Source organism: Balaenoptera musculus, chromosome 20 (genome assembly GCF_009873245.2).
Source record: "Balaenoptera musculus isolate JJ_BM4_2016_0621 chromosome 20, mBalMus1.pri.v3, whole genome shotgun sequence".
NCBI classification, from domain to species: Eukaryota; Metazoa; Chordata; class Mammalia; order Artiodactyla; family Balaenopteridae; genus Balaenoptera; species Balaenoptera musculus.
Window position 1 is genome coordinate 22,864,504 of NC_045804.1, and position 138,090 is coordinate 23,002,593.

Genomic DNA, 138,090 nt, shown 5'->3' on the forward strand with positions numbered 1-138,090 from the left:
CTACCCAGGCGCGTGGAGTCTGGGCCCTGGGTGGGCGCAGCCTTCGCCTCCCGGACAGTTCATTCCTCCAGCTTGATCCTCAAGGCAGGAACTCCGCCGTGGGCAGTGCCTCACTTCGAGTGGGCAACTAACGGCGCAGTGAGGACACGCCTTACCTGGGTATCCTGGGGTGTTGGTCCAACGAGCCCCGGAGTTGTATTCTGTGTGCTCCGCCAAGGCCTGGGTCCAGTGTAACGCGGGATGCTGATTCCCCGTTCTAGGTTCTGCTCTACAATTACTCGATGATCCTACTGGCCTTTGTTGGGTTAATCGTCCTAATTCCTTGGCCTCTGGGCTTTTAGTGTTGTTCTAGATATTTTTGAAGTCCTGGACTTCTCCCATTAGCAAGACCCTAATAGGCCATTTCCTTTTAACCCCTTGCATCCCAGCAGGATCCCATTTTCAAAGGACTTTGTATGCATAGGAATCTCCAGCCTTGAATTGCCTCGTAGGAATATGAAAACTCCTCAAATGGTTTAAGTAGAGGGAGTCCGTGCATAACAACAGAAGTCGTACTAAGGAGATGGGAGAATACTTTACTTTGTAAAGCGCTCCTGAATTATCTTATTGACCATCATTATGCGGAAGGATAGGTTTTCATTTTACCCTTTTGACCACAGAGGAAATTAAACTCTAACTAGTGAGGTGACTTGCTACAGTTCAACCCTGCCCCCTCTACGGAAAGCCAGGCCCTTATGGCCAGTCAAGTGGCTGAAAACTTGAGGGCTGAGCATCTGGCCCACTGACAGATGTTTTGTTTGGCTAGTATGATGTTTTCCAAAATTATGAATTAGTTGCCAAATTTTAAAAATCTGTCTTTTTGGCTTCTCTCTAAAAAGTCAAAAGTTTTGCTCATTTTGAGCCTCTCATTTCACGGGACCGTTACTTCTGAGTAACATCTGTCCATCCAGGGCAGGCACTGTCTCCACTTAGCTGCTTGGCCTCTGTATTTAAATTATCTTCCCCCTATACTTGCCATGCCCCAGTCTCCGTCCCCTCCCCATTATCACGTTACCTCTCTACAAATGTATTTAAAATGACAAGTGTGAAGACCCTGTAAATATGTGAAAATAGGAATAAAGAACATGTTAGCTAAGATGACACAGGAGACAAAATCCATACTGACTACAATATTAAAACTCATCTATTGCTAGTACAAGTGTAAATCGCTACAAATCACTTTGGAAGACTGTTTGGCAGTGTCTACTAAAGCCGAAACTAGGAATGTGAATCTGTGAATCTGAAATTCCACAAAATGTGTACAAAATACTTGTTCTAGAATATTGATGGCAGCAGTATTTGTAATAGCCAAAAAACTGGGAACTACCCAAAATGCCCATCAACCATAGCAAGGATAGATAAAATGTTATATTCTGACAATGGTACATTATGCAGCAATGAGAATGAATAATCTACAATTACACGCAGCAAGATAGATGAATCTCACAAAACTTTCCATTTGTATAAAGTTCAAAAACAGGCAGAACTAATCTGTGCTGTTAGAAGTAAGGATAGTGGTTATCCTAGGGTAAGGATAGTTATCGGAAGGGAGCCTGAGGGGGCTTCTGGGGGGCTGTTCCTGTTCTGTTCCTGAGCTGGAGGCTGAATACACGATATACAGGTATCTTTAGTTGCCACATTTGAGCTGTTCTCTTTTGATAGTGATAGTACACTTTTCTGTGGCATGTTGACTTCAATAAAATATTTGGTTATATACGTATATATAATATTTATAAACAAATATGTATTGTGTATTATATATAAATAATATATATATATATATATATATACTCAAATGTTTATTAGGTATTATTTTCCTATAAATTCATGGATGAACCTGCCAGGAAGTGTGGAGTCCTAATCACTGGACTGCTAGGGAATTCCCAAGAGCAACCTTTTAAAGATGGAAATGATGTGCTTCCCTGGTGGCTTCCCTGGTTAAGAATCCGCCTGCCAATGCAGGGGACACAGGTTCGATCCCTGGTCTGGGAAGATCCCACATGCTGCGGAGCAGCTAAGCCCGTGCGCCACAACTACTGAGCCTGTGCTCTAGAGCCCATGAGCCACAACTACTGAGCCCGCGTGCCTAGAGCCTGTGCTCCGCAACAAGAGAAGCCACCACGATGAGAAGCCTGCGCGCAGCAACGAAGACCCAATGCAGCCAATAAATTTTAAAAATAAATAAATTAATGGTAATTGCAATCATTGTTGCTTTTGTTGTGGTCATCCATGTACAATGCTTGGTGTCAGTCTATTTATGTCTTGTAAAAATAAAATACAGTGTGTGTGTGTGTGAATAAAAAAAAAAAAAAAAAAAAAAAAACAGTATTTCTTGTGGTAAAAAAATCTTTATCTGAAAATTTGTGCATTTTCTAAGATTCTTCTGTTTCTGATTTTCAATATGAATAAGCATTGTTTTCATGTTTAATAAAATATATAAATTTTTAAAAATAAATAAATAAATAAATTAATTAATTAATTAAAAAAAAAAAAAAAAAGATGGAAATGAGACCCAGAGAAGATAAGTTGTTTTAACTGCAGATAGTTAAAAAAACAGAAATGTAGCCAAAGACTCTATCTCCTAGTCAGGACTCTTCATCCGCTCCTCTGGCACCTTGCCAGCTACTGACATCCTTTAATCCAGTTACAGGTGGGGAAGCTGAGGCCAGAAACCTAAGCCAGAGGTCCAGGCATTCACCATGGTCCGGAGCAAACCAGGGCAACTGCTAGAATGTGAGCTCCCTGAAGGCAGGGCCGCTGTTTCGCAGCTCCTTGAGCCCAGCCCAGCACACAGTAGGTGCTTGGCAAGTGTATGCAGAGTGCATGAGTGAAGGAAGGCTTGCCATTGCTAACATAAGAAAGGCTACCAGAAGGAAGAAAAAAAAAACCTCAAAACAGGGAAATGGGTCTGCTTTCCAGCCTCTGGCAGGGAGTGGTAGAGCCGGGTGCTGTGAGAACCATGTCACTTTTTATTCACATGGGGCCCAGGCAGGAAAGGATCAAAACCCAGTTTGAGAACTTGAGAGTCGCCCTGGGGCTCTGTGGTTTGGAAACTGTAGGGTCAACTTGAAGGTTGCAGTGTGTCACTATTTCCATTACACATTTTCCAGGGTCCCCACTTGGCTGGTAAACTCGGAGCAGATTCTTCTGTCCAGGGGGATGGGAGCAGAGGCCCAGAGAGGTAGGATTTGGGAAAGCTCCCGGTTGGCAACAGGAAGCCCTGCTTGCCCCAGACTGGCCGGATAAGAAGCTCTTGATTACTTGTGCTATTGGGAGGGGGGTGTTAGTAACACAACCCCCTGTCCCCATAATCCCCAGCAGTTTCAGTTAACCTGTGAGACACATTATACTGCTCCTCCCTGCCACAGGGATGTTGTTTGAAGCAGATTTTTTTGTCAAAAATTTTTTTGAATAGGTAATGCAAGTAGTATAGAGGGAACAGTAAGATGACTCCCCCCAGTGTTTCCCAGAGCCCAGCTAGCTGCTTCTTGTGTATTTAATGCTGGATTTCAAGTTAAGGTCGATTTACTTGCAAATGAAGGTTAGGTGAAGTATGCTCAGGAATTAGGGGTGGGGAGAAGGGTATGGGAGATGAAGAGACCTCCTCTGGTACCACCCACAAACAAGGACTTTTGGACACGCTCAGAGCACAGTGGGGGGGAGGGATGAATTGGGAGATTGGGACTGACATATATACACTATTGATACTATGTATAAAATAGATAACTAATGAGAACCTACTGTACAGCACAGGGAACTCTACTCAGTGCTCTCTGGTGACCTAAATGGGAAGGAAATCCAAAAAAGAGGGGATATATGTATACATATAGCTGATTCACTTTGCTGTACAGTAGAAACTAACACAACATTGTAAAGCAACCATACACCAATAAAAATTAAAAAAAAAAAAAAAGAACACAGTGCACTGGCTCAGGACCTACCCTGCCTTGGTGAGAGGCAGTGCGGTGGGTGTGCAGTCCTTGAGTGTCTGGAAGCCCTGGGTTCAGAGGTCTGCTCTGCCCAGCTGTGTGCATTCATTTATGTGTATTTCTAAGATGGTGTGAGAATGTGATGAAATGTACAGGAAATCACATTGTCATATGTTAATTTTTCATTGTAAAGTGGTCTATAGTGGTTATCATGTTTTCTTTTTCTTTTTTTTGACCGCACCATGCGGCATGCAGGATCTTAGTTCACCGACCAGGGATCGAACCCAGGCCCTCGGCAGTGAGAGCACGGAGTCCTAACCACTGGACCACCAGGGAATGCCCTGTAGTGGTTATCATTATTGGCTGGATAGTGCAGCCATTTACCTGCTGTGTGATATGGCTGTCACTTAACCTCTCTCAGCCTTGGTTTCCTCATCTATAAAATGGGGATAATGATATCTACCAGTTGGGGCTGTTGCGAAGATTAGATATGTGATGTATCCTAAATCTTGTAGGCTCTCAAGACATTAGTTCCCTCTCATAGTGCGCTTTGGGTAATTTGGGTATTCAAAAGCACCCAACACAAGAACTTCAGCAAAACATTTCAACTCCTCTGGAGCAACCATTTGTTAGTACAGGGGTCTATACTGGTGTCTTCTGCAGCTCAAAACTATTCCTTCACAAGACAGGATTCTGTGTCAGCATCACTACAGTCTGTCAGCCTTCCAATTGCTATTATTATCCACACCCTCTTAGAATCTTTAAAAATATGTGAGCAGTCCCTCCAGAATGATTAGTGGGTACCAAAGGCACTGTCCTGGCCCAAGCCTGTGGCCCTCGAGGCTGTCCTTGGACAAATACTGCAAGGTCCTTGGAACCCAGTGCCTGTTTTTAGAAGGAGAGGGGGTGTCCCACCCTCCCCACCCCAGGCACCCTCTAGAGGTTGCCTCAGCCTAGCCACATCATCTGGAAACTTCCACTGCCTCTGCCTGTTCCTGCTACCACCTCTTTGCCCCTCAAGTCCCCCAGATACTACTATACGGCCCAATGTTTTCTCCCCTGTGATTACCCCAGCCCTTCAGCCTGGGTCCTTCCCATTCTAACCCCAACTCAGAGCATTCTCTGTTCCTTGTCCAGTTCATTCATCATCATCCCCTCACTCACAGCACTCCTTAGCTCAAGGCAAAAGCTGCACGTCCCTCACCTCCCCCCTCTTGTCACTCAGCTCCCTCAGGCTATATATAGCACAGCTGTGTCTTAGATTGTGTACAGCCTCAAGTCCAAGTCCCCCTCCCCTACCCATTCCCTTCCCTCCACACAATAAGGAGAACAAGCCTGAAGCTTCCAGTTAGGGCAGGGAAGCCCCTCCAACAAGGAGGAGGTGGGGTTGGAGAAGGTTGAGAGTGTGCTGAATTCAGGACCACCCAGAACATGGGAACCTTCCCATCTGTTGTCAGGGACTTTCCACTTCTCCCCCAGCCTGTTACCCATCCCTGCCACTTGCTCATTCTGGAGGAAAAGGAGCAGGCAGTGTGCAGGGGAATTCTAACAATCATCTTGTTTAACCCTTACAACGATCCTATAGGTAGATGCTACCTCCATTTTACAGATGATGACACACACTCAAAAGAGGTTGAGTGGCATAAGACCAAGTATTCAGAGAGTGGTTGGTCAAGCAGCTGACCCCACGTCTGACTCTGGCCGGCGCTCCAGATCCATTAAGTCTGACTGCATCATTCAATTCGACCCCTCTAATAGAATTTCTGTTAGTGTGACCTGATCTGGAAGAGGTTTATTAAGCAAATTACTAATGTAGAAAGGCTTAAATCGAAGTAATTATTAAAGACTTGGCATATTAAACAAAAATGGTATCATAATTTTATCTTATCTGTTTACTAAAACAGGACTCTACAGAAATCTGGTCCTTGAAGTTTTAATTACTGTGTGTTCTCAGAGGTTCTTGAAATAAAAAGCAATTTTGTTTCTTCTATTTCAAGACTTTCCCCCCACTTTACAGTCATTCTCCTGTTAGTCCAGAGTAGTGAGATTTGACTTTAGGAATGGTTAGAAATCTGGTCCTTTTTTCTCTGTCACTTTCTGTGACCTTGAGCAAGATGTTTAACTCAAGCCTCAGTTTTTCATCTTTGAAATAGGAATAAAAATAATAGTACCTACCACATACCTAATAGAATAATAGTTATGAGGATTAAATAAAATAACCTACTTAAAGCAATTAGCACATGTCTATGCTCAGAAGATCATAGCAACTATTATTATTTTCTTGGTTCTGGGCTGAGATCCTGTGGGAGCGTCGACATCATCTCAATGGGGAGAAGTTGAACTTCGCTCTCCATAGCTTGGCCTCCATTCTCTAAAGGGCTTAGAGTTGATCCTGATTCTTGCACTGTCTCATCCAGACATTTCCATCCTCCCACTTCTGGCCTAGAGCACTGATCTCTGGAGAATTCAGGCCACTGCTGGGACCAGGAGAGGCAGCACAGGAGTGTGTGTGAATGACTGGGAGAAGAGTTCCCATGGACGCTGGGGATATGCGGAGGCCCTGGGGAGATGCTGTGACCCTGGGTCTCTCCCTGAAGCAGTGAGGGCTAGGGAGAGAAAAGAGAGACATCAGCTGCTGGACACATTTCCAGTGCTAAAACGCCCCTTTAGGACAGACACACAGGCTAGGAGAGAAACAAAGGCATGGGACGGAGTGGGGCTCTCCACAGTGCATCTGATCTTTCTCCATTTCTTAGCAAGAAGCTACTTTGGAGCCAGCCAGACCTAGGTTCAGATCGTGACACTGCCATTTACTAGCTGTGTACCCGTGGATAATTCATTTAGCCTCTCAGAAGCTCAGTTCCTGGTCTATGAACAAGCTGCTACTTACTGTGTAGAATAGTGGAAAGGTCTGAAATATAAATACTTTAAATAGAATAGGTGCTAATGCTGGTCTTTGTCATCTCTGTATCCTGAGTGAGCATCACCCCATAGGCAGTATGAAGGGGTCTGGAGATGTGAGGGAAGTCCCAGTTGTTTCAAACTCCTGGAGAAATCTCTTTGGTCCAGAAAACATCCTTGGAGGGATCAAGACCAAGACCAGACAGCCCGTCTCTCACAATTAAGGCAGTACAACTTGGGGGAGAACCCAGGATCTCTATCCATCCTTGCCTCTATATTCCCATCTCAGTTCTTCAAATCAAGTCCGTCTCTGATCCAGCCACTTATGTCCAGAGGAATGAAAAGACTGAATTGAGGTAAGGGCTCCCCTCCATCTGATCTTTCATTACTTTCCAGTGTTTGAGCTCCAGCCTGGAACTCAGCAGATGGGGGGTTAAGACCGATGCCCTGTCCTATCTCCTCTCCTCTCCATTCCTGACTTCAAAGTCTCCATAAAGCCGGACACTGCTTCCCTGACCCCATAGTGGCAGCTCCATCCTCAGCTCTTGGCTGATTCAAAGCAGCAGACGCTGAGCCCTGGCTGGGCTGCTTGCACTCCACTTTCTAGCCGTCTCCTAGGGTAAGCACCGGCGTGCTGAGGACCTGTGGGGCCAGCAGTCTTTGCTCCTCCAGGAGAGGAGAGGCAACTAGGAATAGAAGTCACCTCAAGCAGGGACTTTGTCTCGTGGTTAGACTTAGAAGGCACCCGGCAGGCAGAACCCCTGGCCTAAGGACCAGGACTCTGGGACTCCATCTAGTTTTTGATCAGAGCAGACATTTACAGGGTTAGCAAGTAAAGCCATAGGGGTTCCAGCACAGGGATAAGGCAGGGGGTTGGTACCTGCAAAGAACCCGGCAAGAGATGGACTTAGAGACAGGAGAACAGCTCAGGGACCAGAATTTGTTCCATTAGACTTAACATCCAAAATCTACACAAAATTATACACAGATACATGCCTAATTGTTTCAATCTCTGGCTCTCGTGAGTCAGTAACCAGTGCTGTAACTGTCTGGGATGGCTCTGGCTGCCTGGGGCCAGATCTTCCTCTGCAGCTCCATCAGGGACAACCATCACAGACTCAAGGCCAGTGGGGGACCCAATGTTAAAGGCCTGTTCCTCCCACCCTCATCTGTGGATTTTTCCAGCTGCTTTTCTTGGCCCAAGGATCACACCCGTAGGGACAGAGATGGTAGAGGGGGAGGCAGAGAAAACAGTGAAGCTGGAATGAGCTGGGCAAGAGGCAGATGCTGGGAGGAAGAGACAGAGAAATGGCTCCAGCCATCTGAGACAGGACACCCAGGACATCTTTTTAAGTAGTGTCTGTGTTGGGCATGGTAAGAGAGGTCTCAGCAGTCCACTTCTTCCTTCCCACCCTAGACTGGGAATTGGAGTTCTTCCTGCCTCCTTCTAGGACCGATCTGAAGCCTAGGAGCCCCAGCTGCTAACATCTGGGGGCAGGATCATGTCTGCTAACAAAGGCTCGTGGGCACCACCTGAGGGTGAGGACAGCATGTCTCAGAAGTTCCTGAGGAAGACCAGGGAGTCTCTGCTGGTGCCTATAGGTGAGTGGGAGACGAAGGAATGGGGGCCGAGGAGGGGGCCTTCTCTCAGAGAACATGTCTCCTAGTCCTTTCAAAGAATGAAGCACAGAACTCAAGTGGTCCTACCCATCGAATAATCAACAGCTAGAAGAGAAGTGAACCAACAGCAAAGGTGCCGAGGGACTAAGGGAAACGTCCTGACAATGAAACGAAGGAGTCTGGATGGCTGGAGGTGGCAGCCAACCAAGCGCATGGGATACCAACACCAGAGTCAGGATGGGCAGGAGCAGTTTGGGGTCCCCCAGGGCTCCCTTCCCCCTGGCCCTGGGAGGTTAGAACAGCTGTGGGGGCCGGCAGCAGTTGGAGAAGAGCTAAGGGGGGTGGGAGAGTCATGATGATGGGCTATTTGTACAGGGAGGAGGGGAGTCATTGGAGGGAAGCACTTTGTAAATATCTTTGAGAAGAAACAACTCAATGTTCTAATGATAGCCTCTCCTCACCCCACTGCCAGCCCCAAAGCAGTAGCAGGAGGGCAGCTGATTATCCAGATGCCCAGCCTGCCTAGTGAGGTGTCTCTCACCAGGAGAGCGATGTACTTGGTGACTGAGGTCCAAGGGGTCATGTTCTCTGCCTACATAGGCTTAGGGGGCTGTGTGGTGGTGGCAGCATGCAGGATTTACCGGCTGAAGGCTCGTGGTTCCACCAAGATGTCCACACACCTGATTCACACCCGAGTGGCAGCACAGGCCTGTGCTGTGGGTGCGATCATGCTGGGTGAGCAGCTGGTGGGGTCATGGGAGAATGAGGGCAAAACTGATTAGGCAAAATCTGGCTGTGAGTCCTGACAGTTAAGGGACCATGAGTTCAGTCCCTGTTCCCTATACCAAGCTCCACAGCAAGTCCTTGGTGAGGCCCTCATACCGAGAGTTTCAGGGTTCCCCGTTTAATCTCCTGTGTTCCAGGGGAAGATGCACAGTCTGTTTCGTGAGTTTGTCCTAGAAGTGAGAAAAACCATGCAGCAGAACCTATGCTGAATTTCTTTTCCTCTCTGGATCGAAAGACAGACAGCTACTTACTAGCTGTGCGACAGTGGACAAATCTCTTTCTCTCACAGCTTTCCCACGTGCAACATGATGGTAACCACCCCAGCTTGCCTCCCTCATGTACTGCCGTGAGGTTTCTCAGATAATATACGTGAAAGTACTTTGTGAAGTGTTAAATGGGATGTTTCCCCAGGCTGTGCGGCCAGGTGTTTGTAGCAGCTGTTGTGACCTTGGGCGGAAAGATAAGCAGCAAAGCTGGACTCCCAAGGGGATAGCTAGTGCTGGACCCCCAGGACTCTGGAACACCTGAGAGAGCCAGAGGATGGGTGGAGGGTGTGATGTCATGGGGCCTTTTCCCTTCTCCCTCACACAGGTGCTGTGTACACGATGTACAGAGACTACATCAAGAGAACCGCGCAGTATGCTGGGGAGAAGTAGGACTCCTACAGGCCTGGGGCAGTCAGACCTCTTCGATCAACCCCTGGTATGCACCTAATAAAGCAGTCTAAGGCAAATCAACAGTCTCTTCTTCACACAGACGAGAGCAGAGTAAGGGATTGGTAGTGGCTGGTAGGAGGACTTAGAGCAAAGGGCTGGAAATCAAAGAGTTCTGGCCCCCAGCTCCAGGGCAAGGAGAATCCTCAGGGGCAGAGGAGGAGGTGTAGCCCTCTGATCCCAGAGACCCAACAACTCCCAAGCCCCCTCAGGTGCCATCCGCCAGGAATGGGAGCTGGGGACAGTAAAGAGGCCTCAGTGCTCATGGGAACACTGAGTGAAGAGGCAGGCGTTCCTCCCCGCACAGGCCGCCTCCCTGGGGACCAGGCAGGAAGAAGGCTGCAGCTGGGAGCAGAGTCAGTGGGGCCTCATGGGAGACAACACAGATCCAGAGCCCAAGTGCCAGGATGAGCCCGTGCTGGAGGGAAGGGGGCGGAGCGGTGGGGATGAAAAGAACGGAGCAAGGCAGAGGTCAGGATGTTCTGTTCATTTATAAACCATGTCTAAGGTCAAACTTTTATACAAAAAAAAATAAAATAAAATAAAAATCCACGTAAATCCTGACGACAGGGCCCCCTTGGGCTTCAACACTGCCATCCCTTCTCCTTCCCTGAGCCCAAGCTCCTCTCTGTTCTCTGGGAATGGAGCCAGGCAGAGGCCACAGGAGGAACCAGGAAGCCAAACGCTCCTCCCTCTGGGTTGGAGGTTGGAGGCTCTGGGCTTGTTAAGGGCGGCCACAGCAGTCCCAGACACGCTCTGACAGCACGGAGTCCAAGTCCCACCAGGTCCTCGCTTCAAAGTCCAGGACGCAGCCCAGCGCAGGGAGCAGGAGCTGCCAGGAGTCCAGGCGCTCACATGGGGTAATTGAGCACAACATCCTGCTTGGCGAGCTCCAGCAACATAGGATCATCGAAGAACTTGCTGATGCTGACGTCTTCACTCAGGCCCTGCAGAGTGGGGGCAAATGCAAGGATGAGCCCTGCGTGACCGAGCTGTGCTTGAGTGCGGGGAGCGGGTGGGGGCCAAGTGTCGGCGGAGCTGCTTCGGGAGCCCTGCCTTTAGGGTAGTGTCCCAGGGCAGGGGAAGGCGCTCCCTTCCCAGGCACGCAGCCCCGGGTCTGGTTGCCTGAAGCCTATACAGATCGTGACTCTCCACGCTGTGCTGTGAAATGCTTTCAGTCTTTGGCAGAAGGGTCCAAAAGCAAGAAATGAAGAGAGATCCAACTCCTGGCAAGACCCTTGGGGGTGGAGGGATGGCCGTGGGTCTGAGGGACACGTACCTTCCTACGACGGGTTTTGATCATGAATTCTCGGGCCAGGTGGGGTGCTGGCTGCGGCTCCAAGGGACGGATGACAATGCTCTTGTCCAGAGGATCACCGGGTACAATCTGAAAGGCAAAGTGGTTTCATCAGATGGTCCAGGCCGACCTCCCAGAGCATCCGGCCTAGCAGCAGGGCCCTTCTCTAGGATGACGGCGATCCCCCTTGGGGCCTGGAGAGGAACAGGTCAGAGGGGATGACCTTGCAGAGGTGGGGACCATTGCGGCCAGCCTGCATTGTTTTCTTACCTGCCAATGGTGGAAGACAGACAAGGAAAAGGCCTGCCCCTGCGTGTGAGTCCGCAGATCGGTCTCAAAGCCAAAAGAGTCGATGGCAGGGATGAAAGCTTTGATGGTGTAGAGAGGGGAGCCTGGGATGGGTGCATCCTGAGTCACATGCCCCCTGAGACAGAAAAGAAAGGCTGAGTCCCTAGTCCTGAAGAGGCCAAAAGCAGAGAAGTAGTGTACCCCCAAATGTTGACCATCAAAGAAAATAACCACAAGTGCGCTACAGAGGGCAGAAACGGCTCTCGGCCTAGTTCCCTGTGGAAGTCAAAGGGGCAGCAACCTCTGGGCAAGAGTACAACATTGACGAGACAAGGTCCTGTAGACATTCCCACCACTGACACACCCCAGGAATACTTGCCCCAGGAGCTCTCTGAGGGGGTAGCCCAAGGAGAAATCTCAAATTATAATCTGTGGTAAGGCTGGAGATTGCCTCATTCCTTTCCTACTTCCTTCTAAAAACCGTGGTTTCAGGAGTGGAGAGTGTGGGGTCCAGTCCCTCCTCCTCCACAGCGAGGTTCCTTCTTGCTGGGCTTGTGCTCGCTGCCCCTCCCTAACGTGCCTGGGCAGCTCACCTGCGTCTGGCCAGGACAGTATAAACAGCAGAAACACAATCTGCGGGAGCCTGGACCTCTACGAAGTAGTAGGGCTCCATCAGACGAGGGGTGGCCTGCGAGAGAGCCAGAAGGAAGGGTTCCTCAGCTTGGGGAAGGCTGAGGACCGAGAACCCAGGTAAAGGGAAGGCTGGGGGACAGTAGCCTCGAGGCCCCACTTAATGCCCTGCGGGAGGACAGCCCTACTCGCTCACCATGAGGAAGGCAGAGTAGACGACTCTTCTGGCCGTGGGGATGATTTGGCCCCCACCCCGGTGCAGGGGCTCCTGGGCAACCACTGCATCCAGGATCTTAAACTTGACATTTCGAATCACTGGAAAGGAGAAGGGGGAGCCGACTGCTGAGTGGTTCTGGTGCTAGTCAAGGGCGCACGGGCAGAGCAGCAAGGAGCCTCTGCAGCACTGCAGCTGTCTTGTAGCCATGAAAGATACGGTACAGAATCAGCCTGCAGATGCGCGTTCTAATAGCATATGCGGGGGTGTGAAGGTAAGCATATGTTCTCAGTGTTGGTTTCAGGCCACGTTCAGACAGCATAAAGTGTCCCTAGAAGTTTATGTGTTTCTTTTCCAGATATTTAATTATTTTGGGATGTAGAGTAAGTTCTAGGAATTGCACATTTGTCCCTACTAAGTCCAATCCTGGTCTATAAACCACTCCAATCCCATCCCCCTGATACCCTTCCTGAAACACATTCCAGAAATGAGGAGCAAATGTCAATCTAGACGTGACTTCCATTTCTAAGGTGTACCAAGCAGTAGCACCAGGATAGGGAAGGAGAAGGGAGGAAGCTGGCCCAGGACATGGGAAGGCCCTGTGGGCCCCAAGCTGCTTCTCCTGCTGGGTCCCAAAGATGAGCCCACCCCACCTCATACACCCAGATGCAAGGACCCTAGAGGCCTGGGGTGGCAAAGGCAGAGGCGCTGGTGGACTTACACTCATCACAGAGGGGCCCCTCCCTGGTTCCCCACTGGAAACCTTGAACGATGCTGTCCTTCACCGAGCCGAGAAGAGCCTTGTCCACCTGCACAAAACATGAGGGCCCCTTAGCAGTGACCCTGGCAATAGCCGAAGAGTTTAGAGGGAGGAGGAGGTAGGTACACCAGTAAAAGGATACTCTTCTTCACCAGAACATACAAAATACTTTTGGGAAAAATAAGAACACTTTGTAGTTTCTTCCACTCAAGAGCTAGGAGAAGGCCACATGGCTTCCATTAGTTCTGTACCTCAGAGGGCAGGGTATCATCCACCAGGATGTTGGGGCCGGTGGCATCAGGGCCAAAAGCCCAGATGGAACGGGCAGCCAGCAGATCCCAGTCGTACTTGGTCTGGAAGAACTCTCCCAGCTTCTTCCTGGGGGAGGAGGAGAAAACGGTCACATCAGACAGTTCTGTGATTGCCCGTTCCTGAGGCCACAGATCCTGCTTTTCTGGGTAACAGTCGCCTCAGCCTACCTACACTGTGCCAGGACCATAGCGAGAAGGGGGAGACAAAATCAATTCCTAGAGTGAGGGATGTGTCATGCTAGAGACTCATCAGGTAAGCTGTTCGGCCCTGGAATCAGAGCCACGTTCTCACCTGTTCCATGTGATCTGGACCACCTCGTTCTCTATGTCCTCAGCGAGGCCCTTCTCAAGAGGCTCAGCAATCATGGTGATCTTGTTCCTAGTCAGAAAGGAAATGGGTAATGAGGAGGGTCAGCAGGTTGACCCTCTAGTCAGAAAGGAAATGGGTTCTGAGCAGGGTCAGAAGGGTTGTTCCTAAGAAAGGGTGACAAAGGAAAGAGCTAAGGCAGCGACATCAGTGAAAGCCACAGGAGCAGAGTAGAGCAAAAAGGGCTCATCTTCTTTCATTTGAATCTATCACTCTTTAAAAAAGTAAAATTTGGGGCATTGTTTTAAAAAGCTTTAAACAGTATTAGTTATTAAACAGTGAAACAGTAGAGTTGCTGCTAGGGAAAATTTTAAGATGGTCATATTATACAGAGAGAAAAAGTGGCAATTATGAAACCACTGGGAGTAACTAAGGCAAAGAATTCCACAGCATCGTGTCCAAAGGCATAATGAGAGGGCTGGGGTAAAACTCAAGTATCCTAAGCACCCTCATCCCAAGACTTAGGGGCCTCTATTTGTGATTGGGGTAGAGGTGGGGACAGGGGAAAGTGACCCCTGTCAGTCCCAGGGTCACTATGACCCCCAGCTTACTTCTTATTGGGAGTTTCAGCAAAGCACTTGAGGGAGGATGTTTCCACGACTGTCTCACAAAACGTGACAACGGGGTCAGCCACCTGAGAAACAAAATAAACTGTTAGGCAAGGTCTAACTGTTGGGAGGACGACCTTCTGCCAAAGGGGATTCCAAGGTTCCCTTGATGCTACCTCTGTGAGAACCCCTGTCTTAATCAGCGTTAGCGACAAGTACCATAGCAGGCTCAGGCTAAAAGTCTGTACCTAAACTAAGAAGCCTGGAAAACAGTGTAGTGCACAATTTATGTTCCTGAGCCAAAAGTAAGTGGAGATCGGTTTAGGGCCTAAATTATAGTCTCCCAGGGTATCTTTCAATATCCATACAGCCGTCCCACTAGCATTCACTAAACACCATGGGCCTGTCAGAGCTCTGCCTTGACACGCTGACTGGCGAGCGCCCGTTCCATCCTCAACCCACGACCTCCGGGCAGCACAGCTCCCCCCCGAAGCCCCCACATGGCCTACTCCTGGAAAAACGCAGCGTCTTCTACAGCACCAGCCCTGGGCTAAGAGGGGCATTTGAGGGCACTCACTCCCACGACCACCACCCATGGCCCTGGAGAAAATGTGTGTGTCCACTGAGACCAAGGCTGTGCGACGGGCAGTTTAACTGAGGGGCTACATTAAGATCTCACCACGAGTCCAGAAGAGCCAGTCCCCACGCTCCCCTCGGAACCATCCACTCTGAGCCCTAATCACCATAGATGGCTTAGCTGTGCAACCATTTTCTTAACAGAAGATCAAGAATAACTTTGGCTTGGGAGCCTTGGCTCTGAACGTTTGACACTGAGAATAACCCCCACCGCAGGAGGCAAACTGGATTTCCAACCCTTCCCACACAGGGAGCAACAGGTCATGCTTTTCCCACACAGATCTCCTCCCCTGGCGCACCCTTCTCCCCTTGGACCTTCCTGGGGACTCAAGGGTTTGGCTGCTTGTAAAATCAGCCTGGAGCTGTGAGCCAAGCTCCTGGCCAAGCAGGAGCCAAAGAAAGGAGCGGCTGCTTCACCTTGATGTCTATCTCCGAGTACATCTTCCGCAAATCGTGCATCACACAGTCCAGGTAGAGCTCCCCAGTACCCAGGATCACGTGCTCGCCAGATTCTTCCACCTGAAACACAACGACCCTGGTGGTCACAGCCTGGACTCTCTTGTGGCAGCAACAGCAGACAGAGACAGCATGAAGGCTAGAACCCAGGAGGAGGTGCCCAAGCCCACTATCAGAAAGGCCACTGGCCAGTGTTGGTTCCAGCCTCTTCAGGAAGGATCAGCGGGGAGCAGTGACCTACGAGTCAGTCCTCAAGACACCTGGACCGCTGAGCACAGTGCTACTGGATGTGAGGTCACGGACTGAATTAACATCTTAGCCATTTAGGGAAAACCCTGCTCTGCCCGTGGATATAAGCTGACCCTGTAGCCCTGGCCAACTCCTCAGAAAGCTATGCTGGCAGGCTCAGAGTGACTCACTTTTCCCTGTGTGTTTTCTGGAAAATCAATTCAAAGTGTACTTTCCAGGAATCACCTTTCCTATCTAAAGATGCTTGTGTAAGATGCATACACACGTGCGTACAGGCCCATACACACAAACAGGGGTCTTGTACTGCCTTCAAATGACAATTAACAGACAGGGACCAGTCCCTCACGTAGGCTGCCGGAAGCAGCAGATCAGAGCCACCCGGTGGACACGAGGCAGCGCGCGACACAAGCAAAGATCCCTCAGCCTGGGCACACAGGGCTCGGCAGCGACTGCGGCCTCGGGCCTACCTTGGTGGTGAGGGACGGATAGCTCTTGTTGACCTTGCGGAGGCCGTCCAGCATCTTGGGCAGCTCAGAGGGGTTGACTGGCTCCACAGCAATCTTGATAACAGATGTGGTGTTGAACTTCAAGGGCCGGAAAATCTGAGCCTGAGACCCAAAATGCAGAGCAGTGAGGACACCTGGCCTGAGCAGGCACAGACAGTGCAGAGGTCAGGGAGAAGCTGATGACCTGCTGGGGAGCGGACTATCCCCCCCAACCTGAAGCCAGGGCGCTGCTTGGAGGCAACCTGAAGGGCCATTTATTCCCACATACGTTGGCAGAACAAAAAGAGGAGGGAAAGAATAAAAGGATCCCTTCTAATTCCTAGCATTCAGTACAAGGAGAATCCAGCAGGGGCAGATCTAGAAGGCTGAGCCCACGCTGAGGCCTGGCAGCAGGAAGCAGCAGTGACTCCGGGTTCATCCCCTGTGCGTTCTGCTGCCTGTTGCTCACGTGTGCTGCGGCTCCTTGTGACCCTCTAGCTTAAGCCAATCTAGTTGCCTCTTCCAAAACTCTTACCTCCTCATTGCCTCGGGGTTCAGTTATGGTCGCGGTCTTCACAATTGGTTGATCGACACCTTCAATCAGAACCCAGTTGCCAGCAGGAACACGGTTCACTTCAATGTGGTACCTGGAGCAGCAGCCAATAAGCAGCAATGGAACTTGGGCAGAGTATTCATTCCATAAAAATTTACTGAGCACCTGCTCTGTGCCAGGCACTGAGCCAGGAGCAGGGTGAGCAAAACAGATACATTCTAGCAGGGGAGGGATGCAATGAACAATCAATCATATAGCCACACATATATGTGGTTACAAACTGATGCATGCCATGAAAGAAAAATGCAAGGTATAACATGAGGACAAAACAGGCAAATCTCATTCCAGTTAGATGTTGGTAGTAAGCAAACCACTGCCCAAGGGGTAGAATGTAAGGAGATGCCAAAAGCACCACAAAAGATACTGCAACTCTCCTAGCTCTTTAATTTTCTTCTGCCTTCTAGAGAATGGGGTGAATTTGGAGGGAAAAGGGGCTGTTGGCAAGGTGCAGCAGCCACCCTAGGAACAGGACAGCCTCGGTTCGGCTTTCTAGCTAAAACGCCAAACTGATGAACTGACAAGCAGCCCAGAGACCCAAGCGAAGTTTAATTCTGCAGACTGGGGTGCTACAAGGGATCCAGCAAAGTCTTTATCTTAGTCAAAAAATAGTCAGTGGAGTTCGGGAAATAATTTCTTTTGGGAAGAAACATAAAGGTTACGATTTAAAGAACACAGAAGAGGAAGAGAAGATTAAGATGAGTGAACATGGAAATCCTGCTACAAGAGTTTATACAAACCATTCAAAAGGCAAAGGCAGGGCTCTTGGCATTATCCCAACAGTAGCTGCCTTGTGACCCTAGCAACCTTGGATAGTAAGAACCAGAAGTCAACAGATCTGCTGAAGGAGTGGACTTCATCTTACCCCCATCACAGGGAGCCAGGCAGCTACTGTGTTTCCAAGGAGGACCACCCCTTTCAGCTCGCTGGGGCAGTTCCAGTGCAGAGGCCCAGGCATGCCCCTAGGGGCTCTGGTTGGCAGTACCTGGCCACGGAGATCCAAAGGCGGCCCACGGTGCATATCTGGGAGTCTTCCTCATCCTCCAGGGTGTAGTTCTCCCCCAGTACCTTCACAGGTTGCCCAGCATGGATGGTGCCACTTAGCACTCGGCCAAAGGCATGAAACTGAACTCCATCATCTGTGCTGTACATCTTGGTAGTATGGCACATCAGGGGACCCTGGAGGTGGGGACAGAGTGTAGCCTCAACCACACAGACTCTCTGGGTAAGCACCATCGTCTCCACCTTCCTTGTTAGGAATGACATGAGCTCCACGAGAAGGCAGCCCAGACTGAGAAGAAGATGTGGCAATCTCCTGGGAAAATTCCAACCAAGGCCCACCCCCTGCTTAGTTAATAGATGTCACAGGCATAGCAAAAAAAATCTTCCTTTTTCTTGGGGTGGGATGAGGGCACTGGGAAAGAGAGGCAGGTTTAGGATGGTAGAATGGCACTTTTAACTTGCAAGATTATAAGACTAACTTGCCCCAAATTTCCTCCAAAGAAGTAACTCACAATTCTCGACTGGCTGTAACGTTTATGCCAAGAAACTAGATTGCCTAAGGAATGACGGGGACAGATTTTTTTAAAAGCCAGGACTGGGACTTTCCTGGCGGTCCAGTGGTTAAGACTCTGCACTTCCACTTCAGGGGGCACGGGTTCGATCCCTGGTCAGGGAACTAAGATCCCGCATGCTGTGCGGCAATCAATCGATCAATCAAAAATTAAGGGGGCTTCCCTGGTGGCGCAGTGGTTGAGAATCTGCCTGCCAATGCAGGGTACACGGGTTCACGCCCTGGTCCGGGAAGATCCCACATGCCGCAGAGCAACTAGGCCCGTGAGCCACAACTACTGAGCCTGCGCGTCTGGAGCCTGTGCTCCGCAACAAGAGAGGCCGTGACAGTGAGAGGCCCGCGCACCGCGATGAAGAGTGGCCCCCGCTCACCGCAACTAGAGAAAGCCCTCGCATAGAAACGAAGACCCAACACAGCCAAAAATAAATAAATAAATTAATAATAATAATAAAAAATTAAAAGCCAGGACTGACAAGATTAGTTGTCATTCGTTGAATCTTTACTACCTGTCAGGCACCATGCTAAACACAACCGTGACACTTGCTTAATCTTACTTACTTCTCATAACTACCACATACAAATTATTATCATCACTTTATAGACCAAGACCCTTAGACTCAGAAAGCCTAAACAATGTTCTCAAGATCACACCAGCAGTAGTGGTAACATCGGGCTTTGAATTCAGGTCATTCTGACTACGCCCATTGGGAGGGCCATGTAAGGACGGAAAAGAAGGCATTACTCCTGTGACTGGAAAACAGTATTCCCCATACAGTAGGGGACGGAAATCAGAGAACCGGGGGGCCACGTTCCCTTACATCAGGGTCACAGTCGCTCATGGCCTCGCCGAGGTCGGAATCCACGCCTCCGGTGTAGGTGTGCTCGATCTTGGGCTTGGCGCCCGCCTTTGGAGACGGGATGTGCTGCACACACATGTCCACAAAGCCTGCGGAGGGAGCAGAGAAGCCACTACTATACGCTCTCATGGGGGAAGGGAGTGGGGAGCTCTGATCCACTCATGATGGCCAGAAAACTAACAGTGAGGGGACTGCTTTTCAGCTCGAAAAGCTATGGTCCTATGATTCTAGGCAGAAGTGATACCCTGTTGCCTGGGCATACGCTGCTAAAAGATTTGGAATCACACTGATGCCAGGGAAGAGCAAGAAGAAGGTCTAAGTGGTTCCTTGGAACTCAGCTGACAAAAACTTTAATGTATCTATATCAGTCCATGACCTTTTACTGAATATAAGCACTTACTGAGCACTTACACAAAACTAAATAAGTACCCCATCTCTTCTTTCTAGATCTACTTAGAACAATCTCCGAATTGACTCTTCCCTTTGGGAAACACTTCATATGTTTCTGTTCAGTAAGTTATTCTGTTTTTCTAACAGCCAATAAGCCATACAAGAGAGAACCTCCATTGGCACCTTGGGGTGCCTAGCATGTCTGCTTTTAGTTGGGATCTCCTATGTCAGATTCAGGACCAGCCCAGAATGAACCATTAAAATTATGCGCTTTAGGGATTCAGATACCTAATTCCTATCAGACTCGGAATCAAGAGATTGCTGAGAGGGCCCTTAGCCATCACCTTTTCCACCTCCCTTATTTTACAGATGAGAGATTAGAGTGACAGAAGGATTGAGTGGCTGGCCCGGGATCACCCCACGGGACAGAGCCAGAGGAGGATTAAGACTCAGGTCTTTTCACAGCCAGTCTGGGGCTTGTTTTACTATAACACCTGCCTTCTGCATGACTAAAATATGAGAAAGAGGAGCTTGGGGGAAAGAGAGATTGGAGTCTATAACCCATCTCCCAAGTCCCAGCCTGGGGCTTTTCCCACTATTTTACCACACCCACGAGTCCACCTTCCTGACTGCCCTCTGGCAAAAACACCAGAACCTCAGAATCTGCTTCCCCATCCCCTTTACTTGCATGCTCCTCCTGGTAGGGAAATTTAATTGCTTTTGTTTTCCCAAGATAGAATTCTTGGTACCATCTTCTAAGCAAAGCAGCTAGGAAAAAACCCAGGTGCCCTGCATCCTGACCTGCAGTTTACTTAAAAGAGCCTCAGATCTCCAAACACCACTGTGGGGTAAGGAAAAGGTCCCCATGATACATGTGGAGGAAAATGGTGATGACGATGAGCTCCTTACCTGTGAACTCGCCAAAGAATTTTTTGCAGACCAGCCTGAGCAGGGGGCGGATGTTCAGCTTCAGCTCCTCCTTGGTCAGGTGGATGCCAAGCTCATCCAGGGTCCTCGGGAGGCTGGTGTCCACATCACCCACGACCTGTGACAGTTGACACCATGTCAGCTCGAATCATAGCCCCAGTGTGGTGGTACAGAGGACAAGGGGGGCCAAAGGGCAATAGGAAGGGTCACTGCACTGGGTTCTCTTCTACAGGGAGAGCTCTTGGCAAGGATATCAATTTGGTTTCAGGGAAATCTTTGGTACTTACACTTCAAACCAACAGTGGGTGTAGCAAGCTCAGTTAAATGCCCACACCAGCCAATAAACCTGGCCCTCTCAGACGGACTGCTGTCAGTGCTGCCCCCTGGTGTCCGAAAAGCAGCATCTCATCTCACTCAGGAAATCCCTTACCCTTCCTTCCCTATTTAGAGACTTCTCAGATTTAGAGGATCACTGCACTGGAAGGAACCAAAAAAGGTCACCTAGCAGTCCATCGGCTGTCAGAATGGGGCCAAGCTAAATCATCCTCAGCAGACTCAAGGTCTCTACAGAGACGGACTATATAAATTTCTTCTTTAATCCTTAGTCTCACACAAGATACGAAGTATTTTCCAGCACTAATAAATTTTAATCGTGGTACTTTGTTTTGTTGCTATGTTTTACTATTTTGTCAGTTGGAATGGCCACACACATTTTGTGTATGTGTGTGTGTTCACTGTGCACAGTGCTTATTAAACACTTGCATAAACACATAACACTCATAAAGTATAACTGTCTTGGGAGAAAGGTATGTATGAAAATTCCTGTACAACATTATTACCCTTTTAGGTAGCACAAATTCATACAAATGCAATGTTATATTCTTTTCTTTGGAGCATCCCACATGTTTTATTTATTTATTTATTTATTTATTTATTTATTTATTTATTTATTTATTATTTTCATTGGTGGATAGTTGCTTGGAGCATCCTACATGTTTAACTACATCATTACCACTGTCTGATGCATCCTTTTCAATCTGACAAACATCACATACATATGTGCCCAGAACAGTCATTAAAATCAAGCTCATATAGCCATTCATTTAATGGCTGCAAAATACTTCATTTTATGGGGTGTACCGTAATTCATTTAATCAGATTCTCACCGATGAACACGTATTTCCAGTTTTTTCCCCTTTTCCTGCTGGTATAAATAATGCTATAACATATATATATATATTTTAAATATATTTTCATATGTGTATAAAAGTAAAAACTAGAGAACGTTCATGTGAAACAATTATATCGAAGTTAAATCCCCATAACTGAAACTATTACTTCTCAAGTGTCACATTCTTTCGAATAGTCAAAATCTTTGTACGTTTCTCCAGGCTGTGCCTTTTCTTTTCTATCTTCCCCCTTTACTCTGATCTCAACAGCACTTAGAGGACTGTAGTGTTCTAGATCCAGAAGACTGGTGACCAACCTTCCTCATACTGAGTAATACAAAACTGATCAGGTTCAGGGGCAGGGGGAAGACCAAGTTCACCAGCTCTTCCACCCTGTGCTTAGAAGGGCAGACCTGAGCCAGGTGACCTGACACACTCACCTGAGCGAGGATCTTATAGAGGGGCTCCAAGATAAACTCCACGAAGCTCCTCTGGGAGCTGCTGGTTGGGGCCTTTTTGGTGAACTTTCGCCTGAAGAGATCAAGAGTTATGGGAGACCCAGGAGGGAGATGGCAGTGTCACCAACCCCAAGGGTGGATTTCCTAACTTCTGAATCTGGGCAAGGCCAAGCCGAGGGGAAGGAATGTGTGTGATCATAAAATCTCCAAACACAGACTCCTGAGACGGCATAGGTTATGACCCTCATGCATGCCTGGGCTGAGCTGTGGAGACTTCAAGGGAAATGGCCTCTCACCGTGTTAGAGCTCATGGAGCCAGCTCACTTAGAGGAGGAAAGATGGTAGTTCACGTCTAATAAAAAAGTAGGTTTTAATCTTAGGAACTCTTTCTCTGTCTGTCCGCACTTACTGGGAAAATGGATCACGCCTCTAGAGAGTCACTTCCTGCACTCTACTTACGTCTTGGGGTTGAAGTAGATGTCACCCCAGAGTCTTTTAGCAAATTCCTGGTAGTTAATGTCACCTATAAGAAAAGCCATACAATTATAGTCTACCTAGCAAAGTACTATTCGAAATTGTTTCATGTGCCACAAGTGGTTTCTAGCTGAGGAATTCTTGCACCTTCCTCTCCAAGGTCCAGACATTTGCTTCTACCCAGGCAGGCAGACAAGGATACTGAGGCACAAGGGACACTACTGGCCCAAAGTCAACAAGGCGATGCTGGAGCCAAAATGAGCACTCAGGTAGCTCCATCTCCAGGAAGCCTATGACTGAGCTATGGACAAGGGTACAATTTATATCCTTTCCTTTGATGCAACAGGCTCAACTGCCTACATGCTATCCTCTGTGTGCACCTATTACCGCCCCTTCCTGCAGTGGATCTTAGTAGTTCCTTCATTCCTTCCTGACCCACAGAAGCTCTACTCCGCTGCCAGTGTGGGCAACCTCCCAGCTGCAGCACCACGCTGAGGCTCCGACTAGCCGTCAACCTCTAGAAGGCACACACCCAGCCCTCTGGAGAGAAAACACCAAAGCTAACCGTTGTGTCATCTTTTACCAATTGATATTTTTAGTTTGACTGCAACTGCTGATCCTCATCAGACTGAAGCCAGCAATTGTGGCTTTTAAAATTCAAGATCTTCTGAGTCCAGAGCTCGTCTAACATTCAGTTAGATCCCTGATAGCACCAGCTATCTCGTGGATGTTTCTAACCCAGATGTCAGACTGCTATCTCTTTCTTGAGAAGGCATAGAGGAAATTCATCACCTTTTCCCTAAAGCCACATTCCCTCAGACTTTTCGCTCCCTTTCAGTGAGGCCATCATCGGCACTTCAACCAAGCTCAAAATCTCTTTGTTGCCCACTTGGTTAATCACCACATTTCCCCTTCTTTCCCACGTTATTAGTTACTTTAACCCTCTCTCCTCTGTGAACCGCTGTTTCTTTTACACACCTCTATTACTGCACTTAACATACACTGTATTATAATCACTGGACTGAGCTGCCCGAGCACTCACAGAACCAGGCCTAGTGCGTAACAGACGTTTAATACGTGCTTACTCAAAGAATGAGTGAACACCTCTCCAATCCCCCTGCCCCCTTTCAATCTCAAAGATAACATCAAGCCAATAATCACAATCCTGTATCTGTATATTGGCGAAAATGTCTAAATAAGTGTCCCTTCCCTCATCATTTCCTCTCTCTGGCCTATCTTCCATCAGCTTTGCACATATCATCCCACTCCAATCTTTATTAGCTCCTAACTGCCTACAGGATAAAGTCTAAATTCCTTAACCTCGCATTCCAACCCTCCCCAATGTGGTCCCAACCCAGCCTCCCAGTAGTTTTACTTCAACTCTTCTCCTTGATGGAACAGTCCACTATTCCTGAACAGCCGCCCGTGGGCCAACACCACCTGCCTCCGTGCCTCCTCTCCCAGCCCAGCGAGTCTGGACCTCCTGGCTCCCTACTCTCCACCGTCAAAGCCCCGTCTCCTTCAGGCAGCCTCCCCTAGGCCTTTGCAGCCGAATTCCCTCAGCTCCACCTGCCTACGGCAGCCCCCAGGCACTAAGCCTACACCACCTTACACTGTCATTCATCACTGTGGGATTCTGTCTACCCACTGGATGAAGTTCCCAGGAGTCAGAGATTATTCATCATGCCTTGTGTTCCTAGTAAGAAGACATGGTATCAATTTTGGCAGGATGATGTGATTAAAAAAGCACCAAAGTGGATTCTAGTCCCAACCCCATCAATAAGGTCTGTGTCCCTGGGCACAGTTTTCCCACATGTAAAACGATGGGGAAGGACGCAGTGATCTCTGATTCCTTCCAGTGCTGACTTTCCAGAAGTCCATACGTGGCTTTTCAGAATGATGCTGGGGCTCAAAGCTGGTTTCTTCGGAAACTAACAGTGGGTTCGAAGGGTGAGTAATAATCTCTCCTGAGGCTCAGAGCCATTTTCAGTCAGAAACTGAACCGTCAATACAGTATAATTACAGAAACAATCTTGGATTTTGCTTCATATGTTGATACAAACAACATTCAGAAACATAACCTGGAACCTTGTTCAGGTGAATTTCATTTACTGTCTGTCCATCTATACATTTTTTAAAAAAGAGCCATTTGGAAACAACCAAAATATATGTCTAATGATGAGAAAGCGAATAAGTTATAGTACATCTATACAGCGGACCAATAGGCAGTTACATAAAATCATTTTTATCAATAAATTTTAATAGGCAAATTATTGTGATCTAATGCTAAGTGAATACTTATCTTATGCTATTATACTATATGTATATATATAAAATACGATCTCTTTTATGTAAAACACTGAACTGAGAAAGAAGGAACTACATCAGAATGTTTGCAGTAGTTATGGTAATGAGGTTATGGGTGAATTTTGTTTCCTTCACATTTTACTGTATTTTCCACTCTTCTAAATAAGGATGCAGTAAATATGTACATATTTTAAAAAAGACCAAGTTTTAATTGGTCCATTATTTTCACCAGAGCAAACGTTTCCACGTTTGAGAGTGAGGCAGGACCAGTGACTAAAGAACACTGGTGCCCCAACGCCAGCGCTGACCAGCTCTGAGGCTTCTCACTGAGCCTGTCTCCTCAGCTCCAAAAATGGGGGTGACAAAGACCTCTGTGCGGAAGTACAGTATTTGACACACAGGCTACACACTGACACCCAGGACATGGTTCCTACTAGATCTGAGGGAACTGGGGAGGCACAGAGGTGGAGTGCACGGGAACCTCTTGAGAGTTGGGGAGCTGGTCCCAGGGTTCTGATGTTGCGGCTCCAGGGGCCTATAAAATCATTCTGCTGGACGTCCCAGTGGGCTGCGAATCCAACTCGAGTTCTCAAGTGGGCCTACAAAACTTCTATGTGCCTGGATATAGTTGGAAAGACAGCTAGAAGCACGACCGGTGAGAGAGATTCCATCTCTGAGAAAGAGGCCTGAATGGCTTTGGAGCCATGGATAATTCCTTCTTGACAAAATCTGTTTCACCCTAGGAGAGATTCTTATTCCTAACTTGAGCTCCCTCTCCACCCATTTCTTCCCAGGCACCTTTATCCCTCTATTTATTGTTTGGAAAGCAGTTAGCCCGAGGAAAGAGCCTAGGTGCCAAAAAGAGCCCCAGATGGGAAGACAACACTTGATAAAATGCCTCCCTCCGACAGGGGACTCTGGCATGAAGCCCATTTCTAAACCATTCAGCAGGAAAGGCACACATGACTCTGGGGAAGCTGGAGAGACAGACTGCCAGCCAGAGCTTACCAAAGGTGTCAGCGTAGATCTTGGCAAAGGAGCCCAGTGTGAAGCAGATGCTGTACTGGGAGCTGGAGAAGCAGACGTTGCCCAGGAGCGGGGAAAGGATTAGGTTCTCGTCAGTGGAATACATGCTGAAACAGAGACAGCCGTGAGTGCAGAGCCAGGCTGGGCAGCAATGCCGGCGCGATGCCAAGGGTGAAGGGCGCAGGGACTCAATATCACAGCTTCTTTCCAGCCCTCACCCTCAGAAGGGGCTTGCGTTATACACTCGGCTTTGCCAACAGCCTGATCCAAGAAAGTGACATGATGGAGCTGTACCCTAACCCCCAGTAACAAAGTGATCTCCCAGAGCTGGAAACATTCTGCGTGATCTTGAAGAAGTTAACTGCGCCAGACAAGGGGAAACTTGGAGGACAGAGACAAAGACCTTGGAACACAGGAAACTAATCTAATGTGATAAGATTAGAGAAATCCAACATTTTAGAGAAATCTCAATTTCACAAAGAGAAACACCAGTGTAAGTAAATGAATGAATGAATGAATGAATGAAAAAAAAGCAACTTTGCCCCCTGCTCTCACTGCCCTACTCTTCATTGCCTTGTTTGGCTTTGCTTTTACAAATTCATGTTAAAACGTTCAGTCTTAAAAGCCATGCAGAAGCCACAGCACCCCAAGTTCACTAGCATTTATAAGAAAACCAGCTGTACACAGGGATCAAATCCACAACCCTAGCCTTTCTGACACCCTGCTTTACGCAATTTCTTTTCTTTTTAAAAAATATTTGGCTGCGCCAGGTCTTAGTTGCAGCGTGCAGAATCTTTTTAGCTGCGGCATGTGAACTCTTAGTGGCGGCATGTGGGATCTAGTTCCCTGACCAGGGATCAAACCCGGGCCCCCTGCGTTGGGAGCGCAGAGTCTTAGCCACTGCACCACCAGGGAAGTCCCTGGACTTTCTTAATTTAGAAATAAAAGTATTGGCTTATAAAGAGTAGTCCCCTACCATACTCCCAAGTTACGGTCCCCAGAGGCAATTGCTTTCAACTCTTTTAAAGGTGCTTCTAGAGCATTCACCTCCATATTTCTAAATAATATGTTCATGTTGCTATTTCTTTTTATTTCTTTCTTTTTTTTTTTTTTGGCTGCATTGGGTCTTCGTTGCTGTGCACAGGCTTTCTCTAGTTGTGGCGAGTGTGGGCTGCTCTTCGTTGTGGAGTACAGGCTCTATCTAGGGGGCGGGCTTCAGTAATTGTGGCACGTGGGCTTAGTAGTTGTGGCTTGCGGGCTCTAGAGCCCAGGCTCAGTAGTTGTGGCACACCGGCTTAGTTGCTCCGCGGCATGTGGGATCTTCCCAGACCAGGGCTGGAACCCGTGTCCCCTGCATTGGCAGGCGGATTCTTAACCACTGCGCCACCAGGGAAGCCCCATGTTGCTATTTCTTGTTTGGTGGTTGAGATGTGACTTCTTGACTTCCTATTCTGGTACATAAGGATTTAGCCCTGTCCAAGCCGTCCCCCCTTTAGAGAAGTTTATCATTTCATCTTTTCGACTCTGGCCATTATATGGGCTCCAGTCATTCTCAGCCCTTCCAGTAACAGGGAGAAGATACCCCTGTTGAGAATCAGTGTTACAAACTGGGGGATGGCGGGGCGGGGTGTCTGAAGGTGAACCTGTCCCCGCCACGAGAGTACTGTCCCTGACCCTCAGCTGGAGAGGAGCTCTCTCAGGAGGGCAGCCTCCTCCCAGGCCCTGCAACGGGCCTCAAAAAGTCATCCAGTACATCCTTCAGCCTACAGATAAAACTGTCTTTAAGAATATATTCAGGGAGTTCCCTGGCGGTTCAGTGGTTAGGACTCCACGCTTCCACTGCTGGGGGCCCGGACTGGATCCCTGGTCGGGGAACTAAGATCCCACAAGCTGTGCGGTGTGGCCAAAAAAAACTAATTTAAGCTATTCTTCAAAGCCACCTTGGTACTGTGTTCTAAGGTCTCCCAACCATCACTCATAAACCCCAAATCCATCTTTTTGAAAAGCAGCTTCAACAAGAAATAAAAGCCAACAGTTCCTTCTCTTACTGAGTCTGTGCTAGTAAGATAATAGCAGCTAACATTACTCACCCATCAGTTACTGTATGCTGAGCACCGTGCTAAGTGTGTTACACTGGCTGTCTTTAATTCCTTGTAACATCTCATTGGGCAAATATTACTATTCCCTTCTTACGGAAGCAGAAACTGAGGCTCTATGAGCTTAAGGACTCTGCCCAACTTTACATGGTTGGTTCGGTGAAGACGAGACTGATTCTAGAGCTCAGGGTACTGACTGCAGTACTAAATTGAGGATGTGTGGCAAGCTGCATATCTGGTTAAGGAGCAGAGTTAATGAGGCCAAGGCGGCGGAGTCAATCCCTGCAGAGCCACAGAATGCGCCTCTAGCTGTGTCCAACAAGCTTGTCAACGCATGCCAAGGAATCAGAGTTGCCCCCAGAGGTGTTCCAAGGTTAAGATTATAAAAACCAGAGTGCCGAGGACAGGAGGTCCACTCCCGGGGTTCCTCTACCTTATTAATCCGTTGACCTCATCTACAATGTGACGCAGCTTGTAATAAGCATCAGTGGGGGGCAGCTTCAGCTCCAGGATCAGCCGGTCAATCTTGTTGATGCACACGGTGACTGCCAGCCTCTCCTGCACGGCGTGCTTGATCAGCCGCTCTGTGTTCAGCATCACCTGAGAGACACAAGGCTCAGAAGGTGGTGATGACAGCAAAGAGGGCAGAACAGTCCAGAGCAGAGCCAAAGAAGGTACTACTTAAAAATATGAAGAATGTGGAAAAGAGGAAATAGATTGTTGGGGGGAAGCAGAGGGTATCTTGCCCAATGGCAGATTCAGGAATTTTAAGAGGTGACCTTGCAGGATTGAGAAATGAATAAATACACTGATGATGTTGGGAGCCAGGTTTCTCGGTGCCAGAGAAGGAACCAAGGAAGGCTTGGGAAGAAGCCGTGGTGCTGAAATAGAATTGTGGGTATTAGGATAAATTGATTTTTTTCTTCTCTTCTACTGTGTTAATGGTTTTTAATATGTATGTGTAGAAACAGTTACAGATACCTTTGGGTGTATATTATCTGTGTTCAGTGAAAAGTCCTAGAAGCAATGTGTCCCAGTAGCAATGAACATACTCTGATCTTTGTTTCTAAGTATCCGTCCTCACTATAAGGAGCCAAAGCTCCATGGAGAAATGGCTGATTCCAGGATTGGGGCAGGGAAAGTACAAGATGACTCTAGGACATCTTTTTGTGCCTAAAAAAAGACGGGGCATGTCAAAAGGATAAAGGAGCCAGCCTGAAGGAGTTCTCACTAGCCAAATCTGGGATAACTAGAATATTAAAAGATATAAAGATACTAGTGGATTATAACCCACTGAGTAAAATAAAAATCCGTGTATCCATACGGATAATAAATAAGCAAATGGAGAAGGGAAATCTCTTCCTTACAACAGAATTCCAACCAATAAATACAGAAGAAATAGTAAGAGTTAGAAAATCACCATTTGCAACTATTATATCAATAAGCTAGGAATGACCAATGGATGATAAAACTGGTAAAGTTTGATAAGGAATAACATGTATACGTAGACTCAAGGTATCACCCCACAAATCAGTTATTACAAGGGGGAAAACAGTAACTTTACATTGGAGAAGCCTGGCACACCCACCTTAACCAAGTGATCAAAGTTCACATCACCAATAATGGGATAAGGTTACATCATGGGCCTTCTGATGTGATGGACTAATAAGAACACAACTGTGCTGATATAGTATTCCTGCCCCAAATAACCTGAACCTAATCATGAGGAAACATTAGACAAACCCTGATTGAGAGACAGTCTACAAAATAAATGGCCTATACACTTCAAAAATGCTAACGTCATAAAAGACCAAGAAAGGTAAAAGAAGAATTCCAATTAAAAGAGACATGAAAATTAAATGTTATGCATCATGCTGGATAAGGAAAAAAAATTCTATAAAGGACATTAATGAGACAATTAGTGAGACTGACTAAGGTCTACAGAAAAAGATCTGTACAACAATATTGTATCAACGTTGAATTCCCAGATTCTGGTAAGTGTATTATGATTATGTAAGTGAATGTCCTTATTCTTAGGAAATACATTCTGAAATATTTTATTTTCAAATGGTTCAAGGGGAAAACACATACGTGTGAGTGCATATGTACATGTACAGAGACAGAATTACAAATGAGGGTGTTCTCTGTACTACTGCAACTTTTCAGTAAGTTTGAAATTACTCCAAGATGAAGTCAATTTTTAAAAAGGTAACCCTGGCTCCCTCTGCTGGCTATCTCACCGATGACAACATGAATGAGGTTAGCCAAATCACCTAATCTTTGGGCCTTTTAACTCCAATCTCTCTTTACCTTAGACAAATCCATTAACATTTAAAACTCTCCTCCCTCCCTTTTATTTACCTTTGTCATTTTTGTGTTTCTGAATGACAATGGGTCTTATCATTTTGAGCTTCACTGGGCAGGGAGTGAGGGACTCACTGAGAACTAATTTTGACTTTCATTTGCTGCCCTAATTTTAGAGCAAAGGTGAGGCTTAATCCCACAGACTCTCACGTTCTCTAATTCCCAGCTCACTCAGAGCTCTGGGCATCGTGTGCGGCAAACATGACAGGGAGGAGGGGTCCTAAGAGAACTGACGCAGACTTACGCCCTCAGCAGCATCGATGAAAAGGACCACTCCATCTGAGATGCGCAAGCCAGCTGTGACCTCGTCAGAAAAATTCACGTGTCCTGAAAAGCAAATACCAAGTAAGTCGCCACTTGTGTGGTGGCAGGATGAGGCACAATTAACTTGTACGTGGTCTGTGGGGCACTGCAAAGCATGTGAACCCACAAATACCCCCTTCCCTTCTCCCCACAACTCCCTGCAGTGTGCAAAGTTCCACGTTAGAGCCACATCCTTGGATTATGCTTTTATACAGGAGGCCCCCAAACATAAAGAAAGCATTTTATCAAGGAGGGCACAACACATTCAACTCGCAGACTAAACCAGTCTAATCAGCAGTGAACAGAGTTCTGCGGGACAGAAGACAATTTGGAAGCAGGAAAGAGGGCAAAGGAGGGCCTGGAGCACGGGAGCTGGTTCCTGGCAAGGTGGTGCTGGTGGGTGCGGGTAGGGGTCAGGGGCTGAGAGGTACGAGGGCATCGGGCATCTGATGGGGCAAAGAAGGCCAATCTGTCAAAACCCAAATTTTCCTATTTAAAAAAAGGGAACCCTGAGCTGGTCCTTCCCAAAGAGAAAGTCAGCCACAGGGTGAGGTATGCTGCTTCTATGGTAACCTGCATGTCCCCCAGCCATCGGTGTGTGCCCCCATAGTCTCCTTCAAAAGACTGAGACTGCCTGAGGCCGGGACCATGTCTGACTCAGCTTTGTTGCCCCAATGTCTAGCATGGGCTGACACAGGCTGAAATGAATAAGTGAATAAGATTCCCCCAAATTTAAATCTTCTAGAGCAGAGTCAAGAGAGGAACAAAATAGAAGGCCTGGAGCACACTGCTGGCTAATTAACTAGTTAGAAGCAAAGGAGACAGTTAAAAAAAGAAAATTATCTCAATGAAGGCAAGGGAATGTAAAAACAAAGACATAACGCTCTGCTCTGTTCTGGAAGCAAAAGAAACAAACAGGACAGGGTTCTGATGGTAAAAACTCAAGGAATGTCCTACCTGGAGTGTCCATGATATTGAAGAGGTAGGATTTTCCTTTGGTATCTGGCAAGACTACTGTCACAGGAGTACTCTTGATGCCAACACCCCTCTGAAAGCCGCAGAGAGAAAGAGGGCGAGAGTGATCAAGGCTTCTTCCTATTCAGGAGGGATTCACTCTGCTCTTGGATCTTTCCAGTTGCTAGTAAATTACACTGATGTCTCTCCTTGTAGTGGGTGTGATTTTTATCTAGGTCTCTAACCAGAATGACCTTAAAGATGAACAATCTTGATGTTAAAAAGCACTGGGGGGCTTCCCTGGTGGCGCAGTGGTTGAGAATCCACCTGCCAATGCAGGGCACACGGGTTCGAGCCCTGGTCTGGGAAGATCCCACATGCCACGGAGCAACTAGGCCCGTGAGCCACAATTACTGAGCCTGCGCGTCTGGAGCCTGTGCTCCGCAACAAGAGAGGCCGCGACAGTGAAAGGCCCGCACACTGCGATGAAGAGTGGCCCCCGCTTGCCACAACTAGAGAAAGCCCTCACACAGAAACGAAGAGCCACACAGCCAAAAATAAATAAATAAATAAACAAAGTAAACAATGCGTTTGGAAAAAAAAAAAAAAAGCACTGGGGCGGGGCGGCGGGGGGAGTTGGTTCAAATACAAAAAAGTAAAAATAAAAAAATGAACAAGCTAGCAAAGCAGTATTAAACCTTAATAGAGAATCCAGAGTCCTAAAATCTTATCCTCCTCATACACTGTAAACAAAAATAATTAAGCACAGTACAAGTAAAAAGAAACAATCTGCGGCATTTTAGGTTTTCTTAAAAATATATTATAAAAGCTGTAACAGAAAATAAGTATTAAAACAACTCCAGTCAAACAAATATATAAATATATATATAAAAAAACAATAGCTAGTATCTGTTGAGTGCTTAACATATGCCAGCACCGTTCAAGGTTCCTTTGGTTAATCACAGTACTTACACTCTTGTGCTTTCCATGTGGTCATTTATGAGAGACAGAAATAAAGAAGAAGGGGACCAAAAAAAAAAAAAAAAAAAAAGAAGAGGGGGAAACAGAAGGGATTAGAGGGGAGAGACAAAGATCCAGATGGAAAGAAAGACCAACCAGTAGGAATGGGAAAGACAGACAGAGATGTATGCTCACTCTTTTATACAGAAAGAGAAGCACAAAGACAGATGAACCCATTCTCCAGGAGAAGCTACCCCCAGAAAGATCAACATATGGATGGGGTCATCTTACAGATTTTAAGGATGATGTCATTTTATAAATCATGTTTAGCTTCTGCAGAACTTACAGCATAAATGTACACATCACCTCTTAGCATTTGCCCTACTAGGCTAAATTAAATCCAGCCAAAGATAGGAGGGTCTCCCCTTTTACCCTACAGTTTGCCTACCCAGCTCTCTTTCAAGTTATAGATCATAGTATGACCGAGAGAAGCAGGGAGATAAAGAGATGAGGGGTGGGAGTGAGGGTGGGGAGGTGTGTGGTATGGACCAAAATGTTACCGTAAAGCTCTTCGACATTCCCTACAAAACTACTACTGCTGGGCCTGCTGTGGACAACAATCAGACTTCCAAAGGCACACTTACCTCTTGCTCTGTGAAGAGGATGTCAGTGTAGCACAGCTTTAAAAAAAAAAAAAAAAAGGAACTGTAGTTACCTCCTGAATTCAGACTCCTCTCCCACACAAACCATCAATTACTTTTCCCTCACCACCTCCCAGCTCAAGGGTCTCTGCCTCAGGAGGAGAATAGATGGAAGACAACAGGGTACCCCTACAGAAATTTCAGACAATGAGACCAGCACCCTCCCAGATGGAAAATGCTCCTGGGTGTGTGGTTGGTTGGGGAGTAGGGGAAGTCACTAAAGACCAGGTATGACTGAAGAGCTAAATTATATCAAATGCACTGAATTTTTCACAGTGGTACATGGAGACACATCCGGCCTTCATGGGACCCTGAACGTCAAAACAGTCAATCTGGCCAAGACTGAACATTTATTGCACTGAGACTTGCAGCCCCACTTGGCCTCATTCACAGGCATTTAAATTTATCATGAAAACAACAAGGTCCAATTGTATTATATTTATAGAGAAGCTATTAATACTATGACAGGAAAGAATAGGTTATCGAAGTCAGCATGTATCAGAACAGAGGAGGGATCCCAAGCGCGGAACAGATCATCCAAAAATACTGCACGCTAATATTCTCTCTGTTTCTGAGAAAGTTGAAATTATTTTCTTAAGGCCTATTAATAGAAATTACAATTATAAAGCAGCACATTATATGCATCATTATTTACAGTGAGAGTGGGAAGGTGGAAGAAAGGGAAAGGAGAGAGACACCCACCCCTGTATATTCTGAATGGTTCATCCTTAACCTTCAACAGAATTTCTACTCACATCTTGGTCGTAGCGCTTTCTGATTTCCGGGTGAGTCTGCTCTATTAAACAATCTACAAAACATGTCTGAAAGGGAAGAGAAAGTTAGGTTCTGCCAACCACAGAGAAAAATCTACTCTACCCTTCTCCCAGTTCCCACTACACCACATAATTTAGGGATAAAGAGAGGAAGAAGAGAGCAGGGAGGATTATGGGCCAGCAAAGAATTAACAATGAAGCCACAGGATTATTTTCAAATGAAAGATGAAATCTTTCTTAGACAAGCATCCCCCAGGAAATGAAAACTTATAAAATCAGAGCAAGGCTCAATTTCCCCTCTTCTGTCCAGATGTAGACACAAGGCTCAGGCATGCAAGTGGCTTAGCTTTCCATCTGCTGCTCAGGAAAAGCTAGAATTTCACAGCTCAGTTTCACAATAGGCATGGAGGCCCCCCAGAGTGAGGAGGTCCAGCCTTATGGCCTCAGACCCCAACGTGTGACTCTGAGGGCTGAAAAAATGAGCAGAAATGAAGAGCAACCCTGTTCCAAGTAGTCGAAAGCTCTCTCACCTTGCCATGGTGGAGATGACCACAAAGGGTCACATTTCTGATGAGCTCCGAATTATCCATCAGATCTGCCAAGAAACTGAAAGGAGAAAGGAAAAGAGCAAAAGGGACTTTGCCAAAAGTTTTCAAATGGGGGAGTGCTACAAAGGTGTTTTAGGTATTTTCGGCCAGGAACAACTTTCAGACCAACTGGAGAATTGTCAGAGGCAGAAGTGAGTTTCTACCTCTACACAGTTCTGGCTTTGGGAACGGAACAGACTTATTCATGAGGAGACACGACCTGTGAAATGTCATGGAGATTTCAACAGTAAAATAATGAAATTTGAAAAGCAAGCAAGAAGAAAAAACCAAATACCAGCACACACATACATGAGTACTGTTCAGTTCAAAACATTCAGGCTAGATGTTACACATTTATACCACTGATGCCAAGGGGACTTCAAATCACTTTGGGAGCTTTGCTTCTGAAACTGCCGTCACAGCTGGTTAACAAGGCTTTCAAGAAAACCTCATCTCATTAATGATGAGCAGAGGAGTTCCATCCTGATCAAAACCAACCCTGCCTTTCTTGCTTATCATCCGCATTACTTATGGTAAACAGCCTTCAGATGACTTTTGGCTCTTTGAAAAATCCAGCCTGGGGCTTCCCTGGTGGCGCAGTGGTTGAGAGTCTGCCTGCCAATGCAGGGGACACGGGTTCGAACCCTGGTCTGGGAAGATCCCACATGCCACGGAGCAGCTGGGCCCGTGAGTCACAATTACTGAGCCTGCGCGTCTGGAGCCTGTGCTCCGCAACAAGAGAGGCCGTGATAGTGAGAGGCCCGCGCACCGCGATGAAGAGTGGCCCCCGCTTGCCACAACTAGAGGAAGCCCTCGTACAGAAACGAAGACCCAACACAGCCATACATACATACATACATACATACATAAAATAAATACAGTATAAAGTGTTAAAAATAAATAAATAAATAAATTTTAAAAATCCAGCCTGCTTTCAAAGATTGGAGATTTTTTAAAAAATCACCACTGAGAACACAAAAGAATATGATGCAAGTTCTGAAGAAAACTGAAAGGTTGTTTCAAAAATGTGTGAATGGGGGACTTCCTGGTGGCGCAGTGGTTAAGACTACGCACTCCCAATGCAAGGGGCCCGGGTTTGATCCCTGCTCAGGGAACTAGATCCCACATGAGATTCACATGCCACAACTAAGGAGCCCGCCTGCCGCAACTAAGGAGCCCGTGCGCTGCAACTAAGACCCAATGCAACCAAATAAATAAATATTAAAAAAAAAAAAAAAGTGTGAATGATGGCAGGTGAGCTGACCATTTCAGAAGGGACCTTACTCCTTTGGACATACAAGATGTCAACATGTTTTTAAAAAAAAAAGTTTCATTATCTAATAATGGGTCACAAGCACCTCAATATATGAGGGCCTTATAAGTGCATTTCATCAATAAAAATATTTTCAAAAACAGTTTGCAATGTGAAGAGTCTAAACTATTCTACACATATCTACCTACCTGTGCCTCCTTTTCAAAATAAAGAGTTGTTATGTTCCCAAAACACTTAGCAACCATACCAAGTCAAAACAGGCTCTGGTGGCCCCAACACTGACAATTATAATACCCAGTTCTGTCTCAAAGGCTGGCTTCTAATACCAAACTAAAGGTTTGGAAGAAGAGAAAATGGCTGAGATCTGGATGAGAGCCAAGAAGAAAGTTAAGATTGAGCCTAAATATCTCAGCAACGATATAAGCTGAAGGAAAATTTTGGCAAATTGTAGGAAGAGATTTTTGCTTTCACAGTAATTCACTGCCGCAGCACCATGGATGGACCCAGAGATTATTATCCTAAGTGAAGTAAGCCAGACAGAGAAAGACAAATATCATACGATATCACTTATATGTGGAATCTAAAAGAAAAAAAAAAAGATACAAATGAGCTTATTTACAAAACGGAAATAGGCCCACAGACATAGAAAACAAACTGACGGTTACCAAAGAGGAAAGGGGAGGGGAGGGGAGCGATAAATTAGGAGTTGGAGATTAACATATACACACTACTATATATAAAACAGATAACCAACAAGGACCTACTGTATAGCACAGGGAACTATACTCAATATTTTGTAATAACATATAAGGGAAAAGAATCTGAATCACTGTGCTGTACAGTAGAAACTAACACAACATTGCAAATCAACTATACCTCAATTTTTAAAAATTAAATAAATAAATACATAATAAAGAGCTCAGGGATATGCCCTTTTACCTACCAAAATAAATAAATACTTAAATAAAGTTGAAATCTGTCAGACTAGATCTGGCAGCAGGCAGTGACAGAGCTGAACCTGGTCATAGAGAGAAGTCAGCAAAATGACTCAGGCACAAACAGATGCCACTGCTCTCACCACCACCACCCCAAAAATTCACTGGTTACTTTAACCACAAACCACCTCCTACCTCCATGAAAAAACTGAACCTACAATATTCGTGCAGAGAGGCTGCAAGACCTTATAACTTACTCCATTTCATATACCGTGACAGGTAATGTCTGCTCCATCAGAGTGAATTTCTTGGTTTTCACCGGTTTAATAATGGGTTCTAGGAGGGAAAAAAAAAGTAGTGATGTGTAGGTAGGCATAAAGCATAAAAATACAGAGCCCTATTCCATTAGACTGAGCTTTCAGAATGGATGATATATGACATCAATTTATGTTATTCTCGAGGACCACTCAGGTTGAGAAAGTTCTGGGAACGCTGTCTGGCATGAGACACTGAAGGATCTTGAATTGTGGACTGAGGTGTTTGGACTTCATTTTGTGGGAGGAAGGGAGAGGGACTGGATATAGGATGAGGTCAATGTCAGTTCAAAATCTCTCCTTGCATTTATAAAATGCAACTACTTCCCAGAAGATCAATGAAAATTATTAAGGAAGTGGAAAATAAGCATTGTGAGGACTAGTTAAAGAAACTGGTATTATTTGGATGGAAAAACATATCAGACCAGAGGGAGAACTTAAAAACAGTCTTCAAGAACCCAAACAAATATTAGATAAAGAAAGAAGTAACACTTATTTGCTTGCTAACAAGCTGTTTTGTTGAATATCAAAACAGGGTTAATTGAATCTCAATCCAGAAATACCACCTGAAAGAAAAACTAGTCAGTTCATTCACTGAACTTTCAAGACTGCTGATGGCTATGAAATGAAGTTTTCTAGCTTCGATTTCACCTCTCACAGCCCAGTGCCTCCAGACTCACCTGTGAGAGGCTGGGTGTCCTCCTCCTGAACTATGGTCTCCACTTCAGGACCGTACACCTCCTCAGCTGTGGGGTAGTACTTCTTGTCCTCATGCAGCACCACCTCCATCCCAGGGTGGTCTTCATCATGATCTCCTAGCTCATCGTCGTCGTCATCATCATCGACCTAAAAGCAAGAGACAGAAGGAGGTTGGAAGAGGCATGCACTTTTCCTGCTCAGTGACTCACTACACTACACGAGTTAAGAGCAATGACTTCACATGCCTGACAGCTTCTTATTTTGAGTTCTGTGCTACAGTCAGTGGGGCAGGTTCTACTCTTGCGTGATCCTTCACAAAGAGAAGACTGTAAGCCGTGGGTATGGACGGCTCTCCTGATTCAAATGGACCCTTTCTTAAATGCAGGCCATTGGTCACAAATGGATCAAGATTGGAGGCACTTTTCTGGATATTGCCCTATGCCTCACACATTAGGAATCCCAAAGGACGGGAGTTCTTTGAGCACTATTCATCTCTGTGTCCTCGGTACACAGCATGGTGCCTGGCACATAGCAGACCATGTTAAATGAATGAACTCTCTCTACGTATTCCTGTCCCTGTTGAGTACTTCCAATAACAACAGTACTCACTCACAAGACAGCCCAGTTCCCTGTTGGAAAGTGAGTCTTCGTAAATGACTTCGAACTCACCTCCTTATAAATTAAAACCCACAGTCACAAGCAACGCTGAACAAAGCTATGCCCTCTTCTCCTAAAAAGTCTTTCAAATGATTAAAAGTGGCTACTACATAACCCTTTATGTTCCAAAACATCCTGGTTAATTCATTCGCTCAACAAATATCTACTGAGCACTTACTATGTGCCAGGCACTGTTCTAGGTACTGGTAATATAGCAATGCAAAAAAGAGAGGTGATGACATTTGAGCAAAAATCTGAGGGAAGAGAGAGTAAGTTCTACAAGTAAGTGGGGAAGAGCATTCTAGCTGGCTGAAACAGCAAATGCAAAGGCTCTGAGTCAAGGGTATGCCGGCAACTTTGAGGATTAGCAAGGAAGCCAGTTCAGTAAATAATGGGGAGAACAGTATAAGCTGAGATCACATAGGAGGTGATCATGTAGGATCTTCTGGATCATTCTAAGTAATCTAACTTTACTCTATGGCAGTGCTTCTCAGCCAAAGACAATTCTGTCTCCCAGGGAACACTTGGCAATGTCTGAAGACGTTTCTGGTTGTCACAGCTGGGTATGTGTGTGGGGGACCTAGTGGGTAGAAGCCAGGGATGCTGCTAAACATCCTATAAAGCGCAGGACAGCCCCTGCAACAAAGAATTATCTGGCCCCAAACGTCAATGGTACCGAGGCTGAGAAGTCCTGTTCTAGCAGTTCTGAGCAGAAGAGTAATATGATCAGGCTTTTGTTTTAAAAGACTCACTCTGGTCCCCAGACTGAGATATACTAAAAGGAGAGAGATTAGTTGGAAGGCTACTGCAGTGATACAGGAGAGAGATGGCAGTGATTGTGGCTTACGCCCAGAGGAGTAGCTGTGAAGGTGGAAGGAGAGGTTGGATTCTGCATATATTTTAAAAATAGAGTAAAAAATGTATTCTAGTGAATTCAGAGTAGGAATGAAAAAAAAGAGGCAAGGTTTTTGACCTGAGCAACCGGGGAATGGCCCTGTCTTTACTAGATGAGGAAGACTGTAAGAGGAGGTTGGAGGCAGAAGCAGGGGACAGGGGATGGAGAAGCTCTGTGTTTAGGCCTTAGATATGCTAAGTTTGAGATGCCATATTAGACATCAAGTAGAGATGCCAAGTAGAAAGCTAGACATACAAACCTGAGGTTCAAGAGAAAGGTGCAGGTTGGAGATATAAATTTGAGAGTCCTCAGGGAATAGAAGGGATTTGACATACTGGATAAGATGACCAGGGGAGTGAGTGCAGATAGAGAACAGGTATTAGGAATGGAGCCTTGGGGCCCATTGACAGTTAAGAGGTCAGGGAGATGAGGAGGAACCAGCGGCAAAGACTGAGAAGGACCGGCCAGAGAAGAGAAGGAAAACCAGGGGATTCCCTAGAAGCCAAGGGAAGAGAGTATTTTAAGGAGGGAGGGATCAGCTGGGCCAGATGCTGCAGACAGGTCAAGCAGGATGAGCACCGGGTCTGGGGCAGAGGTCACTGATGACCCTGACAAGAGCAGTCTGTGTGGAATGGGAGAGGCAAAACAACAAAACTTGGTTTCAGAGAAAATGGGAGGAGAGGATTTGGAGACAGCAAGTAACAACTCTTTTGTGATGTGCCGCATTGGGAAACAGGGAAATGGGAGGTAACGGAAGGGGGCTATAGGGTCATGAAAGGATTTTATCATGAAACAACAGCATATCTGTATGCTGATGGGGATGATCTAGTAGAGAGGGAAAACTAATGACATGGGAGAGAGGGGAGAATTGCTGGGGTGAACATCTTGAGTAAATGAGAAGGGATGACGGAAAAATCAAAAACACTAATTCAAAAAGACATATGGAGGCTTCCCTGGTGGCACAGTGGTTGAGAATCTGCCTGCCAATGCAGGGGACACGGATTCGAGCCCTGGTCTGGGAAGATCCCACGTGCTGTGGAGCAACTAGGCCCGTGAGCCACAACTACTGAGCCTGCGCATCTGGAGCCTGTGCTCCGCAACAAGAGAGGCCGCGACAGTGAGAGGCCTGCGCACCGCGATGAAGAGTGGCCCCTGCTTGCCACAACTAGAGAAAGCCCTCGCACAGAAACGAAGACCCAACACAGCCAAAAATATGGGCTTTCCTGGTGGTGCAGTGGTTGAGAGTCCGCCTGCCAATGCAGGGGACACGGGTTCGAGCCCTGGTCTGGGAAGATCCCACATGTCGCGGAGCGGCTGGGCCTGTGAGCCACAATTACTGAGCCTGCGCGTCTGGAGCCTGTGCTCCGCAGCGGGAGAGGCCGCGATAGTGAGAAGCCTGCGCACCGCGATGAAGAGTGGCCCCTGCTCGCCGCAGCTGGAGAGGGCCCTCGCACAGAAGCGAAGACCCAACACAGCCATAAATAAATAAATTAATTAATTAATTAAAAAAAAAAAAAAAAGACATATGCACCCCCAGGTTCATAGCAGCACTATTTACAACAGCCAAGACATGGAAACAACCCAAGTGCCCATCAACAGATGACTGATTTAAGAAGACGTGGTACATGTATACAGTGGAATATTACTCAGCCATAAAAAAGAATGAAATATTGCCATTTGCAGCAACGTTGATGGACCTAGAGAATATCATACTAAGTGAAGCCAGACAGAGAAAGACAAATATTATATGATATCACTTATATGTGGAATCTAAAACACAACACAAATGAATCTATATACAAAACAGAAAGAGACTCACAGAAACAGACTCACTAATTTATGATTACTACTTTATTGCTTTCTTAAAAAAGAGAGATGAAAAAAGTATATATTTGTTTTACCTCATCAAGATCTTTGGTCTCTCTGCCCAATTCATCATCATCTTCATCAGAATCAAGCTCTGGTCCAATATAATTCCCAAACTCATCATACAAGTCAGTATCCATGATGCTAAAATTCAAGAAGAGAAGAGTTAGATGCTGGCAAGGTAATCAAGCCCTCCGCCCTAGCCTGTGGTTGACCATATCCCTCACACAATCTCCTCTCCAGTTACATCAACCTACTGACTGCTCCTCCAAAGCCCTGTACCTTCCCCTCCTGTCTGTTCCACTCCTGTTTCTGTTTACATATACTTCACCCACTTCTTTTTTCTAATACTAAACAAATTTTAATTTTAAAATAATTAAATACCAGAAAGTTGCAAAAATAGTACACATAACTTTCTTTCTCCTAAATTATTTGCAAATAAGTTGCTGACACAATGTCTCATCGCCTCCTCATACTTTAGTGCAGCAGTTGGTAAACTATAGCCTGTGGCCAAATCTGGCCTGCCAACTGTTTTCATACAGCCCTGAAGGTAAGATGTTTTTTATTATTTTTAAATAGTTGAAAAAAATCAAAAGAATAATATTTCATGACACATGAAAATTAATTATATGAAATTCAAATTTCAGCGTCTATAAAAACAGCTTTATTGGAACACAGCCATGCTCATTCTTTTTTTTTTTTAATTAATTAATTTATTTATTTATGGCTGTGTTAGGTCTTCATTTCTGTGCGAGAGCTTTCTCTAGTTGTGGCAAGCGGGGGCCACTCCTCATCGCGGTGCGCGGGCCTCTCACTATCGCGGCCTCTCTCGTTGCGGAGCACAGGCTCCAGACGCGCAGGCTCAGTAATTGTGGCTCATGGGCCCAGTCGCTCCGCGGCATGTGGGATCTTCCCAGACCAGGGCTCGAACCCGTGTCCCCTGCATTGGCAGGCAGATTCTCAACCACTGCGCCACCAGGGAAGCCCCATGCTCATTCTTTTATATTGTCTGTGGCTGCTTTCACACTGTAACAGCGGAGCAGAGTAGCTGCCACTGAGATCATATGGCCCACAAAGCCTAAAATATTTACAATCTAGCCCTTGACAGACAAAGTTTGCCAAACCCTGCTTTTAGTGCATGTGATTCCTACAAACAAGGACATTCTCCTACATAACCACAATACAACCATCAGAATCAGAAAACACTGACATATTACTACCACCTAATCCACAGGCCCCCATTCAAGTTTCACAGACTGTTCCAATAATCTGCACAGCAAAGGAGCCAATCCAGGATTCCATGTTTGCATTTAGCTGTCATGTCTTTAGTCTCTTTCAATCTGGAACAGTTCCTTGGTCTTTCCTTTGACTTCTATGACTTGACACTTTTGAAGATTATAGGCTAGTGAGTTTGTAGAATGTCCCTTAATTTAAGTTTGCCAATGTTTCCTCATTATTAGATTCAGGTTATGCATTTTCTGGCAAGAATATCACAGAAGTGATGCTGTGCTCTTTTCAGTGCATCTTCTAACAAGTGGCATATGATTTTAATTTGTCCCATCAGTGGCGATGTTAACTTCACCACTTGATTATGGTGGTGCCTACCAGACCTTTCCATTGTAAAGTTACTTGCTTTCTCTTTGTAATTAATAAGTATTTTGTGGGTTGTCTCCACTTCAATTATTGAAATTCTATTCAAAGTAACAGGTCAAATACCACCTCCTTCAAGCCTTCCTATAGCCTCAATTTCTCACTCTCCTATACTGCTGTAGCCTTTTGTGTCTTTATCAGCACTTAATTCTGTCATGAATGGTAGTTAACTGTACTAATTACCCTCACCAACATCTCTATAGCTTACAGTAATAGGCAACAGACCAGAGTGTGGGTTAATGGTCAGGGCTCTGGAGTTGGGAGACCTAGATTTGAATCCAAACTTTGTCACTTAATAACTATGTCATTTCAGGTTATTTCACATCTCCGAGCTTGTTTCTTTAATTGGAAAATAAAGTGATTAATCCCCATTGCATAAAGGGTTATGAGAATTAAGCAAAATAGGCTGTGTAAAGAATTTATTACAGTTCCAGGCTCAATAAATGTTAGCTAGCATTATTTTTTGGCCATTCTTGAATACAGGAACCCTGTGTTCCTTGTGCCCACCTGCCAATGACCAAGACAGCATTTCACGTAAGTAGGAAGTGGATAAATGTTAACTGAACAGAATGTTTAATTTCGAAATACTGATACTTCTTTCATGAGGCTAATACTTCCACCTCCCTCAATGCCCTTGTTGAGTGCTGACTGTGGATAAAATAGAGAATTAAGAGCTCCAAGCACTAATAATTAAATGTAAATTATTATGGAAACTTTCATATGCATAGAGATTCTTTTTACTACCAAAGAGCTACCACATCTGTGCACATTTCATTCTCCCAAGACACCCATGAAATGACTGCAGAAATTTTTACAGAAGGCTGTTCATGGAACAACCCACCTCATTTCTGCTTCAGGGCCACTGCACTTACTATTCTCTTCCAAAATGCTCTCCCCTTGGGCATGTATACCTTGTTCCTTCATCTCACCCAGGTCTCTACTATATAAAATGTCACCTTCTCTGAGAAGCCTCCCCTTGTCACTCTAAAAAAAGCTCCACCCATACACATTCTCCAACCCCCACTTTCATTGTTTTATTATTTTTATTAACATTTATCATTAGCTGACACGTATCTATTCGTGTATTTACTGTCATCTCTCCAACTACAGTTTAAGCAACGACTGTTTTTTTTCACTTAGAATGGTGCCTGGCACAAAACAGAACCTCAATCAGTATTTGCTGAATGACTAAATGAGTGACTCCAACAAGGCACAGAGAAGATAGGTGACTTGCCCACAGTTGCACAAATTAGTGAACTTCGGTACCAAACTTCACCGCAGCTTCCCACCACAACGCAGGCTCTCCAAGGAATACAGAGTAAGGACGGAGGGAGCTTGGTAGAGAAAGGGTGAAGGCGGCACAGTTGGAAGAGGGAGTGAGACAGGTGCATGGACAGTGCAAGAACGACCCCTGCCCCGGGAAAGGGTTTTAAAGATGGACGACAGGGGCTCCCCTGGTGGCGCAGTGGTTGAGAATTTGCCTGCCAATGCAGGGGACACGGGTTCGAGCCCTGGTCTGGGAAGATCCCACATGCCGCGGAGCAACTAGGCCCGTGAGCCACAACTACTGAGCCTGCGCGTCTGGAGCCTGTGCTCCGCAACAAGAGAGGCCGCGACAATGAGAGGCCCGCGCACCGCGATGAAGAGTGGCCCCCGCTTGCCGCAACTAGAGAAAGCCCTCGCACAGAAACGAAGACCCAACACAGCTTAAAAAAAAACAAAAAACAAAAAACCAACGTTTAAAAAAAAAAAAGTTAACTTTAAATGAAAAAGGTAGCCATTTAAATTCTACAGCTTAAAAAAAAAAAAAAAAAGATGTACGACAGGAGGGAACCCCGGAATCGGTGGGGGGGGGCGGGGTGGGAGGGCTTTCATTCCCTTTCCCGCCTCAATTAACCCATCTGTAATGTGAAAGGAGAAGATAGCATATAACGTTTCCTCCACATCTGACATTATTTAATTTCCCATCCCACAAGAGCAACCTTCCCATGCCGTGGACCCGCGTCAGCTCACCTCCCGCTGCTCAGCCAAAAACTCCGAGTCAGCCGCCGGAGACCGCACTTCCGTCCCACGCCGCCGCACCGCCTGCGCCCGCTGTTCGGAAGGACCCCGCAGACGCCGCGGTCGCGTTTCTGCCCCGGAGGACAGCCCTTTGCCTGTGGACCAGCTCGGAAGAATGCCGGCCGCGGACACAGGAACCTGCGAGGCGGAGTTGTGGGTCCCCAAACCAAGGCGTGGGCTGCTCCGAAGAAAGCAAGGCCAGAGGAGGCAGAATCTGGTCAGGCGCCTCGGGGCCACCCTGACGGGGGGGGGGCCTTCGGGGCGGTCACGTGGGCAGGCTGTTGGAGCAGTTGCTGGGCAACCACAGCTGCTGGGCGTGGTCTACGCTGAGCCGACTTGGTCTGGCGGTAACTGGGGATCCCCAAAGAAAGGAAACCAGGGCCCTGGCTGCTGGGGTGAAGGTCAGGGGGCAGGAGGATTAGATGTTCTGTTTATTCAGTGACTGGCAAGGGCTCAGAACTAGACAGGAGCCAGGACACCTGAGTTCAGTTCCTGGCCAACCCAGCCTCCTTCTTGGTCTTCAAGCTTACCCATGTTGGGGTGGAGGGGGAGGGCACGGGGTTGGTTGTAGACGTCAAGCTTCCCTGCCCTAAGGCTGTTGATGATGACTTCACCACTTAATCTAGCTTAGTGCACTAAGAGTCTGATGTTCAAAGGGGTCTCACAGTAAGGAAATGCTAGAGCCAAGACTAGAACACATATAGGTGATCTCAGTGTAGAACGGGTCAATCAGCCTCAGATATGCGGAGGCTGCAGAAGTACAGTGGCAGAGCTAAAGAGCTTGCCTAAGAACCTAGGAATCTGTGCTCCAGCCCTGGCTGGACAGAGGGATTTGGAAACGGGGATCATTGAGCCCCTTCTTCTGCCACCTCTACTTGATTTCCTGCTCAGTCACTGCATCTGGATTGGGTGGAAAGTATCATTCCTCGTTAAAGACATTTAACAATGAGTGGAATTTTATCCCAGGGCTCAAGAGTAGGTTACAATAGTTCTGCTTTTGTGTGAGGGCCTCTATCACAACTCGCTATAGAGTGAGTCCATGTGGAAATGTGAAGGGACTGAATTCTGAAATCTAAATGCTTCCTCAGCCAAAGCACCAATACTAAAATATTTTTAGAGGTAGAATAAAAAAGAATGAAAAATTGCCGTTTAAAACAACATGGATGAAAAAAAAAAAAAAACCCAACATGGATGGACCTAGAGGGTGTTATGCTAAGGTATTATACAGTATTACAGGATATTATAAGTCAGACAGAGAAAGACAAATACTGTATGATTCCACTTATGTGTGGAATCTAAAACACAAACGAACAAACAAAACAGAACAAACTGGTGGTTGCCAGAAGGGAAGGGGGTGGTGGGATGGATGAACTAGGTTAAGAAGCACAAACTTCCAGGTATAAAATATATGTTATGAGAATGTAATATACAGAATAGGGAATATAGTCAATAGTATTGTAATAACCTTAAATGGTGACAGATGGTAACAAGACTTATTGTGGTGATCATCTTGTAATGTATATAAATGTCGAATCACTATGTTGTACACCTGAAACTAATATAACATTGTATGTCAATTATACTTCGATTAAAAAAATATTTTCAGGGCTTCCCTGGTGGCGCAGTGGTTGGGAGTCTGCCTGCCAATGCAGGGGACACGGGTTCGAGCCCTGGTCTGGGAGGATCCCGCGTGCCGCGGAGCGGCTGGGCCCGTGAGCCACAGCTACTGAGCCTGCGCGTCTGGAGCCTGTGCTCCGCAACAAGAGAGGCCGCGATAGTGAGAGGCCCGCGCACCGCGATGAAGAGTGGCCCCCGCTTGCCGCAACTGGAGAGAGCCCTCGCGCAGAAACGAAGACCCAACACAGCCATGGATAAATAAATTAATTAAATTTAATTTAAAAAAAAATATTTTCAGAGGCAGAGAGCAAAATTTAGACAAGGCACTAAATTGAAAGTCAAGACTATTTTCAGTGGCAACAAATCTTAAGCAAGACCTCACTGTGCAACTCAGCTTCCCTCTGTAAAATAGAGAACTAGATTTTTATAACACCCCCCTCAAGATAAGTGACTAGATATCCAGAGTGCTTTGGGGTCATTTTGTGGGCTGGCAAAGAATCCAGATGCAACCCCCCACCCCTGATATTCACCCTCTGCTGACATTCATTCCCTTTGCCTTCCCAGGCACAGGCCATGAAAAGGAATGACATCATTGACTTCAAGGCTTTGGAGAAAGAGCTGCAGGCTGCACTCACTGCTGATGAGAAGTACAAACGGGAAAATGCTGCCAAGTTACGGGCAGTGGAACAGAGGGTAGCTTCCTATGAGGAGTTCAGGTCGGCTTACTGACATTTTTCTCAGGCTCTCCTGTTATGGTTTACTATAGTGGATAAGAGCGTGCACTTGGAGTCAGACAATTCTGGGCTCAATCTTGGCCGTACCTTCTGCTACCTGTGTGATCTTTTGCAAGTTCTTTAACCGATCTGAGCCTCTGTTCCTCATCTGTAAGAGAGAGTAACCATTGTCATGTTAAATGTTATTGCACATAAGATTCTGAGCACAATATCTGGCACATGGAAAGTGCTCAAAAGTTGTCAGCTATTGTTGCTGTTGTTGTTATTATTATTGTCATATTGGCCTGCCAACAGGTTCAGCCGGTATCATGCAAAGTCCAGCCACCTCACACCTACAGACAGCATTAGGTCCATCCCCTAATCTCTGTCCTTTGCCTGTAGGGGTATTGTCCTTGCATCACATCTGAAGCCTCTGGAGCAGAAGGACAAGATAGGAGGAAAGAGGACTGTGCCCTGGAACTGTCACACTATTCAGGGAAGGCCCTCCCAGGATGAAACCACTGAAATCTCCCCGGTAGGTGAGGCCCAGCAGGATTCTCTGCCTTAAACCTCCAACCCTGTTTTCTTATAACACATATGTTTTCCTTATTTCTCATGTAAAGCCAACAGAGGCAGGTTTCTGCCTCCAATCCCAGAAAGAAAAGCAACCAACGGGTGGTGAGGCCAAAACCAACCAGAACAAGTCAGAAAGGTGGGCTCGGCAGGCCCCTGTCAGTCAGTCCTTGGTTCCAATTCCCAGATCAGATTTGGGTTGCTCTGCCTCGAGTTATATGGTATAGAGCCTATGATCCTCTGGCAGTGTTGGGAAGGAGATCTAGCCTGTCAGATCCTTAATACTCATCTTGAGTTCCTTTCTCTCCTCCCGAGGTTTCCAATTACCCCCTCTCCTGCCCTGCCCAGAGTAAACTCTGACTTAGTCTTGTGGATCAGGGCTATGTCTACATTCATCAGTAGGAAAATCCTGGTACAACTAAGAGTCTCAAATCACAGCCTGGGTTCCTTGGGACCCTCCCTCCCCATCCCATCCCTTGTTCCCTCGTCTGAAAATGAGGCCCACAGGGACCGCAGCCTTGCCAGTGCTCAGAGAGTGATACTAGAGCTCAGATGAAAATCCACAGGCTCCCCTCACTCTCACTGTCACAGAGCAGCTGGAGGAGCTCTGTACTCTCTTTCCTTCATTTGCGATCCAGGAGAAAACGCTCCTCCAGCCCGAGACCTCGGCTGAGTTCTACCGTGATTGGCGGCGATACTTGCGGAGTGGGCCAGAGCGCTACGAGGCCTTGCTGCATCTCGGGGGCCCAAAGCTGGGCCGCCTCTTCCAGATGGATGTGGGGTTTGGACTTCTAGGGGAGATGCTGATGGCACTGGCTGATCACGTGAGGCCAGCTGACCGGTGGGTGGTGCTGGGGATCCTGCGCAGCCTGGCCAGCACTGGCCGCTTCACCCTGAACCTGAGCCTGATGAGCCATGCGGAGAAAGAGAGCTGCAGATCCTTGTTTCAGAAGCTGCAGGCCATGGGCATCCCCAGCCTGGAGGGGCGGGGTCTGGGGGAGCAGCCTGGTGGGCTCCAGGAGGAGGAGAGTCTTCTGCAAGAGCTGCTAAGGCTGTATCACGTGGACTGATGGGACCAGTTACCTTCAGAGGCCCCCAGTGGCCACTGGAGGCATTTTTTTGTTGTCTCGAGGGCTCTGCAGGACTGTAGTGAGAAGCCCACACCTAATTCCCTTCTGGTCTTGGAATTTTCACAACAAAAGCAGTAACTGAATTTTCCCTTTTCCTCCAGCCTCTTGGGGGCTCCATATTCTGAACTGTGTAGATCCACAGGATGGTCAAGGGCCCAAGAAGTTGAAAGACTTTTGCTTCCCACCCTTAGAGTCTGCCAGTCTGCTAGCCCATGGCCCTGAGAGATGGGTGTGAACCCAACCAAACACTGGTACCACCAGTTATAGCCTCCACTCAAAAAAAGTAAAAAGCAAAATTGTTAATCTTCCATGATAAATTAGTACTGATCTCCATAGCTCTTAACAAGAGTATTTGTAACTGGAAACCAACAGAATGGACATTTAATCAATAAATGATCAAATGCTACCTCATTTGAGGTGCAGTATTTTTCTCCAGGGGCTGAGTTCCCCTGCAGGTTGGGCCTGGGAAAGCCCCAAGCCATCAGCTCAGGCCTGGCCAGCCTCCCAGGCATCTTCAGATGGCCAGATGTGCAGGTAGGAAGGTTTCCTTCAACTCCTGGATTAACCAAAGGGAGGACCTTTCCACCAGGCAGGCAGGGCAGGGCCTGGAACAGAGAGGCAGAGATTTCCCTGTCCTGGTACCTGGGCCCTTGCTTCTCATTCTGGCTTCCCCTGACCCATTCTTGAGTGAGTGCCAGTGTTCTAGAAAGGGGAGAAAGGGCCAGGTTCTAGAATGGTTTTCTCTCAAGATCACGTCTGGAACGTTAGAAGGGCATCTTGTACTTCCACTGGGAATAAATTGCCTGGTCTGTGGCAGCTTCCTCTGCAGATTGTTGCTTCTTTTCCCGGCTGCTGAATCCTTTCCTCATATACGTGCCTCCTCCCAGCAGTGATTTCTAGAAGCTCCACAGGCCTTTAGTGCCTAGGTTTTGCCCCGCCCCCTCTGACTCTTCCCTTGCGCAGGCATGAACCTGGCCCAGGCCACTGTGCTCCTGTGGGTGTTGGGGAGCCTCCAGGCCTTTGAAATCGTGGAGAAGGAGAACATTTTTCAGAGGACCCCCTGCCCAGCTTTCCTGATGTTTGACAATGCAGCCTACCTGGCTGACATGAGCTTCGAGCTCCCCTGCCACTGCAAGCCCGAGGAGGTGTCCGCTGTCGTCTGGTACTATCAGAAGCACCTCGGCAGCGGCCACACCAAAGTGCTGACGGACTTTGATGGGCGGGTCCTGACGGAGGCAGCCCAGGTGCGTGTGGGCAGCGACATGCTGGTCCGCTTCAGCATCCATATGTTCAGCCTGCTGGTCTTCCGGGCACAGCCCGAGGACTCAGGCTTGTATTTCTGTGGCACCCGCAAGGGGGACTACTTTTACGCCTACGACGTGGACATCCAGAGCAGTGAGGGGATGGTGGCCACCTTCAAGGACCAGGGCCAGGAGCCCTTCGCAGATGAGTACCACGGGAGCCTCCACGTCTTCACCACCTTCTGGGAGTGGACCCCCTGCGACCGCTGCGGGGTGCGCGGGGAGCAGTGGCGCATCGGCCTGTGTTACCTGCAGAGCCCAGACCTCTCCCCCCGCTACCGCAAGACACTGCCCGACGTGGTGTCCTGTGGTTCGCGGGCTGTGCCCAGGCAGCTCCGGGCCCAGGCCAGCAACCACGCCCCTGAGCTGCTTGTTCGGAGCTGCCTGGTGCCCTGCGAGAAGAAGAAGAAGATCCAGGAGGGTGTGATGGCCCTCTTCAGCTACGTGTCCAAAGTGGGCAGCCGGCCCTGGTTGCCCCAGGTGCCCATTCAGTTCCACCAGCAGAGGCTGGGCCACGGACTAATCATCTCCTGTCCCGGCGCCCGGCCGGAGCATGCCGTGGCCTGGGACAAGGACCACCAGTACCTCTACCGCACGCAGTACCTAAAGGGCGTCAACTGGTCCATGAGGGTGTTCATCGACCACGGCAACCATCTCCACATCCGCTTCACCCAGCTGGAAGACCGGGGCATCTACTACTGCTGGCGGCAGGGCGTGCGCATCGCTGGGGTCCGACTGGGCGTGACATCTCGAGGCCGCTACCCAGTCTCGTTCTCCAACCCCGAGATTCGGGCCGCCCTGGTGCTCACCCTGATAGGCTACCTGCTCATCACGGCAGTCTTCATCACTATTCACCTCTGTCGTTGCTGCTGTTACTTATTCCGCTGTTGTCCCAACTTCTCCCCCTAGGCTCTCTCTTCCCCAGCTCTGAAGACCAGATGTGCTCAAATGTGTTTGTTAAATGGTACCAGATGCCTCTGGATAGGCATCCTGAGCTGGGATGTGTGGCAGGGCATGTGGACAAAGTTGTTAGCTATAACCTGCTCCCCGCTACCATGAGCGAGTCTGGGACCCAATCTGGGAAGTGGGGAGGCCTGAGGCTGGTGGGAGATGGGGGACTGAAGCGAGATGGAAGTAGCCAGGGTGCACGTGTCTTCTGACTTCACACTCAGAGAGGGAAGAAGTGAACCTAACATTTATCACCTGTCTGGTGTTGAACAGTGTTTGACGTGCTTTATTTTCTTGCCTTCGAGGATTGCTAAGTGGGCGCTGTTTGAATTGGGGGTAGCAGTGGGGGAAGAAAAGAGTCGGGGTACCTAGTATATATCCTCTTTGCCTTCTTTCTCAGCCTCATCCCGGGACTGGCAGGTAGAAATGGTGAGTTTGGGAATACAGGTAGAGACTAGAACAGGGGAAATGGGTGAGGAAATTGGAGACTGAATTCAGCACTTTCCTGAGAGATTGCACCCAGGCTGGGGGCTGGGGGTGAGAAGAGGGGCGGGAAGCAAAGGCCGTGGGGGGCAGGCACCAGGGCTGCAGGGCAGAGCAGGGCTGGAGATGGGATTTGTCATGTGGCCACTGCTGGGGGTGGCTGGGGGTCCCAAGATGATCAGTGATAAGAAGCAAGTTGTGTCTTGTCCAAGGCTACTTCCTGCCCCCTTCCCCCAGCCCCAGCCTCTGCCGAACAGATGAGAGTCCACTCTGGGGAAAGCCACAGCAGTTGTCTTTATTTATGTCAGTGACTAAAGGCAGCAGTGGTACCCCGAAGGTTAGCAGCAGTGGGTGGCAGGAGGGAGTAGGGGAAGGGCACCAGTCTTGGAAAGAGGGAGGGACTCCTACTTCTCCCTCCCTCTGCCTTAGAGGGAGATGGGGACCCTGGAGTGGGCCTCTGAGCCCCGCTCGTGGGCACTGATCATCTCGTGTCCGCCAGTCTTCCCGTGGACCGCAGAACAGGTGCTCGGGGTGAAAGTGTCTGCCCCAAGCTGTCCTGCCTCTAGGCTGCAGGAACACAAACCAGTGTCTTCACTCTGCGTGGGCCTCGGGTTCCCAAATTATAAAATAGGGCGCTACCTAAAACACGGGGGTACGCTTTGTATTTGACTACGAGGGGACAACAGGGGCCTTGGCTTAGGGAAGAGCAGCGATCACTGTGGGGAGGAGAGGGTCAGGCGTGCGGCAGAGGCTTTGCCTAGCAGTATTTGCTGGGGTCAGGCGGCAGCTGCAGCGGCTCCCAGGCCTGGTTGGACAGGGGTTACGCAGCCAGGAAAGGGCCTTTAGAGCTGGGACAAAGTGGGCCCTGCCCCCAGGAACAGCAGCCTCTTTCTTTCCTGTTTCACCATCTTCAAGAGGATGAGTCACTTTCTTGATTCCCACGACCCAGAGGCCAAGTGTAACTGCTCACTCACAGCCCCCCACTCTGATGTCTGGCCTCATCACAACCGCCTCCTCTACCATCTCTACCTGCCCCGCCTCCAGCCTGTATCGGGGGCGGGGGAGTCCTCCTGGGCTTGACCTCTCTGTGCCCACAGCTCGGGGCCAGGCCCCCTTCTACTCCCTCCCAGCACCCCTTCCCTCACCACTTACACTGTAGTTCCCCCAAGTGCTGAGAATCAAGCTCCCACGGGCCCACAGCATGCCCACGTGGCAGCTCAGTGGGGCTGAGACACTTGAACCATCACTCAGGAGGCCCCTCTGCAATCTGGGCAGGCCAGGAATTCTGTCCGGTGACTACTCCAGGTGGCAGGATAGCCCCACCCACCCTCAGACTGGGCAGAGTCAGTCTAGAAGAATAAGCCTCTGGCCAAGACCGCCTTGCCTATGGGGATTCCCCTGCCTGTCTCAGCGTCTCGGTTTTCCTCCACCAGCCTGAGGAAATTCAAAGGCCCCGTTCCCAGATACCCCCAGACACCTCCGGCTCTGGCAACAGTTGCCATGACAACAGGGATTCGGGATATGGAGGGTGATTTATTAGGTCTCCCTGCCCTCCCCAACTTCTCTCCTCCCTCCCAATTCTAACCCAAGCTGCTGGCCATGCCCCTCCAGGCTGCCCCTTTGGGGTGAGTGCCCTGTTAGAGTTGCTGGGTGCTGGGTGGGTGCTGTCTGACAGGCTTAATGCTGATGGAGCCTAGGGCAGCAAGCTGACATAGAGACTAAGGGGGAAGAGGAGCAGCTGGGGTGGGTGGGAACTCAAGTCTGGGGAAATTAACTAGCAGAGGAGAGGCAACTACCCCGACTCCTGCTGCAGGCCCCTCATACTGTGGGGCAGGGACCACCAGGTGGGTCCTGCCTCACATCACATCCTTGTGCTCCTGCTTGGACTCCTTAATGACCTGCAGGGGACAGAGAAAGTGCCACAGTTAGGTTAGGAGCTCACACAGACTCCAGGTCCACCACAGCTAGGCTATGGACCTAGACAAGTCCCCCGCCTTCCTGGGTCATCTTTTCTATGATAGTAGCCAGAACACGCCCATGCAGCAGTCAGAGGGGGAGATGAGGTAACGTGGGCAAACAACTAGCACCATGCCTGGCACATGGTGAGCTGATCTTGTAAGATTAGCTGGTACTGTTGCTGGTGTGATGGGGAGGGGGTTATGACCAATCCCCACATCCCATTCTTCTGCCAGGTTCCTTTCACCAAGCTGCAAGTAGAAAGTTGGGAGTGAAAGCTACTAACTTTAATTTTCTTTCTCTCTCCCCCAGGCCTGGCATGGGGGCACCGGAGTCTGAGGGTGAGATAGGGAGAAAGCTGGAGTCAGGACCCCATCCAGTGGTCCAGGCACCCAGGCTCCCCTTAGAACTGCCAGTGGAGGGGCTGGGGAAATGAATTACATCCGGGTTCCTTCCCCTCTTGCAGAGCCTCCCAGAGGAGCTGTTGTGAATGATCAACAACCTTCTATGTGCCAGTCAAGCTTTCTTCCAGAGTCTGCCGGGGCCAGAATCTGGGATCCGCCCTCCTCACCTCTCCATCCCGCATCTCCACGGTCTTCACCACGATGTTCCTCTTGAGGTGGCCTTCTGACATGGAATTGGTGTCCAGGCTGGTTTCTGCAGGCATGAGGAGAGGAGGCCTCCGTGGGCTCTCAGGGCACTAGACATCCTCTCCCACCCTCGGTTTCACCATGAAACCCCCAATCATGAGTCCAAAAGCCTATCCAATCAGGCAGAGAGGGCATAGGCTCTTCCAAAGGGGCTGGCAACCTCCTAAGTCCCTATGGTGCTGGGCAAGTCCTTGCTGCCCCGCTCGCTCTCCTGGCCTGGCTGCATTTCAGCCCCTCTGCAAGCCCTCACCTGGCCCCTGGCTTCCTGACAACCCAGCGCCGTGCCAAGGAAGGAGCACGTGGGTTTTGAAGTCAGGCAGGCCAGAACTTGAGTCCCAGCTCAGCCACATGACTGTGGGCAAGTTAATTTACCTCTTCCAGCCTCAGTGTCCTCATCTGCAAAATGGGGATGCTGTTGTCTACTTTTCTAGGTGGGAGTGAGGAGTCAGTTAACAAATAATGTTTGTTAAATGACGGGCACTTATTAGTGCTCAATACACGTGGGTCCCTTTCCTGTTCCCCTTCCTCTTTCCTACTTCTCTCTGCCTCTTCTCTGGGCCCTAGTGACCCTTTTCTGTCTGGCATTTGGCAGTATTGCCTCTACCTGGTCTGCCTGGTTAACCTTTCTGATGCTGAACTAAGCCCTGATACATGCATAGCTAGTGTTCCTAAATTTCTAGCCCAAAAGAAAGAAGAATTTTTTTTTCCTTAGCTAAGAATCATTTGAGGGCCACATACAAGTAAGAAGTAATTTACTTTTTTTCCCCCCTCAGAGAGAAAAATATAACATGTCACACTCACTAATATTTAAAATTAAGAGCAGGGGACATAAAACTTTATTCACTCCAAGAGCAGCAGTCCAGGGGGAAATAATCCTCTGGGTTGAATCATCACTGAACTGAACAATGGAGCCTCAGGGACAGACGAATCAGGCAGAGAGCCTGGCTGCCGGGCACAGCGAGACCCTAGGGGCCCTCCCAGTGATGGGAAAGAGGTGAGGCAGAGGCTGGCGTTTGCTCAGAGGCCCCAGAGCATCTCATCTGTGCACCCGAGGACTTATCACCTTGAACACCGGCCAACTCTGCTACTCTAACCTACATTTACCCTGTGCCAGGTCCTGGGCTGGGTGCTGAGGCTGCTGGGAAAATGACACAGGCTTGGCCCTTTAAGGAAACCTGGGAGGAGGGAGCCCAAGAGGATGGGGAAAGTGGGCTTGGTGAGGCTCGCTCCCTATCAAGCTGAGAAGAGCACCGTGTCTATAAGGCAGGCAGCTAACCGAGAGCCGGCGGGGCTCCATTTACAATCTGGTGAGCCTGTATTGGTATAACTTGTATTGTGAGGCTTTTGAGATGTCTTGTGACCTTGTGACCTTCCCCTTCTTTGGTGCTTTTGCCCCCTGTAGTGACAAGCAGTTAAAAAAAAAACACACAAAGATCAAACACTTGGATGTGCAGAGCTTAATCAGGGATCTGCAGACAGGACAGAGGTTGAGACCGTCATCACCCAGTTCTGCAATGGAATGGGGTGTGGGGATGGGGGGGTGTGGGACAAAGGGCAGAGCAGGACAGGAGTGGCTGTAAGCCCCACCTCGAATGCTCTGGGATGGTGTGTTCTGGCTAGAAGTTCTGCGGTGAATCATGAAGGTCCCCATGGAGAGCCCCAGGCCCGTTTGCCCTGGTCCTCGGCCCCAGGCCAGAACAGCAACCCACAGGCCTGGGGGAGGGGGCAGGAGTCCAACACTCTGCCCACAAGACCCTGTTCTACTGACCTCGGATCTGCAGGTTGGAGAAGGTCTGCACAGGAATGGTGATGCTGAAAGACAGCAGAGAGAGAGACAGGGGTGACCAGGCTGCCCTAGGATATCCCCAGGCCAGGTCCTGGTCTGGTGATTTCATGACAGCTTTGAGGCTTTTTTCCCTGCCAGGAAAGGCCGACCCCATCTTTTAGCTTCCCCAGCAGCAAACACACTCCTTGGAGCTGCCAAATCCGGCAAGGGGCCTGGATGTTGTGAGGGGAACATCTCTATTCAAAAGAGAGTGGGTGCTTGGAGGATGGCAGAGGGGAGGGAAGAGTGGCGAAGAGAATTCCCAGGAGGCAGAAGACACTGGTCAGGGGAAAAGAAGTCCGATTTTTGTTGGGAGGGTGGGAAGTGAGCCTCTTAGTTTGGGAGGTGACCCGAGTCCTTACCCCGGGACCTAATCAACATGGGCTGAATTGAATCCATTCATTCATTCATCAGACATTTATTGAATACCAACTGTGTGTTAGGCAAGCACTGTGCTGGGCACTGGGATAGGAGGGGGCTGGACACAAGACTGAATAAGACAGTCCCTGAAGGGAGCAAAGCAGCTCCAGGGAGGGGCACGCAGGGAGGGCTGCTGGGCAGGGCTCACCGGTTCTCCTCGCCCTCCAGCAGCTTCCTGTAGGTGGCGATCTCGATGTCCAGGGCCAGTTTAACGTTGAGCAGGTCCTGGTACTCCTGCAGGTGGCGGGCCATCTCGTCCTTGAGGCTCTGCCCCTCCTCTTCCAGCCGGGCCAGCGCCTCCTGGTAACTCGCCGCCTCCCGCGCGTGGCGCTCCTCCTGGTCCCGCATCTGCCTCTCCAGGGACTCGTTCTGTGGGTGGAGTCGGCTGGTTTCTCGAGGCCCCGCCCCGAGTAACTTTTCAGAGCTCCGCCCCCAGCCCTGGTCCCAGCCCCTGGCCCTTTTCCAGCACCTCCTAGGGCGGCAGGTCCCCTCCTCCGGTTCGCCAGCCTCCGCTCGCGGGCCCCGTCCCCCCGCCTCTGGCCCTGCCCGCGCTCACCGTGCCGCGCAAGGACTCTAGGTCGCAGGTTAAGGCCTGCAGCTGGCGCCGGTAGTCGTTGGCCTCGTGCTTGGCCTGGCGGAGCAGCTCCGCGTTGCGGGCAGCGGCGTCCGTCAAGTCCGCAAACTAAATGGGGAGAGGGCTTTATGCTGAGCGGAGGGCTGGGGACGCTTATGGCGGAAGTTGTGCGGGCCCGTGGGGAGGAACGATGTCTGGAGGATCAGGGAGATGGGCGGGACCCCAGGGTGGTTGTCCAGCTCACCCCAGCCATTGGCCCTGGGTGGGATTATTCGCAGCGACTGCGGCCCGTGGACCGGGGACACAGAAGACACTGCTACGTCTCCAGCACCTAGCACAGTGCCTGGTCAGGGAATGCAGGAATGAACAGTGTTTGCCACGGAATCCAGAATCTCCAGCACTGGCAGCTCCATCCGCGTGACTGAACCCTGTCCTCTTCCACCTTACACAGGGGATTCTGGTGAGCAAGCGCTGGATTCTAATAGCCCTGTTGCAGTGAAGCCCTCAGGGCTCCATCACGTCTTGCCCTGCTCAGAACCATCACTGGCTTCTGCCACTTAAACTCCTCAGCTCCACGCCCTGGCCCAGGATCTCTGGGCCCCTACCTCTTTGTGCTTTTCGGCCTCTACTCAGGCTCTGTCCTGCACTCTGAATGCCCCTTTCCTCTTTTCTTTATGTTCACAGGCTTCCAGTCCTGCCTGGTCCCAGTGCCCTCCCTTCTATGATATCCTTCCTGTCCCCACATTGTATATAAACTCTGCCCTGCTGTGTTCTCCGTAGACATCATTATTGGGTGACATAACATCTCCCTGGTCAGACATGTCTCTGTATCCTGGGCAGAGCTGGAGATGTAGTAGATGCTCAATAACCCAGGATACAGAGGCATCAAGAATTCAGGCTCCCAAGTGAGATAGCTAGGGTTAGAAATCCAGCTTTACTGCTTAGGAGCTGTGTGACGTTCGGCAAATTGGTTAACCTCTCTGGACTTTAGTTCTCTCATCTATCAAAGAACAGTACCTACTTCATGGTAAAATAATCCATGCAAAGCACAGGGCCTAATACACAACAGTGTTGGCTAATAGTAATAGCAATAAGTACTAATAAGTACTTATTGGAAATAATAATGCCTGTGTAACCTCGGGCAAGTCACCTCACTTCTCTGGTGAAGATCAGTCACTCAGAGAGGATCCTCCCCCAGCTTCCTCCACCCTCCTTCCCCAGTTCTTTTGTATGGAGCCAGGAGGGCTGCCTGGAGGAGGCAGGCTGGCCCAAAGTCAGGGCTACCTTGGAGCGGTACCACTCCTCCGCCTCATGCATGTTGCTGGACGCCACTGCCTCGTACTGCGTACGGATCTCTCTCAGGGCTGCTGTGAGGTCGGGCTTGGCCACATCCATCTCCACGTGGACCTGCTGCTGAGCTAGCTGCTCCTGGAGCTCCCGCACCTCCTGGCCAGGGTGAGAGAAGGGATGCCAGGGCTCAGGGACCAGGCTGCAACTGGGGTTTCCCCACAGCATCATGCCCTCTTCTGTCTGCCCCTCGGACACAGAAGTTGGCTAAGGGAGATGGTCATTCCTAGTTGAAGGAAATGGCATGGCCCAGGCTAAGGGAGGCGGGGGGTACTTTGGGGGTCTCATGGTGTCCTCCTCCCAAGCCTGGAAGGCAGGAGCACTGAAAGTGTGCCTGTGTTCTCGTGGGAGAGTGACTGAGTCCCTGTGGTGTGGGTGTGCCTGTGGGTTCCCAGGTTCCCTGAGGCCGTGGATTCTGCATCCATTATCTGAAGTCAGAGCTCAGCTGTGGTGGGGGGGTTGGTTGGTTTGTTTGTGTGTGTATTTTTATGTATGGCTCTCATTTAAATGGAGACAGATGGCAGAGGGAATGGAGTCACAGAGACTAACTGTGTGACCTTAGCAAGTTCTTTAACATCTCTGGGCTTCAGTGTCCTCCTCTGTGAAAAGGAGATAACACTGGAACGGCGGTCCCTATCTCACTGGGCTGTAGTGAAGAAAAACAGGAGGCAATGAGGCCTGTTGTAATTCTCAGTAAGTGGAGTGTGTGTCTGTGTGCATTTTACCGGAGGCTGGGGATGCTCTCTTATCTATCATTTTGTACCCCGGCCGCACAGCGAGGCACGTGAGTTCCCCAGCCAGGGATGGACCCCGTGCTCCCTGCAGTGGAAGCGCGGAGTCCTAACCACTGGACCACCAGGGAAGGCCCTGTCTTTATCTCTGTCTCCCTTAGTCTCTCTCTGTATCTCTCTCTGTCTTTTCTCTCTCTCCCATTTTCTTTCTCTCTCTGTCAGTCTGTCTCCTTCTCTCTATGTCTGAATACCTCTGCCTCAGTCTCCGTCTCTCTGTCTCTTTTCCTCAGTTCCAATCTCTGTGTTGGCCTTTCCTCCCTCTGCCCTGGCCTTACCTCCTCATGGATCTTCCTCCAGAACCGGATTTCCTCCTCCAGAGACTCAGTCTTCCTCTCCAGATCCAGACGGCCCAGGGTGGCTTCATCTGCCTCCTGGAGTAGGGAGGAAGCAAAGGGCCCCTCTGACCCCAGACTCCTCCTCCCCACTCCCTAGTCTTATCTGATCCCTCCTTTTGTGGCTGGGGGGAGCAGCACATTGCTCTGGAGGGCTGGGCTTGGGGGCTATGTTTGGGTGGGCTGCCATCAACACTTTCCCCCTCCCCGGCCCCTCCCCTCTGCCACCCTGACCTGTCGATAGGCAGCCAGGTTGTTCTCAGCCTCCAGCCTCAGGTTGGTTTCATCCTGGAGCCTGGGATAGGGGGACACATTCCTGGGTCCGGGCTCTTCTGAGGACTATAGGACCCCTGCCCTAGTCTCCCTGGAGGTGGCTGCCAGAGAACCCCCCCCCCTCCCTCCCAGGACCAATGTGAGTGGCAAGAGGAGTGAGGGGCAGAAGGACTTGGCCAGGAGGGTGAGCAGACAAGGTCCTTTGCTTTAACTCGTTACCAAGTTGCCTTATCCGGGTTGCTGCACCTGCTCCCGCTCACACAGGCGCTTCCACCAATGTACACTCACTGCTGCACACACCAAACACACACACACACACACACACACACACGTCCTCCTGCACTTGAAGTCACACATGCATGCCCTGCCAGCTCAGCAAGGACCATGCCCCTGGGGTTTCCTCTGACCTTTGGAAATGGGTTTTATTAAGATCTCCGCTTTACAGCTGTGCAAGTTGAAGTGTCTTGACTAGGGTCATAAGCTGGTGACAGGCAGGGTCTCCTGTATTCTGAAGCCAGTATTCTGCCTGCTCTTTCCCCCTCTTCCTGTAGCCCCAGCCCAGTCCTCCTGGTGCATACCAATCTTCCCTTCCAGTTCCCCCTCTACACAGACCCAGGCTCAGAATAGGTGCGCTCCCCGACCACAGTAACAAGACCCTGCAGTGAGTGAAACGCAGAGACCCTGCCCGCTGGGGGTCCCTGACTGTCCCACACAGCTTTCCCCAGCGGGGAGGTGCTGAGAGTACCCGAAGGTCTTTGGGAATCAGATCCCTGAGATCCTGGGCCTCCTCCCAGGCCCACCCTCATCTTGGGGAGCAAGGGTCACCCTCTCCTCCCAGAGGTGGGAAACTGGGGAGCAGGGAGGCAGAGCCCCTGCCCGAGACCCCGCAGGCCTGCAGGTGCTGCCTCTCCCGGGGTGGGGGTGCGGCTCAGTGCTCCCTGTTCATGAGGCCCCTCTGCGGCCCCCTCCTCACTTCTGCCTCAGGGTGCCCAGGTCCTGCGCCAGATTGTCCCTCTCCACCTCGAGCCGGGCGCTGTTGGCGGTAAGTTGATCAAGCCGCAGCCGCAGCTCGCGCAGCTCCGCCTGGTAGACGTCGGCAAGCTTGGTGGGCTCCTTGGCCCGCAGCTGGTTCAGCTCGGCAGCCAGCGCCTTGTTCTGCTGTTCCAGGAAGCGCACCTTCTCGATGTAGCTGGCGAAGCGGTCATTGAGCTCCATCATCTCCGCCCGCTCACTGGCCCGGGTCTCCTTGAAGCCGGAGCTGAGCGCCCCGGCCAAGGAGAAGTCCACCCGGGCCGGGAGTGGAGGCGGCATTCGAGCCAGGGACAGGCGGGTGCCAGGACCCAGGCGGCGGCCCCCCATCCCCATCTCTGAGGAGGAGACATAGGAGCGGCGAGCCGCTGAGGTGACCCGTCTCCTCTCCATCCTGTCCTGGCTCTGCCTGCTCCTGGGATGTGCTGGCTTTATGGAGGAGGGCCCGGCCTGGCCCGGCCCAGGCTGCCCCTGGCAACACCCCCTGGCATAGCCTGAGTGGGTGGGGCTGGGCCGCAGCCCAGCCATGGGGAGAGTGCCTCTCATGCCCACCGAGGTCACTGTGCCCAGAGACAGGGCCTCCTGGGCACGCCAACCCCAGCCTGGCTCCAGACAGAGGTGCTAGTGGGCAGTTTCCGGGGCCGATGCTGCATCTGGGGCCCTGACCACTGGACAAGGAGACCCTTTCACTGGGACGGTGGGTCAAGGAAGGGCTGGACCAGATGACCTCTGACCTGTCTTCTAACTTTTAGATCCTATGACCCAGGCCTTTCCTCACTCAGCATTCTCAGGCACACTCAGTGCCTGTTAGATGCTGGGAATCTGGTGGAAAACAAACCTGTTCCATATCTTCAAGGAACAGCCTATGTTACAGTTTCCTGCCAGCCTCATTCCCAACAGATTCCTGCAGTCCTTCCCTCTGAATACAGGCGTTCTGCATTCCTGCTTTCTCCCCATCTGCAGGTGCGGGGCTGTGGGCTGGAATTAGAACCGGCCCTTTGTCTGGAGGGTCAGTTGAGGCCTCTGTCTAGCAGTGGGGGAATGATGGAAGGAACGTGGAGCCCCTGATAGGGTAAGTGGGGGCAGGCGCTGCACTCTCTGGCCCTCCCCCTGGGTCACCCTTAAGCCCCAGCCTCAGCCTCATCGGGCTCACCCCTTCCTTGCCCAGCCTCCCCGCACCCCCTCCAAGAGCGCAGGCCTTGACAGCTCCACAAAGCACTTATGAATGAGCTGGCTGTCCCAACTCCCATCTTTGTTCCTGTAACACCCCGTTTCCCTGGCCACCCCTCACCTCACTCTCACACTGGAGATTTATCTCCTTCAAGTTCCCACACATCAAGCTGAGAAGCTGGGAAAGGCTTCTGGAGAATCGGTGGGTTTGGGAACCTAGGAGCCAGTGGGTTTGAACTGGGAGCCTGGGGCCTGGGCCCTGTTGCCCCTTGAGATTTCAGATCCAATCACACCTTCTGTCTGGTCCCCCGGGGTCAGTACCCTGCCCAGGCCCTTCACCCATCTCTGTCCCTGGACTTCTGGGAAGTGGGCAGCCTTCCTCTCGTGCCCCCACCCCCCGCCCCGCTGCCCACTGCCCACGCCTGGGCCTCTGATCCCTTTTCCTGAGCACTTGCTGAACGGAGCCTTGTTCTCCACTGCCGGTGAGGGTGTCGCGTGGCAAGGGCAGCCCTTGCAGGGGGCTGTGCTGTTTTTATCCCAAGATGCCAGCCTGTTGGGTGGGGTGCAGCCCAAGCCCCTTGCTCAAAGAGCTTCTCGGAAAGCATCTGATGGGGGCTGGGGTGCAGCAGGGAGCAGGCTCTGTGCCCACCCCTGACCATTGTGTTTGTGCCAAGGTGAGTCATTCAGTGGGCACCTCACAGTGGTGAGTCATTCAGTGGGCACCAAGGGAAGGCCCTGGGGGTAGCCCAGCACTGCCAGGCCTCCAGCTCTGCAGACAGGGCCTGGCTACTTGCCTCCTCCCCAGCTGTCAGAGCCAGCTCAGCCCCTGAGCTCCTGTCTGGGCAATGCCCCCTCGTCCATGCCAGGGGAGATGCTTTTCATTTGGGCAGGTTACAGGCTGCTTGCCGAGATTTCCCCGTGAGTCCCAAGCAGAGAGAGGAGGTGAGAATCCCTAATTCTTTAGCAGAGTCTGACCCTGGGCCTGAGCAGTATCATGGGGAGGGGAATCTTGAATCTTTAGGAGGGGGCACCCAGTCACTTGATCCTGCTGTGGGTTGAGGGGCTGGGGAGGGATTGCGGCGGGGAGTGACATTAAAGGAAGAACAAGACTGGGGACAAACCCTTGTCCCAACTCCTCTCCGTGGCTTGGAGAGGCTGCCCTTCCAGCTTGCAGGGCAAGTCACAGCGTGTGGCCTTCTCTCTTTGTACAATTGAAATCTAGTTGAAATGAGCGCAAAGCGGTCCTGGAGGGAAAAGATGTAATAGAGCAGGAAGGGCTTGTCAGGGACTCTCAGTAATTGTGTCTGGGAGACAGAGGCTCAGCTCGTTTTAGCAGCGGCAGATGAGGCCCCCTCTTTAACCCCTTCAGCCACCTCGCTGGGCCCCTGTCACCGGCCCAGGCCCTCTCCCTCCATCCTCAACTCCCATCCGACCTTCAGACCCAGCTCCACACTCAGCCCTTAACTCTCTGAAGATGTCCACACAGAGAAGCAAAGAGATAGACAGACTCAGTCATGGTTGTTTGTCAAACCTTCATTATTTTTTATTATACATTCATTGTAGAAAAATCAGCAAATACAGATAAGCAAAACAAAATTTAATTAGCTATAATTTTGCCACCTGGAGATATAAACATTACCGGATTTTTTTTCTACACATATAAATTCATTTTTTAAAAGTAGGCTCACGCTGTACAAATTATTTTGTAACTTGCTTTTTTTTACTAGACAATATGTTGTGAACATCTTTCCATATCAATAAATATTTATCTACATCATCATTTTAACAGTTGCATGGTTTTCCACTATGTGCATTAATGTAACCAAGCCCTGTTGTTGGACAGTTATGTACCCTCTCTCTCTGTTCTAGATCACACCGTGATGCACATCTGCCTCAGGCAGACACAGCTCCCGGCCTCCACCTCTACCCCCCTCCTCCCAGCCTGACTCAGGCCCCATTCTCTGTGGCGCCTCCTCTCCTGCTTCCCCAATCTGAGGACCTCATCATCCAAAGCCTCAGGCCAGTTCCTAGACTGACTTCTGGACTAGACGGCAGAATGCTGCGGGCCCCAAGAAGAGGAGGCCTGGACACCCTTCCTCACGGCCTTCAGCCAAGCTGCGCCCCACTTCAAGCTGAGTTGGGGACAAGATGACCTCCCACTCCCTGTGCCCATCTTCTACATCAGAATTTGCCAGGATGCCCTCCTGCCTACGAGGCCCAGGTTGATCCCAGGATAGATCAACACTTCACCCGGCCTCAACCCGCACACAAGGTGCCCAGTGTTTTCCAAACCTGCCAGCCTCTAATTCAAGGGGCCCTTTTGTCTCTTGACTGCTGCCCATTGACTCCGCTTGTGCTCCTGCCACTCTCCCAGTGCCTGGCACAGCATGGTGGTCAGCAAGCGTGAGTGGGATGGAGAGAACATGGATCTCTGACCAGTCCATCCACTCGGTGACCCATCTCTGAGGAGGGAAACTGGCCACTAGATGGCAGTGCTGAGCTGACCAGGTCCGAGTGGCCTGGTGGACATAGCCCTTGGGAGGCAGGAAGAAAGTTGGTCTCACAGCTCTAGGCACGGTTTCTAAAACCCAGATGTGCATCACTTAGAGGGCTCACTAGAATTGCCTCTGACTGCTATGGCAGTGCCGTCTAGGGGAGAGAGCAAGGCCATGGCCACTCAATAGCTGTATGATCTTGGATGACTCAGGAACCTTCTCTGAGTCTCCATTTCCCCATCTGTAAAATGAGGTCTAGACATACTTCCAAGGTAGTTGTGAGATAAAAATCAGCGAAAGCCGGACACAGCAGGTGCTCGACAAATCCTAGCTTCCATTTAATAACACCTACCAGGTGCTTTACCTGTTTCCATGTTAGCGCATCTATGATGGGGTGGACCCGGGGGGCTGGGAGCTGGGTCTTCCAGGGGAGCGGCCATGTCCTGTTGACCCCATTGGGGTTGGGGCAGGGACAGCGTGTGGGCAGGCCCCCCCTGCAAAGGGCAGTTACCTGGCAGTGTGGACAGGATGTGGGGAGGGGGCAGCACCCTTTGCCCCCAGATCACTAGTTGTTTGTGGCTTTGGGTCTCCTAGGGGACATGTGAGAGTTATGTCCCACTGTTCTGGAGGAGACTCAGAGTACAGGCTGTTTCCCACCCTGCTTTCTCTCCTCCCTGACTCCCCCAGTGGGCTCTGTCCCTCCATCCTTGCCCTTCCCCAACCCTTGTGGGCTTGAGACCCACAGCTCCATTGGCTTGAGAACCTCTTGGTGTGTCAACATCTCCCATGGGTGCGAGCCTCTTCTGTACTTCAACCTGAGGCTTCCCAAGGACAAGGCCCCCTGAAGATGGGGTCCTCCCGTTGCTAGACCTATGTTTTCCCATCAGACTGGGATGCACCTAAGGGTAGGGTCTGTCTCCCCCTTCAGACTCAGGCCCCCACAGGACAGGAGCCGCCCTCTCCCCTTGGATGGGAGCCACCTAATGGGAGAACCCGTGGTTCACTGTCAGCTGGGAGCTCCCTGAGGGCAGGGGTCTCCCCTTTCTGTTGGAGGATGGTTGCCTCAAGCCAGGGATGGTTCCTTCTCCGATCCTGAGCCTGTGCCCAGCCCAGCTCTGTTGGTTAGAATCGCCCTACTCCTGTGGCTGCAGAAGGGTTCCTGGCTGAACCCCTGGACTCCTTCTCCTTCTCAACGGCCCCTCAGCCATTGGAGGCATCAGCTCATTCACCTTCACAGACCCAGGGTCCAGGCTGCTGTGTTGGGGTTAATAAGCTCGGGCCCTTGCTCTACTCTCGCCTCCCCACCCAGCCAGGGGCCGCTCAAGCCTGCCCCCAGCCTCTAACCCTGAGACCAGCTCTTTAATTGCTTTCCTTGGTCTGCTCTGCTCCCTGCTCCCTTCCGTCTCCCTGCCTGACTGTGTCCGTTTGGGAGGGTGAGAGGCGGGGACCAGATGTGTCCCTGGAGGGAGGAGAGGGCTGACCGGCGGCCTGTTATTTCCAATCCAGTGGTCCTTCAAATGGACAGGATGAGCCGGGGGCAGGGCTGCGGGTGAGCCCAGGGGAGCTCCGGGGTGAGCTAGAAAACACAGCCATGGTCTCCAGGCTCTTGGGTATGACTCTGGTCCCTTCCTCCACCCACAAACTCCATCCCAAGACTTTCTAGGTCCCTATTCACAGAAGAACTGTGGAGGAGGGGAAGATAGCCAGGAACTAGATTCTGTCTGGGAAGCAGGATCCCCCAAACCTAGCCAAGAGCCAAAGAGACATTCTGGGGGAAACTGGAGGCAGATGAGCAAGGGTCTGGGAGGCAGGATGCCTGAGTTAGCAGCTGCCAAGGAGGAAGGAGCCCCATGGGGTGATGATGTCCCCTGTGGGCGCCAAGCCGATGGCTGGGGGTGGGAGGACCCAGTGGAAAAAGCCCAGTCCCTTCCTCTTGACACGGCCTAACACTGACGGAGGTTTGGGTTTACGCTCAGGTGACAAGGACTCCATCCTGACTCTTTGTGTGAAGGGACCATGTCTTGTTCTGTCTCTGCAGCTCCTGGCACTGAGCCTGCTTCTCTGAACTGGGCAGGAATTTGTGCCCTGGGGTGGGGCCCAGACCTGAGCTGCGGGGCCTGGAGTGGGTGAAAAGAGCCTGGGAAGAGAGAACATCTAAACTCCCTGAAGTGGAGGGAGGGGCTCTGCATAGGCCCTCAAGGCGGAAGAGGCAGGCTGAAGCCGGGAGGGAGAACCTAGGGCAGGCTGACCGGCAGTGGACGGGGGAGCCATCTATTGCCGCCTCTGGCGGATGACTCTGTGTGAGAACAATCCAATCTCAGAGCCTCATCGCTGCCCACGGCGGTCAGCTGGGAGCTGGCCGTCAGCGCGCTGCCCCCCTCAGCCCCTGCCAGCAACCTGGACCATCCAGGCTGCCTCCTCGCGAGCGGCCCATCTCAGCCCAACCTCCCGTGATTGAGGGCAGGAGCCACATGTGCTTAACTCCATTGGCAAAGTCTTTGTACATTTAACGGGTCACCCGAGAGCACATTTTGCACCACGGAGCCACAAATGTTTGCTGAGCGAATGGTCAGCTGCAGAACATCCTTGTCAAGAGTGACCTCTTTCCCTTGCAAGCTGCCCCCAGCCCTCGTGCAACGGAGCCTGTTGGGCAAAGCCTGCCCTCCTGGCCCTGGTTACCAGCCACCTTGCCCTGTGCCTGCTGCCTCTGCGCTTGCAGGGGTGATGGTGACGATCAAATGAGATAATAGATGTGAGGGCCCCAGGAAATGAGGAAGTTATTCAATTTGGATGCAACCAGCATGCAGCGAGGTCTCCTGAGGTCAAGGCACCACACCAGGCCTCTGGGGGCTACAGATGCGAGGTGGTGACTGCTTCTGTGGGGATCATGGTATACAGGGGAAAAAAACTCATTAAGACTAATTGGAGAGGAGGAAATTCCCGGCACACGGAAAGAAATGATGTCTGTTCACTTCTAAACGGAAGCAGCTTGGTGTCATGTGTACGACCAGATCCTGGTCTGAATCCTGGCGCTGCCACTTGCCGTCTAACTCCGGGCACATTTTGTTAACCTTTTTGTCTATTTCCTCATTATACCTCATAAGGTCGTGAAGTCGTGTGAGATGCCTGCAGCCGGTAGGAATGCAGCGCTCCCCGCTGTGCTCTCCACTCCTCCAAAAAGGCATGGAAACTGAGCGGGGAGGGGTGCCCCAGGTAGAGGGGGAGGCTGCTCGCCCAGAGCAGCGAGGCCTCATTTGAAATTAGCGGCATTGTTTACACACTACTCACAAAGTGCTAAATGCCTTTTACGTTGTCTGTTTTCAGAAGCAATTTAAACACAGACTGCTGGGATTTTGGTTATGCCATTCGTTCATGCAGCCAGCCACGTCTTCCTGGGGAAACAGAGGTAGGCTTGGGTTGAACTGTCACAATCCGAATGAGTGGAGGGGAGAGCCACGAACGGGGGTGGAGGGGAGCTTTCGGAGCTGTGGGAGGAAGATTGCAATGGGTTCCAGCAGGTGGAGGCTCAGCCTGGAGCCTTGTAAGACCTGGGGACCACTAAGACGCTCTCTCTGACGACAGGACTCCTGGCAACCCACACCCAGGCTGTAGGAGGATGGACCAGGCCTCCAGGGGTGATAGCTTCTTCACCCGCTAAGGAGCAGGGGCCCTTAGCAGAAGGTGGGGCTGCGGAGTAAGGGACAGGGCCCACCTGTAAGGATGGAGGAGGAGGCAGAGGGGGGATGTTTTTTATACTCAGAAGTTTCTTGAAGAGGAGGAAGGGGTTGCTATCCTACCTAGGTGTACAGAGAGAAACACACACCAAGGATGGAGATGGTTTATTAATCATTATAATAAAAAAAACTATATCTATACATGTGTATATATATATATATGCAGAACTAAAGGATCAGAGGATGTAAACCCAAGTATTAACAGCTCTTATGTCTAGATGGTAGCATTAAGGTTTATACTTCTTCTTACACGGAGTGTGTATCCTGTTTACAATAGGGTAAAAACGATAAACCCTCTTCATTTGGAAATCAAGGCACCACCATCATCTGCATCATCGTCAGGACTGTGGCATGGGGTTGGGGCTCTTGCTCCAGGCTGGGGGGATGGGGCTGAAGACGCCTTCCTCTCAAAGCCAGGAAGAGCCAAGCTGGGACTCCCTCATGCCCCCATCCCATGCTCACCCCTCCTCAACTGCACAGCGGGCATCACTGTGCAGAGCCCTGTGTTAGATGGCGGGTGGGCAGCAAAGCCCCCAAAAGCCACCTTCCTGCATGGAGGGTGTTATAAACTAGGGGGGAATGATGGCAGCACCCTTTAAAATAGCAATATGTTAAAACTCACAAATGAATAAATACACGCTGAGAAGCTGAGTGTAACAAGAGGTTAATGAGGAGGGCGAGTAGCAGAATGAACGTCTGGGGGAGGACTGTTAATAAAGGAAGAGGGTGTTGGCATTAATTGCTCCGAGCCGAGGAAGGCAGGTCAGGGCTCCTGGTGCAGGCGGCTCCAGGGACCAAGAGGGGCCGGGCGGTCAGGACACCTTGGCGGAGCAGCTCCCAGCTGACAGCGCTCCCCCAACCCCCAACAGTTCCTTCTGGCTCCTCTGGTTGCCAGGGGAGTGGGGACTGGAGGGGGGCTCTGCAGGCCGGTTAGATGAGGGGAGGCAGGGAGGAAGGAGAAAAGTGAGGCTGTATCCCACCGTTCCCTTCCCCCACCCCATCCCCCATCTCTCTCACCAGGGTCCCTGAGGTGCTCGGAAGTACCCCATGCCCTCCTCTCGCCTGTCCCTGCCTACATTTTTTTTTTTTTTTTTTTTTGGCGGCTTGCGGGATCTTAGTTCCCTGACCAGGGATTGAACCTGGGCCACCACAGTGAACGCGCCGAGTCTTAACCACTGGACCGCCAGGGAATTCCCTCCCCTCCTACTTCTTGTCCCCATCTGCCACTGTGACCCAGAGCATCCCTGCCCCCAAATGCCAGTCACCTGGGATTGCCAGGGGCCCAGCTGGCCTCTTCAAGGTGCTGCTGGGGAGGCGGGCGATGCGGCTGTGGCCGCGGGAGATGGAGGAACTGCGGGAGGGAAGGAAGGAAGAAGGGGGGAAGGTCACGGCCAAGCCTCTGGACTACGGGGGGTGGTGGGGGGTGGTGGGGGGGGAGGGTAAGAGCTAGACACCGAGCCTTGGGAGCAGGGGGAGGCTGAGCACCAGTAGGAAGTCCCAAGGCCAGACCTGAGGGTGGGAGAGGCAGCAGAGGGAAGGGGAGCTGAGTGGGGTTTGGGAGGGAAGTAGAGGTGAGGGGGTGGGTAGTCCACTCCCTGGATTACCCAGTGAACACTGAATGTCCCCCTCATGGAGAGAGGGTCTGTGGCCTTTACCAAAGGAGGGAGAGACATCTCTAATATAATCCTGTAATAGTAAGAACCCAGGGAACCTCAGACAACCAGACGCTGGTCCTGCTCACAAGACCCCCTGCTACTGGCCCCAAGGGGTCTAGAGACACACGCAGTGCCTGTAGTTGGCCCGGGCGTCCGCTGCCCTGGTGACGGCTCCTCTTTTCCTCCTCCCACACCTCCCCATCCTCACCTCACAACGCGTCTCTTCTTGCGAGCTGAGGTCCCAGGGAAGGAAGTTGCCGGCTCGGGGCCCTTCATGGTGAACAGGTGCCTGGGTCCGCTGGGGAGGGAGGAGGATGAAGGTGGCACATCAGGAGGGAACCAGAAAAGGGTGCCAGCACCTCCCGCTCCGGCGCCCGGCTTGCGGGGCAGGGAGGTTAGACACGATGACCGCTGAGGTTTCTTCCTCCTAAGAGGTGGACTCCTCTCCCTGCCTCACTCGGCCCGGGCTGACAGCTGAGTGACAGGCCTGCTCTGGGAGAACATCCAGGTGTCAGTTTCTGGCACGTCTGGGGAACTGGAGTTCAGACAGTTTCACCCTTCCACCTGCCTGGCTCTGAGCCTGATCCTGAGAGGGGGTTCGGGCTGTGGGAGAGGTGGGGGGAGCAGTGGGCAGCCTGCCACCCTCGGCCTCCCGAGTCCAGGTCAGTCTGCTGCTTGTTCGCGGCCTTGGACTGTCCTGAGCTGGTTGCTGCTGCCCCTCCCTGCCACGCGGGAAGAAGCCGAGGGTGAGAGCATCTTCCCACTGAAAAATGCTGAATAAAGTTTTCTCAGGATGCCCTTCCCAGTCCCAGATGCTGGGCTGGAGGGTAAAGTCTGGGGTGGAAGTGGTAGAAACAGGTATTTCTCAGTGGGATACAGAACTCAGACCAGGCCCAAGTGATGGGGCCCAAGGAACAGAGTGGGCTGGGCACCCCATGTTAGTTCCTCCTCCCTGCTGACCCTCCCTATAGGGGGCGCCTGTGAGCTACTCATGGGCATGTCACAAACCAGCACAGAGCTGGTGGCTTTGAAGTGTAGATGGACAAGGCAGGGCCTGGAGAGAAGCAGCGCCTCCAAAGAAACGGCACGTTCTGCTCTCCTGGGCCTGGATGCTGGTCAGACCAAAGGGAAAGAGATGCAGTGTCCCAACATCAAGAGCGTGCTGTCTTCCGTTCCCCTGGGCAGCACCTCTGTCCCTTGCTGACCCCTGACCACCCTGCTGGGAGGGCAGAAGGGAGACCCACCTGGGGATGAAGGGCTGATCCAGCCTGTTCAACTCCTGGGGGACATTGTCCCAGCCAATGCATTCGTGGAAGCCCAGCTTTGAGGGGGTCTCCTCAGAGAGATCAAAGGTGGCGTTGAGGTCCCGTGCAGGCAAGGCCAGAGGGGTGGAGCAGTTCTGCAGAGCGGAAGGGCCCAGGGGCACCCGGCTTTTGATGACTGTGGCTGGGCAGAAGTGAGGGGAATGGCAGGGGGAGGAGGCCCGTCCCCCCGTGGGGGTGATGGGCCCACACGGAAGCCGAGCCTCAGGCGGGGTCCCCTTCCTCAGGCAGGGCAAGAGGGACTGGCGCTGGCGTTTGGTCCCGGGCTTCGGGCCTGGGGGGCTGTCTGGCTCCAAGGGGCTCGGTCTCCTCCTTTTCTTCCCTGTGGGCCGTCGGGATGCCTGAGCTGAGGTGCGGTCAGGCCTGGGTGGGACCCCGAGAGCGTGTATGAGGCCACTCAGTTGCCTTGCCATGGTCCGGGTCACAGGGCCGGAGTATCCTGGAGACTCTGGGCAGAGAGGAGGGTGCTGAGGGGAGATCAGGGATTGGCCAGAAGGAAGGAGAATTTGTAGAATTTGGGGAGAGAGACACGGGACAGGCAGGAGCCCCTGACTCCTCGGGTCTGCGTGACCCCTGGGGCCTCTCTGTGCAGAAGTCCATGATCCTAGGGGTCCAGTCTCTGACCGAACCATAACCCAGCACCCGGGGCCCCAGCCACCCCTTGGCACCAGAAGACAGGCCGAGCAGGGCTGAGACTCACTTGACTCTGAACGTAGCTCCTGAGCCAGAGGTGACCCCCTGGCCGGGCCAGGCTCCCCGGTGGCCTCTGCTCCAGGCTCAGTGTTTTCCTCTTGTACCAGCTGCTGCAGCATCTCGAATTCTGCGATCATGTCAGGGGTCAGGAGGTTGGCTGCTTGGAGCAGGGAATACTGGCGCTGGGCCAGGCACAGCACCCTCAGAGCCAACCTGGAACAGAGGGAAGGGGATCCCCACCCCGCCTCAGATCTGCCCGGAGGACCCAGCCCCAGGGCTCCAGGTGTGGTGCGCAGCACACGTGCACTGGCCCTCCCGGACTGCCTGGCCGGCTTCATCACCCTTCCAGCCGTGCTGAAGACCAAGGCTGGCGGAGATGACGCCGGTAATGGTGGGCGGCTTCACCCACTCAACATGTCCCCTGACAAAGACAGTACTTGGGAAGTAGGGAAAGGGCACTAAGTGGCCTTGGACTCGGAAGGTCTGAGTTTCCTCTGAGCTCTGCCACCTACAAGTGCTGTGATCTTAAGTCCATTTCCCAGAGGGGCAATGGGAGGTAGCAGAGAAGAGCCAGGCTCAAGTCAGACTAACAGCTCAAAACCCGGCTCCAACAAGTCCCAGCTGCGTGACCCTGGATCACCTCTTACCCTCAGTGTCCACATCCCTAAAATGAGGTCAACACACACAGCCACCTCACAGGGTTGCTGGGGAGATGAAATAGGTTATTTTATTTAAAAAATTTTTGGCAGTGCCCAGCAGATTGCCGGATCCTAGTTCCCTGACCAGGGATTGAACCCGGGCCCTCAGTAATGAAAGCACAGAGTCCCAACCACTGGATTGCCAGGGAATTCCCCTAATGGGTTATCTTAGATATAAAGTGTTTAAAGAGTACTTGGCACATACCCAGCACTATAAGGTTAGTTAACTGTTGTTTTCTATAATAGTAATAATAATAATGCCATCTACCTTGTTAGGATAATAAGAGATTAAATAAGATAGGCCATGTTGATCTTGGTTCTGAGGAGACCCTCAAAAATGCATTCAGTCTGCTCTTTCTATTTAGTGATTGGGATCCTGAAAGAGTATGTGTGTATTAACACATACTTCACATGCACTGAGGGGCTATTTAAAGGAAATTACGAAGGACACCCCTGGTGGCGCAGTGGTTAAGAATCTGCCTGCCAATGCAGGGGGCACGGGTTTGATCCCTGGTCTGGGAAGATCCCACATGCCGCAGAGCAACTAAGCCCGTGTGCCACAACTACTGAGCCTGTGCTCTAGAGCCTGTGAGCCACAACTATTGAGCCTGCGTGCCACAACTACTGAAGCCCGCGCACCTAGAGCCCGTGCTCCACAACAAGAGAAGCCACCGCAACGAGAAGCCCGCGCACCGCAATGAAGAGTAGCTCCCGCTCGCTGCAACTAGAGAAAGCCCGCGCGCAGCAACGAAGACCCAGTGCAGTCAAAAATAAACAAATAAATAAATTTATTTTTAAAAATATATATGTAAAAAATAAAATAAAGGAAATTACGAGGGTAATGTGATTATTGATGTTGTAAATTTAGATTCTAAGAAAGCAAATTTTCCTTCTGTGAGGCACACCCATGATAAAAGGATAAACAGTTTTCTCGGTGGGGATTATTCATGGCCAGTCATTTATCCCTGGGTAGCATTTACCTGCCTGGACATCTCTGAGCCCCCTCCTGTGTCCTCAGTGTGTGCTCAGGGAACCCAAACTCATTTTATAAAGCAGCCTCAAGGCCTTTTTGAAAGAAGGCAGGATATAAATTTAAAAGGACACAGCAGAAACTCATTCTGTATCTGCCTGAGCCACACATTATATGAAAATTAGACTGAGAAAAGTGGGAGTCTGGGGAGAAAACCACTGGCCTGGATGTCAGATGACCCAGGTCTGGTCCCGTCCCTCTTGCCATGTAGCCCCCGCAGACGGGGGAGTCGGTCTATATCATGGGTTTTCAATTCAGGTTTCAAGAAGCCCATCAGAGGACATTTTTAATGGAACAGCTCTGCTTTATCTGTTCTACATATTAGACCTCAGCATAAGATTTCAATTGAAGACAGGGCTTTGCGGTTAAAAAAAAATTCTGAAAAACCACTGAACTGGAAAATCTAAAATCTACTCAGTGCCCTGGTGGTCTAAGATTCTAAATTCTAAGGCCAAAGCAAAATTATTTTCGATTATCTGCATGGAGAAGATCTAGAATGTTCTGCAGCCCCTGATACTTGGGGTGTTCCATCACAGTTTATAAGTATCTATTATTAACTCTAAGAAGTAAGGAAAACAAGGACCATGATGCCCAAATCGCAGCCAAGTTTGAAGCAACTTGTCAGAAACCACAAAATCAGAGGCAAAGCAGAAATGAGAACCCTGGTGTCCTAGCAACACGGGACTCCAGGCAGAGAGACCCTGAGTCATCAGTGGGAGTCCATGGTCGTTCCCTGGGGGCCAAGGGGACATCCCGCCAGTGCATCCCTGCCACTCCAGGGCCCCGGGGAGTCGGCAGCAGGAGACAGATAATGAGCCGCTGATTATTCAGGCTGCAGCATTTTTTGCTGAGTCGGGAACAGGTACTCCCCAACAAGAAATAAAATTAAACAGGCCCTTCTGTCCAGAAGCTTTAAATACACTGCTTAGCGTGAAGCGTGCTGGGGAGGGAGGTGTAGGGTTGGCAGCAGCAAAGCTAAGTGGCAGGGGATTTATGTTCTGGGGGCACCTCTCTATTAAGCACGGAAAGAATGGCCCAAAAGCCATTTCTCTTTGGGTTTGTGTTTACTTCAGAGGAGAAGAGCAGCAGTCAATCTGTTGATGAAGACACATGACGAACACCTGACTCAGGAAAGCTGTCCCTTGCTCAGCTGCTGCCCAGCTTCTCCCGGCAGCTGTCTCCTTGCTGAGCACAGGCAGCTTGGCCTTCAGACTGGAAAGCAAAGCACTAGCCCAGGCAGCCCTGCCCTAGCTCGGTGTTTGCCAGCTGTCTGGATGGAATTTGGTGTTTTGCTTCCCTCCTGTTGGGCTGCCGGCTACGCGGAGTAATAAATAGAGAGGATGCTACGTAAACAGAGTAGGTGATAATATCAAATTGTTGACAGCAGGTAAGGGACAATATTGATGAGAAAAGACTTGCCTCTTTAACTAGAGCAGAAACAGAGCTTTTGTGATGTACTTAGCGCCAACTCCCACCCCAGGAGGCCTGGAACCCATCACCTCCCGCCTCGGAGCAAGAAGATACCTACTGCTTAGAACGGTCCCTGCCCAGGTTCTGTGGTGGGAGGTGGTCCACGACTGGCTTGGGCTGCAGGGTCAGGTCGGGGGAGCCGGGCAATGGGTGTTTGAGGTTCTGTGCTGGCACCTGGATTGGAACCTAGAGAGGAAGAGAGTCACAGGTCGAGGGCCCAGGAGGGCCTCCCTCGCTTTACGTGAGCAGCTCCTACAACCCGTCCCTCCTCCAAGAGTGGGAATGACAGCTCCTGGAACGACCAGGTCCTGGTAGGGTCTTTTTCTCTCCCAGTCCCCGTGCTCCCTCCCTGCTCCCCTTCTGTTAACACTCAGCCTCCCCACTTCCAGACACACAGGATCTGACAGACTAGTTCTTCCTGCGCAGGATCTGAAAGCCTCCTAATGACTGAGGTGTAAGACATCCAGGTAGAGAAGCTGGGACTGAAGGGACCCTGTGAGTTGGGGGTGGGGCATTTCTTTCAATATTCCACCAGCTCCAAGTCTTACCTCCTCAGCCGGACCTTCGTCCTTGTCCTCTGGGGGCTGCTCCCTGTCTGAAGAGTTCCCTTCCACGACCTTCTCCACCTGGGCCTCTGTCCCCAGGCTCTCCTCTTGAAGGACTGCCGACCCTGGGTGTAGCTCTGGGGTGCAGGGCTGGCTGGGGAGGCGGGATGGCGAGGGGCAGCTGGGAAGGCTAAGGGGGAAAGGAGAGGTTTGAAAGGCGGGAAGCAGGGGCAGGTGGGAAAATCAGGGAGGGGGCAGGATCTCTGTGGCTCCAGGTCCATAAGGGGTGGATGCTTGGGTAACAAGAGGGCAGTAGCTGAGGGTGGGAGAAGGAGTCAGGGATTTTCTGGTTTAGGAAACAATGACACCCGCCCCTTAAATGCACCTTCTTTTGAAGAGTAGATGCTGCTTATATAGGCTGGGGTGTGATTTACTCCTTTGACATAGACCATTCTAAGTGACAATCAGTGTGCCGGGCAGTGAGTAGGAACCCCTAACCCCAGATGCCAGAACAGAAGCGAGGAGTCCTAGCCCTCCAGAAGCTGGAGAAAGGATGGGGCACGTAGGGGCGGCAGAACTCACGGTTGATGTGGAGGGCCCGCTTTGGGGGACCGTGAGGAGTCCTGCTGCGGGGCCTGGGCTCCTGCCTCGTACACTCGGAGCTTCTCCCTCAGCGCGGCCACCTGGAACGAAGCAGCCCAGCCCCTCAGAGCCCCGGGTGAGCACAGGAGGCAAGGGGCAGGCAGAGCGCCCTGGCCGCGTGCCAGTGGTCCCGTCCTGCCCCCGAGCCGGGTGCCCTGCCAAGCTCCCCAGGCGGCTCCTCACCTCAGCCTGGAGCTGCTGGCAGATGGTGGCGTACTGGCTGATGTGACAGTCCAGGCTGATCACGTTGCTCTTCAGCTGAGATGGGGGCACAGGGGAGAGATCTGTTTGTTCATTCAAAGCCGCTTTCGGCAACCACTTCCAGCGGCCAGACGCCGCGCTAGGCACACCTCACTCACATTCCCGAGACTCACCCTCACGACTGAGGGAACCGGGAGGCCAGTGGCAAGAGGAGAGCTTGCCTTTGAACCCGAGACCCCGGCTCCCTGACCGATATGCTCTCCCCAGGCCAGGGGCTTTGCAGCAGTGGCTCCTGGAGCACCGGGGCTCCCTGGAGGAGGCGGGGGAAACCGGGCAACCCTGCTTTTATCTGTGTTATATGTTGTTTTGCCAAAAATATGGGCCTGCCGCTAAAAACAAGTCTGACAAAGATCACTGGCTGATACTCGGCCACTCCCTTCCGTTGCCTCCCTCTTGAGAAGATTCTGCCTCAATCATCCCAGTGCTGTGATATTTTAAGGATGAGGACTCTGTCACTTCTTCCCTCGGCCTTGCGGGAACGCTTGCTCCAGGTACCAGAGGAAGCCAGTGCGTCCTGTCCCCTCCTCCTCCCAGCCTGGGGGCTCCCCCGACACCCCTACACCCCCGCTCCAGGGTGGCCGTCCCAGCTGGCACGCACCGAGAGTTTGATCTCCTTGGCCCGGTCGGCATACTTGAGGGTGTTGTAAGTGTCCTCGTAGGCCAGGCTGGAGGGGCTGATGGCAGCGATCATCACCGTACGGCAGTTGCCCCCGATGGAGTCCTTGAGTAGGCGGGTCAGCTTGCTGTCCCGGTAGGGCACGTGAGACTTGCGGCCCTGGGGACAGTGGGTGGGCGTGGAGTGAGTGTCTGGACTACACAGACCCAGGCTAGACTCGGTAGCCTTTGCTTTTTTTTGTTTGTTTGCTTGTTTTGTTTTTGTTTTTTTGACCCCGCTGCTGGGCTTACAGGATCTTAGTTCTCTGACCAGGGATTGAACCCGGGCCACTGGAGTGAAAGCACCGAGTCCTAACCGCTGGACCACCAGGAAATTTAGACTTGATAGCTTTTGGCCCAGGGCTGGAGGGAGGGCCCCTTGGCTCGGGCACTGGGTCGCTGTCCCGGGGAGGAGCCTGGCTCTGTGCAGCTTTACCTTTGCGTCGGCCAGGGCGTTGAGGACGTTGATGAGGGCCAGCAGCGAACGGTTGATGCTGGCTCCCTCCCGCAGCCGCTCCCCCTTGGCGTGGGTGCTGGACGCCCGCTCCGAGCCAGCCAGGTCAATCAGGCTCATCTTGGCCACCCGAAGGGCCTGGGTCAGACCTGGGATCCGGTCCTGCTGCTTCACGAAGATCTGGGGGCAGATGGCAGGGGTGAGGGGGCACTGGGCACCAGGAGCTCCAGCTTCAGGCCCTGGCCTGTGACCCCTCCTCACCTGGAAGATGGCATGGGAGCGGGAGGACGTAGCGTTGACGTCAGTGGGGTGCTGCGTGCGGTTACGGTTCCCCCTGGTCAGCATCCCCAGCAGCTGCTCAGCTGAGGTCGGCTACAGAGGAGATGTGCAGGAAGGGGGCTGTGGTCTCCCCAGCGGGGACTTTTCCCCCAACAGAAGGGCTGCTCTTCAGGACCAATGTTACCCCCTTGCTATCACCACCACTGCCCCAACAGGATCCAGGACATCCCCAAACTGCCCGGTGAGGGGATTCCGGAGGACCAGTGGGGCTGCTCGTCCCACCTGAGCCCAGCCCCTTACCTGGTGGAAGGAAAGTCCTTGCACCACCACCCCCTTGTCGGGGTCCTCACGGATGGCAAGGGGCCCCTTGGGCTCTAGGAGGTCGTGGATCTGCTCATTGTACACCTGAGGAGAAAGGAAGCCAGGGAGAGACCTGAGGGAGAGGCTGCTTAAGAAGCCTCTCCCCTAGGGGCTGGGGAGAGCTGAGTTGCTGGGTCAGGGAAGCATGATGAGACACGCCGTGGTGAGTGGCACTTTGCTGGATGATGTCACATGGTGAGTAGGACAGGCGGGGTCAGTTCACATGCAGTCTCTCTTGGAGCTGTGTCCACCCTCTGGGCCCCCCTCTGCTCACTCCCTACCACCCTCTCCCCCTCCTGCTTACTCCACCCCACTCCCTCTTTAGGTGGTTGTGAGAATGAGGGATGGGGCCGCCCAGTCCTGGGGTGCAAACAGCCCTACCTCCTGGTAGCTGATGAGCACCTCGAGTCTCTTCTCCTCCCGGCAGGCCTCGAGCCTTCTGTACAGTTCCATGGTGGTCAGGTACATGATGCCGGGGTCCCCCTCTCTTCCCAGCATGGTGTGTGTCTTCCCGGCCCCAGTGGCCCCATAGGCAAACACTACAGAAGACAGAGTAGGGAGTAGGGTGGCGGCAGGGCCAGATCCACCTTCTCTAGGGGCTCCCCCAGTGCATTTCCATCCGGTCAGCACTTCCCTTCTCCCCGAGCCCCCCTCCTTCCTTCCACATGCGCGGTTCCACTGCTCCCTCCCACCCACCCACATCCCCTACGTTCCCAGCTGTTGAGTTCTCCGTGTCCATTCCTGGTGCCCCTGTAGGCTTGTGGATTTGAGGGCAAGGGGTCTCCACTATGGGTGGGAGCTTATCCTTTCCTCAGGGAAGCCTTCTCCAGCCTGGGTAGCTTCCTCTGTGGAAGGCCCACAATTCTTTCCCTCATACCACTTATCTTGGTTTTTGTTTTTTTTTTAATAAATCAGCATATTAGGGGATATTATTATTTATTTATTTATTTATTTTGGCTGTGTGGGGTCTTCGTTTCTGTGCGAGGGCTTTCTCTAGTTGCGGCAAGCGGGGGCCGCTCTTCATCGCGGTGCGCGGGCCTCTCACTATCGCGGCCTCTCTTGTTGCGGAGCACAGGCTCCAGACGCGCAGGCTCAGTAGTTGTGGCTCACGGGCCTAGTTGCTCCGCGGCATGTGGGATCTTCCCAGACCAGGGCTCGAACCTGTGTCCCCTGCATTGGCAGGCAGATTCTCAACCACTGCGCCACCAGGTAAGCCCCTTATCTTGGTTTTTAACCACACACTTGTGGGTGTGATTTTGTGATGTGTTTTCTCCCAGTTCTAGACTGTAAGCCTCGCGAATACAGGAACGCTGTCTGCCTGATCTGCTATTGTATCCCATGGCCCAGTGGAGTGGCCCACACACAGGAGAAGAATGAATGGGGGGCCCACAGAGAATGCACGGCCGGAGCCCTCCTCAACCAGTGCCCAGCAGAGGGGGAGACGGGCTCACCTGAGCAGTTGTAGCCCTGGAGGAAGCTGTCCAGGATGCTGTGGGTGGTGTGATGGAACACGTCCTGTTGGGTGGCCGCCTCACCAAAGACCCGGTCAAAGACAAACGTCAGGTCTTTGCCCTTCTTCTTGGGGCCATCATGGATGCTGCCCCATTTCAGGCCAAGGAAGCCCCCATCGGGCTCCTCAGGGTCAAACACCAGCACCCGTTCATCCACCACCTGAACCACAGGCCGCCGCTGACTCTCCAATTCCCTCGGGGTGGGGGGCCGCACCCGCACCACGACCTGCACCATGCTGTTTTCCACCGCCATCACCATGGCAACACCTGGGCGGAGACATGATGGATATGAGGACCAATCTGACCCAGGCCTGACCAGGTGCCCTCAGCCTAGCACTCAGGGGCCTTCTCCCACCTCCTCCTCAACAGCTCAGTTCCATTTTATACCTCAAGAGAATATTGATGCCAGCACCAATTACTGACAAATATCTTTCTCATCTGAAAGACCATCTTTGTCATATCCAATGACTGTATTTTTTTCGGAGGCCTATTCTGGGCTTTCTATTATGTTCCACTAATCTGTCTATTCCTGTGGCAGCACCACAGTTTCTACTCCATTCCTTTACAGTTGCTTCTTATCTAGCAAGGCAAGACACCCCTCCCAACCCCAGCTTTCTTTTTCATGATTCTCTTGGCTATTTTCAGTCATTTATTCTATTCGACTTTAAGAACATTTTATCAATTCCATCCCCATCCCAGAACCCCCCCCCAAAGAAAACCTATTGGGATTACAATCGGAATTATATTAAATTTACATATTTATTTTATATTAAATGTTTTCATACAAGAACATGGCTATTACCTTTCTATTTGTTCATGTATTTTTTATATCTTCAGATAGTTTCTATAATTGTCCTTTTAATACAATTCTTAAGTACTTTATTGCTCTTATGAATGGAACACCTTCCCTATCTCCAGGTGCTAATATGGAGAAACATGATTGATTAAAAAAAAAAAAATTATTTATTTGGTTGCGTTGGGTCTTAGTTGTGGCAGGCGGGCTCCTTACTTGGCTCCTTAGTTGTGGTATGCAAACTCTTAGTTGCAGCACCCATGTGGGATCTAGTTCCCGGACCAGGGATCGAATCCGGGCCCCCTGCATTGGGAGCGCAGAGCCTTAACCACTGAGCCACCAGGGAAGTCCTGAAACATGATTGATTTTTATATATTTGCCTTATACCCACCACCCTCAAACTCTCTTATTATTATTATTATTATTATTATTTGGCCGTGCCACGAGGCTTGTGGGATCTTAGTTCCCTCACCAGGGATTGAACATGGGCCCTCAGCAGTGAAAGTGCGTAGTCCTAACCACTGGACCACCAAGGAATTCCCTCAAACTCTCTTATTGACTCTAAGTGCTTTTTATTAGAGCTTATTGAGGTTTCTGAGTATACAATTATGTATCAGAAAATAATTTTTTTTACCTTTTCTTCTCCATACTTATACCAAATATTTCATATGTTGTCTACTGTATTCCCTAGAACTTCCAAAACAATGTTGAATGATAATAGGCATCTCTGTATTGTTTTTTTAAAATAAATAAATGTATTTATTTATTTATTTATTTTTGGCTGTGTTGGGTCTTTGTTGCTGTGCGTGGGCTTTCTCTAGTTGTAGCGAGCGAGGGGCTACTCTTTGTTGTGGTGCGTGGGCTTCTCACTGTGGTGGCTTCTCTTGTTGTGGAGCACGGGCTCTAGGCACGTGGGATCAGTAGTTGTGCCTTGCAGGCTCTAGAGCGCAGGCTCAGTAGTTGTGGCTCATGGGCTTAGTCGCTCCGCGGCATGTGGGATCTTCCTGGACTAGGGCTCGAACCCGTCTCCCCTGCATTGGCAGGCGGATTCTTAACCACTGCGCCACCAGGGAAGTCCCACTGTAGTGTTTTTGATCTTAAAGGAAATGGCTTTAGTGCTTCACTATTTATTTATTTATTTTTAAAATTTATTTTATTTATTTATTTATTTTTGGCTGTGTTGGGTCTTTGTTGCTGCGCACGGGCTTTCTCTAGTTGCGGCGAGCGGGGGCTACTCTTCGTTGCGGTGTGCGGGCTTCTCATTGCAGTGGCTTCTCTCATTGTGGAGCACAGGCTCTAGGCACGTGGGCTTCAGTAGTTGCGGCATGCGGGCTCAGTAGTTGTGGCTCACGGGCTCTAGACCACAGGCTCAGTAGTTGTGGCACACAAGCTTAGTTGCTCCACGGCATGTGGGATCTTCCCAGACCAGAGATCGAACCCGTGTCTCCTGCATTGGCAGGCGGATTCTCAACCACTGTGCCACTGGGGAAGCCCTGCTTCACTATTTAGATATTGATTTTGGACAAATAGTCATTATCATATTAGTAATTTCCTCTGTTCTTATTTTACTCAGAGTTGTTATCAGGAATGTCTTGAACTTTATCTAATGCTCTTGCAGCATCTTCTGATATGTTTACATGTTTTTTCTCCTTTATTTTGTTGATGTGGTAAATTATTTGATATTATTCTTGGCATCAAAGCAACCATGCATTCTTGAAGAAAAATCCTACTCTGGCCATACTGAAGTTTCCAATTTTCAAATGGTCAAATGTGTCAACCTTTTTTTTTATTGTTTTTATGTCATATTTAAGAAGACGTTCCTTCCCTAAAATAATAAACACTTTTCTTATATTTCTAATACTTTTCCTTTCTTACATTTAGATCTTTATCCAGATGGAATTTATTTTTGTGTGTGAATGATATGAGGATATTCCTAAATATCTTTTCTTTCCAAATGGCAGGCAACTATCTTAAGATCATTTATTAAATAGTGCATTCATTCTCCACTAATTTATTTATTTATAAAATTTTATTTATTTATTTATATTTATTTTTGGCTGCGTTGGGTCTTCGTTGCTGTGCGCGGGCTTTCTCTAGTTGTGGCGAGCGGGGGCTACTCTTCGTTGCGGTGCGCAGGCTTCTCATTGAGGTGGCTTCTCTTGTTGCGGAGCATGGGCTCTAGGCAAGCGGGCTTCAGTAGTTGTGGCACGTGGGCTCGTTAGTTGTGGCGCATGGGCTTAGTTGCTCTGCGGCATGTGGGATCTTCCTGGACCAGGGCTCGAACCCATGTCCCCTGCATTGGCAGGCGGATTCTTAACCACTGGGCCACCAGGGAAGTCCCCCCCACTAATTTAAATGCCACATTTAACATAACTAAATTCTCATATAAACATGAATTTGTTTTGTGAGTCTCCATTCTGATCTACTGAAATGTCTATTCCTTTTCCCATAACTCGTTGTAATTATTGTGGTTCTACAATATATCACCTTATTGTTCTTTTTCTTGGCTATTCTTGGGCATCTTGTCTTGTGCATGATTTTAGAATCAGCTTATGAAGCTGATTCTATGAAAAATCCTGCTAAGATTTTAATTGGGATTATTTTGAATTTATAGATTAATATGAGAATTGGCATCTTTACAGTATGAAGTCTTCCCATCTAGGAATATTGTATCTCTTTTCATTATTCACAACCTTATAATCTTCAGTAAAATTTTATTGTTTTCCTCACATGAGTTTTGTACATTTCTTCATAGGTTTATTACTAGTTACTGTATAGTCTTTGTTATATTGTAAATAAGCTCTTTTTAAAATTACATTTTCTAATTCATTTTGACAGAACATAGGAAAGCTACTGATTTCTGTATGCAGATCTTGTATCTGGCCACATTGTTGAACACCCTTATTAGTTCTAATAGATGGTCATTGATTCTCTTAGATTTTTCAATTAAATGATGATACAGTTTGCAAATAATAAGTTACTTTCTATTTTTAGCTCTTCTATATTTAGTTCCCCACCCTCCACTACCCATTAGGAATGGGTGCTAAATTTTATCAAATGCTTTTTTGGCACTTGCTGAGATGATCACACAGTGTTTCCTCTTTAGTGTGTTAATGTAGAGGGTGACATGGGTAGATTTCCTAATATTGCCCTGGTAGTAATCCCAAAAGCTTATTTACCTATTCTCTCTTGAATTCCCCTCAGACCTCTCTCGCCTTTCATTTCACCTTCAAGCCAGCCTACCAAAGGTAGAGATGGAATTTCTGGAATGCAGTAGTCACAGATATCTTGGAAAAGTTCAGCCCAAGTCTAGGGATATGTTAACAGGGGTAAGAAACAGGGGACTGTTCCTGGGGGATAGGAATAGATGAATGCTTTCCTAGGAAAGATGAGGTCCCACTGATGGGTCACAATTACCAGGGTCATTCAGCAAAGAAACATGGGATTTCTACCTAAAACTCCAGCAAACAACTCATTTTTTCCTTGGGGAATGAGGCAGAATTGAGTTGATTTCAAACTCCTGTCCTTCACCCCCAAACTTCTTAATTTCTTCCCCACACAAAACAAAGGAGAGATGTCGACCAATAATCATCTTTTTACTTGTGTGTAATTAATTCTATTCCTGTCCCAGCAATCAGCTCATCATAATAATAAACATAACAGGTAAGTGCCCACTCTGTCAGGGACTGTTCTAGGCGCCTTACACGTTTCACCTCCTTTCAACCCCATCACGACCCCACGTGATAGATACTATTATTATAATACTCATTTTTCAATGAGAAAATTGAGACAGAGAGGGTTAAGCAACTTGCCCAAGATCCCAGTGGTAGTAAGTGATGAATCCTGGTTCCAACCCAGGCAGTCTGACCATAGAGCCTGCTATACTGCCGTGTAATGACGTTATATATTACACCCTCATGATCACATTGTTGTAATAGTCCCTTATGTTTCTATAATAATTATAATCCCTTTTATGTAACTAGCATTATGTATGCTGCAAACGCTTTCGGATAAATAGACTAGACCTGATTTTCAACACTCAGAATTCCTGTCTCCCATCCTCGCAATCCCACCCCCAGGGAACCCCACTCTTTTTTTTTTGGCTGCGCCTCACAGCTTGCAGGATCCTAGTTCCCTGACCAGGGATCGAACCCCTCGGCCCTCGGCAGTGAAAGCATGGAGTCCTAACCACTGGACCGCCAGGGAATTCCCAGGAACCCCACTCTTGTGACCAGGAAAGTGAAGGCAGAGGGTGCCTGGTCCCACCATCTGAGCCTACACTGTATTAGCTGAGTTGGAGCTACAGAGCAGCTTAACATTCAAAGCAGGAAATTAAAAAGGGCACTGGCAGCGGAGTGCGCCTAACCTTTACAGTTCCCTCCTCTCCACCTCCTGAGGGCCAGTGAGGCCGACTGTTTGCCTAATGAGATGTTTTCCTTCTCCCTGAGACAGTGCTGAGGGTGTAGGATGGGAGGTGGGGGCGGGTAGGGTGACACTTGGCATGGCCGCAGTTAGGACACCTGGGTCCTGGTCTCTGCTTTGCCTCTGACTGGTGGGGAGGTCTTTCCACCAGCCACACCACGTTGATGTCACATTATCTCCCTTCGAGAGCCAGAGAGAACAGCTACCAATCTGCCCCTGCCCCAAGGGGATGGGAGATTAATGAGAGAACATTTGTCAAGTTTACTTTGATCCTCGGTTGGAAAGAGCTTTTCAGCCCAAAGTACAAGGGAGATGATTCTTTAATAAGATCTTCAGGGTTCTGAGCCAGCCACAGTCATGTCCTGTTTCTAACCTGGGGCAGCTCATTAAAACCCGGAGGCTAGTTCGCTGCGGAGCTGAGGCTGGGAAGCCAAGATTCAGTTGTTTTCAGGGTAGCCTCCTCTGCCCATCCTCATAGGGACAGAGAGAACAAGCCCAAGATGCTCAGAAGCCCCTGGAGAAGAATTTTTGAGGACTTGAGGGGGGTCTGCCTGCAGACATTGGGAGCTCAGAAGGCAGGGAAAGTGCCTAGCCCTTGGGTGTTGTACTTTTATATAGCGGTTGCTGTGGTCCCCTTCATTGCTCCTTCACAACAATCATACACTGTGTTTCTTGTCCTTAAGCTCCAAGAGAGCAGGACCCTCTTCTGATATAGTCTGTGCACCCCAGATGCCTAGGAGCCAGATCCAGCATGCAGTAGATGCTGTATAATATTTGTCCTATGAATGAATAGAGGCCAGAGAAAAGCAGTCTGAAGCCAAAAGCCTAAAAATAACTACAATTATAGCTAACATTTATTGAGCACTTACTTTGTGTCAGGCACTATGCTAAGTGCTTTACAAGTGTTTTGTTTATCTTTCACAGCAATCTCATTCTGCAGTTATTGATACATTTGTTACATCCCTACTCTGCAAAGGAAACTGAGGCTCAGGAAGGAAATTGTCTCATGGATGGTAAGTAGCAAGGCCAGAACTTGACTTTGTTCTGTCATCAGAGGCGCTACTCTTCATCCTAGCCTGCTCTGCCTTCTACCTGGGCTTTTGTAGCTCTTAATTCCCCTCACCTTAGTACCCACAGAAAAACGTCCAAAGATGGCTGTTTCTTTCTATGGGTGGTAGCAAAGAGGAAGGAGCTGTGTTCTTTTGTTTTATAAATAGACAATCATAAGGCTATAACTAATGATAGTTTTGTTTATCCCTTTCTAATCAATTTTATTTATTTTTCTTGTCTTACAGCTCTGGCTAGGACCTCAGGTACAATACTGAAAGCAGCAATAGTGAGCAATCTTGTCTCTTTCCTGCTTTCATTTTGCTCTTTGTTGGTTTAAGGAAATTTACCTCTATTTCTAGTTTACCACTGAAAAAAGTCATAAATGGTTATTGAATGCTATTTCTGTACCTAATGGGATATGTTTTCTCCTTTAATCTGTAAATGTGTAAATTGTATTAATAGATCTTCTATTGTTAAACTATTCTCACATTCCTGGGATAAACCCAATTTAGTCATAATGCATTTTTTAAAAATACATCACTGAAAAAAAAAAAAAATACATCACTGGCTTCTGATTGCTAGTATTTTATCTAAGATTTTTACAACTACATTTATAAAAGAGATTGGCTTGAAATTTTCTTTGCCTCACTTTTGGTATCACAAAATAGACTGGGGACTTCCCTGGCGGTCCAGTGGTTAAGACTCTGAGCTTCCACTGCAGGAGACACGGGTTCGATCCGTGGTCAGGGAACTAAGATCCTGCATGCTGAGTGGCACCCCGTCTCCCCCCCAGAAATAGACTGAAAATGTTTTCTTCCTTTCTTTCTTTTTTTTGGAAGAGTTTCTATAAGATTAGAATCATTTCAAATGCCTGTATATTTTTGGTGGGTTTTTTTGATGTGTGTGAAGGTAGATTTTTTTTAAAATTAATTAATTAATTAATTAATTATTTTTGGCTGTGTTGGGTCTTCGTTTCTGTGCGAGGGCTTTCTCTAGTTGCGGCAAGCGGGGGCCACTCTTCATCGCGGTGCACGGGCCTCTCACTATTGCGGCCTCTCTTGTTGCAGAGCACAGGCTCCAGACGTGCAGGCTCAGTAATCGTGGCTCACGGGCCCAGTTGCTCCGCGGCATGTGGGATCTTCCCAGACCAGGGCTCGAACTCGTGTCCCCTGCATTGGCAGGCAGATTCTCAACCACTGCGCCACCAGGGAAGCCCTGAAGGTAGATTTTAAACTAATTAAATTTCTTCAGTAGTCCTAGGTTTGTTAAAAATTTCCATAGCTTCTTTTTTTTTTAAATTTATTTATTTTATTTTATTTATTTTTGGCTGTGTTGGGTCTTCATTGCTGCTTGTGGGCTTTCTCTAGTTGCGGTGAGTGGGGGCTACTCTTTGTTGTGGTGCGCAGGCTTCTCATTGCGGTGGCTTCTCTTGTTGCGGAGCACGGGCTCTAGGCATACGGGTTTCAGTAGTTGTGGCACACGGGCTTAGTTGCTCCGTGGCATGTGGGACCTTCCCGGACCAGGGATCGAACCCGTGTCCCCTGCATTGGCAGGCGGATTCTTAACCACTGCACCACCAGGGAAGTCCCTTCCATAGCTTCTTGAATCAGTTTAGGTAAGTTGTTTTTCCTAGAAAACTGCCCAAAAGCATCATCAAAAAGATTTCCCATTGAAGTCTTTCTCTCTCTTTTAATCTTTCAGTAACCAAAGTTATGTCCCTATTTTCATTCCTAAGGTCATTTTTCCATGTTTCTTTTCTTTTTTTCTTAATATTACCAGAGGTCTGGCTTTTTTATTAGTCTTTTCAAAGATACAGCTTTTGGCTAAGTTAATCATCTCTATTATATAGGAAAATTCTATTTCATTAATTTTTGCTCTTAACTTCTTTTATTTTCTACACTTTAATTCTGTTGTTCTGTTCTATCTTATTAAAATTGAATATTTGCCTCACTTTCAGCTTGAAAAAATACATGTTCTAATGTAAGCCTTTAAGACTACAAATTTCCCTCTAAGTATTCTCTAACTGCATTCCCCACATTTTATAAATAGCATTTTCACTGTTTCATGCTAATTACATTTTAATTAGAATAATGATATCCTATTTGACTGAGTTATTTAAATGTTTTTTTTTTAAAAATTCAAATGTGGGTTTGTTTCTTTTTCTTCTGTATTTTAAACTTAATTGCTTGTGGAAATAGAATATGGTTTGTACAATACTCTGATAACTGTTTAGATTTGCTCTGTGGCCAGATAGAGACAATTTTTATTAAGATCTCTAAAAATATGCTACTGGCATACTTTTTTTTAAAAAAAAGGTATAAGGGCTTCCCTGGTGGCGCAGTGGTTGACAATCCGCCTGCCAATGCAGGGGACACGGGTTCGAGCCCTGGTCTGGGAAGATCCCACATGCCGCGGAGCAACTAGGCCGGTGAGCCACAATTACTGAGCCTGCGTGTCTGGAGCCTGTGCTCCGCAACAAGAGAGGCCGCGATAGTGAGAGGCCCGCGCACCGCGATGAAGAGTGGCCCCCACTCGCCGCAACTAGAGAAAGCCCTCGCACAGAAACAGAGACCCAACACAGCCATAAATAAATAAATAAATAAAATTAAAAAAAAAAAAGAAAAGGTATAAAATGGAGCTGGGTTGGTTAATATAAAACCAACAAATTGAGACACTTTAAAATCTCTCTCTGAGGGCTTCCCTGGTGGCACAGTGGTTGAGAATCTGCCTGCCAATGCAGGGCACACGGGTTCGAGCCCTGGTCTGGGAAGATCCCACATGCTGCGGAGCAACTGGGCCCGTGAGCCACAACTACTGAGCCTGCGCGTCTGGAACGTGTGCTCCGCAACAAGAGAGGCCGCGACAGTGAGAGGCCCGCGCACCGCGATGAAGAGTGGCCCCCGCTCGCCACAACTAGAGAAAGCCCTCGCACAGAAACAAAGACCTAACACAGCCAAATATAAATAAATAAATAAATAAATTTATTTAAAAAAAAAAAAATCTCTCTCTGATAGTGGGGGAATTCAATCATGAAATAGGCAGAGGACTGGATACTTTGGTAGTTGTTTGAAGCATGGACTGTGTGACTGGAGAGGAAAGAGAATAGTGATAAGACTGGAGAAAGCAGTGTAACATCCACAAGAAGCTCATACAGAAAAATTTTGTGGATGTTCTCTTCTTAGCTAGGCTTCACTTCTCTGTTTCTTAACCTGTAAAATGTAAATATTAGTGTCTATTCCATTGGGTTGTTGTGAGGATTAAATGAGTTAACTCAAACCTGGTAAGTGCTCAATAAATGTTAGCCATCATTATTAGAATTGATATGACATACTAGCATTTCGCCCCCTACCAGAAGAACCAACATCTGCAGTAAAATCCCCTATTTTCCTTGACACAGACCAGGCTTATCTTTCCCGTGTCACTTCAGTACCTTAAAGGGTCAAAGCTAAGAGGAAAGGCATCCTAGGAACAGTAGCAGAAGACCTGGTTTTCCGTCATGCAGATCTTCTTTCATTCTTTCCTTTATTCAATCAAATATTTACTGGGTGCTCCAGTAACTAAGTTACGGCCCCCGGCACAGTTCTGCAATCAGTTCTGCACAGATGTGCAGCGAGGGTCTTAGCTACTCCTTACAGATGTGCAGAGAGTCCCACGTCTCCAGTTCTAGTGCGCGGGAGGACCCAATTCTTCCTTACGTATGAGCAGGGGTACCTTTCCCAGAGCGGATGTACAGAGGGCTGGGCCCGGGTGCAGACTTGAGGGCCCAGTCTAGGTCCTGTACAAATAAGCAGAGGGTCCCGATCTCCCGTGCAGGTGTGGAAGGAAGGGCCTTCTCCCCGCACCTCCGCCCACCCTGTTCGGAAGGGACCGCCCGGGACCTGATGGGTCTTCACGCTGCACCTCCGTGTCCCGCACAAAAGAGGCCGGGCTCCGGCTTCTGCCGCCGTCAGCAGCTGGGTCCGCCCGTCCAGACCTGAGCGCAGGAGCCCGCGGGGCCGCCTCCGTCGTGGGCCAGCGCTTACCCTTCGTCGGTTCCACGCCGCTGGTGTCGCTCCTCGCTGCCGGGTCCCGCCGCAGCAGACAGGAAACCCTGACTACCGGAGAGCGCCGCCCCTCAAGCACCCGACCGGCGCCAACCCCCGGTCCGCGCGGAGTGTTCAAATTAGCCGTGTCGGCTCATCGGCGCTTGCCATTGGTCACCGCCCGGATGGCTGATTGGCTGTTTCCTAAGTAACAGTGTACTGCTCCGAGGTGGCGGGAGTTGTCAACAGTGCGCTTGCGCACTCCCCTTTCCTGCTTGCTGGAGGTTTGAGGCGGTGGCTCTGAGGCTGGAGCCACCAGACTGACCGGCAGAAACCAGTATGCGGTTGGGGTACGGAGGGGGAAGGGGGGGTTACGGCCTGTCTCAGTTGTCCCTGGGACTGAGTTCATCACCAAATGCAGCAACCAGACATCAAACACGTTTTCAAACCTGCTTTTTCTGTGGGCTAAGTCGGCATCCACTTACCCAAGAAGGGAGTTTCAGCCGCTCTCCAGGGTTTCTTCTCTTCCGCGACCATCCGAAGAATGAACTTCAAGCTTTGATGTGGAGAAACCGGTGGAGGCAGAGAATGGCACCTGCTTGGCTTTGACAGTGCCAGGAGTATCATGGACGGACTGTTGAATATGAGGGGCGACCCCTTAGGGCACCGCTGGGCAGCAGTGTCTCTATCCTCCACAGCGGTCTGCTGCTTGGATTCTGGTGGGCCACCGTCATGCTGATCCCCAACACCGGGGGTTGTGGACGTGGAAGAGAGAGCCTTGCCCTGGAATCGGAAAGTCTGATTCCAATCACTAGTGACTGTATCATTAATTAGTGCTGAGACTGTGGAAGTCACTTCTCCTCCCTGGGTGTCAGTTTCCTCATCTATAAAGTGGGGCAAATATCCTGCCCTTCCTAAGAGCATGGTTGGAAAACCCTCTTAACTTCCAGCATATGTAAGCTTTCTATGAGTCTGATTAGGATGAAACAGCAATGGCTGCCAGGAGTCAGTTGCTCACCACTTTCTAATGATCTGTCCCCACACTGGGACCATGAACAGGTCTGAGGCATGCAAGAAAGCAGGAGGCAAAGTTCCCTGGCTGGCCTGCCATCAAGATAGGAGTGTCACTATTTAATCCCTGGTTGATTTGACCCAAACTCCATTCACCTACCTGGACCTCTACCGCCCTCTATTCAGTGAGCTAGCACTGCTGGTTTGGCGAGAATAAAATGAGACAACCATGCAAAAATGCTGTTATTGTAAAGCTACCAGAAAACCAGGGTATTCTTGCCATCTCCACTACCCAGGAGAAATAAGCTGTTAAAGAATGGCTTCCAGGTTAGGGATCTCCTCCCCCTTCACAGGGATGTGCATTGTAACAGAGGTTTGGAGTGTGGTTGAAGGCTTGGGGTGCCCAGGAGACGAGGGGAATAGGAGCCTCTTGTGCCCTGTAAGCCAAGTCTTGCCCTGGTCCTATTCTGACTCTGACAATTACCTGGAGAAGGTGAGGTGAGTCACGGTGAGGCCAGGAGCAGAGGCTGGCCCTGCTATGGGCAGTGGAAAGGGGACATTTACTTGCTTGATCATTTGGGGCAAGTCACTTAGCCTCTCAGAGCCTCAGTTTCTGCAGTTATAAAAAAAGAGGATAAAATAATACTTAGCTTGTTACAAAGATTAGAAATAATGTAGGTAAAGCAACTTGCAGACATTCAATGAAGTGGTAATGGGTGTTCTCGTATTCATTCATTCAACAAGTATTTACTGATAAGAGACAAGTAGGCTCAGAGGATAGGGTGGTGAGTGATAAACACTCACCTCCTACCTTCATAGAGCTTTCAGGCTATGGGAGAAATTGGCCTATTAAACAATGACTAACAATGACATGAGAGATGGGCTATAATGAGAACATCTGAGGGTGTCAGGAGGAAGTGACGTGCAAGCTGAGGTCTGAAGGAGGAGTGGAGCTCGTTTGGTGAGTGGAGCCATTCCTTGGATCTTAAGAGGCCAAGGGAAAAGAATTCTGCAGGTGAGAGAGTCAACCAAGCCCAGTGATGCTGAGAGAGCTTGGTAGGGCCTGGTGAGGCCCACCTTAGTGGACACAAATGGAAAACCCTTGGGCCCTACACCACAGATGCTGATAAGGGGAGAGCAGCCTGGTACTGGTCTAACAAGAACTTCAAAGCATATAACCCAGACGTGAGGGCTGGGTGCAGGATTTTTGCCTTGTCTGGCAGCAGATGTTTCTGGGCTGACATGGCTGGGGGTGTGAAAGGCCACAGGCTCTGTGCTCTTGTGAGGTGTGTGGATGTCTCACTATCTGCAAGTGGCAAGATTTCCAACCCTGGGTGCTCAAAGGAGGCAGAAGGGAGGCATGTCCATTCACCTGTACACTTGTCACTGCACATCTTTGCACCCGGATGTAGCATTCACTGCTTCGGGTGTAGACCAATTTTAAAAGGTCCTTGGAGACTTCCCTGGTGGCGCAGGGGGTAAGAATCCACCTGCCAATGCAGGGGACACAGGTTCAATCCCTGGTCCGGGAAGATCCCATATGCCGCAGAGCAACTAAACCTATGCGCCCTAACTACTGAGCCCACGCGTCTCAACTACTGAAGCCTGTGTGCTCTAGGGCCGCGTGCGGCAACTACTGAGACCGAGGGCCTAGAGCCCGTGCTCCGCAACAAGAGAAGCCACCACAGTGAGAAGCCCTCGCACCGCAACGAAGAGTAGCCCCCACTTGCCTCAACTAGAGGAAGCCGTGTTAGGTACTGAGTGAGCCACTTGGAAGATGCTCTCAGTATGGCCTTGGAGATGGCAGATGACTGCTGGGGAAGTCCAGGAAGGCTTCATGGAAGAGCAGGTGTTCTGCAGGCAGCTGAAGTAGCCCAGGGTCTAGCAGACCCATCCCTGGTTCTGGGCAGGCAGGGAGAGGTCTGTAACTCTACTGGCCTAGGCAGTTGTCCTAATGCTGGCTGGGGTTCCTCACTCAGGGAGCAGAGGGGCTTGTGCCCTGGGGGCCTGGGAAGAACTCCTTGAATTTGCCCATTACCGTCTGGGAAGAGGCAGGAACCCCGCCCCTGCACAAGCTGCCCAGGTGGCAGGTGTTATAGGAAGTGTCTAGTGATTTAGGGGAGGAAAGACTTCTCTGGCTGGGAGGGAGTGAGATTCAACCCTTCCCCTACTCCAGGGAATGGACAGTCAAGAGAGCTGTTGCCAGAAAGATGAAGCCTGATGATCTTGGGCAAGGTTTACCTCTCTGTGCCTCATTTTTCTCATCCAAAAAAATGGGTGTGATAATAGTAACTACCTTATGGGATCATCGTGAGATTAAAATGAACGAATACGTGCAAAATTCTTAAAACAGCGCATGGTGCATAAGCTACTGTTATAACTTAGTTGTTGATACGGAGATGAGAGTATATTTGTTCTTCCAGCTCCAATATTCCCCAAACCCCTGGACAAAAGAAGAGAAACCCCTCAGCTGCCTGGGTTCTGCCCCCTTCCCTATTCCAAAAAGGACAGCTTCAGCAACAGCTGGGGTGGGGTTGGGATCTCAGATTTTGGAAGGAGACTTGTTGTAAAACCTTTTTGAACATTATATAAGTAAAAAAAAAAAAAAAAAAGTAAGCCTCCCCTTAGTCCAGCTCCCTCAGAGCTGTTAACAGTTGGGGGAGCCTTCCCTGCCTCTCTAATAGCACCGTGTCCTGGATGTATTTATATGATCTCTGTAGGTATCTTGAAGCCCTGGGTGGTTTCTTATCACTTTCTGGCTCCTCCACACTGAGCTAGGGCCTGGCCCAGATGAGGTATTCAGTAATGTTAAAATGAGCAGAGCAAGTAGAGACCAAACAGATGGGTTGGCCAGGTCCTTGGGGGTACCCCTGTGCTCTTACCCCAAATTGGAGGCCACAGAGCAGAACAGTGGGAGAATCCACATTGGAGACTCCATTCTTAATACTTAGCTCTACATCCTGGGTACCTCAGACCAATCTCTCCCCTAGTGCCCCACACTCACTTCGGGTGGGAGAAAACCCAGATGTCTTCGTTTTCTTCAGTGATGATCATCACCGTCCCACGCATTGAAGTGCAGCCAAAAGAATTTTATTTTCATTTTTATTTATTTATTTATTTATTTGGCTGTGTCGGATCTTTGTTGCGGCCTGTGGGATCTTTTGTTGCGGTGCGTGGGCTTCTCTCTAGTTGTGGCACGGACTCTGGGGCCCACGGGCTCAGTAGTTGCAGGGCGCAGGCTCTCTAGCTGTGGCACCCGGGCTCTAGAGCGCACGGGTTTAGTTGCCCTGTGGCATGTGGGATCTTAGTTCCCCCACCAGGGATCGAACCCGTGTCCCCTGCATTGGAAGGCAGATTCTTAACCACTAGACCACCAGGGAAGTCCTCAAAAGAATTTTAAATCACAGGGCTTAGGAGACTTGCATCTGCATTTTGCTTTACAACTTACAAAATATTAATAATTTCTTACCCACTGCCTCATAATGGCCCTTCAAGTAGATATTTTTGTTAGGCCCATTTTATAGATGGAGAAACTGAGGCTCAGAGAGGTGAAATTTCATTTCCTGAAACACTGAACTGGGCCAGAACTTGAGCCCAGTTCTTTTTTTTTTTGTTTTATAAATTTATTTATTTTATTTATTTATTTTTGTCTGCATTGGGTCTTCGTTGCTGTGGGCGGGCTTTCTCTAGTTGCGGTGAGCAGGGGCTACTCTTCGTTGTGGTGCACGGGCTTCTCATTGCGGTGGCTTCTCCTGTTGCGGAGCAGGGGCTCTAGGCGCGCGGGCTTCAGTAGTTGTGGCGCATGGGTCAGTAGTTGTGGCTCACAGGCTTAGTTGCTCCACGGCATGTGGGATCTTCCCGGACCAGGGCTGGAACCCGTGTCCCCTGCATTGACAGGCGGATTCTTAACCACTGTGCAACCAGGGAAGCCCGAGCCCAGTTCTTTGACTCCAATTGCTGCATGTCTGCTGGGTCCTGCTGTCTCAGGTTCTAGCTCTGCCCTGAACCAGCCCGAGCAACCTTGGGTTCCTCTCTGGGTCTCAGTTCTTCCAGCTGTGTAATGAGAGTTGCCCATTCTGTGGCTTTGATTCTCAATTTTGGCAGATGGGGCAAATGGGTAGCATGTGGAAAGCATGGGGGCGGGGAGCCCTCTGGTCCCTTTTCTCTCCAGGCCCCAGCTGCCCCCTCTCAGTAACCCTTCCACGCCCACCCAGTCCCAAACATGTATAGACTTTTCACTTCCACTTTATTATCACTTCATTTGTAGGATTTTAAGGTTTATTACCTGGAAGGAAGCAAGGAGCTCACACCTCCAGTTCCGCTTTTCAAATATACCTTCATCGCTTGTGAAAATAACCTTATTAACAGCATCTAACCTGCTACAGCTTACGGGGGTACCCAGATAAGTACATGCAGAAGGAACCAGGGCAGGGGAAACAGCACAGCTAGCTGAAGTAGTGCAGCCTCTGGACCCCTGGGATTCTCTCCCAGCTCTTGGGGGTCCTGGAGCTGTTGTCAGGGTCAGCAGAATGCGGGTGAGCCCCAGAGTAGCCTTGAGCAATTGGTCCTTGCCTCCTGCCTCTTCCTCTGACGCTCAGAGACCCTCCGGGACACAGCTTCCGTGCCTCCGCGCCTCCCCTCTCCCCTGGATGCTTGTCCAGGATTGATTCTCCAGGCAGCTCCCCCTCTGAGCAGTAAATGAAATATCGGTTACCAGGAGTGAGGCGGGAGGCAATTAACCCCTAGACCTCACCATGGCAGATGTGTTTGCAGCAAGCTGAAGCAGAGAGCCGAGCGCACCTGCCTGGCCTTCCTGCAAAGTCATCCAATTAGGGTAGCCCCCAGCAGTGGGCTCCTGCCGCCCCTTCTGCTCCCCGTGACCCCGGAAACCAGGGCAGCACCAGCTCCGAGGGCTGGCAGATGCCTGGGCACAGGATGGCCTACCATTCTTCGTGTGGGTGAGCTCCAGGGGCACTGCCATCCTCACACCCCTTTGGCAGGGACATTATTCTTTAATTAATCACACATCTTTCTAAAGGGGAGGCGGCCTGGGGAGGCTTCTTCCTTCCTTCCTCCAGAGTGGGACCACCATTCTGCCTGTCCAGCCTCCTTTCCACCACCTAGCCAGCCCTGCCCCGTAGAATGTTTCTGTGGCAGAAACTCCCCTGACAGAGGAAGAGGCGAGACACATGCCCTGCTTTCAATGAGCCCCCAGTTGGATGAGGAGACAGAGTTTGTCCTTCAGGGAACCCCCAGTCCCAGGGTCTGGTCTCAGAAACCCTAGTTTAATAGAAAAAGCACAGTGTCTACCCTTGGAGCCACTGAGAGGACAGCCACAATCTTTGCAACTAGGAAATGGCCCCTCCTTGTCCCCAGTCTCTGGAGATACACACATTGCCCTCAACTGAGTCAAAACACTGTCTTTGAGGACGCCCAGTCTGATGAAGGAGACACAGTCTTGCCTTCAGAAAGTTTCCCATTCTGAGGGTGGAGACATAGTCCTTGCCCTCAGGTGTCCCAAGTCTGAGGGGGAAAAAATAGACTCGCCCTTGGGGAGCCCCTGTCTAATGGGGGAGACACTTCCCCAACATGTTCCCCGGCAGCTGGGATGCTGCTTGAGTGACAACCAGCTGGCAACTGGCACTGCCGGACACCCCCGGTGCCCTGCAAAGGAAGAAAAAGTCCTTGGCTTCAGTCCTGTCCCAGTTGTGTCACAAACTTGCTGCATGACCATGGACAAGTCACAGATTTTCTTCAGACTATGATTTCCTCATCTGCGACATGGAGATTTTAGGCCCATCTCTCAAAATGACATGAGGATCAACCAGTCACCAGAAAGAAAAGAAAGCAGGCCAGCCAGCCTGGCTCTCCCTAAAAAATGACTAACATGCTTTTTGCTGTAGCAGAGGTCCTAGACCAGTCCCTGTGGTCTCTGGGGAGGGCTGGGGAGCACCCCCAGGTGCGGTGGCTGGGTAATTTGGGGCCAGTGTGACCATTAAAGAATCACAGGGGGCTGTGGGTGGCACTGGCGGGGGGCAGGGGCGGGAGGGGGGGCTGCTGGCTAATCTAATCACTCTTCCCAAGGAAACTCTTGTTCCAGCTAGACCTGCCAGGGGTTTTATTGGGTTTGTGGGAACCCGCAGATTTCAATCTCCAGACCCCACAGGGAAGGAACAAGTATTAAGCTAATTTTATTAAATGGCCACAGCTGGAAGTAGGGGGATGTAGGGGAGAGAAGACAGGATAAAGAAAGTCATTCAAGTCTGCCAGCCTTGACAAGGGTCCATACATGGGGCCTGACTGGGAGGGAGGCCACCCCTCCTTCCTGTCTCTCCAGCTGAGCCAGCAGGGGGAGGGGAGGCCAGATGGGACCCTTCCCTCAAGCAGAGCCTTGGGATTCTCCAAGAGGCTCACCCCATGGCTGCTGCCCAGGGCAGATGCTTGTAAATCCCATCAAGCCTCTGCAGGGCAGCGCTGGAGTGGAAGCGCTGGGCTGCCCCAAGCCATCCTTCCTCCGTTCTGCTTTGGAGATCCCAGATCTTTATGAAATATGGCATGCTGTGTAAGAGCATGGTCTTTGGTTCAAATACTGGCATTTGCCTCTTCCTAGCTCTGTGACCATGGCAAATTATTTATCCTCTCTGAGCCTCAGTTTCCTCATCTGAAATGGATAAAACGACAGCATCCATGTTAAAGGGCATGGGAGCATTTCTTGCCAGTCCACTCCCACCCCACACATATTTCCATGAGATAATATCTATAAAGTTCCTATATGGGGCTTCCCTGGTGGTGCAGTGGTTAAGAATCCGCCAGCCAATGCAGGGGACATGGGTTCGAGCCCTGGTCCGGGAAGATCCCACATGCCGCGGAGCAACTAAGCCCGTGCGCCACAACTACTGAAGCCTGCGCACCTAGAGCCCGTGCTCTGCAACAAGAGAAGCCACCGCAATGAGAAGCCCGTGCACTGCAACAAAGAGTAGCCCTGCTCGCCACAACTAGAGAAAGCCTGAGCGCAGCAACGAAGACCCAACGTAGCCAAAAATAAATTTAAAAAAAAAAAAAAGTTCCTATGTGGTGTCAGACACAGAGTGGGTGCTCTCTAAATATTAGCTATTATGATTTAGGAATGCCCTAACTGTGCAACCGTCATGGTCCCAGTAATAGGAGGTGAGGGAGGCAGTGACAAGGCAAGGAGATTTAGTGTGTCTCCAGGGAGCAAGGGCTTCTCGGATTCAAGTGCAATCACAGAACTTGGTGACTGTGTCCTATTTTTTTTTAAATAAATTTATTTATTTTATTTTATTTACTTTTGGCTGTGTTGGGTCTTCGTTGCTGTGTGTGGGCTTCCTCTAGTTGCAGCGAGCGGGGGCTACTCTTCGTTAAGGTGCGTGGGCTTCTCATTGCGGTGGGCTCTCCTGTTGCGGATCATGGGCTCTAGCTGCGTGGGCTCAGTAGTTGTGGTTCGCGGGCTCTAGAGCACAGGCTCTGTAGTTGTGGCACGCAGGCTTAGTTGCTCCGCGGCATGTGGGATCTTCCCAGACCAGGGCTCGAACCCGTGTCCCCTGCATTGGCAGGTGGATCCTTAACCACTGCACCACCAGGGAAATCCCTGTGTCCTATTTTTAAAGCTATTTAACCTCTTTGGAAAAAGAATAAAATCTACTCATCCAACCTTCCAGGGCTCTTGGAAGACTCAAGTGAGATGACATACGTGAAAGCCTTTGACAAACTTTAAAGTGATGCATAAATAATAAAAGCTGTGTTTATTGAGCATATACATGATACCTCTCTAATCCTCAGTCAAGTGAAGTAGGTTAGGTCTCCTCACCTACATATTATAATGAGAAAACTGAGGCCCAGGGGTGAAGCGCTTGGGTCAGGGTCAACCAGCATTTAATGCAAAGCTTGCTCCTTTCATTGATGTCACTAACCCAGAACTGAGTTAGGAAAGAGTGACACGGCCAGAATTCTACACCGTGGCACTGGGACTGGAACCTGGGTTTCCCAATTTAAAACTTGCTGTGCCTTTGGAATGCTGATGCCGCTTTCAAGGTCGAAAAGTTGGAGCTTTTCCACCCTGGAAAATGATGATGTAACTGGGTTGCCTCCTATTCCAGCTGCCCAGGCCCACTTGGGCTGTGGTGGGCATTGGGCCCCTCGGCCCACCTCCTCCTGGAACAGCTCTGGCTCTGGCGCCTGGCTCCCCCCGGATCCATGAGAAGCTTTCAACAGACTCATTCCCAGCCTGGAGGAGGGCAGGGTTCACGGTCCCCTCCTGCAACTCCTCTCCAGGGCACAGTCGGAAAGCCAGCGGGGTAGAAGTGTTTTATTATAGCTTTGGTAAGATGGGGCGCAGCCGGCCAGGGCTGTAGCTGGGAAGCCATCCAGCCCCCAATACACCGCTTCCCCAGGCAGCGCCACCCCAGAGCGGGTGGGCAGCGCATCCGAGCACCGGGAGCGACCCCGCCGAGACCTCTCCCCCAGCTGGGGCGGGCTGGTGGGTAGGGTGGGCAAAAACAATCCTATTGTACAAATATACAGCACGGGCCAGGGCGGGGGCGGTCGACACCGCCTCCTGGGGAACCGGGACGGGGCGAGCTGGACCCGGCTCTGCGGCGAGACGGCAGGAGGGCTAGCTGCGGCCCGGACGGTGGTGAGGGCAGGCCGGGGGCGTCATAGCCGGGAGAAGCCGGCGGCCGTGGCGGGCAGCGAGGGGGTGGGGGTAGGGGGATGGGTCATCCTCGGCTCCGCCGGAAAGGGACCTCCGGGGGGATAGGGGACGGAGGGGTCGCGAGGAGCTCAATCGGAGTAGATGATGAAGCCGGAGAATGTGCTGTATTTGTTGCTGTTGCCGCCGTGCGCTTTGCCTCCGTCGAGCTTGATGAAGACCTCGTCGCCCGCGTCCAGGTGCAGGATCACGCTGTTGCTGGCGTAGTCGTAGTTCTGGTCTGCGTCCTGGGCAATGGCGCTGGCCCGCACCTGCGGGGTTGGTGGGGGTAGGAGAAGAGGGGTGTGTGTGAGAGGGGAGGGGAGGAGGAGGGAGAGAAGTGGGGTCGGGGAGGGAGGGGGACCGTCAGAGGTAAGGCAGCTACCTCTGGAAGCCCCCAAAGCCCCACCTCTAGCCCCATCAGGGCTCTCAGCCTGCTTTTCTCCCATCATCCCACCACTGCCCTGTCCAGTCATAACTGTGTGTTTTGGGAAGGGGTTACAGAGGAGCCTTGGATTTCTAGGGCAGGTATAATCTGGGTCTGAATTGGCAGTCTAGGTGTAATCGGCCTCCTTAACTCCCCTAGGTCTCACTGTCTGACTTCAACAATGTTTCCAGGATGCCCCAGCCTGGAACTCCCTCCTTGCAGGAGGAATTCTCTGGACCCCTAAGGGATGGAGGGCCATCCCCTCTCTCACCATTGGTTCCTCTCTGCCTTATTGTGATAATGATGCCTTACATTTCAGCCACATCCACCTGTTCTTATGTCAGTGGATGGACAGGAGGGCGCCCCTTGGTCTTATAGGTTCAGGCCTGGATCAATGCCAGGCTACTAGTAAGCAACCACACTAGTACCAGGACCTGCTCTGTGGACGCCTTGCCTGAAGTCCATTCTGGAGTCTTTCACACCAGAGCAGTGAGATGGAAGGCCTGGTAATTACTTCCCCTCCCAAGGCTCAGGTTGGGCCTGCATCCCGCCTCCAAAGAGCTGTAGCTATACCTGTGACTACTCCCCAACCCAAAGAGGACTTCTGGCTCCTCCTGTATCACCCCACGGTGGTAGAAAGGGAGTGGATGGGAAGAAGGGAACCAAGCCTTATATCCTTCTGTGATCCTCAGTCTGATCTGATACCCTTGCTGGTCCTTGTTTTGATGGAGGAGGGGCGGGACAGGCAGGATGATGGGGCAGGGGAGCATCAGCCTTTGGATTTGAAGCCTGACACATCATTTGGGGGGCTCAGACTATAATCATAAGATATTGAGGATGTGGGGTGGTGGACAAATTCCTTCCAGGCATTCCTTTCCAACCGCTGAGGCCAGCGCAAGTCCTGAGCCACCTGATCTGGGGCCTCTCCAGGATATTCTGGGTGGAGAATGGGAAGACAGGAGCCATCTCCAAGTTCTGGCTTGTGGTGGGGGGAGGCTGCATTGAATGGGGTTCTCTCAGCCAGGCTCCTCAACAGCCCCTCTCCAACCTGCCCCTTCCCCGAAGGCAACTCCCCCAAGGGCTGACAGTCAGGGCTGGACCAAGCCAAATTAGGGGAGGGACCCATCCTCCTTCCTGGACGGAAGGCAGAACTGTAGATCAGCTGTGCCAAAGCTGCTGACTCAGCAGCAATGCTGCACCAGGAGGACCCGACATATTTGCATACAGTCTGCCATTTAGAGCCCAGATCCTTTCAGCCCCTTCTCTCCCCTCAAGCTCTTCTTCCCCAACCTGGGAGGGAATTGTTTGGGGCACTCAGTTGGGAAAACTCCTGGTCCAGCTAAAGGTGGTGGAAAATCAAATGAGGGAGAGATGCCATCTGCCAAGGAGCTCAGTTTCTCCGTTTAGAAAATGGATGAGAAGATCCTGCCTCACCACTGCCACCAGTGTAGATGCTTTTTGACAGTGAAGGAAAAAATTTTTAATCTTGATGGGGCTTTGAGCTACTAGGAAAGAGCTGAAAACAAGCAGCCAACTCCTGTATTGTTCCCCGGGCCCTAATCCTGGTAGTATTTATTATTACACATGCATTTCATTATCTTTGCTAATAAATTACTATTAATAACAATTATTTTTATTACCCAGATTAATTTAGCCTTAACTCATTAAAACAGTGTGCTTCTTAATAGCCAAATCCATTAGAATACCGTCATCTGTCATCAGGAATCTCCTGGTGATGTGACAGGCATCAGAACTGTTATGTTTATGTTTATTATTTATTCATCACCATGATTGTTGCTGTGATTATCCTAACTATCCACGGAGGCAGGGAGAATTAATGCTCTTCCATCCTTAGACAGTGGGGGATCCAGGAATGGAACCCAGGGGTCCTGATTCTCTGCACAAGACTGGAAACAGTTGAGGCATCCAGCTCCTCCTGGGGGCCGAGGGGAAGTTTGGGGATTTGAGGTTGTCCTGGAAGCAGGAAAGCAAGTCTGGGGCTTGTCAGGAGGGGGCGCTATAGAAGCACCTCTTCAAGGGCTGCCAATAAAGGAAACTGAGGCAGTGGTCCGATTAGGGGCCTGGAGTGGGGGTCGGGTGGGGGCAGAGAACCCAGGAGATGTGCCTCTACCCCCAGAGCAATGCTGGGGTTTTGGATGTGCAGGTGTGGCTCCCACAGGCAGCCAGCCTGGTCCACAGGAGACTTGTGCTTTCACACCATTGCTGGGTCCCTACTATGCCAGGCACTGGTTCTGTGCTGTGAAAGGCATTAGAGGCCAGAGAGGACAGCAGGGGGCCCCTCTCCCCCCATCAGAGAGGCTGATCTCCAGTTAGGTCCTTATACCATGGTCCCCAATTTACACACCCCACCACTTCTCACCTCACTCAAACTCTGGTGTCCAAGCCCCTGCCCATTTGTAATACTTGTCTTCCCATAGGCCCTGGCCTGTCCCCACACAGTCCCCTCTTCTCTAGCCCCGTTTATCAATTTCACGTCCTCGCCCGGCATGTGGGATCTCAGTTCCCCGACCAGGGACCAGGGATTGAACCCATGCCCTCTGCACTGGAAGCACGGAGTCTTAACCACTGGACCACCAGGGAAGTGCCTGAACTGTGGGTCTTAGAGGGAGCTGCAGGGGGCTCACCTCACCCAGGGCACCGGCCCCAACCTAGAGTCCCTTCCTCAGGCTCCTCAGGTCCCCATGTCCTAATGACCCGGGCTTAGTGCCATCAGGCTGTGCAGTGGTGACTCAAAGCTACCCCTAGGTAGAGGGGCTGGTGGGCCTCACACAAGGACAGAGAGGGGGTCTCAGCACCAGGCAGGAAGGTGGTGACTCCCCATCTCCCCATGTTGCCCAAGGAAGGGCCAGGGCCCAGATGCAGCTCTGCCTTCCGGAGGAAATTCTGGAAGCCTCTCTGCAAGGCAGGAAGCCAGGAGGGAAAAGCACAGAGCCCAGGGTCACTCCTGGACTTGAAGGCGTGGGAGGAGCAAGCCCCTCTTTTCTGTTCCCACCCACTGCCCAGCCCCATCAGTTTTTTCTCCGCTCACTTGAATGTCCACCTCTGAGCCAGCCTTTCCCTACACTTGACCTTTTCATTTTCTCCCTAGTTGTGTCTCCTCACCTTGGGGACCCAGGTTCACCTTCCTCTCCCCCAACCAGGTTGGTCTGAGCTGGGGCAGGCCCCATTGAATCTCGCCCTCCAGCCGACACATCTGGGGACAGGAGTGTCAGTGGTCTCCCGATGCTCCTCCCACTCAATAATCGCTGGGGTGTGTTACTGTGTGTTTAGTACTGTCTCCCCTGCACAGACCACGAGGTCCTGGAGGGCAAACAGACTGAACCTCTGGAACCCCAAACCTGGCTCCTAGCAGGGGCTCAAAACTAATATAAAGAATGACCAGTGAGATTAAAGGAGTCTCTTGGACAATCTGGAAGAAGTCACAAAGGATGTAGGGGAGGACCAGGGCCTATCACCCCACTGCTTGTCTTGGATTTTTTTATGTGTGTGGAGGAAATGGTCTGAGTAACTGTTAAAATGCTGGGTCTCTGAAACCCCTGGTTAAAGCCACCTCATTTCTTCTACCAGCCTGTGGTGCCACCTCCTTGTCAGGCTCTGTCAATGTCCTGCCCCGGGGGGTAAAAAGAGGCTTTTGGGTCAGTTTCACCTCCCTGAGACTGAAGCAAGTGTTCTTGCCCCAAGCACACACCATCTTTGGGGCCTCCTCTTGTCTCATCTCTGGGGCCCTGCGGCACCCTCCTGAAGTAGCGCAGGGTCTAGGGCCCACTGGTGGCCTGGTGACCACCTCCCTATTCAGGCAAGCTGGGCCCCCAGCCCCCTGAAACCTCAACTTCATGCCAGCCCAAACTTTCTTTAGGAAAGGAAGAAATTCCATCAATGAAGGTGACATTGTTGCATCCCTTACCAGCGATTAATAAGGGGAATTGCGGGGCTGTCTGCAGAGATGGCCCTAACTGGATACTAGGGCCTCCCATTTGATCAAGGACCAAGGACAAAGAGGAGAGACACAGGAAGCCTGATAGACACAAGTGGGAGAGAGACACCAAAGAAATAAAGAGGGGGGTTAAACCCAGGGGTGAGGGACCAGAAACCCAGGGAGAGACAGATAGGACTGGTAGACACAGGAGAGAGGCCAGCACAAGAGATAGAGAGATAGGAGAGAGGCAGGGGAGAGGCAGAAACCAGAGAGAGCAGGCATGGGAGACAGGGCAGGGGGCAGACCTACAAGCACCTGGTAGGCTTTTTGCTGACTCTCAGGCCTGTCCTTTCCCCCACCCGCCAAGCCAGGGTCTGCCTCAGGGTAGTGCTGCAGTGGGAGGGGTTCCAGCAGGATCTTGGGTCTCAGTCACAGGAGATTCCTTCCCAACTCCCATCAGCCTAGCTTTAGTTCTGATTGGCACAGACACCTTCTTCCACAAGGATGCTCCTGCTTGACTACCCCAGGGGCCCCAGGCCACCGTGGTCTGGGAGCACTGAGAAGGGAGGGGGAATCAAAGCGAAGGGAGCTGGGTAAAACTGTCACCCTGGGGCAGGGTTAGGTCAAGATTGGTCCTGGGGCAGCGGTTCCAAGGAGAGCACGAGGCATTGCCGGTCCCAGGTACCAAAGACCTCGTGAGCTTGGTGCCTGCCACTCTGGTCTCTCCGATGGGGATAGGGAAGGAAGATGATCCCCCGACACCCCAGGAATCAGGAGTTGCAGCTGGGAGGCAAAGAGGAGGGGAGTTTCCACCTCTTTGCCCTGCCTCAGGAGGAAAAACTTTCCCCCCCAGGCCGTCTTCTTGTGCGGTTAGCTCTGACACAGTGGGAAGGGGCCGCGCAGTCCCGGATTTTGCAAAGGGTGTCAGATCGGCCCAGTGGTCCCTTCCTTAGAGCGGGGGATGTATTGCAGCTAAGGCTTTATGCGCTCGGCTCCCTTTGCCTTTGTGCGCAAAACATCTCCTACAGCTCGTCTTCTCCGCTTGCGCGCCTAGCGCTGCGCCCAGGCGCCCGTGGGCGCCGAAGCTGCCTTTCCCCATAGCCCATCCTGATCCGTCCCCTCATCGCCAGCTGGTATTAACCAGAATCCCAGCTCTCAGATGCTGTTTCCCAAGGGCCAAGCCCCCAAGGGCCAGTCCGCGCGCCCGGGAGCCCTGCGCTCTGATTATTAGTTGGATTTATCTCCCGCATTTCCATGCCGCAGGTGGCCAGCGGCATTTGCCTTGGAGCCGGCGCCCAGGAACCGAGGAGTTAGGGGTGCCAGCCAGCCTGGACCATCCCAGCCTGTAATGCCTAAGCCGCTCCAAGGGCTCCATCTGCGCCCTTCCGTACCCTTCGGCCCCGGGCTCCCTGGATGCCCTGCCCCCAGGCCAGCCCCATGCCCCCGCCGGGCCCACCTGGCCGTTCTTGCAGAGGTCCGCCCACATACTGGTGCCGTCGCCGCCGCGCATGAGGACGTGGTAGGTGAAAAAGTAGGTGCCGGGAATGTTGCATGTAAACTTGCCGCTGGTCGCGTCGTAGTTGTTGCCTAGGTTGGTGACCACGTCGTCGAACTTGAGCACCTCGTAACCCTCGTGAGGGTTCTTGAGGCCGGCGTAGAAGGCCACGCGCGGCACCGTGGTATAGGTGGCCGTGCTGATGGCGCCGCTGCCCCCCGCGCCCGGCAGCCCGGGAGGGCCGGTCTTGCCCGGCTCACCCTTCTCCCCGGGTGGCCCCACAGGACCCGGAGGACCCGGGTTCCCCGGGGGCCCGGGAGGGCCCGGCTTGCCTGTGCGTCCCGGCTTCCCCTGGGGGCCCTGCACCAGCGTGGAGGGCGGGGGCGCGCCGCTCTGCTCGCTCAGGGCGTCGCCGCCGTCGGGCCGCGCGCCGGCGCCGGGGCCCCGCGCGGGGTAGGGGTCGCACACCATGCGGCAGGTGCCCAGCATCTCGTAGTGGCCATCCGGGCCGCCCGAGCTCACGAGCACGGGGATGAGCACCACCAGCACCAGCAGCATCACCACGCCCGCGGCAGCTGCCAGCAGCGTCTTCCGGCCGGCGCGGAGCCTGGGGAGCGCCGGGCCGCCAGGCCGCGCCGTCGGGGCAATGGTGCCGGCGGGCGGGGGGCGCGGGCAGGGCGCCCGCGCTCAAGGGCGGTCCGGCGGGGCTGAGGGCATGGGGCCGGGCCCGGGGCGCCGCGCTGCGCTGGATGCGCTGCCGAGCCCAGCCGCCTGCTCCTGCCTCGCGCTTCCCTCCCGCGGCGCGGCAGAACTGAGCGCGGCGGCCGCCGCCTCCTGCCTGATTCCTCCTGCCTCCCCGCGCTCAAGCCACCGCCCCCTCCGCCCTGTCCAGCCCCACCCGCTCAGCGCAGCTTTGCGCCCATGAGGGGTGGGGCTGAGGGCTGGGCCGGCGCCTAATTGGGCCGCGGACGGTAGGGCTCCGCCCACCAAGAGGGGCGGGGCCGTGGGGCGGGGCCGCGGAGTAGAGGGCTGGAGCCGGGAGAGGAAAGGGGAGACTGAGGGAGACAGAGCCTCGGAAGTGGAGAGGGGCCTAGAGTCTGAGACATAGAAGAGGCTCGCATAGAGAAGGGAAGAGTAGGGACGAAAAGCGAATGGAAGAGAGGGTCATAGGGAGAGCTAGAGAGCGCCGAGAGGGATTGGGATGGAGAGGACTCGAGGGTCGCTTACGAGGAAAGCCGAGAGAGACAGAGAGAGGCACGAGGGGCCACGGCCCGCAGCGGGCGGAGGCTGGGGTAGAGCACCCCGGTCTTCAGGGGACAAAGAGCGACTGAGAGGAGGACGGAGCGGGGAGCAAGAAGGAAGGACAAGGAAGAGGGTTATGAGTGGGGAGAACAGGGGAAGGCAGGAGGATGGGGAGGAGGCCAATCTGCCCTCAGGCCTCGCAGACAACCTGTCCGGGAGATGGGGCGGGGGGTGGGATGCCTGTCAGGGTGCCCAGCAGAATCCCGAGTACTAACAGCTGCCGCTCCCTCCTCTCTTTTTGGCTCCTGGATGTTCCCGGGACCGCCTTTTCCCAGGAAGAGCAGGATTTTTCTACCCACACCTCCTTACCTCTGCTCCTTCCTGCCTGCGCTCCAGGCCAGGTCAGGCTGCTTTTTCCTGGGGATGGGGCCGGGGGCTCCTCCATCTTACTCTGGTCACTTCCCTTCTCCCTGCTTTTAGGCAAGGCAGAAATCGGGGCCCTAAGAAAGTGGGCACTCCAGGTAATTTCTCCGTTCTGACAGTACAAACACATCCCTGGGTGGTGACCCCCTCTCCCAGCCTCCATGAGGAGGGGTTGATCTCTCCCAGTCCCTCAGCTCTCCCCTCCTACCCAACCTCGAGCCTCCTGAGCTCCTAACTCTTTTCCCCATCAGGTTGTATAAGGCAATCCTCTTCCTCAAGTGCAGTAAAGTGTTTAGGCTGCATAAACGAAAAGGCGTCTGCTTCCATCAAAATATTTGTCACATTATTTGAGGCCCAGTTTGGGCTGCTCCACTGCTCCTCCTCACCCTCCTTTATCCAGCCTACCCGGGAGGGCTCTGCCATTCAGAGGCCACTAGCTGCTGCTAAAGGATGACCCTCCAGCCTTTCTCCTTTCTCCTGAGAGGACCCCTCCCAAAGCTGAGATTGATTAACCCCACCTGAGCTGGGAGGAGGACAAGAACAGGAGGATGTCGGGGGCGGGGGGTGGGGGCTGTGAGAGAGGACCTTTCAAGCACCGCCGAGCCCGTGCTAGAGTGATCCCCTCGCCAAGGAAGGAGCTAAAAATTCAATCAATAGCATTTATTCAGGGTTTTCTGTGTGCCAGGCCCTGTGTTGACTGCTTTACTGACGCCATCACACCAGATCTCCACAGCAATCCAAAGAGGTAAAGCCCATCATTACTTCATTTTACAGAGGGAGAACTGAGGCTCTGGGAAGTAAGAGATTTGCCCCAAGTCACACAACTAATAAGCGATAGAGCCGGGATTCAAACCGCCAGCCTGGCTCCAAGCTCTTCTAACCGCCACCCAGTTGGGTCTCTAGGTACCGTTTACTTCCTAGAGGGAGGAAGGCGTTAAGTGCAGGGGGAGGAGGACAGCTAGACCTCCCCAGGCTCGGGAAGAGTAGTCCCGACTCTCGGCAGTCAGTCCGGCCTCCCGTCCCCCACGGCGGTCTCCCCAGTATGAGTCCCCCAAGAGCGACAGGGCTGGTGACCCGAGGGACAAGTGCGCGGTCGTCGGCGTATGATTTGTACAATCCCGCGCCCCCTAGTTCGCGCGCACACGGCTCTCTCCTCCGCTGTGCCGCTGGGGCTCGTCTGTCACCCGGAGTCCTTCCCGAATCCGCCGGGGAAACTGCGGCTGGTCGCCCGAGGCCGCGGAGGGGCGGGAGCACGCATCCCCGGCGCTCGCCCGGGCGTCCAGGGGCGCGCTCGGCGCTGCAAGGCGGCCCGCCCCCCGACCCGAAAGAGCGCCTGCTCCCCTAGCGCGGTGTGGCGTCTCTGTCAGCCCAGCCGGATTCTCCCCGCTTCGCTGGAGTGGAAAATAACGGCTTCAAACTTTGCAGAGAGGAGCCGGTGCCAGCACTTTAATTAACAGCCATCTTGGCCTGTGAGCCTGGGCCACCGGCTCCGCGCCTCCCGCAGGCTCGCCGGCCCCGCCCAGGTCCCCGCAGGAGAGGGACCTGGGACAAGAGGGCCTGGCTGATTGGGGGGTGCGTCTGGGACGAGGGCGCGTCTCCCCAGCTTAATACCTGAGGACCTCCAGCCCTCCTACCCCATCCACCCCGAATTCTCTGAAGCCTGGCAGTTGATGATTCCGGGGTTAGAGACCGGCATGCCAGTCCCAGCTGGTGATTTTAGGCTACCGACTAACCAGCAGCGTCTCAGCTGTTCTCCTCTGGAAAGGGGGTTGTTATAAGGATTAAATGAGTAATAATGAAGGTAGCAAAGCGCTGGCCTCAGTATCTGACCCTTATTAGGCGCCAAGTAAAGGATGGCTAATATAATTATTTCACAGCAAGGCCCTTCCACCACCCCGGGGCATGGGGTCTCCTCATCCTGCCTTTTTTCCTACAAATTGCTGTGCTTGGCGCTAGGAGAGGAGGACAATGGTCTATGCTTCCGGGTTCAGAGACAAGACTAGATGAATGAGAAAGGAACCCAGGAGTTCTGGCTCCCAGGCCTCTTCCTCAACCACCTGCCAAGCCCAGGGACCCAGGTTTTCAGAAAAGGAAAGAGGTGAGCCCCAGGGAAGGGAGGGAGGGCAGTGCTATCTGTAGCTGCGGTACTGCCAGTGCTGGGGGCTGAAGGTCCAGCTTTGCCTTCCTTACTGTGAGTGAGAGCTCCCTCCCTCCTACAGCCCCCATCATTCCAGAGGTGAGGAGGGGGTACTGGGCATTGGGGTGCTATATGGTGGCTGCAAGAAAGTGGGTAAGTCTCTTCTTTGATGCATGGCTGACTTTAGGAAGCTGGGTGGCTGTTCTGTGGTATTTTGAGGCTCTTTGAATGAACGTGAGTGGGTGTGAATGTGTAAGAGACTGTTTGCATTAGTGTGTATGTGGGTTTGTGAGTGATGAAAAGGAGTGCAGTGCCCTGACTCATCGGCTGGCAAATCTGTGTTCATTTGTTCACTTGTTCACTCAGTGAACATTTACTGAAAGCACCGAGCTGGGCGCTGTGAGGTCATAGAGGTGGTGTGTCCAAAAATGATCAAGACCTAAGCAGTACTCCTAAGGAGCTCACTCTTTGGCAGGGGACACAGGCAGGAAGAAATGATAAGTGCTATGATAATTATGAATATTTTTTGAGCACTTAGTAGTACAAGATCTTGTTCTAAGCACTTTGCGTGGATTACCTCATTTAAATGTAACAACCTATTATCATGGATTTAAAACTATTACATGGCTTATATCATTTCATATCAATAACCCCACCAAGTAGATACTATTGTTTCCCCCATTTTATAGCTGAGGAAACTAAGGCTTGGGTAGAGGTTTGCACTAGGTATTATGAAGCACAGACGGAAAACTCCCTGCCCAGAGGACTCTAGGAAGACTCTACAGAGGGGAGGTATCATTTTTTTCCCCATCTATTCATCCATCCACTTATCCATCCTCCATCCATTCTATAAGCCCATATTAATTGATCACTTATTATCAAAAGATACAGTGATGAGCATGAAAAGTCTTCTGACCTTATGTAGTTACAGCGTATGGTAGAAACGTGGACAATTAAACAAGCAACGGCTATCCAACTTGACAAACTGCCTGGGAATATGTGGGATGCTATAGAAACACTCAGCAGTGTTGCCTAAATTCATCTGGAGGCAGGGAATCATGGGAAGCTTCCTGAAGGAGGTGATATTTTAGTTAAGCCCTGATTAAAGGATAGCAAGGTGAAGAGGATGGCTGCCAGAGATGGAGGAGAGAGGGAGGGAGGGAAGATTATTCCAGGCAAAGGGAGCAGCATGTGCTAAGGACAAGACTGCAGGGCCTCAGTGGGCTGTGGCAAGGAGTGTATAATTTATCCTAAGGGCAATGAGAAACTACAGAAGAGTGTTGAGTGAGCGATATCAGATTTTTAAAAAAATTAATTAATTAATTTATTTTTAGCTGCGTTGGGTCTTCGTTGCTGCACGCAGGCTTTCTCCAGTTGCGGCGAGTGGGGGCTACTCTTCATTGCAGTGCGCAGGCTTCTCATTGCGGTGGCTTCTCTTGTTGCAGAGCACGGACTCTAGGCGCGCGGGCTCAGTAGTTGTGGCACGGGGGCTCAGTAGTTGTGGCGCACGGGCTTAGTTGCTCCTTGGCGTGTGGGATCTTCCCGGACCAGGGCTTGAACCCGTGTACCCTGCATTGGCAGGCGGATTCTTAACCACTGCGCCACCAGGGAAGCCCAATAATCAGATTTTTTCAGATATCCTTTGGGCAGGAGGGATTAAAATAGAGTAAGAGTGTCATAGGGAGATTAGGTAGCAGGAGGTTGCAGTGGTCCAGGCCAGAGCTGATAGTGGCCTGATCTGGATGGGATGGGGGTGGGATGAGGAGCAGGAGACTTCCAGATTTCTGGAAAGATCTTGAAATGTTTATGAAATTAATGAAGGGTGGATGAGTGTTTTTGCCATTACCTATGTACCAATATGTGCCAGACATTTTATATACTCTATTTCACTTAATACTCACTGGAAGTCTAAGGAATAATCATTATCATCTTTACATTGGCGATGAGGATGCTGAGGCTCAGAGAGGTGAAGTAACTTGCCTGGGATCACACAGCTAGTAGGAGAGAGAGTCAGAATTAGAACTTGGGTCTGTTTGACCCTGGGTGGGGGCTCTTCACCACTCGGCCCAGCAGGTGCATACCTGGTAGATAAAGCAAAGATAGGTCCTTTAGAGAGAAAGAAAAGCTTGGGTTAAGGCTCAATTCTGTAAAAGGCATATTTTTGGTTTTTGGTTGAAGCCACTGGTCTATAGCCCTGTCTTGGACAGGGTGGGGGGCTGGGCATCAAGAGGCAGAGACTGGCTCTCAAGGCTCAGTTAGGCCACCAACTTGCCACGTGTGTTGGGGAAGTCTCATCACACTTTAGGGCTTCCCATTTCTTTCTGTGGGCTGGAGAATTGTCTAGGGCAGCTCGGAGAGGCTGTGATTCTCATGTAAAAGAAAACTCCTCATTGTCATCTGTTAAAATATTTAAAATCCCTTCATGACATTTTAACTCAGACACTTGCAGATCCTCCATGGGAAAAGCCTCCATAATTGCAGCCCCTCTTTGGAGAAGGGGCATTTGGGAGAATGGAAGTTGTGTCGTGATTTGGGGTGGGGGAGCCAGGACACACCAGGCTGGGACTCAGGTTGGTGAGGAACCTCCTTCAGGAGCCCCACCCCAGCCCCATATCCTAGGAGGAGAGAGCGAGCAGGATGAAGGGGGCAGAGCCCAAGTACCCAGGTCACAGGTAGGTTTTCCGATGCTCCTGGGCCAGAGAACTCTGGGCCTCATGCCTGAGGGTTCCAGGGACCTGCCCAGCCCTGGGCCTCCTCCTGCTCAGCCCCTCTGACTGACAGGCAGCCACAGGCAGCCCATCCCAATCCAGCTCCAGGGAGGCAGCTCTGAACCCCCGCTGTAGGAGGGGAGACCTAATCGGAGGGACCGTCTCCCCTCAGCCCAGCCTGCATCTCTCAGCTGCATGTATAAGTAATGAGGTTCTGCAGCCCCAGCAGGAACCAATATAATGGCGGGTGCGCGGGGTCAGCCTGAGAGACAGATAGTGGGATGTGGGAGTGACAGGCAGTGCAATTGTGCTGAGCCTCCTGCAAAGGCAGCAGAGGGAGGGTCCGGCCTGGCCAGCGCGGTCCCCGGGCTACCCACCCCCTCCCTCAGGCCTTGACTCTTCCAGAGCCACCAGTACCCCAGCCCCAGCTCCCAGGCAAATTGGGGGAAGGCAGGGAGGAGGAGAAGTAGTGGGGAGAGGGCGGTGGAGGAGGGACCGGGCTGGAGTTGGGCATTGGTTTTCCTGGCTTCTGGGGAAGACACCCCCGGGTCTGAGGATGGGGGTGTAAGGGAGAAAGCCTCCTGCTCCCCAGGATGACTGGGGAGGGCTTTTTCTTTAGAAGCCCTGTCTCTTCTAGGAAAAAACCTTCCCTTCCATTCTCACCCGAGGAGACCTAGAACTTAGGGTCTGGAAATATCTTAGAGACCTCTCCTTTGACAGCGGGGGACACCGAGGCCCAGAGAGGGGACTTGGCTTGCCCAAGGTCAGAGGCCAATCTGAGGCAGAGCCAGATGGAACCCTCGGGGGCTCCTTTCAGGACCCCACTGGTGGGGGTCAGGGGGCAAGAGGAAGAGGGGCTGATTGCTCATCCCTGTCCTAGGTGGTCCCCAAAGACCCTCTGAGGGTGTTAGTGGAAGGTTCGACTCAGAGACTTCTGGCAGCTGGGTGTGAGGGCTGGAACACTGGCTGCAGCAGTATTCCTGGAGAGTCCAAATCAGCCAGGGACGGAGGTGGCCCAGCCTCCCTTCCGAGTTCAGAGCGGTCTTTGAGCACCTCATCCATACATTTGAGGACAGGAGTGAATGAGATGGGATCTCTGAGGTGGCAGAGCCAGAAGAGCGGTGGAACAGAGCAGTGGGTGTTTAGTAAATGTTAGTTAAACAGACCCTGACCGTGCCAGCTTCATGGACGTGCAACTTGTTCACTGACAAAAGCCCAGCGCTCAGAAGGGACCTGCATTTAGTTTAATGCTCTGCTGTCACCATCTTGAAATTCTTAACAATTTTTGAACAAGGGACTCCACATTTTCATTTCGTACAGGCCCGTAAATTATATAGCTGGTCCTGCCCCTGAAACAGAGACGTGGTTTGTTCTCGGAGGGGCTCCTCTGGCCCCTCCCTGCCCCAATTTCACCCCTAGATGCCCCAAGTGGAGCGGAGCCCAGAGCTGGGAGAAGCTGGCGATCAATGAGCTTCTTGGGGGTCCCCACCCTCCAAAGGCTGACCCATTCACTGACCCATCACTCACTCAATTGCCCATCACTGACCCAGGCCAGGATGTGTTGGAGGGGGATGCCCTGCCACAAGACTCCTGGTCCCAGCTGTCTCTTGGGAAGATGTGGCCCCTCTGCTTAGTCCCGCCCCCACCCCAGCTAGACCAGGAGGGGCTGGTGGAGGCGGGGAGGCTTAATTAGCAACCCCAGCCAGGCAGCAGGCGGTGGGCACAGAGCAGGCTGACTTTTCCCACTGTAGATCCGCTCTCTGGGAGAGGCACTAGCCGGCTGGCTTAGGCTCTGGCTGGGCTATTTTAGGAATATTCTTAACTCTTCCTGCGCCACTGCCATAACTGGACTTCTCTTCCAGAGCACATGCCAGCTCCAGACTGTCTTCCCCCTGATCCCTCCTTCCTGGCCCCTGCTCTTCCTCTCTGGCAGCTGAGAAGGACAGTTTTCTCGGGGGTGGGGCCAGTTGCCTTTCGCCAAGGAAAGTGTCTGTCTCTGGCCTCTGAGCCCTGCACCTCCTCCCCCTCCCCCTCATCACAGCTCTGCCCTAAGGAGATCGGCCGTTTTCAGCACCATCCAGCCCCTTCTTCTCATCTTATGAAATTGGGGTAGTTAGGCGCCCCCACCCCTGTGAAAACAGCTGATCTGGGCCCCAGAGAGGAAGATGGGAAGCCGCAGTCCTGGCCTCCACCCTCCGGCAGAGCAGCAGTCGCCACTGACCTGACTTCAATGCCGCATTAGGGCTGAGTTTCCAGCTGGGTGTTCCACGCAAGCAGCCGAGCGTATCATGGGGTTCCCTGTCCCTCTCCGTTGGCACCCACTCCGTTGTCTGGCTTCCTGGACAAACCTACACCAGGATGTAGGTATTACCTGGGCAAGGCCAAGGGGTGTCCCACAGGGGGCCAGGAAGGTCCGGCATTTATAAATCTGAAATTCTAGCCAAGACGGGGGAAAAGAGCTCAGCTCACTTGGTGCTCGGAGTGTCCTGTGTCTGTGCTGGGCCTGCCTGAGCTGGGAGACCCAGGACACCCAGGACTCTGGTGCCATCTGTCAGGCACATGCCTTGTGGGACTAGCAGTTGGAAGTTGCCACCAAGTCCTACTGGGAAAACCTGCCCTGGAGATCCAGGCACATGGCCGATGAATCCATGCAAATGCCCAAGGGCCTGTGCTGGGCGCCAGGTAGAGTCGATCAATAATCGATAATCAATCTCTGCCTGAGAAGGGCTACTGTCTTGCGCTGGTTCGCCAGGGTGTCTGACCACCAGCCCGGGCCACGGTGTTGACGGACTGGGGCAAGGGAGCCCTCCCCACCCAACTCCCCCTCCGCCCGGTCCCCACAGCCAGGCCAGCTCTGGAAGTGACTGGGCGGCCTTGGGGTAGCGCGTGAGACCAGATGAAAATGCTTCAGCTCTCCGCAGGGGCTACTGAGGGGACTCTTGCGATGGGGATGCCTGAACAACAAGTCCTCCAGCCTCCAACTTAGAAAGATCCAGATGGATTTATCAAAGTGTCCTGGGGAAGATTTTGAGTGGAGAGAAAAAAATACCTTTCAGGGACTCGGGGAGAATTCTCTGTGTTTTTAAAAAAGTAAGACCCTTCCCCTTACCTCAAATTGAGAGACATGAATAGGATGCAGGAGGCTGGCTGTACAGGGGGCCCCCCTCTCCATCGGGTAGGGGTGCAGGCTTCCTGAGGCCGAGGTCTGGAGGAGGAGATTTCTGGCTCCACGGTCCCTGAGGAAGACACAGGGGCGCACGGGCTAACCCGAGTCGAAACTAGGAGCTGAACCCGGGGGTCCTGGGCGCCTGTCTCTCCATTGCAGCCCTCCTCCCTCTCCCCCATGTTCCCTCCCCATCAGCTCCCAGGCTGGGAGCCCCAGCTGGCGGAGGAAGTCTTGCTCCTCAGCAGCTGGGATTTGTAAATATTTATAGGAACATGGAACAGATCAGTGGCTGACAGGCCCAAGGAGCGGGCAGGGGCCCTGCCTGGAGCTCAGCGGCTTCACCCCCCTTCCCCACCCCCTGACCTGATTTGAGGAAGCCCAGGATGGCAGAGATGGGGGTGATCAAGTAGGATGTGGTCCCGGCAGCCTCCACACTGAGAAACACCAGCTCAGAGGATGCATCTGTCCATCTGCCCCTGGGCTCTGCTTCCACACTCAGAGTCACTCCCATCCTGCCACGCTCACCCCCACCCACTCGTGCACTCACACACCCATCACCACGCTGACTCCGCCCTCAACACGTTCTTGCAACACTCATGTACGTTCATTGTCACACTCATGCATATGCACACACGCTTTCTAACTCCCACATCCATGTTGATGCTCACTCTCATGCACACCTGCTCACACCTTTGCACACACACCACTTCACACTCACAAACCCACTGGAGCCCCAGATCCCAGTTACTCCTCACAGGTCTTAATCACAGGTCCTGGGAGAGAGCCTTCTGGTTTTTGCCTGAGGTGTGTGTGTGTGCGCGCGCGCATGTGCGTGTGTGTGCGTGTGTGTGTGTGTGTGTAGCAGGAGGGAATAGGCCCTGAGGTCAGGGGACGAGGGAGAGGGAGGAGGTGTGGACCAAGAGCCCTTCAGGGCTGATAGCAGCCCATAACTGAAGTAAGACAGAGGCAGGGCTTCCCTGGTGGCGCAGTGGTTAAGAATCCGCCTGCCAGTGCAGGGGACAAGGGTTCGAGCCCTGGTCCGGGAAGATCCCACATGCTGCGGAGCAACTAAGCCCAGGCACCACAACTACTGAGCCCATGAACCACAACTACTGAGCACGTGTGCTGTGACTACTGAGCCCGTGTGCCACAACTACTGAAGCCCAGGCACCTAGAGCCCGTGCTTCACAACAAGAGAAGCCACCGCAATGAGAAGCCCGCGTACCGCAACGAAGAGTAGCCCCTGCTCGCCACAACTAGAGAAAGCCCGCGGGCAGCAACGAAAACCCAACGTAGCCCCCCTCAAAATAAAATAGATAAAAATAAATTAAAAAAAAAAGACAGAGGAAAAGGCAGGCCAAGGAAATGGAGACTGACAAGGGTCAAGGCAGATGGGGCAGGAGCTGGGGACAGAGGGATCCCCCCCTCCCCACCATGAGAAGCTGTCACATTGTTGTTCCAGTTGCCTGTGAGACCAGCACCAACCCCCAGCTGGAGCCTCTCCCCCTCTGGATCTTGTCACTGTGGCTTTTCTTTGCTGCTTGGGCAGCCAGGAGTGGTGACAAGCAGGGAAGGCAGTGCCCAGGGCAGCGAGCTGTGCCACTCCAGCCTGGTTGCCAACTCACCCATCAGTGCCCATCTCATCACCCACAGGGACCCAGATGAGACCAGTGACCTGCCTGGCTGTCCTTACCTTGAGGGCCACAGCTGGGGGAGGGCGGCAATTGGATCTCCTTCTCCAAAAAGCAGGCAGTGAAACCAGACCTTGTCCAGGTCCCTGGACCCGGAAGCTGGGCTCGGGAAGCAGGGCCAGCTCTCTGCTCCTGGGCACCCAGGCACCCACCAGACGTGGACAGGAACCGGTGCCTGAGGCAGGGGCTTGAGGAGGGGGCTGGGGAAGAAAGTCACTAGGAGGAACGAAACACGTTTTTGGCATAAACTTTGTATTCCATTTGTTTTACCGCGCACAGAATGATGTCCCCACACCCGGTGCCCCTGTGTGCTGCGTTAAATAATCATCCTTCTCGCCTTGGGTGTGTCTCAGGGTATTAGTTCTGGGGCATCAATTGGTCAGCTTGTGCTCTGCAATCTGGGAGCAACCATTTCTATAAAATCAGAAAGGCAAACAAATAATAATATTGAAAAGCAGGGAAAGTTGTGCTGACTGCAGTTTTCCTGTTTTTTAATCATCAGTGCAGCTTTCCACCAGATTTTGACGTTCTGATTGATTCATGCTTTCACAGGTTCATTCACGTATCTTCTCAACAACAATTACTCACGCAGGTGCCAGGCCCTGTGCTGCGTCCTGGGAGCCAGTGCAAACGCCAGGCAAGGTTCTGGCCTGCACGCTGTTCAGAGTTGATCAAAGAAGACAAATAAATGCACGACAAAGCCTGGTGCCCCCAGGAGGCCAGGGAGCAGTATTCAGGTGCCACACATGGGGACCCAGATGTCCTGGTCTTGCAGCTGAATGTTGTGAAAATGACACAGGATCCCTCTCTCATCCCAGGATCACATCTCCTTCTCACCCCTCTCCCTGCCTCTGCAGGTCTGCTTTCCTGGGCAGCCAAACCCTCTAAGAATGGTGAATGTGAGACTGAATCTCAGCTTGGACACACACTGCCTGGGTGACCTCAGGCAAATCAGTCATCTCTCTGAGTCACAGTTTCCTTCTCTGTTAAAATGCAATGACTAATACCCATCACAGGGGTACTATCAGCATCAAATGAGATTAAGTATATGAAGCACCAAAGATGGTGCCTGGCAGATAGTGGGGGCCTTGACTCATGCTAGCCCCTTCCCCTGCCCCTTTGCCAGAAGTATGCACTGCATCTCTCCTCACTGGCAGGGGGAGGAAACTTGGGGGAGGTTTGGGGGTGTGGGAAGTCCCGGCAATCCATGCACCATGAATCTGTACTTCATGCAGTCCTCCCAGGGAGTCCGGTTCTGCTCTGAGGGAAGCCTCTTTATGTGCAAGTAAGGGGGTGGAGAGGCCTGGCTTTGCCTCCTGGACCACCTGTATATTCCACAGCCCCTTTCTTCATCTCATTTTTCCCCTCTCTCTGGCTCTCAATTATAAAAAAGCATTCTTGTGTGTGTGGTGGTTGTGGAATGGTGGTGGTGGAGGTGGTGATGGTGAACCTGGTGATGCAAGTGATGGTGGAGGTGATGATGGTATTTGTGGGGCTAGTGGTGACAGTGGTGGTCATGCAGGTGATGGTGGAGGTGATGATATTAGTGGTGGTGGTGGTGATGGTGAAGGTGGTGATGGAAGTGATGGTGGTGATGGTGGAGGTTATGGTGGAGGCGATGATGGTATTGGTGAGGGTGGGGGTGGTGATGGTGAAGTTGGTGATGGAGGTGATGGTGGAGGTGATGATGGTTTTGGTGGTATAGGTGGTGATAGTGGTGATAGGAGCTCATTTCAGAATCTTATGCTCAGATTTTAAGAGCTGGAAGAGAGCTCAGTTCCAGATGATCCGTTGAGGGCCTACTATGTGCCAGGCCCTGTGGGGCTCACTTCACTTCCACAGCAACACATGAAGATTGCTGTTTCCTTTTATGGATAAGGACATTGAGGCCACAGAGAACAAGTGACCCGGCTACCTGCTCACAGCTAGTAAGACATGGAGAGGTACTTAAGCCCTGGGTCCTTTGACTCCTAGCCCCATGTTCCTTCTTCTGCCATCATGAAGCCACCCACATGTCACAGTAGGGAAAATGGAGACCCAGAGAGGCTGATTGATTTACCCAAGGTCATGCAGTAGTGAGAAGCAGAGCCTGGCTGTTTTCTCTGTGCTTCTAGATCTCAGCTGGGGCTGAGGTCTCACTGAGGAGGATGGAAGGACCACCAGTGTATCCCCCCGCAGCCCTGACAGAGGCACAGAGCACAGACCTCCTCAGGCCCCTGGGGCAGGTGCTGTATCTGCTGTCCTCCTGACCCTCTACACTGTCAATTTCAGTCTCCTTCTCCAGGCTCAGAGTGAGAGTGACAGATGCCCAGCTGCTGCCTGACCCAGTACACTTGACACCCCTCCCCCAGATCTGACCGTGGGCCTCCTTTGGCCTGCACACCGTGCTACAGCCGCTCTGACTGGCGTTGAGCTGGAGGACCAGGGAATGGCACCCTCAGCCCTCATCCCTGTTTGAGCTCTGAGGTGGTGGGCTTGGGGGTCTGGTCCTTGTCCTTTTCTGGTCCTACACCTTAGTCCTTAGTCTCCTGCACAAAAAAATGGGTAGCTCCATCTTGACCCCCAGGAGTTAGTGAAAAAAGGGAAGAGGAGAGAAAGAATTGTACCCAGACTGTACATTGTCCACAGGCTTCCTCCCTCAGGAAGCCTGCCGGGACTCACCCCACATAGTTCCGCTCTCTCTGACTCCCTCTGACTGTCCCTTCACTCTCAAAGCCATGTGTCTGACTCTGTCTGAGTCACGGTGATGCTGATGGTGGTGATGTTGGTGGTGGTGATGATGGAAGTGGCAGTGGAGGTGGTGGTGACAGTGGTGGTGATGATCAGAGTAAGGTAGGACCTCCTGGAGGGAAAGAGGTTGACTGGTCACTACCTTCCTCTACATCTTCCCTCGCCTCTTTAGTAATAGCTACTATTTATTGAGTGTCATTCACAAAACAGATGCATGCTCAGTATTTTATATGAAATAATTCATTTAATTCTCCCAACAACCCTATGAGGCAGCTACTAATATTCTAGAGATGAGACAGCTGAGGCACAGTGAGGTTAAGCAACTTGCCCAAGGTCAACAGCTAGCAAATAGCAGAGCCTAGACTCTGCCCCAGCCCCCACCAAAGTCTTGACTCCTGCCCTCTACTTCTGCCCCAGAAGAGCAGAGCTCTATACAGGGGAGGAGAGCTGGTGGGTAAGTATGTGTGTGTGTGTTTGGGACTTCAGGGGGCTCCGCTCTCTTGGGGTGTCCATGGCCAGCAGTGCCATTCTGACTACCTTCCTGCCTTCACCTCTCTTGGGAGCGCTGACAAGGGAGGTGAGGATGGTGGGTGTGTGGGAAGGGATAGGTTCTACTGGGTAGTGGTCACAGAATTTCTGGGGGGGTGAGGGACTCTGCCTGGCCCATGGCAGGCAGTTCACCCCAGCTTCTGGCTAGGGCTCCTGCCCTCGGGAGCTCCATCCTGCCGGCCTCGTTCCCTCCCAGGATCTCATTATATCCCTAAGAGAAACTGACAGCCTCAATATCTTACTTTGCAAATATAGTTTATTCCTTCAATAAAGCCGCCTGCGCAGGGGAATGTTTAAGCCCCACTCTCCCCCGAGAGCCTCATTTGAATTTCTAAAGTCTTTAGTCGGCTCCTCCAATGGGGCAGCTGGGTAATGAAAATGCAGCCGCTTACAGGGGATTCATTTCCTGTCTCGTCCAGTCTCCACCAGGATGGAGGAGCTGAACTGACCGAAAGAAGAACCCTGGCTACCTGGATGTTGAGGGAGGGCGGAGGCAGGGCGGAGGCAGGGAGGCCTTGGCATGGGCCTGAGCACCCAGGGACCCCTCCACAGGGTGTCTATTCTCAGGGACCCCTAGACAGCATCTCTTAGGCCATGGTGCTCCCCCAGAGGCGCAGCCCACTGATCCCTGGGGGTGAGGACTGCTCCCTGGCCGGACCCCTCTCTCTAGGGCAGCCCCTACCCCCGGACCCCATGGGAGTCTCTAATTAAAAGACCGGCACGCCCCTGGGGGACTCATTAGGCCCGCTGTGCAGAGAACATTTAATCATTGCTCAGAGCATCGATTGGAAAATCAATTTCTTTGTCTCTCCGCACGCGGCGCTGGAGAAGTGGGGGGAGCGCTGACCTCCTTCTGCTGCCATGTAAAGTGCTGCACATTTAATCTGGGAACAGAAATCAATTAGCCACTTACGAGGTTGGCTTTAGTTACCAAGTCGGCAGGGCCCGCGCCACTGCTCAGCGGCTGACAGAAGCGAAATCTCCTTACACGCCACCTGGCCGGCCTCTCTGGAGCATCCCACCAGCTCTCCGGGGTCCCCTTCCCACGCTGGACACCTGTTGTCCAGACAGGCCCCCAGGAACCCCAAAGAAGTCCTGGGAAGGCTCCTGGAAGCCCCAGGTCGCAGTCACAGCCTCCCGGGCTAACCCCTTCCCGCTAACCCCGACCCCCTGTGCTCAGCTCTTCAGCCCTGAGAAGAGACACGGAGCTCACCGGAGGCCTGTTCAAATCTCAGTTTTGCCTCCTGCCGGCTTCGGCGATGTCAGGGAAGTTGCTTGACCCTGCTGGGTCTCAGTCACCCCGCGAGCACCTTACTCATGAAATGGGAATAATAAGAGTACCTACCTCACCAGAGGGGACGATAATTCTATGAGACCATCTGAAGCACTTACCAGAGTTGAAGGTCAGAGAGAGACCTTTGCACGCACACCCGCGGGGCAGTGTCCCTCCGGCCAGGCAGTCAGCAGGGTCAGAGAAGGGACAGTGTGAGTGTCGGGGTGGTGAGGGGTGTCTCGCCATGTCTCGCCTTCCCTTCAGGACAGAGCAGGTGGGCTCAGGGCTGCCCTCACCCTCCCGTTTCCCCACCACCTTCTCGGGGTGGTGAGGGGTGTCTCGCCATGTCTCGCCTTCCCTTCAGGACAGAGCAGGTGGACTCAGGGCTGCCCTCACCCTCCCGTTTCCCCACCACCTTCTGGGGGCTCGACTCTGAGTCCCCACCAAGCCCACTCTCCCCCTCCTATCTGTGCAGCCTCACCTGTGAGGATGCGCCCCTCTCGCCCCCATGCCCACCCCACACACCTCCAGGGATACAAGTTTTCCAGCGATGTCTCACACACCCAGAGTTATACATACCCAATTACACAGAGTTGTACAGTCTGCACCCCCCATCACACACAGTTTCACAGAGTTTCTCCCACAGTTTCCGTCACAGCGTCCTCTCCCACAGCTGCACACACCGCCCCCCCCACCGCTGCTCGCACACACGTGTCACCTGCGGGCTCACCTGCAGGGCCCCCACACTGCAGAGGTGTACACTGGCGGCACATGCGCTCACACGCGCACACACGTGTGCGCACACCCGTTCCGTAATAATATTAGACATGCCATTTCTTTTGTGTGACAGTTCCAGTAGAGATGCTCAGAGCTGTCACTTGGATGAAAAATAATGCATAATCCTCATCTTCCTTCCTTCCCTTCCCTTTCTTTCTTCCCTGTTTAATGAGCTCCTAAAAATATTCCTTGCTGTCTCGCCGAAGCTGTGGGCTAAGTGTGAGTCAAGTCTCCCTACCCCGTCCCCACTCCCCACCCCCGGCCCTTCCCTCGGCCCCCTTGAGTGGGCTGCAGGGTGAAGGGTCAAGACTAGTCTCAGGGCCTGGCCAAGCCAAGGTCAGGCAGAAGGGCTCTCACCCTCCCTGAGGCCTCCGCAAATCTGTGACTCCCGCTTCTCCCCATCCTGGCTAGCCCACCTGAGCTGGAGAGAGAGAAGCGGGGGAGACGAGGGTGGGAGCAGGAAGAAAGGCAGAAGCCAGCCTCTGATACCTGACCGCCCTCGGCAACCCCCTCCCCAGCTCTGGACCAATTTCACAGGAACCCTCACCATCATCTCTCCCACATCCGAGGGAGAGGCCTGCATGTAGCCGAGGTCCCTTCTCCACCTCCTAGCATACCTGCTTCACTCTCCCTCCCAGAACTCAGAGGAGAAAGGAGGAAGGGCCTCCCTGAACCCCCAGCTGCTACCCGCACCTGAGCCGGCCCTGCTGGGAAAATTGCAATAGTCACAGCGTCCTCCAGTTCATCCTTCAAGCCCCAGACCAAAGTCACCTCCTCCCTGAAGCCTCCCTGATTCACACGGAAGGAGCTATTTGTTCATTGTACATACTGTACATAATTTAATAATATTAAACTCCATCACATGTTGTGCTCAGTGGGAACGTTGTCTCTCTGTGGGACTTTCTCTACTCTGTGTTTTCTTTCCTTATTTCCCTAGGTCACTCTCACTGTATCTAAGCCCCTTCAGGCTGGGAAGCGGGCTTGCCTGCTGAGATGGATGGATGGACGGATGGACAGATTTGAGGTGATGTAAAGGGAAGAGCTCAGGGTCATGAGTCAGGGGCCTGAATGCTCACCCGTTTTCTCTGAGCATTCACTGTGATTTTGGGAAAGGCAGAAGCCCTCTCTGAGCTTCAGTTTCTCTATCTGTAAAGTGGGAGAGCGGGGCTATGCGGTGTCTGAGGTCTCGTGCGGCTCTGGCAATCCTCATTCTATGATTCTCCATAGTGTCAGATGGAATAACCCTGTCTACAGCCTCTGAGGTCCCATCCTCCTGTGCACGAGGGGACAGGGGGCTGTGATGGACATGCAAGGGGCCCTTGGCACAGTTCTCTGGGCTTTATTTCCCACCTTTCCTCTGCCTCCCACTTTTCCACACTGATTTCTTTGCTCCAGTCTTTTTAATTCCACTTCCACATATTCCTTTCGTTCTCTGTCCTTTTTTTTTTTTTTTTTTTTTTCCTGCTTTTTCGGGACCTGCATCCTACCCATTAGGAGCTCAGAGCTAGTGCCCTCCCCTCCCCTCTCCTCCCTTCCGTCTCACAGCCCCACCTGCTTCAGGAGCCCCCTCCCCATGAGCCTCCCCATCGTCCCAGCAGCTCCAGCCCCGAAAGGTTAAGCTAATAGCAGCTCCTTTCCCATCAGCTGCGCTTGTTTGCTCTACATAATTGCAGGAGGGGGGCGCTGGGAGGGGGCCCAGGCGCTCTGAGTGGTAGCGGGTATGGGGGAGGGGACTGTGCCGCTTTGTCCCTGGGCAGGGGGGCTGCGGGCAGGTGGCACTTGCAGAGACGGGATAGTGAGCTGTGTGGGAGTTGATCATACAGGGCAAGGATTGGGCAGAAGGCCCTGCTGCCTGGAGAAGGGGGAATGGGGTCCAGAGAGGAGTGTCAGAGACCTTGCTGCTCCTGGGAGGGAAATAATAACAGTAACAAGAGTCATGAGTAACATTTACCAAGCATGCCCCACGTGCCAGGCCCCGTCCCAAGCACTTTACTGGCTTTATCTTCCTGATCTTCACGACAACCCCAGGAGGCAGTTCAGCTCTTGTATCCTTTTTTCTCTTGTACCCATTTTACAGAAAACTGAGGCTCCAGGAGGTAAAAATCGTTGCCCAAGGTCGCACATTGCTTAATGGCAGAGCCTCAAACAGAGACTGCTCTTCATCGTTCCTTCTGCCCAGAGAGGGTCAGCACTTCTCAGGACCCGGGAGGCCACTGGGTTCAACCCACCCATTGTCCAGAGGGACAGAGGGAAAGGGACTTGTCCAAAGTCACAGAGCAAGTTGTTGCCACAGCTGGGCTGAGGATTCGGGTCTGATGCAGAGGGCGTTGCTCCACATTTGAGCCTGTCCCCCAGAGATTTCCTGTGTCTGGGGTGCACAGGTTTGTGGGGGGATGAAGGAGACCCACAGGCCTCCCTGGGAGGAGAGTGTGGAGCCCGAGCGGGCATGGTGTGGGCACGTGTGCTTGGCGAAGGAGGCACACCTGGAGAATGCCACCTCTCTGCCAGGGAGCGGAGGCCCTGACCTCCTGCTGTTTTGAGCATCTTCAATAATTCATTGGGGACAGAGCAGTGAGCAGAAGATGGGGTGGGGAGTGTCACAGCCAATGGCGCTGAATTTAGGCCAGCATTGGAAACTTGGACACAGGAAGTCAGCATGCCTTTTGCTCAGCCTGAGCCCTCTCGGCTGCAGACTTGGGGCCGCGCTGGCCTCCACAATCCGGCCTCTGCTCTCAGATCTGGGGCACTGCACGTCTGCTCCAATCAGGACAACCTGCCTCTTGTTTTCCTCCCAAGAGATGGATACCCTTGGTGTAGGCACTGTCTCCCCCTTTACACTTGGTGGCTCCCCAAGGCAGGGACTGTATCTCTCTCATCAAATTGGGCTCCCAGGGCAGGGACTGAGTCTCCCCCAACACATTAACCTTCACCTAAGGCAGAGATCGTGCCTACCTCATCAGATTCCTCCCCCTTCAGCCTCTGCCCCTGTGGTCTGATGGTTACAGCAGCTCTAGCATTGGCTCCATCCTGACACGCCCCCGGTCCCACCTCACAGCAGTGAGTTATCCTGTCCCTTCCTGGCTTCTGCCCGGGTACCCGCCAGACTTTCCTTGCAGTGACCTGCTACCAATGGATGCAGCTCTCCCAAGTTGTCACTCTTCCTTCATCCTGGCCCCTTAGTGATGGTCAACACAGCAACTACTCCCCTTGCCCTTCCTGGGAGCAGCTAAACACCCGTGCCTGGTTATGGCCATTTCCCACCATTCATATCACTAATGGGACCCTGATGACAATACGGGGGCAGGGTTGGTGGGAGGTGGGTGCCTCAGAGACCATCTTTCTTGAGAGGGAGTCTTCCAAATTCTGCTTGGACACCTCCAGTCCACGGCACTCAGTGCCTCTGGAAGCAGGGAAACTTCCTCTTGTGGAGAACAACCTGTTCTCTGGAGAAATTGTCACCAATGGAAGCCAAAATCCATCTCCTTGTGACTGCCCCATGCAAACATGATGTTCCCTGCATGTCTGCCTGCAAGTCTGCAGCTTGCCCAGAGCTGGGATGCTCCATTCAAGAATTGCATCTCACTGCCTACCACGGGTTCCCCAACACCCACATCTGCAGCTCATTACATGCTGGCTGGGGTACATGTCCCCACCTCTGCTCAGCACTGCAGGGGGCAGCTGTGAAGGGCCAGGGGAACAGATGGTCTCATCTGTATTCTGAGGGCCAGGCTCTGCCATAGCTTTCTCCGTGAGAACCTCATCCTCTCCCCCAGCTCCATCTTTCGAAACTTCTCCCAGGAGCATCAGTAATGGAAATCGATTCATCGATGAGCATCCTGGCTTTGAGGTCCACAGCCTCTATGGAGCTTTGCTGCATCCCTAAGCACTTCAGCTCCCTGCCCACTCCATCCCCCACGCCCCAGGCATCACTTCTAGGGACCTTTCCATCTGCCACAATCCAAAGAGACTCAGCCCCCCAGCTCCCCCCCTCCCTGCCTTAGCCTGAGGACAGCTTTGTTTTGACTAAGCCACGGAGCATAGCCTGGGGCTGGAGGAAGCCCTGGGGCAAGGAACCAGGGGCTCGCCTTAGGTTGCTATATCAGGTACCATGCATAGTAACACAGAGGGTACCATGCCTTCAGAGTGTGGAAACTGACCACTTTGTCCCAGCCTCCAAATACTGACTACTCAACATCTCCCTCTTAACACTGACTAACCAAGTGACCGTCCCCAGCAGTACTTACCACCTGTCGACCCAGCCCAGCCTCCCATCCCGGATGGCCCAACCAACTATCCAATATCAACCACTCCTGGTGGCCCGACGTCAATGTGCTAATACATCCTTTCAACACTGGCCACCCATCACCAACATCTCTATCCCAACAATCCAGTAATGACCCTCTGTATGGGTCTCCCCACACCGACCACCCTAGATTAACCACTCTCCAATGATCATGTAAGATTCTGCCTAACAAGGTCCCCGCCCCCATCACTGACTATCTCCTGTTGCTTTCTGCTGGACCATGTGCTTTTGCAACCCTTCAGATGTCTGCTGGTCACAGCTAGATTGCCCTAACCCTGACTGGCACTAATCTGAACTTCCTCTGGCTCCTGGGACCCATCCGGTCAGCCAGCAGGGGAGCCTTTGGGTCTCTGGTCCTGTTCCTCTCCATCTGACCCAGCCCTAATGTCTCCTCCCAGCTAGCACTGCACAGACTTTGGTTGGGAAGGGATTTTCTCATGATCCCTGAGCCGTCCTCAGAGAAGTCCGGCTGCTGCTTGTTGGACACCTCTATCACCTCCCCAACTCCCAAGACAGGATGTTAGTTGCTAGGAGTGACCGTCTGTGGAGGGCCACAGCCCTGGGCTGGGCCGATCTCACAGGGAAAGCCCCAAGATTGCCGCCTTGATGTGAGCTGTAGGTGGAAGGAGGAGCCTTCCCTGCCCACCTCCTCCCAGAGCCAGATGAGCGGGGGTGTGTGTGTGTGTGTGTGTGTGTGTGTCTAGGTGAAGGAATCAGGGGAAGGCTCTGAGAGGGGACAGAGGATAGGACAGACTGGAAGTGAGGGAGGACCCAGAGGAGGCCTGTAAGGGCAGGGGACGGGCGCTGGCCGGGGCAAGGGGAGGAGGAAGCAAGGAGCTGAGAAATGGTGAGGACAGAAAGGGGGACTAGAGGTTGGCGCTGGGCACAGCTCTCAGCCCGTGGGCCCGTGCGCTGCCCGGCTGCCGCCGCCCCTCCTGCCTGCCGCCGCCCCTCCTACCTGCCGCCGCCCCTCCTGCCTGCCCCCGCGTCATGGAAGGCCCCACGGAGGCTCATACAGAGCCACTGCTCGTGATCCCCCTTCATCAAAGACTCAGAATCGGGGCCATTAATTAGATGAGGGAGCAGCTGCTCTGGGGCCGAGTGACAGGAAATCACTCTGTCCCTGGCAGCTCTGGCGCAGCCCTGGCCTCAGGGTTGGGAGGCTGGCTGTCCACCCTCATCCTCTGTGGGGCCCTTCCAGGGACCTGCGTGAGCCAACTGTGATGCCCTGTCTGTCGCCATCCTAGGGACTAGGGCCCAGGAGACTCCCTACCCCAGGTGGGAAACTGGCTCCTGGATTTGACTCTGACATGCTGTGCGTCCACGGTCAAGTCACGTCCCTCGGTTTCCCCATTGTTCCGATGAGGAGGCTCAGTTCCTCCCTCTAGGAATGTTGCTGCCTCAGCTGCCCTGAGGATCCGGGCTCCTCTGTTCCTCTCCTGGGCACTGCCACAGACCCCCTGTAACTTGTCCCGACCTGAAACAAGGCTGAGCCTGGCGGCAATGACTTCTCCTGGATCCTGGATCCTTTTTCTGCTCTCTAGCCCCACCTTGGGGATCCAAGGAGAGTCACCATCTGCCCAGGTGGTGGATGGGGTGTGGGCGTGGGGAGTGGGAGGGGAGGACCCTCAACCATGGCATGAAAGGAGGGTGGACTCAGGGGCTGGAAAGCTGCCCAGCGCCAGCTGGCTCAGCGTCCTCAGCACAGAGGACGGATCAGGGGAAGCGCAGGGGCCTTTGGGAGCTGAAGGAATTGGAGCTGGAGGAGACAGAAGCTGAGCAGAAGTCAAGATACCCGTCACCCCCAGATGGTGGGGCAGAAACTCCTAGGGTGATGCAAGGACTGCTTCCATCACTAGAACTTTCTGAGCAGGTGGGAAGGAGACAAAATGCTGCTGTGGTACCTTTTAGCTTCATGACTGTCCGAGGCCGTGTGTCTAAGGCTGACCAGGGAGCAACCACGTGCTGTGCTGTCTGCTGAGGAGGTGGGGATGATGGGGATGGTAGAGACGTGGCCCCTGGGGATTCCCTGGTGGTCCAGTGGTTAGGACTCCGCGCTCTCACTGCCGAGGGTGCGAGTTTGATCCCCGCTCGGGGAACAAAGATCCCACAAGCCCGGCGGTGTGGCCAAAAAAAAAAAAAAAAAGAAGTGGGCCCCAACGGCCAGGCCCTCACTTTTCCAGACTCTTGCCCAAGAAACCACAGGAGTGCAGCATTCACTGAGCCTCCCCGTATAAACATTCACACTCACACACACTCAAGGGAGATGGTAGGAGTGAGGTTGCTGTGTGGGACCGACCACAGGAGGTCAAGGAAGGAAGAACCCCAGGAGGCTGCCAACAGCTAGGAAGGTTTCAGCAGGTGGCACGAGTTAGTCTGGGTTTTCAGGATTGCACAGGACATGGATTCCCGGAGGGTTGATGGAAAGGGCACTCCAGGAAGAGGGAACAGCCTGTGCAGACATGGAGGGGAAGGTGGGGGCCTGGGGGGAACATGGAACCAGCTCTGAGACGCCTAGAGTGCAGGCGAAACAGAAGGGGGTGGTTGGGGGACATCCTGAATACTCTTTCAAGGCATGAATGTTATTTCCTCTCTCTCTTTCTTTCTTTCTTTCTTTCTCTCTCTCTTTCTTTCTTCCTTCCTTCCTTCCTTTCTCTCTCTCTTTCTTTCTTTCTTTCATTCTTTCTTTCTTTCTTCCTTCCTTCCTTTCTCTCTTTCTCTCTTTCTTTCTTCCTTTCAGCCGCACCATGCAGCTTGTGGCCCAACCAGGGACAGAACGCGGGCCATGGCACTGAAAGCCTGGAATCCTAACCATTAGGCCACCAGGGAACTCCCTGAATGTTATTTTCTGATCCCCAAGTCAGAACATTTGGTGTGATTGGCTGCGTGTGCTTAAGCAAGGCCCGACGGGGCAGCATGTTTGAAATATGGGTCATTTTGGAAAAACAGGCGTTTTTGGCTGTAGAATGCTTTTTTTCACTCTTTTCCCAGGTGCAGGTCATACCAGTTAGATTCTGGGGCCTATCTTCCAGGAACCTGCATCCCCAGGGGCAGACAGAAGTGGGGGTACCACTCCGCCAGGAACACAGTCAAGGTCCTGGTACCTCCGAGGCACGGGGGTCCGGGTGTCCTGCCTCCTGGCTTTGCCCGCCTGCCCTAGGCCGAGCTGCCCTTTCCACTTTTCTAGTTAAAACCCAATCCCATTCCTGCTGGTCCCAGGGCTCACCCCAAACAGGACAGAAATCAATGAGCAATTTGCTGCTATTTGTAGATCTCCTTCTCCTGCCGGCCCCCAACCCTGGCCGGTCCTGACCAAGTTCAGCCCTGCCCCCCTCTTTGGTCAGATGGATTGGCGCTGTGCCCAGCCACATGGAGCCTGGCACCTGGTACCTGGTGGGGGGATGGGGATGGGGTGGAGGATGGGAATGGGTCACTGTCTGGAGGCCCCCGAGGGGGTCAGAGCTGATTCTCTACCTGAGTAAACTCGTGAGAATCTAGAGGAAATAAGGACAAAGCAAGGCATCGGCCAGCCCAGGAATCTGTATTTTTAACCCCCTCCAAGGGATTCAGATGGGGCTGGTACAGGTATTGCTGGGAAATTAACAGCATTGGCCGTTGTCAGTCTCCCTTCCACCTGCTAGCTGTGTGGCCTCGCTGACCTTCTCTGTGTCTCAGCATCCTCATCTGTAAAATGAGGTCAATAATAGCTTCAGCCTCCTAGGGTTATCCAGAGGATTAACAGAGAAAATGCAGGCATAGGGCTTAACTCAAAGCCTAGCACTTAACAGGCATTCAGTAAATGATTGATGATCACAGCAAGCAAGTCTGAGGGCTCTGAGCACCAGCACATTGGCCTTCCTTGGGGATCCCTGAGTGGGTAAGCCTGGTACCTGCCCCAGAGCAGAGTACCCATGCCCCCTCCCACTACACTGAAGGCCCACTCCCAGTCCCTGGGTGGTGGGTGGGAGAGGGAATGTGCAGAGGTGGACTTGACCTCTAGGTATGGAAAGAAAAAAACACTTTGACTCCCCTGGGGGTTCCTGACCCACTAATCAGGATGCTGCTTTAGGAAGCTTTAAAGATGTTTCCTATTGAAGGGGTCAGGAAGGGGACCCAAGGGGAGACTAGACACTCCCAGGTGGTCAGTTCCTAAGGTTACAGAGAAAGCCATAGGGAGCCTGGGATGTGGGGCTGGGGGAGGGGCAGTAAAGCAGAGGAAAGCTGGATGCTTCCTTCCTGTGGAGGCAGGTAATCAATTCTCGAACCACAGCCCTTTCTCTTGCTCAAAGGGGCCCGAGGTACCCACTACTCAGCTGCCATTACCTCGAGAGACACAGGATATAATAGTTACAGGTGTAGATTTTAGCTCAGCTTACCTGGGTTTCTTTTTTCAATTTTATTGAAGCATCATTTACGTACAATAAAATGCACACATTTGAAGTGTTCAATGTGATGAGCTTTGACAAATTTATGTGCACATATAACCACCACTACAATCAGGATATAGAACATTTTCATCATCCCCAAAAGCTCCCTCGTGCCCCTTCCCAGTTGATCCCCACCCTCCCCCCAGCCCCAGGCAACTACTGATCTGCTTTCCGTCACAATAGATTAGATTTGTCTTTTCTAGAGTTTCATATAAATGGAATTACGTAATATGTACTCCTGGTAGCTGGCCGCTTTTCACTTTTCATAATGTCCATGAGATTCATCCATGTTGTTTTGCCAGTAGTTTATAGCTTTTTATTGCTGAGTACGATCCCACTGTAGAAATATGTGACAATTTGGCCACTTGTTGATGGACATTTGTGTTGTTTCCAGGTTCGGGCTGTTGTGAATTAAGCTGCTCTGAACTTGTGTGTACAAGTCTGTGTGTGAACAGATGTTTTCTTGTTTCTTGGGTAAATAGCTAAGAGTGGAATGACTGGGTCCTACAGTAATTGTATGTTTCACCTTTTAAGAAACGGATCCACTGTTTGCTGAAGTAGTTGGACCGTCATACATTTCTACTCTTGGGAGTTCCAGTCACTCTACAACCTCACCAATACGAAGCACGGTTAGTCTTCTAATGGGTGTGTAGTGGTATTTGTTGCGGTTTTAATTTGCATTTCCGTGATAATGAGTGAGGTCGAACATCTTTTTCATGTGCATATTGGCCATTCTATATCTTCTTTTGACCATTTAAAAATTAGATTGTTTGTGGGGAATTCCCTGGCGGTCCAGTGGTTAGGACTCGGTGCTTTCACTCGCGGGGCCCGGGTTCCATCCCTGCTTGGGGAACTGAGATCCTGCAAGCCTTGTGGCACGGCCAAAAAGAAAAAAAAATTAGATTGTTTGTCTTCTTATTATTGAGTTGTGAGCACTCGCTGGATACGAGTCCTCTGTCAGATACATGTATTGCAAATATTTTCCGCCGAGCTGTGACTTGCCTGATTATTTTCTTAGCTGTCTAAATCTTGATTCTGCTAGTTCCATGCGTGCAATCTTGAGCAAGTAACTTAATCTTTCTGACCCTTAGTTTTCTCATCAGTAAAATGGGGATAATAGGATGTATGGTACAGAAGTGTTGTGACATTTAGCTCAGTTCATGTGTGTGCAGTGCCAGAACCCAGAGGAGGTCCTCAACTCCGAGTGGCTTTACCGCTATTGTTCTCAGGCAGTTGATGGCCTCTCCGTCGCCTCTCCTGGATCTGGCCCCGATGGGATGATCTCTTTTCTGTCCATCTGACTCCTCAAGATCCCACTGGCAGCCAAGGCAGGGGTGGGGTGAGGGCAGGATGATCTGTGTCATCATCCTATGTGAAGCTGGGCCTCCATCCATCCTGGTTGTTGGCCAGATACACAGAGTTGGGGTCCACAGGGTTCTGGGCCCAGGGGTCCACCATCCTGGAGCTTCAGAGAGAGGGAAAATGTCTCTGGGAACCCACAACTCCTAGCCATAATTGTTCGCGCACACCCCCAATCCCTTAGTCACCAAATCCACATGCACGCATGCATGCAACCCCATTGCACTCCACCTGGCACCTGCACCAACTCAGACACACCAAGAGTGAAAGGCAGTGATCGCCTTCTCCCAGCTCCCACTGCCACTGATCGGGAGTGGAGGGCTCACTGGCCAGACCATGTATAATTCAGAGGTTTGGCTGAAAATAGTTCTATTCGGGCCCAGCCTCTTGGCTAGGAGAGTCAGAGTGGCAGGAGCTGAGAAGTGGGTGCAGACAATGACCTGGAGGAAGAGTCTGCCTCCCGCTCCGGGTGCCTGGGCAGCCTGTAGGGCTACCTTCCCAAGTTGAGGGGTCCCCTTTTCTCCCTTCCCCATTCACATCCCCAAATCCTCCAACCTGGGGAGACAGGGTCCCCTGAGGGCCAGCGGAGAGCTGCACTGCCCATGTCGGGTCATTCACACCTGCTGGGGCCTGGAGTCCCCACCTGCCTGTCTCCAGCCCCCGACACTTCCCCAGGGCCCAGGGTGACAGGGACGCTGCTTAGTTCTTAGGCATCTTTGTCCCAGGCCTCCTGTCTTCACTGCACCAATCAATCCGTTGATAAGTCCACAAATATTTACTGAGCCCTCAAGTGGGCACGGCTGGGCCCTGGGACATCGGAGGCACACGTGCTGTGCACAGAGAGGCTCACCACTTGCTGAGAAGGTAGGACATTCACAGAAAGAGCAAGGACCGGCCAGGGAGGGACAGGCCACCAGACTGTGACTACAGGAAGGTGACCAGCTGAAGGCCTGACTTGAACCAGGCCTCCTGGATGAAGGGTCAGATTCGGGGAGATGGTGTGAGCTGGATGAGGGGGCTAGAACGTACAAGGCTGTTTGGATGTTAATAAGAAGACTGGCTGATGGAACCGGGGTCATGTGAGGACGTCATGGGACTGGCCTGGTGTGTCCTTCACCCTTCCATAGTTCAGCAAGGACAGGGACCACACCATATACAATCCCGTGGAATTTTTGCTCAAGGTTCTGTCACATGGTGTTAACCACTTTGCTTTGGAGTCAGCCTACTTGGGTTCAAATCCTGACATGGCTACTTTACTGCTCCATGACCCTGGGCAAGTGGCATAACTGTGCTTGTTTCCTCACCTGCGACATGGGGGTAATAACAGTCCCTACTCTTGGCCTTGTTGAAGAGAGAAATCAGAGATGCACAGATGGTGCTCAGCCTAGCGGCCATCCCGACTCTTTCATCTACCATGATTTCCCCGCCTGTGCAGAGAGACAGCGGTACAGAGTGCCTCCAGGACCCAGGTAGCTGACCAGGAGAGGGTTCTACTGCCCAAGGGTAAAGAGGTAGTGCTGCCAGATAGAAAGCAAGAGGGCTTCCTGGCAGAGGAGGCCTTTGCGCTATGATTTGATTAGAGGCGCCTGACTCCAGAAAACCTCTAGGCAAAGGGGACTAGTGGGCCCAGTGTTTGGGGGGCCACGTTCTCCGTGGGACACGACACTCCCCATGGTGCCATGGGAGTTCTATGGGGCTTTGATTTTGCTTTGCTTTTGCTTTGCTGTGTTTTCTCCCTGAAGAAAGTCAGGGTGTGCTTTGGCCCTAGGTTCCGGATGGCTCTCTCTGTCTCCTCTGCACATCGGTCTCCATCCATCTCTTGGGACCTCTGGCTCCATCTCTCCATCACTCTCTGCCTCTGCCTCTCTGAGTCTCGCTAATTTTGTCTTTCCTCCCGTCTCACCCTCCCTCCCTCCCTTGTTCCAAGTCTCTCTCAAGCTCTGATTCCATCTTCCCTACCTCTCCTCTGCTCTCCCGTCTCTCCAGGGACTCCCCCCAAACTCCACACTCTCTTCCTGGAACTGGAGGCAGCTGGGGAGTGGGGAGGGGTGTGCCTGCCTCCGAGGGGTCCACCCCAGGGCCGGCTATATCAATTAGGGCTTTCTTCAGGGGGAGGGAGACATCAGTGAGTCCGCGACAAGACTCGCCCGCGCTGCTAATATTAGCCCAGGAAGGCAGCTCACTGATGGATTAGGAGAAATTAAGAATTCAGATTCTGTAATTTGAATTGGAGGCCGCAACTTGCTGACAGCTCATACTTCCCCAGAAATTAATGAGTGAAGGAGGGACGGCAGCGCCGATTTTCCTCTTTGACGATATAATTTTCCCCTGTGATCTGCACCTCTGAAACCCCATGCCTAAGCAGGCACTCGCCAGGAGGGTGGGGTCCTGTTTGTCTCAGATCCTATTCCCAAATCCTCTTGCATCCCAGAAGTTCCCTGGAACCGGCCTCCTGATTCCCGACAGAGCCCTGGGCCTCTGCCTGCTGGTGCTCCCAGCGAGAGGCCAGCCCAGGGAACGCCGGAAGGACAGGCTGTGAGGCACAGGCAGACCTTGCTTCCTGTCCCTCCTGACCGTGCGTGCTGTCGGCCAGGACCCTAGTCTGTAAAATGGAGATCGTAAGTGCACCCCACCCCAGGGGGGTGTTGTGAGGCACAAGATGCGAACATGAACATGACGGTTACCTTCTTTCTCTCCCTGCCTCTTCTCCCTGTGCATCTCAGCTGTGTGGTTCTTCAGAAAGCCCGCCAACCTCCCCATGGCCAAACCGGGCCCAGACCCCTTTCCTGCAGGAAGTCCACCTGGTTTCGTCCTATTGAGACTGATGGCTCCTAAGTGCTTGAGGCCTTCTTTCTTCACCATCTTTTCTGTGAAGTCTCAAAGTTCCAGGTTATTCTGGGAAGGGGTGTCCTGTCTCCCAGAAGATTGTCAGCTTCCCCCTGACAGAACTGGTCCCGTGCCCGGCACCCAGTAGGCGCTTAATAACTGGTGTATGAGTTTAACCAACGCTTTCTATTCCCTTTGCACCTGCCTCACTGTCCCTCCACCTGTGCCCACCAAGTGCCCGGTAAGCCCTTGCTGATGACTGGCAGATGTTGAGGTCCACCAGGGCCTGGCCAGTCCTCCCTGCAGGCCCAGTGTCCACGTCTTGGGGGCGAGGTGTGTGTGGGGGGCACATTCACTCTCGCTGTGAGTAGCTCCCCAGAGCACAGTCTCCAAAATGGCAGCTTGTAAGCAATTTTTAAAAAGTGATGACATGGTGTTTGTTAAGGTAACTTTAGAGGGAGTCCTGGGACAGCCAGGCCTCGAGACACATGGAGATGGAGTCAGAGGTGGACCACCCCTTGTTGCTCCTCCAGACCCCTCAACCTTTGGGGCACACCCGCCCCTGCCCTCCTGCCCCAACTCCAGGCTTAGTCTCCCTACCTGGCACCTGGCTGAGCGCTGGCTCAGGAGCGAGGAGGAACCGCCTCAGCTGCCAGGCAGAAGGGCCCTGCAAGGCTTGGAGCCCACACGTCTCCAGGAACTGGCCACTGAGGATCTAGGGTTGGACTTCCCCAGCCTCACAGAGGACACGCAGGGAATTAGCTGAAATGGCTTCCTTCAGAGCTGGGAGGGACCTTAGGAGTCACCTAGACCAACTCTCTCTTTGACAGCTGGGGAAACTGAGGCTCAGAAGGATTAGTATGTAGTCAAATCTCGACTATCTAATAGGGAGAAAACTGGCTGAGTGATCCCTGGAGCAGGTAATCCCAAATCCCTCTAGAAGGCCCTGCTGGGTTCTGGAAAAGCAGATGTTCTTTCCAATTCTGCTTCCTCAGGGCTAAACTTGTTTGAGCAAACGTTTACCCCCCGGCTGGGCTGGAGCTGAAGGCAGAGAAAGGAGATTGGCAGAAAAGCAGTTTTCCAAGTGACTGACGGGGTGCTCTGGGCAGGAAACACGGCTGCTGGATCCTGTCTGCTCCCCCAACCTGCTTGCCTGGGAAACGTCCCCTACTAGCACCACCACCAATGTTTTCTTTCCTGCTGAGGCTAACGCTGGATGCAGGCTGAACATCAGGGAGAGGGTGAGGGTCTGGGGAGTGGCTGGGAAGCATGTACCACCATTCAAAGTTCAGGGGCCAGCAGGCGTTGCCTGACACTCCCAGGCTGCTGATACTCCCATGCCTGCCCTCGCATGGACCCTCCGGTGCCCAAATCGCCTTTTCCCAGATCCAATTAAAATGTTGTTTGGAGCAAGGTTGAAATAATCACATAATCATTTTCTCCTGTAAAGTTACTGGCTGGAGCCCGATTTGAAAGCTGATCTGGTAATTAAACCTGAGGAGTGGCAATAGCAGAGGCGCTGGGGTGGGAGGGGCTCTTCCTGGGGATCAGAGGCTCCTGGCTGTGACCACCTCTCCCACTGCAGCAGCAGGGGTGTCACAAACCCCACTCCTGTTGTCCGTCACCATCTCACTCACTTCCTCTGGTCACGATGTCTCTTGAGGTCGCAGAGCTCCCAGCCCACATCAGGAGGACAGCAGGTCCAGAGATTATGTCATCAGACTTTCTCAATTCACAGGCCTAAATGGGGAGGCCAAAGTCTACCAAGGCGTCAAACAAAGCTAGGACTCCGACCAGGTCTTACTCTCCAGCTAGTGCTCTGTCTCCACTCTAGGTCCCCTGAAGGAGCCCCAGTACCCCAGAGCTACACTCTCCCCACCCTCTCCTGCCCTGCCCACTCCCATCTCGCATGATTCCCTGGGTCAGTCCCACCATATTCTCCCTGCAGAGGGGAGGGGAAGGCCTTACCTGCTTGCTCTCTGGTCTAATGGACCATGCACACAGCAGATCCCCTGCGCACCCACAGCTGAAATGCCCACACTGGGCTGCCTTGCCCTGTCCCTCCCAGCACTAGGCTGGGGATCAGAATATGTCACTTGTCGTGGTTCATTCATTTCTTCCTTCTTTCCTTCCTTCTCTGAATGTTCATTTTGTTCTTGCTGCATGTGAAGCCCTGAGCAGGATGAAGGGATGATCAGGGATTGACACGGCAGCAACAGCCCTCATGGCCCAATGGCAGATATGAACAAGTTAACAACTATAATACGATAGGAGGGCCCTTACCTGCAGCTGGAGAGACGGGGTGGGGCGGGGGCGGGGCTTCCTGGATGAAGTGACCTTTAAGCCGAGGCATCAAAGCTGAAGAGGAGTGTTTTCCCAAGATGAATGCAATGGCCAGGACACAAGCAAAAAATCAGGTGTCATCTTGGGCAAGCTGAGGTCTCAGTGTCCTCATTTCTAGAATGGACTCCCTGCTCTGCCTCTCAGGATTCTGGAGAGGAATTGATATGGATGTACTTTGTGAGACGGAAAATTCCATTCCACTGATTATTGTTGTTAATGGAGGGCATTG

The 138,090-nt window shown here is 51.5% G+C and overlaps 7 protein-coding genes across 12 annotated transcripts; 3 read left to right on the plus strand and 4 right to left on the minus strand.

Moving 5' to 3' along the window:
- The first annotated feature begins 7,389 nt into the window (after positions 1-7,389).
- HIGD1B (HIG1 hypoxia inducible domain family member 1B) lies at positions 7,390-10,008 on the plus strand. Its single transcript, XM_036837779.1, has 4 exons — positions 7,390-7,488; positions 8,321-8,471; positions 9,090-9,224; positions 9,867-10,008. The coding sequence occupies exons 2-4, from the start codon at positions 8,372-8,374 to the stop codon at positions 9,929-9,931; spliced, it is 300 nt and encodes a 99-aa protein (XP_036693674.1). The 5' UTR covers positions 7,390-7,488; positions 8,321-8,371; the 3' UTR covers positions 9,932-10,008.
- Positions 10,009-10,460: 452 nt separating this feature from the next.
- EFTUD2 (elongation factor Tu GTP binding domain containing 2) lies at positions 10,461-45,284 on the minus strand. Its single transcript, XM_036836575.1, has 28 exons — positions 45,061-45,284; positions 41,433-41,541; positions 37,961-38,126; positions 37,224-37,302; positions 34,702-34,777; positions 34,154-34,219; positions 33,342-33,377; positions 31,741-31,831; positions 30,725-30,807; positions 28,550-28,716; positions 26,003-26,127; positions 22,673-22,736; positions 22,196-22,286; positions 20,569-20,704; positions 19,231-19,358; positions 17,825-18,018; positions 16,765-16,876; positions 16,212-16,352; positions 15,457-15,558; positions 14,407-14,489; positions 13,781-13,867; positions 13,429-13,555; positions 13,139-13,226; positions 12,400-12,518; positions 12,167-12,261; positions 11,556-11,709; positions 11,268-11,375; positions 10,461-10,935 (listed from the first exon to the last, which is right to left on the minus strand). The coding sequence occupies exons 2-28, from the start codon at positions 41,535-41,537 to the stop codon at positions 10,840-10,842; spliced, it is 2,919 nt and encodes a 972-aa protein (XP_036692470.1). The 5' UTR covers positions 41,538-41,541; positions 45,061-45,284; the 3' UTR covers positions 10,461-10,839.
- A 156-nt stretch (positions 45,285-45,440) lies between these two features.
- On the plus strand, positions 45,441-49,895 carry CCDC103 (coiled-coil domain containing 103). Of its 4 annotated transcripts, none has more exons than XM_036837200.1 (4): positions 45,441-45,509; positions 47,290-47,441; positions 47,841-47,977; positions 48,603-49,893. In XM_036837200.1, exons 2-4 carry the CDS (start codon positions 47,299-47,301, stop codon positions 49,079-49,081), a joined length of 759 nt encoding a protein of 252 aa, XP_036693095.1. In that variant the 5' UTR covers positions 45,441-45,509; positions 47,290-47,298; the 3' UTR covers positions 49,082-49,893. The 4 variants fall into 4 exon arrangements, with proteins under 4 accessions (XP_036693095.1, XP_036693097.1, XP_036693098.1 ...); XM_036837202.1 differs by having other exon boundaries at positions 47,841-47,973; positions 48,650-49,538; XM_036837203.1 differs by having other exon boundaries at positions 48,650-48,760.
- Positions 49,896-49,907: 12 nt separating this feature from the next.
- On the plus strand, positions 49,908-51,351 carry FAM187A (family with sequence similarity 187 member A). The gene has a single exon (XM_036837199.1). It carries the CDS (start codon positions 50,107-50,109, stop codon positions 51,349-51,351), a length of 1,245 nt encoding a protein of 414 aa, XP_036693094.1. The 5' UTR covers positions 49,908-50,106.
- A 791-nt stretch (positions 51,352-52,142) lies between these two features.
- On the minus strand, positions 52,143-61,479 carry LOC118887447 (glial fibrillary acidic protein). Of its 2 annotated transcripts, XM_036838277.1 has the most exons (10): positions 61,015-61,479; positions 60,003-60,063; positions 59,712-59,807; positions 58,583-58,744; positions 57,281-57,406; positions 56,873-57,093; positions 56,248-56,291; positions 55,756-55,875; positions 54,401-54,486; positions 52,143-53,771 (listed from the first exon to the last, which is right to left on the minus strand). In XM_036838277.1, the coding sequence occupies exons 1-10, from the start codon at positions 61,461-61,463 to the stop codon at positions 53,730-53,732; spliced, it is 1,407 nt and encodes a 468-aa protein (XP_036694172.1). In that variant the 5' UTR covers positions 61,464-61,479; the 3' UTR covers positions 52,143-53,729. The 2 variants fall into 2 exon arrangements, with proteins under 2 accessions (XP_036694172.1, XP_036694173.1); XM_036838278.1 differs by lacking the exon at positions 55,756-55,875 and having other exon boundaries at positions 61,015-61,478.
- A 7,443-nt stretch (positions 61,480-68,922) lies between these two features.
- Positions 68,923-90,451, minus strand: KIF18B (kinesin family member 18B). 2 transcript variants are annotated; one of them, XM_036835457.1, is made up of 16 exons: positions 90,331-90,451; positions 79,984-80,310; positions 78,914-79,071; positions 78,473-78,577; positions 78,155-78,265; positions 77,876-78,073; positions 77,384-77,560; positions 76,708-76,782; positions 76,465-76,565; positions 75,886-76,072; positions 75,396-75,523; positions 72,147-72,352; positions 71,369-71,894; positions 70,333-70,422; positions 69,735-69,820; positions 68,923-69,388 (listed from the first exon to the last, which is right to left on the minus strand). In XM_036835457.1, the coding sequence occupies exons 2-16, from the start codon at positions 80,300-80,302 to the stop codon at positions 69,282-69,284; spliced, it is 2,574 nt and encodes an 857-aa protein (XP_036691352.1). In that variant the 5' UTR covers positions 80,303-80,310; positions 90,331-90,451; the 3' UTR covers positions 68,923-69,281. The 2 variants fall into 2 exon arrangements, with proteins under 2 accessions (XP_036691352.1, XP_036691353.1); XM_036835458.1 differs by lacking the exons at positions 68,923-69,388; positions 69,735-69,820; positions 70,333-70,422 and having other exon boundaries at positions 71,662-71,913.
- Positions 90,452-99,164: 8,713 nt separating this feature from the next.
- C1QL1 (complement C1q like 1) lies at positions 99,165-106,744 on the minus strand. Its single transcript, XM_036837168.1, has 2 exons — positions 105,869-106,744; positions 99,165-100,320 (listed from the first exon to the last, which is right to left on the minus strand). Exons 1-2 carry the CDS (start codon positions 106,463-106,465, stop codon positions 100,141-100,143), a joined length of 777 nt encoding a protein of 258 aa, XP_036693063.1. The 5' UTR covers positions 106,466-106,744; the 3' UTR covers positions 99,165-100,140.
- Positions 106,745-138,090: the final 31,346 nt, after the last annotated feature.

Bases quoted from the DNA above. Each gene is read 5' to 3' on its own strand.
- KIF18B (XM_036835457.1), bottom strand. From the start codon at position 80,302: ATGGTGATGGCGGTGGAAAACAGCATGGTGCAGGTCGTGGTGCGGGTG. The intron at 78,578-78,913 runs GTAGGGCTGTTT...CTTTCTCCTCAG, and splicing joins TGCTCATCAGCTACCAGGAG to GTGTACAATGAGCAGATCCA. The intron at 75,524-75,885 runs GTAAGACTTGGA...CTTCCTCTCTAG, and splicing joins ACGAAGGTCCGGCTGAGGAG to GTTCCAATCCAGGTGCCAGC.
- EFTUD2 (XM_036836575.1), bottom strand. From the start codon at position 41,537: ATGGATACTGACTTGTATGATGAGTTTGGGAATTATATTGGACCAGAG. The intron at 28,717-30,724 runs GTAAGTCTGCGT...TGTGTCTCTCAG, and splicing joins TCATCGATGCTGCTGAGGGC to GTGATGCTGAACACAGAGCG. The intron at 13,227-13,428 runs GTACAGAACTAA...TGTTTTGTGCAG, and splicing joins ATGATACCCTGCCCTCTGAG to GTGGACAAGGCTCTTCTCGG.
- FAM187A (XM_036837199.1), top strand. From the start codon at position 50,107: ATGAACCTGGCCCAGGCCACTGTGCTCCTGTGGGTGTTGGGGAGCCTC.
- C1QL1 (XM_036837168.1), bottom strand. From the start codon at position 106,465: ATGCTGCTGGTGCTGGTGGTGCTCATCCCCGTGCTCGTGAGCTCGGGC. The intron at 100,321-105,868 runs GTGGGCCCGGCG...CCAACCCCGCAG, and splicing joins ACCTCTGCAAGAACGGCCAG to GTGCGGGCCAGCGCCATTGC.
- HIGD1B (XM_036837779.1), top strand. From the start codon at position 8,372: ATGTCTGCTAACAAAGGCTCGTGGGCACCACCTGAGGGTGAGGACAGC. The intron at 8,472-9,089 runs GTGAGTGGGAGA...CTGCCTACATAG, and splicing joins GTCTCTGCTGGTGCCTATAG to GCTTAGGGGGCTGTGTGGTG. The intron at 9,225-9,866 runs GTGAGCAGCTGG...TCCCTCACACAG, and splicing joins TGTGGGTGCGATCATGCTGG to GTGCTGTGTACACGATGTAC.
- LOC118887447 (XM_036838277.1), bottom strand. From the start codon at position 61,463: ATGGAGAGGAGACGGGTCACCTCAGCGGCTCGCCGCTCCTATGTCTCC. The intron at 60,064-61,014 runs GTGAGGAGGGGG...CCCCTATCCCAG, and splicing joins CTGGGCACCCTGAGGCAGAA to GCTCCAGGATGAAACCAACC. The intron at 54,487-55,755 runs GTTAGCTGCCTG...TCATGCCTGCAG, and splicing joins TGGAGCCCCGCCGGCTCTCG to AAACCAGCCTGGACACCAAT.
- CCDC103 (XM_036837200.1), top strand. From the start codon at position 47,299: ATGAAAAGGAATGACATCATTGACTTCAAGGCTTTGGAGAAAGAGCTG. The intron at 47,442-47,840 runs GTCGGCTTACTG...CTTTGCCTGTAG, and splicing joins GCTTCCTATGAGGAGTTCAG to GGGTATTGTCCTTGCATCAC. The intron at 47,978-48,602 runs GTGAGGCCCAGC...TCACTGTCACAG, and splicing joins CACTGAAATCTCCCCGGTAG to AGCAGCTGGAGGAGCTCTGT.